This window comes from Galleria mellonella, unplaced genomic scaffold (genome assembly GCF_026898425.1).
Source record: "Galleria mellonella isolate WM207_F2 unplaced genomic scaffold, CSIRO_AGI_GalMel_v1 utg132, whole genome shotgun sequence".
NCBI lineage: Eukaryota > Metazoa > Arthropoda > Insecta > Lepidoptera > Pyralidae > Galleria > Galleria mellonella.
This window is the reverse complement of record NW_026441989.1, coordinates 1777780-1921958: the sequence shown is the minus strand read 5'-3', so window position 1 is coordinate 1921958 and position 144179 is coordinate 1777780. Positions and strand designations below refer to the sequence as shown.

The following is a 144179-nucleotide window of genomic DNA, read 5'->3' as shown; positions in this document are numbered from 1 at the left end:
ATATGATTTACATAGCTGGAAAAGAGAAAGAAAAAAACTTAATAATTTATGGTCAGACGTAGGCCTCAAGGCAGATAGATCTACGTTAAAACCTACATCCAACCATATCATCGACGAGAGGTCTGCTAGAATGGCATGAAACATTCCTATATTATTTTTATTAATCATTTCTTTCCTCTCTTTGTTATTCTTCCATCGGGACGTGTTGAATATCATCGATTAAGCCACATTCCTGACAGTTAGGCGATTCTATTTTCTTCTTGAAGTGTCCAAACTTAACTGACGGAATGTGTCCAGAACGTATTCTATGAGCTAGAACCACATGATATCTACTTACATTACAATAAATAATCCACTGTATACGAGGAGGTTGACCTTGTAAGGTCCTATACCACATACCTTTGGTCTTCGAAACATTATCATGACTATCTTCTATACTCTATCTATGATAGTTCAGATCCATTTGCAATAGCTAATTTAGCTAAATGTTTAGCCTCGTTAAATCTAATTCAAACATGCTATGGAACCCATTGCACTATCAGAGCGATCCCTCTTTGTTTAAGAAGGTATATTTTATTTAGTATATTATATGCAATCGATATACCTCTGCATCTAGAGACACTGTTGAACTGTGTTGAAGGGCGCTCTTGCTATCTATACTCGTACTATACATTAAAGAATTTTTTAAATTCTCAGAATATCTAGAGGTGACGGTTACCACTTTTCATCAAAAGGGCCGTCAGCTTGCCATTCTAAGGTACATAAAAAAATTGGTTAAACTTTTTTTTTAATTTATCCATTCCAAAAAAGTAAACAATAATAGGGGGAGGTCCCCCAGAACCGGACACTTAAGGAATAACAAAAATAAAAAAATCGCGTAATAGTCTAATTTTTTTATTTCACTTTAATAAGCTTTTAACTATATACGTAATCAACTCAGATATATCAGCAGTCTTAAATGTTACTTTAAATGTGGTAAATACTAAGGAACAATTAACATAGAAAAAAGGACGTGCCCAAAAAGGTCCCCTAATGCCGGACAGACATTTTTTCGTTCATTTTCAAACTTAAACATTATTATAACTAAACAGTTCCAATCTACCTAATGTATAATCTAATTTAATAACTTTAACTGTTAATAAAAAAAAAACTAATCGTAATTCTAATAAACTTTGGTCATAATCAGGAACGTTTTTATAGAATCACAAAACTTTAATTGTACAATTTGCAAAAATCACAAATGTAGCTAACTGAACCCTCTTCAACATCAGCACACGCTTCATGAGCCCACTGACTGCAAACTTCAAGCTATCAATATTTTTAGTCGGGTCGTTAGTTTTCTTGCCTTTCAGTTGTTGCATTTTAACTACAAGAGGTTTAGCCTTTGTTGCCTTCTTTTCAATGCGCGCATCTTTGTAGGGGGAGGATGTTAAAATCTGACTTTTCTCAGCTTTTCGTCGTCGACTCACGACTCTCTTTGCTGCAGTGCTTGAGACTGGTGATAGCTGATGAATTACAGTGAGAATTGCTTTGCTTATTGACGGTTGTGTATCAACATTCTCCTTTTCATTGACGTCGAAAGGCTTCTGAGACAGATCTCCGGGTGTACCCGTATAAGCGTCATTGCAAATGTTAACTTTAGCTGTTGAAGTCTGATGATGAACTTCAGCAGCAAAATAATAACTATAACGAAAACAAACTTGCTATAAAACTGTCAGGTATTAGGGAACTTTGAGAGTGTCGGAACTCAAGGACCCTCAGGTACATACAAGAAAAATTTTCATTCAAATTGTGTATTTATAAATCATAAAAAACGCATGAATTATGTCAGATTAGAACAATAGCAATAATTATTAATAATAAAGAATATTATTCCATACTTTAAATACTGTTTACAAATCCCAAAAAGTTACTTCAAACAAAATTTTTACCAACCTAAAAATTTAGACCAAGTTTTACGACGAACCAGTCAGTACTGACTATTGACTCTCCCTCCCTCGAACTTCACTTGAGATAACCTTTCTAACCGTGGCAAAAGCAACAAATTGGCGCGCTTCTTCGCTCCGATTTAAACTATGTCGGGCTTTAGGAGCCGTCCGGGCTTAGGGAACTTCCCCCTATATATAAATACATAAAAATCAAGTCTTTCCTCATTATAGTATTAGTATAAACTAGAATTATTATAAACGTACAACAGCATAATTAAATTGGATACTAAAAGTAAACAGTCTATTTAAAAACAAAATCATACATAATTATATGAAGAAAAAGGGTAATATAAAGTTACTAGCTTTTAAGATGCTCAAGCATTCAACAAACCATGGTGGTTATTCGTCGCTAGAAAAATACAAAAAATACCACTCACATTCTCATACAAAAGATGTTTAAAGCTACTTAAACGAAAACTAATTCAAAAAAGTAATAGCATTTATTTTCAATTTATTTGTAATTTAATTATTTGATAATTGTCATATATATCGACATCATAATTTTAGTGGAATTTTACATGAATAATCTGTACCTGCTTAAAATAAAATTTAAAAAAATATCATATCGCAGGACAAGACACGATAAGGAGTCACATATTTATTTATAAAACTTTTTGCCTAGACGTTATATTTTGACAAAGATTGTATTAAATTATACATAGTAGTGATGTTGTAAAAATATCGCCCTCTAGTGTGAAGAATTTCTAAACGCCTCCTACATATATGCACGAATACGTCTGGCTTGGCTAATTGTACGAATGCACAAAATTATAATCATCTTTAAATGATCAAAACATAAATTTGACGTAAAGGTTTTTTTTTTTCTTTCTTTTATGGCGTTCACCCCGATATTAAGGTATTTTGCCAAGAACAAAACGGGGAAACGATAGTAGTAATAAAAATACCTAACACAAACGAATTTAGAAAGGATAAGGATTAGGTCTAAGATATTTATAGGATATGAAGGATATACTTGTACATATGAGAATATACTTATAAATATATAGGAAAATCAAATGACGCATAAAGGACAGACATAAAGGTTTAGGATAGAGGTTGAACTTGGGATTCACAAACCATAGTCAAGCGTTTTTATTGACAAACGTCACTAATTGACTAAAAATTTATAATTAAAATGCGCTATTTTTCTATGAACCTATTTAAATTTTGATTGTGCATCTTGGGTTTTTTTATTTAACGATGTGTAAAATTTACTCCTTTCTATTTGATGGGTTTTATAGGAAACAATCTAGGTATGAAAGGGATAACGGAAAGGACATAAGGACTCACCGTCTTGTCGTGGGCTATTATATGATGTCCTGCAAACGTGCAAGACAAACAAACGCTGTAGGAAATTAACACTAATTCTACATGTTTAAACTAGTTTCAATATTTAACTTTTGAAGTCAACTCAACTCCAACAAACTCAAGAGTTGCATAATCGTAGCTAGACTATTTACCAAGATTTCGATATCATGATACCTTGGATCAAAATTTAATAAATCGGAACATAATTTCTCACTGAATTTTTTAATTTCAATTTCATTGATTTTTTATTATATATTTATTTATTTTATTCTTACAATGAAATAAATGTAATTATATTTTTAGACGCCCTAAAGGTGACAAGTAAGTATAGTACCTGTCTGATGGTAAACAGCTATGAAAAGAGACTATTCAATTGTAATTTATTTGTGCCTATCTATAGGTATGCCTTGTAGTAGACACACCATGCAAACATCAGAATTTGTTGTCGCTTCACAACTCCAACGTCTAAGAAAACAACTTCCTCTCAAAGGGGAGCAATTTATTTAATGGAGCAGATAGTTGTTTCTCCACAATTTTCACAGCATTCGAGTGCCTTTCACACTGACTACAGCACTTTTGATAATACATTTACACAAGACAAATAAAGTCAATAGCAATAGTAATAAACTTCGTGGTTGTACGAGTATATCCTATAGTGTCATTTCTAGATACAAAAATACACAATAATTAACAATACGAATCTAGCCGACTCCAACTGCGTGTCAATTTTTTTTTCAATCAAATCTCTTATTGCACATTAATACAAAAACCTAAAAATTAAAAAAAAACTTAAAAATAGGAAAGGTTTTATTTTTCTTTTAAAAGGAATAAATTTAAAAATACTTAACATGTTTTCAAAAATTCTTTCACTTATAAAAAGCTGCATTATCAGGGAGCAAAAGGTAATGTATTTTATTAAAAAAAAAATAGGTTCTCTATACTGTCTATCCTTGCAAAGCCTGGGCAAGTCGCTAATTTCAAATAAGTATATAAATTAAATATAGGCTGTCATGCCCCTGTCATATCAAATTCAATAAATTAAAATGCAAATAACAGTACATACAGAAAAAAAAACCATTTTTAAACATAGTAAAATTTCTAGATACGTCATAGAACGTTCTAAAAACTACATAAAACACAGAGACATCATAAAGTCTTAAGATGTTTTCATGAAATTTATATATTTTTTATTAGGTTTGTAGAAATTTTATTCAAGTTCCAACATGGTTTATTGAAAGTCTATGATATAGATATATATCATAGACTTTCTTCTTATATGATATATATATATATATATATATATATATATATATATATATATATATATATATATATATTATATATATATATATATATATATATATATATATATATATTTAATAGTCAAAATATTTACTGCCACCCGCACTTACGTCCCACTGGTTTTTCTGCCGTGAAACTTTGTACTTCGCATTACCTAAATTTCAGTTTTAAGTGACATACATACATAGACATAGTGATGGCAATGAAATTACACAATATAGAAGCATAACACCATACTACTCGGGAATAACACCACATGGAGGGCACCATGGGCTTCACTGTATTTTATGATGTCCTCGGCGACAGTTACCACTTCCCATCAGGATGCAGTTGTTTGATGTTTTTTAGATTTCGTTTAACATTCTAAGTTGCATGAAAAAAATAAAACATGCTATCAAGAATATATAAGTAATATTAATGAGACAAAAATATATTAAACTAAAAACCTGCCTGGCTTCGCATGGGGACAATATTTGTTTATGTAACTTTTAAACTGTTGCTGTTACTGGTATTTTGGCGTGTGTGAAAGTACTATACTAATATTCTCTAAGATATTAAAATGATCGACCTATTTAGCAATTCGATCGGGTTAGAATATAGTATAGATATAAGTTTAAAATGTTTGGAGTTAATTTAATATTAAGTAGTATTAGAAAATTTAAAACAGTTATCTAACTTTAATTTCTTTATTTATGAAAATAACCAACAAAGCATACATATATAATATAAATTTTATATCAACTTAAAATTTTGTATGCACGTCAGTCCACAAATTTTGGCGCCCTTTTCTATATTTATTAATAATACGGTCCGTAGACAATCAAACACCGATCAGTTTATAAAATATAAAACACTAAGTATAGTTATCTCTTTTAACCATTTGCAGAACAGACGTCAGTCTCTATAATTTATCTGTGCTTCTCTATCTATCTATATTGACTATCTCTATCTTATTCATTTTTTTCCAGTTACATGTCATTTCTGCTGTCTTCAATACTTGAATTTAATACAATTTTGAATTTAAATTTAATACTACTGAAAAGTAATACCATTTTAGTGTTTTATATTCCAACGTAATCTTAGTTTATAATATTTTAACGCATATAACGTAATCTTATATCTATATCCTTTTAGGAAGACAATCAAACAATGGCCTTAATCGCTGAAAATAAGAAAATCCTAGAGTTTTTAGAGTTGGTGGGTCGCTTAAAGGTAATTATAACTAATAATTCACAACTATTTTTATGTATTTATTGTAAACTTTGAATTGCCAACTCAAGAGTAGATAAGAATTGTACTAATCAAAATATCTTATCTTTCCTTACAGCACGTTAAAAGGACTGGTTGGGTAATTTGTAACATTGATGAGTGTGAGAGTATTGCTGGACACATGTACCGTATGGGACTGATGACCTTCCTTCTTACAGAAGAAAACAATCCTACTAACTTAGATCGGTTTAGATGTCTTCAAATAGGTAATTAGAACTTGCATGTGACCAGAAACCACTTTGTAGCTTGTTAATAAATATTAAAAATACAAAACAATGTTCTCACATCCATTTGCTGTAGCTACTATCTCTATTACCAAATCTCAGTCAAGGTGTCTAATATATTATTTGACTAAAAGTACATTAAAAAAAATAAAATATTGCTTAACTTACCATGTTCCATCAGGTAGACTGACAGCTTACTTGGCATTTTCAAATAAATAAAAACCCTACCTAAAAGTAATAAAAGCTTATTGAATTCATATGTTCCTTTAAATTATAAAATTATATTTTATTTCTATAATATATATAACTTATTTCCCGTATTGAACAGCACCTTGAATATATTTGTAGATATTATCACATCATCCATGCTAATCCTCATCATGCATTAAATATACAATAGCCTAAATAAGAGGCGAAATATTGAAATGGAGTTTAATTTACATTCATAAGCCTCATGTATAACAGTCTGAGAACTAAGCTGTTACATCTTCTTGTAATTGCACTTCGTTCTTGCTTAAAATGTTGCTAAAATGTTTTATATTTCACAGCCCTTGTCCATGACTTAGCAGAATGTATTGTGGGTGATATAACACCCCATTGTGGAGTCACTCCAGAAGAAAAACATTGTCAAGAAGATGAGGCAATGAAAAAAATTGCAGAATTAACTGGTATTGCAGGCGATAGAATGTACGAACTGTATAAGGTGAGCATAACCTAAATCAACCTTTTTTTTATTGCAACCTGTCTTGAATAACATTCAGCGAGTATTAAAAAAGTAAAAGAATTGATAAATAGCCATAATTATTTAACAAATTTCATAGCCACAGAGTGTCATCTACTTCTATCTTATTATACTTTTTTATTATTTAGTAACTATATCCCATGGCTAAATAAATTATTATAAAGTAAATTATGTTTTAAACCATATAAAATTTTGTCTATGTATTTAATTTTAAATTTACGATCAGGACTTAATGTGACACGATTTTAGGTAAATTGTATGTTCTTACTGATTTCTATTGTTTTCATTTACTGACTTAATATATATATATATATATATATATATATATATATATATATATATATATAAAATATTTAACATATCATTAGCATCTGCCTTCATACTTCAGCACTCTATTTATTGTAGTAAAATATTATGGCTTTTAAAACCTTTGATCATTAGTGATCTATTGGGAATTTAATATTGTTATATATGAAATTACAGGAATATGAAAATCAAAGCTCTCCAGAGGCACAGTTTGCAAAAGATTTGGATCGCTATGATATGATACTGCAAGCTTTTGAATATGAAAAACGTGAAAATTCACCAAACAGATTACAAGAATTCTTCTCTGCCACAGAAGGCAAATTTAAACACCCATTTATAAAAGACTTAGTTAATGAATTGTATAGGCAAAGACAAGAATTTGAATCTAAGACAATAGTGAATGGAAATGCATAATTCATTTGTATAATATTCATATTACTTAGCTTTTGCTGTAAATATGAAAGATTTGCAATTATCTTCAGCTAATCTTACTTCATTAGTGATAATTCTCCTACTTATGTTATACTCCTGTAATACATATATTACAAAAATAATTTTTAAACAAACATAATAACATTTATTATTAAATTACTTTTTAAAAGTTTTCATTACAAAATACTTTATGTGTATAACACATAAAATAGTAAATTTATCTTTGCTATTGTATCTCTAAGTTATCAAAGCATTAAGTTTTGATTAATTAAAAAGATGTGCTTTTAGTAATGTTTAAGCTTTTTTTTTAATATTATGAATGTTACCATGTTGAAATAGCTGTACATTATACCGTTTTAAGTATAAAAGGTTTAAATTACCAAAATAAAAGTTTATTAAGAATATGATAGAGAGAAATAATTTATAAATATTTCATAACAATCTTCAGTTTAAAAAGGAAATTGTCAAATTTTTATATTAGATATGTTTTAAGCATATGATAATCTAGTAGTAAGTAATCTGTAAGTAATAAGTGCCTTTTCACATGTAGCAACTGCGGCTAATTACCGGCTCAGTACTTGAAAATATTAAATAGTATACAATCTAGATAGGTTATCAAACTTCAAAATAATCACCTTCCGGATCGCAACTGTAAAAACCGCATCTAATTTGATATCTATTACACCAAATCTTTTACCGAGCAAAATATATGGACAGCCAGTAGACAGACCTCTTAAATATTTCAACAATAAACTTTTTAATTTTAATAATTAAAACATTTTATCTGTTTTACTTTTGTATTTAGTTGGGATCTATAACAGCTTTTACATATCCGTTATCAGCAATCGCATCATGTGGAAAGGCACTTCGCTGCCGGTTACACAAAATATATGTGGTGCGAACAGTTGAAATGTATAAAAAGCACTTACTCCATGATAACAGATATTTATCTTGCGTTTAAATTTTTAGTAGTAAATTAATTAAATCCTAATTTACTTCAAATAATTTAGATTCAAAGTTTACAAAAACAAATTATCAAAAAACTTTAAGTGTGTAGGTGGAGGGGGAAGAGAAGGTTACGATCAACCTTATAAAATTTCAAAGGAAATTGTTTAGTAATGACATGCTTAATTTTCATATAAATTGAGTTGCATCATCTGTTTATCTCTATGTGTATGTAATTTGCGATTGATAGTTTTCTAGGTTTTATGTGCACAATATAAACCAAGTAACTCTGATATTAGAATGTGCATACATGTACATAGTGTCTATGTAGTATTGATAAAATGTGTTCATTTTGCATGTTATGTAAAAATTGTACATGTAAAATTAAATTTAATATGTACAATAAAATGTTTTAATAACACCAAAGTACATTTTGTCATAATTTATAATAATTTTTATATTCAACAAAACATTAATTATTTACATTGTAAATGTAAATATAAAATTAACAATGTTAGTATCGACTTTTTTCCCAACTTCTTAAAGATACTTAAGAATATAATATTTTAATAAGTATAGAAAAATTTTTTTGAATCTATGTTAGACTTGTATGATTAGAGATAGGATACGCTTAATTGTTTCCCCCAAATTAATATGTTACTACTATCGGCCTTGGAGAAAGTCGCGCGACGCTCGGGAGTGCCCTAAGATCAGTGTCTCAGAAAATTGATGTTGAGTCTTGGAGTCTGGATAACCCGTTTTTTTGTCGTCGCGGAGGCACCATCAGACACTTGTTAAGGTCACTAGATAGGCTAAGGCCACCCCTGTATGTTTCTTTTTAATGAATGATACTGGAATGATAACTGCGCCGGCGTTATCAGTATGAAAGTGTGCCCATGGAGATAAATTCATGAAGATTAATCACCATGGTTTCTAAAAGAAACCGCCTGAATATCGACCTGATAGAGTATATTGCAATAGAGCTGCTTGTCCCCATTACTATCTCTTTTCCCCCCGATCTACCTATACCCTAATGTTCTCTTCTTAGTCTTAATTATTCTGACTGTAAATGTCAATTCAAATCTTGTATTACATATGGGTATTTTGATAATCACATACATAGTGTATTGATGTAATTTGTTCTCACATAGTATTCAAGTAACTTGAAACTAGTTGTGCCCACTACAAGGTCCTGACTGGTAGTGGCGTAGTGTGTCGGGGCATTGGGTTCCCTAAAATGTGGTGGAGCGCAATGATGACTAAGTCATCCGTCATACTCGTGAATGGATGCTCCTTGTGGGAACTGGTTTATTCATGTTTACTTGTTTATTTACTATTGAATAATACATATAAATATAACTTAATGCTAATTATAGTCACAATATGGTTATTGTGACTTATACAAATGTAAAATTATCTTGTACATAATAATTTGAAAAAAGAATCTGTTGAGTTTCTTGAGAATTCTTCGCAGCAAATAATAACGTTCCGAATCCAGCTGTAGAATCATAAAAAACTAACGATTGTAAAGAAGTCTATTTCTATTTCTGCTATTGTAATAAGTATAATGGAAACATATATTAATAATTATCAATTTCAATATGTTGGCTTATTTAAGTTACCTGTAATATCATTCAATACGTTAATAGGCTGCAATATTTTTTTTTTCAGATAAAATAATATGTTTCATACAAATTACTGACAACAATTTCACACAATTATTTTTGTCTTAACATCACAAAAATGTAAACACAAAAAATTTTATAAACAGCAACTTATATTTTTTTTATCGTCGCATGTTCATCTAATAGATAGACAAAAAGTACTTAACTTTTTTCTTTGTTATTACTGTTTAATTTACGAGAATTGTAAAAATAATAAATGCTTTTTTTATTGTTTGAAGTTGAAATATAATAAAATAGTTTTTTTTTTTTAATTGGAGCTTATTACAATGTTTATTTTTAACATTAGATGTGTTATTTTTTAAATATTTATTTTTTATTAATTATTGATTAAATTTGTATTATATTACTCTTATTACTTTTCATTTCGTAATAACCGCCTCGCGGTACCCTAGAGCTTAGTGTATATTTATTATATGCTCATTCAAATTTAGTCCGTGCGCCAGTGCGCTAGTTGACCTCATTTCACAGAAAAACCCTCGCATTCAATGATTAATGAAATAAATAGTTTGTTATAGATATGTGCGCCGTGTGGTCCCAGCAAAGAATGAGGCACCCCTTTCCTGTGGGTGTCGTAAAAGGCGACTGAGGAAACTTAACCTTCCAACCCTCTTGTCAAGCGTGGCTATTATTGGCAAATCTCTCCTTATAGAGGTCTATTTTCAGCATTGGATAGTTAACAGTTGATATGAACGAACTGAGAAGCAAAGTGCTTAAGAGCTCCATAACCAGTTCGACATTGAGTAGATGCAGGTCCAAAATTCGTCCACTTCAAAATTTTTTATTTTAATTATTTATGATAAAATCGGACTGAAGTTTCAAGAATTGGTTGGCTAATTTTTTTTTTTTAATGGGTGATAATGAAGTGGTAACCCTGCCTGCGCTATCGGTATACGCTAACGGGACACCCGTGAGGGGTGATAAGTGAGTATGAAAGCAGATCCGTTAGCCCATCGTGATGAATTCCACTAGAATTAAACACAATAGTTTCAAAGAGGAACCGCGTGGAGGTCGATCTGATAAAGTGTATTACTAGTAATGGGGGGATTGTTAGCAATGGAATTTAACAGCCTATTGCCAGCAATTTGCTCTATTAGGTCGACCTCCATGTGGAAACCATCATGAACAATTCTTGTTGAATTCGTCACTATGGGCTAACCGACCTACTTCATCTTCACCTATCATCCTTCACTGGCGCGTGCCTCGCCGGTGTATACCGATAGCGCGGGCGGGGTGGACCATTCCATTATCACACATTAAAAAAAAACTAGTAATGAAATTAGAACCCATTACTAACAATCCCTTTCCCACCGAATTGGTTAGGTAGATAAATAATAGGATTTGGACAACTATCCTGGTGGATACAAAATTATAAAATGACAGTATTTATTTCTGGGTTGGATATTCAGATGTTAGATGCCTTACTCAATAACATGCTTGAACCAATCTAGTTTCTCTTGAGAGTTAACACCTAAGACTTGCAGAAAAGCAATGTATAGAACATGTAAAAAATAAAAATCAACAAATCTTTATATATACTTTTTATTTTACAAAAAATGGGTAGGCAGTAGTATTGTGTACAAACATAAAATTCTCAGTCAGATTAGATTTTAATTAATCCTAACTTAGATGTCCAGAATTACTACTCAGTATACTTATCAGATCATATAGGAAATGTCACATGTTAAAAAATCTACCTACCCAGTTTAAACATACCCAAACCGTCATATATTTTTGTTTATTTAATATGACAAATTACAAAATCAATAAAAGAAAACAATGGATCGTCATTGGGTAGTTTATTAAATTAGGCTTTATGGTAAAACTGACAATTAAAAAAGTAAATAAATGTAAATTAAAGAGAATTGCTTAGGTATCACATTAACAATTTCAGCTCTCTGCAAAAAAGCCTGAAATGTTTAGTGTTCATATTAATATGGAGCACTTTTAAATTGTATGTGCAATATTAATTTACAGTTTGTTTCTGATTTGCTGCTACTTGCTCTTCTTTTTTTCGTTGCTTTTCTCTCATTAATTCAGCATCTCTGAAAAAATTAAATCATACAATTGTAAAAAAAATATAGATTGCATACTTGTATCATCAAGTGCAGAAAGAAAAGAAAGCTACCGATTTAAAGAGAACAAGGATGTTATTGGAAATATGACATAATTATGTAATAATACAACTGTGAAATAGATTTCATTTAAATTTAATTTATTTGACCAAAATAATATGCATAATATTAATTTTGTTTTTTTCAAGCTGTAATTGCTGTTGGCTACAAATGGCTTTTACAGCTTCACTGGGTGTGTGCAGTCCATTTGCCAAAGTAATTAGATCATTGGGGTCTAAGAGTGTGTGTCTCAATCACAATCTCAATTTACATCAAAATATTTATTGCATAATACAAACATACATAATAAGCCTGTCTATATAACCACATATATGTATATAAGTAATAAAAAATAAAATGACAGCTCCAAAACAAAGTGGTATATATATATAAATAAACATTTTTCACAATATAATACAAGATGATGTACATCTGAAATAAGCCACATTTCAGATACATACATCACTGTGTGACATTTTTAGGATTTATATATTACTAGCGTTTACCTGCAATTTAATCCAAGTGACCCGACAGCTTATGTACTTACTCAATCACATATAGTATATATTAAATTTCATAGAGATTAGTTAAGCTGTTAAAAGGTAACTAACAAACAAACTCATTTTCACATTTATATTAGTAAGGATTCCTTAAATTGAGTTAGATTAAATTTAGTTAAATTACATTTATCTATTTTAATATAGATATTATTTTTTTTTCTTACTATATATCATTTACCTATGTTTCCTTTCAGAGAGAGACATGCCAGTTTTCTCACTGGCATTCTTTTTTTTCTGCATTTCTTGCTGCTTTTTTTGGTTCTTGGCACGTGCCAAATCTCTCTGATTTCCACCTGTTAATTAACCATACATATTAAAACATACTAGGCTCAAATCCAAGCAACTAAAAGGCCCATAAAAAAAGCGTAAAATTTAGGCGTTACAACACTGATGTTGTCATACGTTCTAGACATTTCTATATCGTCACAACATAACCCATGCAAATTCACGAGTGATTCTACGTTGTAAATACCGGTATTTAGTATTGTTTTTTTACCATTTTTTTTTTTTGTTTAACAAATTAGGATGGATTACTCACGGGTCATCGTGGCCTATTTTGTCAAAGCCAACAAAGTTGAATTCGTCGCAATAGTGATTATGAAAGGCCCGGACGATACGCTAGTCCGGTCGAAACCTAGGACAACGCACCGCCCTCCTTTTTCCCAATCCTAAAGAAACTTGTAAACAACTAAAAGATAATAGCTGGCTTATAATGTAAAGCCCGAGCCAGCTGGTCACAACCACAAACAAAACGATACCAATTTAATCATGGCGGCAAGCACCATGGCTACCAATAGTAAAAAAATATTTTTTTTTTAAATTGCATGTTTTTGATTCCTACTTATATGATTTAAAAATGAGTTCAAATCACTGGGATGTACCTAATGTATTTGTTTAAGAAAATTTTATAATAAAGAAGAGATTGTATTGCAAACTAATAAAACTATCGTAGCAGTTTTCAAGTATCTTCTTACATATCATTCGCCACCATTTTTTTTATGGATGATTATGGAATGGTAACCCCGCCTGCACTAACAATATATGCTGGCGGCGGGGCATCAGTGACGAATGATAATCCTCATTACTAACAATCCTTCCCTCCTGGAGGAAAGGAATTGTTAGTAATAGAACCAAATCGCCATTACTAGCAATGTATCCTGTCAGGTCGACCTCTACGCGATTCCCCTGGAAACCATCGTAATTAATTCTAATGGAATTCGTCACGATGGGCTATCTGACCAGCTTTCATTGTCATCTATTATCCCTCACTTGTGCCCCGCCAGTATATACCGATAGCGCGGGCGGAGTTACCATTCTATTATCACTCCTTGAAAAAATCCCTGTCAGGTCGATCTCCACTCGATTCCCCCTAGAAACCATTGTGGTTAATTCCAATTAAATTTGTCAGAATGGGCTAACTGACCTGCTTTTATCTTCATCAGGCATCTATCACTGGTGCCCCGCCAGTGTATACCGATAACGCAGACGGAGTAACCATACCATTATCACGCATTTAAAAAAACACCGCTCCTCCACTTATCGCCGCCTGTTAAGCATTGTATTATATTGTATTGTATGTACTATTGTTTGTAGATAATATTTGAAAAGTTTTGTTATAAATTGTAAAATCGTAGATGTAGATATTTACTGTATTAGCAAAAAAAAATAAAAATTGTTTAAAATAAATTGTTTAAAAAATGTATTAAGATTTTTTAATTTTTTTTTCAAAAATCTGTAGATTTTCAATTTGGAATTCGTATTCATTAATTTTTATTCTCAAATTGTTATAGACATTGTATTCCATGTCAAATTTCTTATTAGTTAATGACTCTCTACGGCGCGATTTTTTTTTTTGTTACTATCTAGTATGGTTTTATCTTATCCACACTCTAGTTGTGTAGGTTCGATGGTAGAAATAATAATAGTGGTAGTTTTTAGTAGGTAAAAATTATCTACGACTATAGACAAATATCAATAATAAAAAAAATATAAGTCAAAAAATTAAAAAAATTGTAAACAGTCTGTCAACATGTCGGTCAATGCACAGGTTCACTTGGGTAACAATGAAAATAATAAAAAAACAGAAAAATCACCTAGACCATTGTTTCCAAAGAGAGAAGATTGTTCACATGTGTCTTGTTACTGGTAAGAAATAATTTTTGCAATGTGACAGTGATTTAAGGAAATATTTAATGTCTTTATTTTATTGCTTTGTTGTGTGTCTTTGATGTTACAGCGAAGAAAACGTCTGGAAACTATGTCAAGATGCGGCGTTAAGAGTTCCAGAGGAAATGGACAGATGTTTCGTTGTTTTTATTTCAAACCCGCATCGCACAGTACCTCTTTGGAAACAAAGGGCTGGGCGTGAAGATGACCGTCTCGTCATATGGGTGTGTACCAAAACTATGCCGTACTATGCATTTTTGTTGTTATTAATACAATATAACTTATAAGTAACAAATTTGTTAAATTGCATTTACACATTTTCTTTGTTTTAGGACTATCATGTGATATTTCTGTACTCCTGGGACTCCAAGACCTGCCTTGTCTATGACTTGGACTCAGAGTTGCCTTTTCCTACTTTTTTCCATAAATATGTTACAGAAACATTTCGCACTGACCAAGTTTTAAAATCTGATTACCACAGGTATTTTTTAACAAATTAATATTATTTAATAACTTTTCTAGTCTGTTATCGTACTTATGTGATAAACATAATAATTATTTTAATTACAGATTCTTTCGTGTTGTGCCTGCTAAGCAGTTTTTGCAAAATTTTGCTTCGGATCGCCGTCATATGAAAAGGCCTGATGGTTCATGGATCAAACCTCCACCTTCCTATCCCGCCATATATACTATAAGTATGTATTAGAAATATTAATTTCCTAACAATTTCAATAGTTCTATTAAAACTATTAGGTAATGAATAAAATTCACTTTCAGATTACATTACTATTTGTGTATGACTTTGTCATTGTTACTAGATTAATAAATAATCATGAATGAAATAAATAATATGAAAATACATATCATATGCTATGTATATGTACCAAATTTTATGAAAATTGGTTGAGCTGTTTAAGCACCAAAATGTGAAATGATCTTAACATACTTACCATACTCACTTTAATATTTATAATAGTGAGGATATTTATGTAATTCTATTATTTTGCATTCACTATTTCCATGTGTATTAACTTATTCATAACATTCATTACAGATTCAACTCATAATTTAGATGAATACATCAATATGGATTTCTCCTTGGGTCCAGGTCAGGTATTTAATTTAACAGATTTTGTGCAGCGATTCTATAAGATAAATAAGTAGTACAAAGATGAATTTGTTAGATAGTCAAATATTATTTTAAATTTTGTTTCATGACCTTAACGGTTTATGACTTTAGTTGATTATGTTTTAATAATCTTTGTTATTTAGTTATTTTGCAGTGTATCTAGAATTTTACATATTTTATTATCCAAAATTTATTAATATTCATTTAATCTTGTTCTTTTCTTATATTGATGTGTCAGTTTTCTAAGAACGACAAAATAAAGAAAAGTTATTTGATTATAGTTTCAAAATTAAAAATTAAAATGGAAATTTTAGTTCAGAAATATTTTAGTTTAAATTTATATTTCAATTTATTTTTGTTAATGATATCTATCATTATATATGATTATTATCCAGTAACATTTTTTTTTTCTTCAATTCCTTAACAATTCTGAAGCACCATGATATACCTATCCGCTTAATACACATGATTGATAATAATTTAGCACAAATGTCTAATAATAATATCTTTCACCAATCATTGAATTTATTTCTATGTAGGTCTGTGATAAATTTTACTTAAATATATTGTGGAATAAGGATTCTATATTGTTGAAAACCTACATAGAAATATTCAATATTCAACTTTTGTATAATTTTGAGTCTATATACATTCTTATACATAATTCAATAACATTATAAATGATAAGTACTTCTATCCCATTCATAATTAGCTAATGCTGATATTAGATAGTTAAATTATAGATTTAAGTATTCTAATTGAGAGGCTAGTGCTTAAATATTTCAATTTTATAAATGACTTGTGTGTTTTTGGATGTCCTTAATAAGTTTTCATTTGTTGTTTGTTGTGAAGAGTATAATATAATATTTTATTGTAAGTAAATATATTTGTTCTCATTTTGACTGAGGTAGATCTTGTTTACATAATGTATGTTATCTTGAGTGATATATGACTGTTTAAGTAACATTATTGTAGAATATATTGTCGCAAAGTAGCTTTTGTATGTTGTTAAATCTATTTAATAATTTTGTATCAACTTTTATACACTCTTTTTAATCTTCCCTAGCACCCTTAGTAAGTTTATACAAGTATCTCGAAAATTATTATATAAGCATGATTTTGCTTATGGAAAATAGCATTAAAAATTTTTACTAGCATACCTATTTATAAGAATATTGTAATCATGATTAATTTACAATAATTGTATTTTCACATTCCATGTGAATTAAAATGGGAATAATTAATGTTTCGTCCATTTATGTGAATGATAACAGTTTTGTGGATTTGATATGTATTTGTACACCAGATGTAATGAAAAAAAAAATGGTTAGTTACCTATTTATAATAATGGATAAAACAATTGGAATGAATGACATGTTTTGAAATATTTTATCCTATTTACATCCTATTCTTAATATCTACAATATGCTTAGTTGCTGAATTCAACTATACAATATCTTGTTATAAGAATATAATTCACTTTTGTCTGTTAATATTTTATAATACCTAATTATGTAAGATCCTACCTTTATTGGCTTAAATGATAGTTATATAATATAGTAATAAGATATAACTTTGCCGCACAGGTATTTGATTATATTTTACACAAACAAATGTTTTAGTTCCTTGAAAGGTTCATTAGCTCATTTTCAATAATCTAGTCATTATTATATATTATTATATAGTTACACGAATTAATTCAATTGTTTTAGATATTGGAAACTATATTGCTTTTGTGAGCCGAGTTGTTTGTTGCTGAATGCTAACAAACATTTATTGCATTATGAAATCTAGTCATTAAATCCACTTCTTGAAATCTAGGGCCATCACTTAGTAGCACTAATCGAGGCGTAGCTGGATACTTAATGGGACCAAAACTATTGCGAATGGATGTGGTGGAAGCCAGTGTGTGTACTGTGTAATGTATTACTGGGGGCCGGGGGGTGTTTCGACGTCCCACTGGTTACGCCTTTGTCCTGTTATTATCAAACTAATATTTTACAGTTTTAACGATACCTTCCTTCTACGCCTTTAAAATAATATCTTTTAACCGGAGAGTGACGAAAATTTATCGTGCTTGTGCTTTTAATGTACCAAGTGACAGTTTTGATTTATCAAGCTAAAAATAAAACACCACACGCTATTTTGTCGTTTTATTTTTCTCTTCAACAAGTTTTACAATGCGATATCCTTATCAATATAAACGGAGGAGTAATTTCTTACTGTCCGTAGTTTGATATAAAAGTTAACAGGGGCTTCAAACAAATTAAAAATTAAAATTAATTAGTATTGAAATGATATAAAATACACAAGAAATTAAGACAGGAAATTTAAGTGAAATCCTCACTTTTAGGGCACTTCCCTTGATAAAAAGTCGAGTCTAGGAATTCTGGGCGTTGATATATCTTGCGACGTCCAGTTTTGCGGTCATCTGGAGGAGAAGGCTAAGATAGCTTCCAAAAAGTTAGGAGTGCTCAATAGGGTGAGACGATATTTCATGCCAGAACACCGCCTGAAATTATATAAAGCCCAAATCAGGCCGCATATGGAATACTGTTCTCACCTGTGGGCAGGAGCGCCACAGTACCAACTCCTTCCGTTAGACCGCATTCAAAGTCGGGCGGCTCGAATTATCGATAGTCAACGCCTTACTGTCCGACTTGACCCACTTAAACTGCGCAGAGATGTTGCATCTCTGTGCATCTTCTACCGAATTTATCATGGGGAGTGTTCTGAGGAATTGTTCGGATTGATACCTGCTGCTGATTTTCACCACCGTACAACCCGCCACAAACTAAAGTTTCATTCCAATCATCTGGACGAGTGGCGGTCTTCCACCGTGCGTTTTTCAAGGCACTTTCTTCCACGCATAACCATTCTTTGGAATCAACTTTCAGCATCCAGCAGTATTTCCGAACCGATACGACAACATAACCTTCAAGAAAAGAGTATATTCCTTTTTAAAAGGCCGGCAGCACACCTGCAATGCCGCTGGTGTTGTGGGTGATCATGGGCGGCGGTAGTCACTTACCATCAGGTGAGCCGCATGCTCGTTTGCCCCGTGTTGTAAAAAAAAAAAAAAAGTGAAACTCTAACTAGATAGGTCTAGGTAGAGACCGTCTAGATAAAAAATTGTATTCGACCGTCGCCACGCTTTTAAATACCGCTAATGGCTTAAATTTTATCCTATTTTTTTAATTTGATTGTTATAAAATGTGTAATCGAATTTCATCATATATTTCATAGAATGTGTTAGACATATGGGTAATATTAAACAGGTGGCTACGTACACCTTTATTAGATGATCCACCTCGTTTATTAAAGCAGTGTGTAACCGACCTCTGTGTTCACTTGTCGCATACCCAACTTAGCAATATACAATAGAATGAAAACTAATATAATTTAAAAATAATTTTACTATAATAATAATAATATTCCATAACATTTAAATTATTGTCTATTCGCGACGGTTATTACTTTTCAGCAAGTATATAGTCGGGTTTTTTGCCATTTTGTTTAAAAATAAAACTATAAATTGCAATATATTAACAATTCTATAAAGAATAACATTAATCAGTGACTAGCTAATCAGAAACCTAACTAAAACCTTAATACATCATAAAAAATCGTAATATTCATATTATTAATCATGTAAGATTATTTTCTTTTGACAAATGATTCATTTAGTTTTCGTCAGTTTTCATAAATTCATGGCTATAAAGTAGATTGTGTCATTTTTCTTAAAAAAAAAGAATAACTCGAAACATATTGTTGAAAATTATATATAAACAATAAGTTCTCACTAAAACACAGGTGATTTAATTTAACGTCTTCTATACATAAATTAACAGTTAGTTACTAAAAGCATTTAATATCTTTCAGCAATGAGGCTATAATGAAATAAAAAGCTTTCAAGCCTAGTCAGATGTATTTCTTCAATGATATTAATTACGTATTTTCAAATAATATTAATTACGTAAGAATTTCTACACCATTTTCTGTTACTAGAATGGTATGTTCCACTTGAGCGGCTCTAGAACCATCCTCAGTAACAACAGTCCATCCGTCTTCAAGTATAACTGTATGTTCAGATCCATGAGAAAGTACCGGCTCTATTGTAAAAGTCATTCCAGGTTTCATCACTCCAGGGTAATCATTCTCTGCCAACAATAAAATTAAACCATAAGAATACTTTAGCAATAGTATAGTTTTATAAGAAGAAAATGTACAATTTATAATAAAAATCTCTAGCTGTTTGCATGTCTTAAGTAAATGAACTTTTCCATTCTTTATCTAATTGAAATTAAAGGAAATAAATGTACTTAATGTAAATTTCAAATTTAGTTTTGAATAAATGTATTGGTGACTGTGTTTCATTATCCTTGTAATATTATAGGGTACTAAAGGTCTAAATTTATAAATGTATATACAAATAAAATTATATTGGAAAAACTGTTTCTGGTAAATAAATAGTTAAGACGTTATACTCAGATCAGCGCATTTTGAACGGTCCTAAATGATCCCTTGGATATATAATAGGATTCTAATAACTTTCCTATTAAGATTTAATACGATTTTATTTTTGCAATCAGTTCTCCCAAGTAGGCAAGCCAAGCTAACGAGAGAGAAATGTATGTGTACCTAATAACCAAGATGGTGAAAAGTGTGGATATGGAGCAGGCCTCTGTTGTTTTAAGTTTAGACCTTCAAGCCACAGCCAGACAATATTTCTAAAAATGTTTTTTTGTCATCTATTGGTTAATCCTTAAATACCTGAAGTTTCAAATTTGATACCAGGGTTATAAATCGCATTGGGCGTCTATAATCGATTTTATTTTAATATTTGGCTGTTTACATGTCACCAAATATTTTTTTCTAAATAAATACATAAAAATATCGTTTTGGTTTTTTTACTATTTTTCCCCATTAGTAAACACAGTAAAGGGTACACTTATATATTTTTTAATTTGATTCAAAAAATCAGGCTTTTAAGGGTTAAGACCAATATAAGTAGTAAACTATTCATATTATTTTTCTTAAATATACAGGAATACAGACATTGTCTTGTAACAATTTTATTTATAATTATTTTTATTTATTTATAAAATATTAATTCATCCTACTTTCTTGTTTTCTTTCCTATTTATCTACAGTCAGGTTGGTAAATTACCTGTGTGATAGATATCAGGAGGGCCATGAAAGTACTTTCCAATACCATGGCCTAAGAAAGCTGGTAGTACTGTGAATCCATTTCTCTTAGCATGCTGATATATATTTGCACCAATTTCAGTAAATGGGACATTAGGACCGCATGATTTTATAGCCTGAAAAATTTTGAATTATTGAATATTATAATATAAAACTTGAAATTTTAAAGTAATAATATTATTAGTTATTAACAAGGTAGGTAATAGTAATAAAATCTTACAATATCAAGACATTCCTCAGTAATAGCTATAAGTTGCAAGCCTCGATCGTCCACATTACCAACACAGTATGTTTTTGAACAATCACCATGGTAACCTTTAAAATATACCTGAAAATTGTAATATTTATAATAATATCATAATCTACCAGTACTATTACATATATTATATTATCATATTTAAAGAAAATTTCAAACCTACAAGTTGATCATAGGGTCGATTTTATAGTGCCCTTCAACATAGCTTACTAATAAAGTAACCAACTTTTATTTTTTTATATATAAGATGATTTTATTAGCATTATAATTTGTGGCAGTCCAAGCAATTGCTCAGAGCACAACACTGTCACACAACTGCACAATTGTCACTATATTTTTTATGCTCATCTTCAATGTATCGAACCTTTTATGACTTAATAAAATTATTGAAGTAAAAGGTACCTCATTAAAAATTAATATCCACTGAGTGCCAATGGCTCAAAACGTTAAGAAACAAGTAACATTCTGTAGTTCCTGTAATTTCAAAAGAAAAATAAAGGAGAAATTGAAATCTTACTAACATTATACCTTAGATTATGTCCTATTAACAGAAAATATATTTTTTTATCCTAATTGAAAAGACCAAAACCATGAAAAACTAGTGATATTTCCAAAGACTTACAGTTATATCAACATTGATAATATCTCCATCTTGCAGTTCTCTCAGGTCGGGTATACCGTGGACAGCAACATTATTCACAGATGTGCATACACTCTTTGGAAACCCATGATAATGCAGTGGTGATGGATATGCCCCTGCTTCAATACATAAATTGTGAACCACATTATCTATTTCGTCTGTTGTTACACCTGGCTTTTGACAATTTATAATAAAAATGTAAGTACACTTCAATATCAGGTGTAAACTGTATACATATTAAAATGTATATAGCAATACTTCGATAAATTTTAGAGATGAAATAATTAAAAATAAGTAGCTACAGAGCATAATACTAAAGAAATTTTTATATCCTACATTATACCAAGATGATCATAGGTATATGTCAATGCTGAATTATGCTGTCACTCTAGCAATCTAAGCTGACACTAAGAAGAAATCCCTTGAGACATGAATAATAATAATAGCATATATTTTATAACCATTTCCTATAGTTTGCTACTGTGCTATATATCAATATTATCAATATTAAATAATAAGATTTTACCTGAATAAACTGTTTTACTTGAGCTAAGATATCAGAAGCTAATTTGCAGCTTTTTCTCATTCCTGATACTTGGTTAGCATCTTTAACTTCTGGTATATGAGGTACTGTGATTGTTTGTCCTGTCACATAATATGGTCTAACAATATGGTCAGGCACAATTCTAGAAGGTGTAGTATCCAGTGGTACAACTTTATCATATACTCCAAATCGTAATCTAGAAAAAATAACACATTATTAATGTTTCAGTTTTATACAAGTAAACTCCTACACTAGGAGTTCTATATTTAAAATAATAATAAATACCAAGAATAGTAGATAATTTAATCTAAGCTATGAACTGACATATGCTACATGATGCTGTCTAGTCCCAAACTAATTACTCACGAATACAAACATTTGCACTATCTAGAGATTAAACTGGAGACTATTAAAAGATGTGGCAGGTGTTAAAAAATAAACAAACCTAAATAAATTAAACCACTAAGGTCATCAAATAATTTTTGTAAAAATTTACTATACATTATAATATATTACTTTTTTATTTACATGTATTGTATACAACAAACAGTATCTATAAAATATGTAAGATACCCACTAATCAAATATCTGGATAGTTATATAGAAGGATAGTATCAGCATCTAGACTGATATAGTTATATCCAAAATGTGATCTGATAATGATTTGTATTTTTAAAGAAGTGATCGTGTATATAATATAAGGATAAAATTTTGTATGACATTTTCGAAAACAGTTCTTCCGGAAGTCTACTTCAGTGCATAAAATTCGCGTTACACACAAGACATAAATATATAAATCCCCTCAGAAAAATACAAAGTTAATAATAACTTACATATTAGATCTCCAAAAACGGCCCACACGTCCAAATACTTTTGTTGGTAATTCCATAATGTAATAAAAAGGTACTATAGGTACTTAACAAAATTTACAAATTTGATAATAAAAATCCGATTTTTAAGAAATCATATTTAAACTTACTAAAATTGTAAGAGGAAAGTGTACAAATTATTCAAAAATATGATAACACTTATAAATAAAAAATATTAAAATTGTATATTATCGTCTGATTTGACAATATGAAAATAGACATAATAACACCGTAAAATGGGGTGAATAATTTTCAAAATTTGATATAGATTTTAATATTATCTTTGAATTAACATAAGGCAACAAATGTATTAATTATAAGGTTCTACACTAGTTTAATGTATTTAAATTAATGAAAATGCTGTTTATTTCTTTATTTGAAAGAAAAATATGAAAATTTTAGTTGTTTCTATTCACCCCAACCATGGGGTTAAATCGAACAATATACAGATGAATAAAAAAAATTGGTCCACGGCTGTCACCTTTGAAATTACATAAGTAGATTTTATAGTTATTATTTTATTATTAAAAGTTACTTATTTTGATGAATAAAACCAAATTTATAGTTTATGTTTAATTGAATATACACAAAAATATATTATGAAATAACTGACATAGATTTTTCTATTTGTGTTTAGCAGTGAGTAAATTTATATGTATCTTCACATTTAATTAAATATTGAGCTTTTTTATAAAGTTTTTACTGGGAAGAAATCATTAAAGAAAAATTTAACAGAAAATTTTAATTTCCCATAATTTTTTGTTAATTTGTTAACTTTCATTGGACTAATTCCAAGTAACCACAGATAAAATAACAAATTTATTATGTCTGTGGCGATACGTACTCAATCGATTCAACCATAGCAAACCTACCTATCTAAGGGCTACCTATCTAAGGGTTACGAGTCCGGCTTTTACTGTATTTCATCTTAGTTGTTGTTGATTAATATATGTTCATCTTTCCTGTAATCAGTTATTATTTTATACCTTATGGTGTATTTTGGAAACTATAGACGTTTTAAATATTTCTAAAATAAACAGAATTATTATTTTCAAAGATGTCGCAAAGTACGTGTATCCCATCATCATTACATCTTTACGTTTTGAAAACATTTAAAATTAAATTTCCTCATCGTTTTAGATTCTGAAAAGCCATCAAGTCAGGATGTCGCTGATCCAACAGGACCTGCAGGCCGAAAGGGTGTCCTTATATCTTTCCGAACAGGAAAGACTATGGAAATACCGGAAAAAGATATTGTAAGTAAACATAACCTATAATGTAAACAATTGTAGCCTATTCTATGCCGGGACCTGTAGGTCACCCCTTCCTTTCCCGTGGGTGTCGTAAGAGGCAACTAAGGGAGGGCGAGGGGTGGGTAGCAGCATCCGTCTTAAAACATTTCCAAAGCCTAACTGCGGTTGCCAAGCATGTTAACTACTAACAAAACCCCCCCTTATGGAGAGGCAATGTTCAGCAGTAGATAATTAACTGCTGATACAATAAACAATAGGAAACAAAATTTGCAAGATCTTATATCACTATATATTTAGATTAACACTGTATAACTTTGTTTCAGCTCGGGCGATGTAGATTTGTTGGAGAATTTGAAAAATTAAATCGCATTGGTGAAGGCACCTATGGAATTGTTTGTAAGTTACTTGGGTACCATTATAAAAAAAATAATATAATAGAGCTGAATAAATGAATCCATTGAAATGTGGTTTAGCTAAATTTCCTCATAATATCTCACTCATGAGACTTTTGGTGGAAATAATTGCATATATTAAATGAAAATACATAAATTTAAATACACTTTCACAGATAGAGCAAAAGACAAGTTAAGTGGGAATATTGTGGCACTTAAAAAGGTGAGAATGGATGTGGAGAAAGATGGACTTCCTTTGAGTGGTCTACGTGAAATACAAGTGCTCATGTCTTGTATGCATGAGAATGTTGTACAATTGAAGGAAGTACTTGTGGGTCGTTCATTAGAAAGGTAAGTAGTAATGTATTTTTTAAAGATTTTTATACCACATTAGCTGACCCAGCAAACAATTTGCTACCTATTGAGCCCATTTTTTTCTTATTGTGATAAAAATTATTTATTTAAATAACTTTATTGACTAAAATATAGTACAAAAGTTGGACTTAATGCTAATAGCATTCTTTACTATTAAACAATCCTATTTCTCGAATTGAAGCATTTACAAATCTTCAAGTATATTGATTGGTTAATTTGAATTATTTTGTATAATACTGTTACTTTTTTTCCATATATTATTACTACCTTGCCTTTGCCTTATATATTTACAATTTACTGTAAATAAAAGTTTATTAAAAAAATCTGAACACACAAAAATATTATATTTTAAACCAGTAATACATTGTATTTTTAGTATATTTTTATCTATGGAGTATTGTGAGCAAGACCTGGCATCACTTCTGGACAATATGTCATCACCATTCACCGAGTCACAAGTAAAGTGCCTTATGCTCCAAGTGCTTAAGGGACTCAAATATCTGCATTCAAATTTCATTGTACATAGAGATTTGAAAGTTTCAAACTTATTACTTACTGACAAAGGATGTGTTAAAATAGGTAAGTGCTATTTTTATTTAAGATACTTAATTGGATAAAAATTAATGCTGTATTGCTTAAAATCACTTCGTAAATAAGCCATTTTTACCCCTAAAATCTAAAGGATAAAAAGTGGTTATTGTGGGTTATTCTTAAGAGATAGACATATACCATCGCAGACTTTTTTTGTTGTCCCTTTTAAGGTGTACAATGCTGTAGTACATTGTTTTGATTTATCTCGTGGGGTTTAGCCAGTATTTGCAATGTAAACGCAAAAAAATGTGTTTATTTACAACATCACATTAGAAACCTCTAAATTTATCAGTGTTTCTCTAAAATATTATGCATATTCTTCTTGAATCATTCTATCTATTAGAAAATAAACCGCTTCCAAATCCGTTGCGTAGTTTTAAAGATTTAAGCATACATAGGGACGGACAGACAGCGACAGCGACTTATTTTATACTATATAGTGATTAATAATGTAGATAAGAAAATCCTTTACCTATTTGTAATAAACTTCAAAGTCCATGTTACATGTAGAGACATGGTTTTAAGTATATGTCAAAGGTAAATGTACATGTCACTTTTTCCATATAGAATCAAAATCTTGGTCTATATGACAGGGATAGTGAAACAGTCGATCATAACAAGGCAATAAAAATATAAGTTTAACATACTTTATAATAATGTTTATTATCTAAAAGATATGTACAACAGACTGAACAATGTAATCACCAACTAAATTGGTAGATCCTACTCACAATGTAATTGTTAGATTGCAGAAGATAATGTTAACAAACACTTGATCTTGGTTCTAATCAATTCTGCTATATGACATTAGACTATATATAAATACATTAGATTCTGTAGCTATATTACATTATACAGAAATTGTTTTATGTGTATACCAACTTTTATTTGTGACTTCATTTGCTTGACCGGGGTATGTTTACTAACCGGGATAAAAGTATCTTATGTTCTTCTGTTATATACAAAATTTCATAATGACTGATTAAGCTTTTAAGGTGTTAAGTGATAATAAACAAACTAATTTACATTTATAATATTAGTAAGGATGTACCTGCCTCTATTATCTTTATCTATGTTTATTGTTGTAGCGGACTTCGGGTTAGCCCGATGGCTAGGTGCGGCGGCGAGGAGTGCGACCCCGCGGGTGGTGACACTGTGGTACCGTGCACCAGAGTTACTACTACAGGCGCCGCGGCAGACTCCCGCTCTCGACATGTGGGCCGCTGGCTGCATCCTTGGCGAGCTGCTTGCTAACAAGCCCTTGCTGCCTGGTCGGTCTGAAATAGAACAACTGGAGCTCATTGTAGATTTACTTGGTAAGATTTTACAAAATATTACTACTTTTTTAGGGTTCCGTACTTTCATAAAAAGCCGAACTCTTTAAGAAAAGCCGAAAAAGCCGAATCCTTGTAGGCTCACTGCATTGTTCGTTCGTTTGTCACGACCTTTTTACTTAGAAACGCATGGAGATATCAAGTTGAAATTAATATCATATATTCAGGTCTTCAATCTCATAAAACAGTGAATAAAATCAAGTCTCTAAATTACGCAATCAAAAGATACGGTCGTTTATGTTCCGTTTTGACATTCGCAAAGGGAATCAAAACCTATAGTATACTTCCCGTTCACCTAGAATCATGAAGTTTGACAAGAAGCAATATCATGTAGCACAATTAAAGAAAAAATCCGAAAATCGTAAATTTGTAGTTATTTCACAAAGATACAAAATTTAAACTTGATGATTTTATACGGAACCCTTGTTGCGCGAGTTTTACTACTCATTGTATTTTTTACAAAATTAGTGTATTCGTGAGATATTTCCCTATTCAATATCCTAGATATATTAGAGTGCTATATTAGACATAAAAATCAAGGGATAAAATCCTTAGACAAATGTTTTGCCTTCACTATCATATCCCATTTCATATTTATTCTTTTGAAATGACAACTGCATAAGTTGACAATAATAGTAATAAAACATGCAGTTTTTTCATTGTCAAGTATCAACAATAAGTGCAACACTTGCAATACTCCAGGCAACACATACCAACCAACTTTGAACACCTTTTTTTGTTGCTAAAGGGACCCCGTCTGATGCTATATGGCCGGAGTTCAGCACTCTGCCGGCTCTGCAAAACTTCACATTGAAGCAACAACCTTACAACAACTTGAAACAACGTTTCCCATGGCTATCGGCTGCAGGGCTGCGACTACTTAATTTCTTATTCATGTACGACCCCAACAAACGTGCCACTGCCGAGGAATGTCTACAAAGTTCATACTTCAAGGAGCAGCCATTACGTACGTATACAAAGTCACTACTTATAGTACCTGTATAATTTAAAATAGTATTTTTTTTTTTTAAATATAGTAATGAACACCTATTTACTATAATATTAATAAGTATCATAAGAACGTAAAATCTTAGTGATAATCTTAGTACGTGAGGAGTTTTTTATGTCTACTTTTTACTGTAGACATGATACACGAGTTCTTCCCTAAGTGTCAAATGAATTTGATTATTTCTTACAATAACTTATTTTTCGTTTTGTGTTATAAATGTTTTTTGTTACATTATTTCATACATAAACTTGAATGGTGGAATTGGACATTGTTATATTATATAAAATAGATACCTAATCTATTGAAGCTCGAATGATCGTCTTCAAGATGAACATTATAAATACTTTGAAAAAGGGAAATAATTACAAAACGTATATTAAATGATTTGAATTCAGTGTCACTAGCTGCTCTTATAATTTAATGTAGCGACAATTGTTTAAAAGAGGAAAATTTTGAAATTTTTTTGTAAATAGTTTCATATAACACATTTGAGTAATATGATATGTATGTAACGTAATTTTTCTTTGTTACAGCGTGTGATCCTAAACTAATGCCAAGTTTTCCTCAACATCGAAACATGAAAGGGCAACAAAAGAGTTCGTCCAATCAATTGAACATACCCTTGTCAAACTTAAACACAGGCGCCAATGACCAAACAAATAATCTTCCCGCCATTTCTGATCTTTTAGGATCTCTAGTCAAGAAACGAAGGTTAGAGTAAACTGAAAGTTTAGATTAAGATGTCGTATTTTAAGTCTCAAATATAAATTCATGTAATTTGAAATACGTTGTTTTATTATGAACATTTTCATTGTAGACTTATATTTTTAACCAATTTAATCGAATGTTTGCTTAAGTTACTATTTTTTTATATCTTTTACGCATCAATCGGTTGATGATTCCTCATCGCCAGATAGTCCCATAGCCTGCCTAAATTTCTGATACTTTTGCAATGTAATTGCGTCGTTGTTCTTTACTTTCAATTTTTCTTTCTGAAAATAAAAATGATTATAATCAGATTAAAAAATTAGTTTTTGATTGTATTTCAAGCATTTTATATAAAACTAGCTTTTACCTGCTACTCCGCTCGTGAGTAAAGCAAAAAGTAGCTGATATACTTCTCAAATATTACGTGTATACCAAATTTCATATTAATTGTTCAAAATTAGTTAGTGTCAAAAGGTAACAAACAAACTCATTTTCATAGTTTTAATAAATAGTAAAGAATTCTAATGTTGCTAAGGATAACATAATATGCAAGAAAAGAAAAAGTTAGGGTAAAAAATAAATCTTACGATGTCTTTTTCTTGTTTCTCAATATTTTTTAATGTTCGGACACATTGTGAACACAGTATGACATTTTCCATTTGATTCACAGTCTTTTTGCGATGGTGATGTTTCAAACTAGAATAAAATATTAAAAAAAAAAAAAATAGGATTAGTTAGTATTTTTATTTTTGCATATTTATATTCAGTAAATAATCTTAGTATGACAAATTGTTTATTTAAAAATAATTACAATTGTGTTCCAAAAACAAAATGAACTGACTTCTATTGTGGCAAAACTTGTTATTTGGATTTAAAAATTTAACTACTAAACCGATTTTATAACAATCTGTATCTTTTTCGACAAAAAAGAGTTTTCAAAATTGGTTTATATCTGAGGGAATTATGAGGTAATGAACTTAAAAAAAAATACAACCGAATTGAGAACCTTCTTTTTGAAATCGGTTGATAAACGATCTTGGTATGATGAAATTTTTTATTTAAAGATAAAATCGCCATTATACCTAATATTAATATCATTACTGTTGTTACCCACATTTTACCACAATAATCACACTGCTGTTTATCGGTGCGGTGTGTAATAACATGCCAGCCAAGTTCGTGGTAGGTGGGAAACCGTTCCGAGCACCGTGGGCAGATTATCTTGCCATCTGATCGTCCCCCATTGCTCTGATGGTCAATAAGTTCTTGTGATGATTGAAAATTTTGATGGCAACTTGGACACCTACAATTATTAGAAGAACTTAGGTATTGTAATTGTAAAATCTTTAGAGTACATAATTTACATTGGACACATTAAAGAGATACAATGGCGGACTTATTTCATAGAGGGATCTCTTACAGTCAACCTTTGAGAAGCTGAAAGAAAACCTTAAAATGTATTGGTTTAATTCATACTGCTAATGTCGTAATAGAGCCGAACGAATGATGAGCGTAACATGAATATTACAGAATTATTACAGAAACAGGTAAGACGGTTCAAACGACCCCTTTAAAGAATTCCGTACTAAAGATATTTAAGGTACAAAGGAACCTCTAAGATGCGACTTTATCCATCCATCTGTTTGGTACAGTGCTTTGTCTCGACAATTAAAAAAGCTATTGAATTAAAATTTGGATTAATTTTAAACATCACTGACCCATACAAACAAATACTTAGACAAATATTTTTATTTTCTTTACCTCCTACTAAAGGAGTGCTCATAATTTCAAAATGATCCCTCTAGTCCAAGTGGGGAGGGGGGAAAGGGATTGTTAGTAATGGGATCTAACAGTTCCATTGCTAGCAATGTACCCTATGAAGTCGACCTCTACGCGGTTCCCCCTGGAAACCATCGTGGTTAATTTTCACGGAATTCTTCACGATGGGCTAACTGACCTGCTTTCACCCTCACCTATCACCTTCCACTGGTGCCCCGCCAGCATATACGGATAGCGCAGGCGGGGTTAACATTCCATTATCATCCATTAAAAAAACAGTCCAAGTGGGGTAACATATAACCCTGTCATTATTTTTTTCATTCTAAAACCCGTTAGGTTAATGGTTTTAATGTCCTATTTATCAAAAGATTTCTCGAGGTCTAATTATTAAAGTAATATATCTTACATGAATATGTTTGGTTGAAGATGGAACGCCATGTGCTCGATAATCTTCTTCGGATAGAAGTAATGGAATTTTTTCTCGCAACAAGTTACGTAGCCAGGTACACCGTGACGATCTTTATAATGTTTCATTAATGATCTAAAATTAAAACCCTTCTCGTGGCAAATACAACATTCCATTTTGTAAAATAGCGTAATTTGTTTATCAAGAGCGGCTCCCTGTTTGGCGGGTCTGCCGTTTATTAGAACTACAGGATCCAAAGGGTCGTTCACTAAATCTCTTGATTGTGATGTACTAGTGCCTTTTTTACTTGCTTCCTTTGTGATAACATTCTGTACGGGTGTCTTATTGGCTGATGAGGTGCTGTTTAGCAAAGATTTGTCTACACTCTCTGTCTTTGCAAATTCTTCTAGAGGCATTGCTTCCATGAATTTCATATCCGATGGAGATTTATTTTTTGGGATTATCTGTTTCGTTGGTTTTGCGTCACCTTGCTGGAATTCTGTGGGTGGTGATTTAGGTAGATTGTTTATTTTTTTATTTGTATCTTTAAAGTCGTGCGTCAATTGTGTTATTGCGGGTTGCATTTTGTTATCGTTAGTTTGTTGATCTCGTTTTTCTTCAATGTTTTTCATTTTATGAAAATCGAGGAATTTCTGTGTTCTTTCGACCTTAATGGTATAAAGATGAATCAAGCTTACTTGTTGTAGACAATCGTGGCATATTGCTTTTGGGAGGTTATCATCTGTACGGATCTGTGAATTTAATATTCCTAAGTAGTTATAGACATAGCACTAAGTAACACTAATTACTACTTACTATATATATTTATTTATTATTATAACAGCCGTTAATTATCCACTGTTGAACATAGGTTTCTTGCATAAGGGGGATTTTGCCAGTAATTGCCACGCTTGGTAGGTAAGTTAGCAACCACTTTGGTGATGTTTTAAGAGGGACGCTGCTGCCCATCCCTTGATCATTAAGCTCATCAACAAATAGGTATCTATCTTTAGTTGTTGTATTTTTTCATTTTTTATTTAATTAAGAGTTGCAACAAGAAATGTTAAGTGTTTCAACTTCAATGTAGTAGAAAAAAAGAGAATAGGAAAAGTTCAATTCTACTAGACTACTTAGTTTTTGCTCGTCTATTTGACGACGTTAAGGAGAATAAGGCTATTCTGTGTAATAAGAAAATAAGGCTTGTGATTACATAGTTCCCGTTCTGTGTTTTGGAGCTTATATTTTTTTACTAGGTAATTACCTATTGATTTAAAACACTGTCCTTAGAGAAGATAGATACTTTATGTAGATAAGATACGTATAATTATCTTACAATAATATCGAAGAATCTCTTAATTTTCCGTTTCACTTCGGCATTAAGTGGCTTGAGTTTCACAACATCGTTGCACAAACACAAACGACATGACAATTCACGCACTATCGTCTTTTCTAAATTTGCGAAGTCATTCATACTGTTGATTTAAAAAAAAATATTGCACGCTATTATAAAATCGTGTAAAATAGTGCTCTTGATTTATATGATTTATCATGACAAAAATATTATTTTTGAATCAATTTTTCTACTTAATCTGATAATTTTGGTGAATGTGGCAAGGCCATGATTGTTTAGTTTTTATTACGTATCGAATGGTGGCCAGTATGAAAGTATCGCCTCTTGTTTGTACCTACATAAATTGATCATACATTAATATTTACTATGTATCATAGGTCTGTGTAAGATGCTTATCTAACAAAATTTGTAAATGACTAAGAACAGTAAAAAAGTGACCTCCCACGTATAGAAAACAATCCCGGGATCCCGAGTGACAGTAACGGGCCGTTACATATGCAGCTATAATTGTATATAAATTTATTGTATAAATTAAAACAATTAATTAAAAAAAATTTTTTTAATGACCACATACACAATAAAATTATGTCATTGTTAATCAATTGTAATACAAGATTTTAATCTTATTCTTATTTCAACTTTCTACCAAAAAACTTCTTCCATATTACGAGTAATATAGAAGAAGGTTGATGACATAATTTTAATTATTTATCTGTGGTCATTAATTATTTGTTTTAATTTATGCAATAAATTTATATATAATTATTATAGCTGCATATGTAACGATCAGTTGCCTTTGTCATTCGGGATCCCGGGATTTGTGTTTTCTATTCCAACGACAAGTGGTAACTGTTGGTAATAGACATGAATACCACATGGATGTCACTGAATAATTACACCATGACAATCATGAAGTATTTACACTTGAGATATTGCCATTATGGTGTAATGACTGTTATCTTTACTAATATAAATGTGACTCTGAATTTTTTTTATACAACTTAGAATAGCAAACAAGCTGACGGTCCACCTGATGGAAAGTGGTAACCGTCGCCTATAGACATGAGTAGTACCATGGACATAACAGACTATACTGTTTCGCCTATGATACCCCCCATGCGTTGCCATTCCTGAGGACTCAGGTGTTATTCCTTTGTACCCTGTAAATTCACGCCATATCCCACCCTTCAAACCGAAATACAGCCATGCAAACACAACTGCTTCACGGTAGAAACACGAATGGGACAGAGGTACCCAAGCAATCGACTTATGTACAAAGTCTCTCTCTGGTAAAAGTAGAAGTTTGTTTGTAACTTAACTAATCACTATAAAAAATTATATACACGTACTATATGGCGTAAGAAAGACACCAGCTACGTTTTATCTCAGTCAGTAAACACATACCGGTTATGCGCAAGAAGTTGCAGGTAAGAGTTAGTATATACACTGGCGGGATATTAGTGAACGATGATAAAGTTGATAATTGGTCAGTTGGTCCATCATGACGAATTAAACAAGAATTACTGACAATCGTTTCCAAGAGGAACCGTGTGAAGGTGGACCTCAACGCGGAGGTTCCTCCTCCTTCTGAAATGATCGACAGGGTATACTGCTAGCAATGAAACTCCTAGTCCCCTACAATAACAATACTTTCCTCCTGATCATCATAATTTAGCGTAATGATTAGATTCATTACACTATATTATATGATATGAAGATATCATGAAGCATATTCTAAAACAGGCAAGCATAACTTCAAAATAGCAATAAAATGTTTCTACAAATTAAAATCGAGTTGAAAACAGCGTGCATCGCTGTGCAATCACACATTTCAAATAGCGAAGCGCGAGCTATTAGAAGTCCAACCAAGTGGAAAGGAGCACGAGTTCTGTATGAATTTTTTAAAATCTCGTAAAAGTTTTTATAAAATTCTGTAGTGATTCAAACTTATCATTCGCTATTTTACCATTACCTATGTAGATTTTTAATCAACTCAATAATATTTGCGTGTATTACGTCCAATATTTATGTAATATGTATTAATTGATGATATGCGTATTTGGTTCAAATCAATATTATCAGCAACTGATTTATTAGTACGTATGACATTGAATAACTTAAACATCTCCTATACGTATAAGAGGTATTTATTTAATTTCATTACAGGTATATGTATGTAAGAGGGATTCTTTTCCAAGTTATTGCGTACGTGAGCAATTGACTATAATGGAGTCATATGGGTTATGATGCGACATAATGTTGTGTTTTATTTTGACGGATAAAAAAGGTCCTTGAGATGTACCTACTTGTTTAGACAACCAGGTGCATATTTAAATCTCCTAATAGTGGTTATTAGGTCATTCTAACTTAACTAAATAATAATTTGGTCGTCTATGAGTTATAGCACCGATGATAAATATAATAGTTAAGTACTTGTCGTCTTGTCTTATTCTCAACGCCAGACGTCTGACATTGGGCTTCGTTTCGATCGATTTACTCCCTGAGGATGCTTAGTTTTGTAGTGAAACATTTAGATGATTATGTTGGGATTTTTTAATGGATGAAGATGAAGTATACCAGACGGGTGCACCCAACATTGCCTCAGTTCACTTGGATCTAAAACAGGATAAGCCAGATATGTAGCAGCAGTGAAGAATGAAACAATGAGTTTTAATTAAGCCTGTGTAGGTTTAGTTATAGAATCTAGTATGGAAAGTACTATAAAAAAGTTAGTTGAATTTCTTGAATAATTCATTAATTAGTTATGGAAATAATTTTTTTATAAATAACTGGCTGTTTTGCGGGGCGTTGTCCGTTATCAGTATGTAAATTATATTATATATTATAGTATTTAGTTAGGATTTATCCTACTAGTGTACCAAATTACATTTAAATCTATTCAACTGTTTAATCGTGATTAAGTAACAAAAATCTTTACAAATAATAAACTCAAATAAAGGTAGATTGGTTCTACGTTTACCTTTGTACCGTAGTAGATAGAATAGATCTTTTTTGCAGAATCCGATAAAAAACAGCACGAGTAACGGTACCACGATGGTTCCGGAACTACTGAGCATTCAACATTCCTTATTTCCGTTCGTATCTACAGGTAGGTAGGTATGTATTAATTTTATATGATTTGGGCTTTTCTATTTATATTTTCTATCAGAAACCACGATATTTTGAAATTTATTTTTTAATGGTACCAATATATAACCACTTTTAGAATGAGAAAAAAATATTCAATTTTTCTTTAATTTATAAGTTAAATTTTTAAGCACCTCCAGACGATATGGCAGTGAATTTACAGGGAAATAACACCTGAGTCCTCAGGAATGGCAACGCATTGGGGGTATCATGGGCGAAACAGTATACTCTTTTATGTCCATGGTACTACTCATGTATATAGGCGACGGTTACTATTTTCCATCAGGTGGTCCGTCAGCTTGTTTGCCATTCTAAGTTGCATGAAAACAAAACCTAATTAGACCAACATTTATATTTTTTAATGCGTGAAATGCAGCATTTTCTCACATTGCCGTTATTTGTTTACTTGGTGTTTTGTCATTATAATAGCAGATGGACAAATGAATGGATGCATTCATGCAGTCCATCTGTTTGCACACGTTATGATCTTAGATAAAACATTGCTGTGGAGTCGTTGTTTCCTGTCTGTCTACAAAACTTGAAACTATACATATTATTACACGAAACAGTCAGAACGTTGAATATGTAGGTACATTTAAAATATACACAATACACAATATATATATATATATATATATAATACATACGTACTCAGTAGTTATATCTAAGAACAATTAAATTTTTACTGTATCTCGGATATTGTTCGTAAAAGTATTAAGAACTAGCCGTTTCCCGCGGTGTAGCCTGCTTTTTTTGAACCAATTGAAATAAAGCTACATGTTAAGTGGAGCAAACAGCAACATATTAGTTAAAACTGCATTCAAATCGGTTAAGCCAATTCTGAAATTAGCGCCCACAAATATACAAAAAGACAAAAATTCTAAAAATCGTTGTATTGAGTTCCACTGCGTTCATAAGGCCCCCCTATAATAGTTTTTCCTACATACCTTCTATGTACAGACAGCGACCAGTTATGATTAAACTCATAGATATGGCAAAACTCATGACTGTGATAGCTACTTTTATAAATTAACTAGTAACCCAGCCCGGCTTTGCACAGGTAGATAGAGTTTTCGAAAATAATATATAGCCTAGGTTACTTGCTGAAAAAGCTTTATATAGTTGAATTTTTTTTTAAATCGCTTGAATTTTCAATTAATCTATTACAAACAAATTAATAATTAAGTCTTTTCTCTTTACAATATTAGTACATCTTATTTTGTGAGGATCTTCTCAGTTGCATTCAATTGCATAATAATTTTTATATCTACTATTTAAATTATCAAAAATTTTACCCTAAAGACATATTACATATCAACCCAAAGTATTCTAATTCTATCGTATTTATTATTGATAATGGTCATTAATTAAAACTTCGATTAATCAAAATACTTATCAACATATTAATAAGTTAAGATTCATAAATGCGGAGTTATGCATTAAAAATATTGTCAGCTTAACTTATCTATTACTATATCTAAATTAGTGGTTACCTAATACATACTAAGTATTACATGCTCAATGCGTCCTTTGTATTACAAAGGATAACAAAAATCCTCATCTTTGCAGAGTAGTCCATCATTAAGAAATAGAGAACAGCACTACACAGAAATAGCAAAATAATGGACAATTCGCGAAACTCTTGTCTCCATTTATTATTACGAAGGAAATAGGATTTGTCAGTTTATATTATCTCCAACATGAAGGGGTATCTTTAACATAATAACTTTAGCGCATTCGTTTCGTATAGACGCCTACAACGTGACATTAGAACTTTCTCTGAGATTTGAAGGGACCAAATGTTGTTATTGGGGCTGCTTTAAGTCTTGCTCATATATATCCTGGTCACGCACATTGTCGCAGTGCACGTTAATTGAATGGGGTGCTTCTCTCTAACCTATTTAGATGCCCCGAAGATAGGTCTGAAAGAAATCTTACAATGATGTTTCGTATCTATTCGGGTGCTGGCCACTTGAAAATTCAGCTACCGTTTTTAGTTTTATTACAAATTAATTTCCACGGCTTTACTGTTTATACAAAGTATCCTATTTGTTAAGTTAGAATATAACCTATCCGCGTATAAAATTTTATTCAAATTCATTCTGTTATATAAATATAATATAAATAGATATAATTTAAATATCTCAACATCTTTATAAACTTTCATATTTATAATATTAGCAGGATAAACAAAATAACGACATTTATAATTGACTATATTTAACTTTTATGTACAAACATAACTAAGCTTGTATAACTATAGCGAACACAATACCTAAAGACGTTCTGTATCACTTAACGATAGAGCAAGTAGAGAAATTTGTTAGCGGTACAATTTGAAATTTTAAAATTAGAAAAATATCTTTTACATCATTGGAATCAAATGAAAGACCCTCATTAAATACAATACTGAAAATAATTGCCAATTCTGCTTAAAATACATTTTATAAAAGGGTTTTCGTTAGCAGTTCTGTACAAAAACTGACGATGATTGTTTCAACTTAAGACTATATAGCAAAATTGCGTTTAAATATGCTAATTAGTGTGCCTAATACGGCATTATTTATTGTTAAGCAAACAAAAGTTCTTCCATGAATTAGATACCAACAAACAACAATTAACAGTTTGTGCTATTTATTTACGTTTATGCGCAGTTTAAATTTGAAATCGTTTATAAAGAGTAAATAAAATATAAGTACATGTGATTGAAGATCCATAACATTAAGTATGTCAGTTTAGTAAATCTCTATATATTTTATTTACAATCTCTTTGCTAAACATTTGAGGATGACCTTCTGTCTAGTGGAAATTTGCTTTATGCTGCATTTACCTATACAAGAATACTACTCTAAAACGTTTCTTCTCTATTGATCATCAGTTGTTCGATATAGCCAAACCATTGTCATTGTCAGTGAAGATTGCTGATCATTCGGGCGTTAGTACTACGTTACGTACGTTACTAGTTCTACTGTGAATAACCTCATTTCGGTATCAGGTAGCAAAAGCCCAAACATACAGTTGTTTTCATAATTTGAGAGGGTTATATACAAAACTTATTGTTATAACTTATAGTAAATGAATAATTATGTGCCTCATAAATGGCAAGAATTTGAGGTTAACTTTTATTATAAAGAAATGACTGCTGACGCAATTTCGTCAAACCTTTTAGTTTATTAACTAACTCTATTTATTCTTGAGTTTCTTTTTAAGAACTCTAAGGGTATTATTTGATACTTAGTTTTATTATCGCATTGGAATTAATAATAGTAAATAAAAAGATTTTCGCAACTAAACGTGAATCGGTACAAAAAATCTTATAGTGCAGTAGAAATTTCTAAACTTTATTCAAATAAACTAAATTTCAAGATTTTTTATTGGTTTAGGACTATTACTTAGGGCTATCTACAGGACAGTCTTATATTCAGTAACTTTTATTTTAACTATTTTTTTGAACAAATACTAAAAGTTACAAGTAGGTAAGTATTTACTTATTTTATTCCGAGATACTGGTATTTAGTTGCGACTAAATTTCTTATTTAATTAAAATTTTAATGAATGACAATAAGCTCATTACTATTATGTACCAGTTGATTTATTTAGTCACATATCATTGTATAGCAGCTTGTCTTAATATCTCTAATGGTTGTACAATATTTAGCTATGTATTATACTAGATATATTAACTATATTATAATAGAGACACTCCATTATATTGCCATTCAAATTATTACAAACATATTTCATTACAGTAGAATATACTATGCAAGTATTTTATAAAACGGATGATAAACAATCAGATTATATCCAAATTAAGATTGTCCAGCAACAAAGTTTCGGGAAGGATCGGGCAGAGGAAATTAGGGCAAAGCCGCAATCACTCGCGAGGAAAATCAACGTCTCCGAGATTGGCAGTACGGACGATATAGGATCCGATGCGGGTACAGAGGAAATAATCATTCAAGAGCGAGTCTATTCCAATAGCGATGGCTAACCGCGAATATCTTCAAACATAGACAAATTTTTACAAGGCCCATACAAAATCCTAAGTCTGAATTTATTTTAAAATAAAGTAGTAAATGCTTAATATATTGATGTACTCGTAAAATAGAAAAAAAGATATATGTAAGTTAGAAAAAAACTCCTTTATAAATGTAGAGGAGTGTGTCATTGTAAAAGCCCGTACATCGATAAATCTTAGGGTTTACCATTTAATTTTGGGATTTATCAAGTTGTTAAATGTAAAAATAAAACCTCCTTAAAAAAGACGCATGTGTTTTATGTAATAAAACATGCACATAAGCATGTCTTTGCTCTAGAAGAATTGCTGCTCTTTACTTTGGGGTGGGCACCAGGCAATTCTGGCGTGGGCTGGCCTACCCAGCCACCCCTCTTTAAATACGATTATGTTCATGAGCGTGTATAGTTTAGTAATTCAAATAGCATCCTCTTTGAATTACTAAATCCTAGACGAAACTAATTGAACTGAATTGACATCAACGCACTGCTCAAACCGCTGGCTCTAGAAATTTGTAATTTAGTACAGAAATCCATCTAGTAGGTAAGTAAAGTAAATTTGTACTGAGATGAAATTTCACAAAATACCCATAGGAATAGGAAGGAGATTTTTGATACAATATACTCTGTTATGCTCTTGTCTATAGGCGACGGTTACCACTTTCCATCAAGTGGGCCGTCAGCTTGTTTGATTCATTCTAAGTTGCATAAAAAAATACTTCGAGAATTTTGGAACAAACAGGTTCCACGCGGATTAAGACATGGAAATATCTAATATGTATCTAAATTATAGATAACGATGTTCTACAGTATAATTTATATATAACTTCCGCTTAAAATAACCGGCTTAATCGTCACTAGTTGAGCTTTCATGGTTAACGTAAGGGTTGCCGCAAAGGCTCTTAAAACCCTATAAACCTTCGTTTACGGTGCTATACATGGTTTCACTTAAAGATTTCAATTTTAGCTTTCTTTGTGGCTTCGTTGTATTTTTTTCCTCTTCCGTCTTCCCTTTTAGCTCCTTTAGGTATATCAAAGACATGAAAACGAGGTAATTTTAATAAGAAAAAAATCTCGTTTTGTAATATTGTTATGGAATAAGAATATTATACCGAACGCTTTTCTATTACTTTTCCAAGAGGGTGAAGAGAATTTAATTAATAACTCTTTCATTTTCTAAGCTTATATCGGACATAGATGTTAAATTGGGCGTTAAATTTCGTGTGATGTTTAGGTACTAAGTTTAAGGTACTAGTTTTTATTGGGATGCTTAAAATTATGACTACGGAAAAAAATCTTTAGGATCTATAGGTACATGTAGTGTCAAATAAGTATGTCTGGAATTTTATTTCATATTAATTTTAATAATTTTATTTCATACCAATTTTAAGGCTCCGTACCTCCAAAGGAAAGAACGGAACCCTTATAGGATCACTTCGTTGTCCGTCCGTCCGTCCATCTGTCAGTCAAGACCTTTTTTTTTAGAAACTCGTGGAGGTATCAAGTTGAAATATAGATCTGCAATTTCTTAAAGCAGTGAAAAAATCAAGCTTCTACGCAATCAAAATATACGACCATTTATGTTCCATTTATATCGCATATTTTGATATTCACAAAGGGAATCAAAACCTTTTGGGTATTTCCCGTTCATCTAGAATCATGAAATTTGGTAAGAAGCAATGTTATTTAGCACAAGTAAAGGAAAAATTCTAAAAACCATAAAATAGTTATTTCAGAAAAAAGAAAATGAAACTTGATATTTTTGTACAGAACCCTCGTTTCTCGAATCCAACTCGCACTTGACCTGCTTTTTTTTAATAACTCCTATATTTAGACATCGTCTAGTTAAAATTTTATTATATTAGTAAAATAAGATACAATAAAGTATTGATTAACAATTTGGTATTAATTAATAAACTTAATACGCTGTGTAATCTATTCATACAGCTTTCAAATATATCTTTATCCATATAATATTACAAGTAAATACCTTTGGCTATTTGCATCCTCATAAATGCCAAATATGCACGAAGACATATACGTATTAATGTGAGCCCATCGTGATGAATACACCTGGAATTTAGTACGATGCTTTCCAGGGTGGACCACGTGAAGGCCAACTTTACAGGGTATATTGCTGGCAATGGGACTGGTAGTCCTGGTATTACTAACAATACCTTTCCCTCAAATGAAGGAATATTAGATATATACAAAAAATGCATCCTGTTGTTAATCGCGAAAAATGTTTCTTTGTTCTTCATTAATTATACTCGTATAAACTTTATGAGGAAAAGCTTGTAATAGAATATTTAATTTATCAAAAAATATTTGATTTTGTACCAGATTCATCTTCAAAAATTAATCCATAGTAAGTATGAAGGCCAGGTCTAAAGTTCAAGTCACTTAAGCTTCTAACCCTTGAAATTCTTAATAGGTTAGTCCGATACAAAAGCACCACAAACTCAGAGCTTCTTCGTTGTGGTCAAACTATAAAACTTAGCGACTTTCAATTTAAAAATAGTCCGACAATAGTTACGTTTTCTTAAATAAGTAGATACACTACCTACTTTAAGAAAATGTAAGATATGACTGCATATTGTAGGTAGCAATATGTGTGAAAAGAATTATCGGGTTTATTTGGTAAGAATATAAAAGGAAATTTCTTGTTTCGCTTTGTTTTCGATAAATTTGAATAGAAATTGTAAATTTTGCTTACAAATCCAGTCAATAAATACAGAACTTATTGACTGGATATGTTGGTACTTACCTACTGAATATGGTACTTGTTTAAAATCCTTATCCATACTCATACTATATATGTGAAAGTAAGTTTGTTTGATTGTTTCTTATTTTATTATGAAATTTGGTATATATGTAGATTTTATGATGATAGGGAAGACCACTGTTTATTTAATCAAATGGGATACTTATCTCTTTATTTAAATAACTACATTGACTTTCTTTTTAGTTAATTTAACTCTACCAGTAAATTTTTGGGATGAACAGTGAATCATGAAAGCGGTATTTTTTTTTTTTTTATAACACAAGGGGCAAACGAACATGCGACTCACCTGATGGTAAGTGACTACCGCCGCCCATGATCACCCACAACACCAAAGGATTTGCAGGTGTGCTATTGTGTATTGGGATTGGTAAAGAAAATAGTAGTAAATAATGTATATCTATACACAATAAATAATATACACATAAATATTATAAAATGATGGTTATAATATAAATATATATATATATTTGCAACTAAATAAATATGTAAAATGTAAATAATATATAATTAATAAAATATATAGAAGATGATGACTAGTCGCTATTGTTATTATGAGTTCATAATGTGTACATGGACTTTTGAACACGAATTTATTTGAAAATTCTCAGATACCTTCAGACAGTGCTTACCAGAGTCGTGAAGCTTGAATGGTGAAAGAGTAATAGGTAGGTACTGCATTTTTTTTTTATGTAAACACATCTTTTTCATATTTACACACTTATCTACACTTTTGTTATTTATATATAGACACCAATTTAGCGGATTGTTAAATAGAATGAAAGATAAGAAAAAACATGTGAGAAAAAAAATCCTTACTCTTCTTGCAAAAGCAATCTTAATCTTCAATTAGAGTAATGAGGCTCAGTCAAATAAAACCATAGATGCGTTGGATTGGAATTAAAAATACGTTAAGCGAATTCATTTCACTTGTCACATCAATTCTATTGCGGGATTATAAAATATCTAGTCGAATCGTAATGGAGTGTCAGACCACGTAGGTTTTACACTGTTGCAGAGCATCATCCATCATAAAGAAAACTAAAGAACCAGCTTGAAAGACTTATTTATAAATAATATAATTTTGAATAATAATACTGAATAATTTACTGTAATAATTGGCGGGAGTGTGGTCCCGGCATGGAATAGAATAGGTGTCGTAAGAGGCGACTAAGGAAGCCGAAGAATGGGCTGCAGTGTCCCTCTTAAAAAAATTCCAAAGCCTTACTGCGGTTACCAATTCGTCTGCCAAGCGTGGCAACTACTGGCAAAACCTCTCAAGGAGGAGGCTTATGTACAGCAGTGGACAGTTAAAGGCTGATATGATGATGATGAATTGGCTGTATGGTATTTGTTTGCCTTCATAGTGAATAAAAAAACAACAATACATTTTCTACATTTGAATAATGCAATAAAAGGCCACAAACATAAAATATATATTAAAATTAAAATATTAAAATATTATATTAACTGCCAATATTATCCAGAAGGTATAGTTTGTTACTTTTTTGCAACGAACTCCAATGTTTTGAAATAAAAAATATTTGCAATTTCCAGCACGAAAAAAAAGCAAGACGTATCGATACCATTACTTACTCTGTCGATACAAGATAAAGAGAGTTTCAATCTGGAACCGTGATTTGGACTTGTTCAATCTTGCCTATCTCCTACAACCTATGTATTTATATATCTATAGGTATTATTTACATATACACAAAATAACTTCAAATGCATTAAAAAAAAAACAGTTTTGTGTAATGGATGAAAGGGATACGGATGAAAGGGAAATGGATGAAAGGGAATAATAAATTACAATACACCCGCCTATGCTAATGGTATACAGTAGCGATAAACTATTGAAGGATGAAAGAATGAGAAGGAAGTCATTTGACCCATCGTGTTGAACTCAATAGAGGATCACGTGGAGGTCGTCGTGACAAGGTGCAAACCCTTACGTCCAACGAGATAGTTGATAATTATACTGTATATTGTGTGTTGAATATTTATGTCTTATAATTGTAATGAAATTGTAACGAAACTATATTACATATATAGTCTATATAGGAAATATTTAAGAAAAATTTACATAAAAAGTAAAACCAATAGGTGGAAAAAATATTTTTTTAGAAATTTTATTGGTCTTTCTGTCTATATGTTTGTTCCGACATCACGCAAAAATTACTGCATCAAATTGAATGCGGTTTTCACTGTTATGTTCTTGAGAATCTAATTTATGTTTTATGTTGATGCGTCATCTAGACGTAGACTATTTCAAAGGTTTTTCTTCTTCTGAAATCCACACTTATAAAGCAGTGGGCAAAAAGCTAGTAAATAATTGTATTATATGAATCTCATTTGAAATTCGACAGTATTATGTTACGATAAATAATGTTGATGAATACTGACTATCGTGAGTCATACTGTAATCGTTATATCGATTATAGTCACGTATTCATAATTCTGATTTCTCAACTAGCTTTCGTCTCTGCAAGAACCCTTATTTATAAGCGTGGATCTCGATTATGTCACAAGCAGTTACAAACAGATAATGAGCGAATCATGCTGTATATAATAATACCTTAGTTCATCTAATACGTCTATGTGTAATGGTCTTACCATAAAAATAATTTGAAACGCTGTCTATTTAAAAAGGCTTTAACAAAATTCGGCCTAAGTGATTGAATATTGTTTATCGGTGTATAATACACATATCAACATCGTCTCGATATCAGATACACTTTTATAATAAGACATGGAAACATGTATTGAACAATTGTCTATGGGAAGTGTAACTTTATCTGTGATAAAGTGGTTTTATTTTTAATTAACTATTGACTTAAAAAACAATATGCGCGTTTACCTCGCATATACCTATGTAGATATTTATTTATATAACAAAATCATACTTATCTTCACACTATAATACTTATTTGTAAAAAAAAATTAAGTGTTTTAATTCGTAATATTTTTTATTAAATAGTTGGGTAACCCCGAAGAAAGAAAGCGTAATCGATTTTAAGCAATCTAAACTGACAAGAAAATAGTCGATAATCTCATAATAACCATGTTATGCTCTAAAGGGATTAATTAAAACAATTTCCACTTCGTGAAGCAGAAGCTATGCAATTTTCAAAGCCTAAAATTTTCCTACCTATATTAAAAAATTTATTGCAATCATGCTGGAGAAAATTTACAGCAAAATTCTTCTATACTTACAAAAATATCGTGGCACAGTGAATTACTTATAAAATTTCAATGGTCGTAATTCCGAATTTAGTAGACATTTTTCCGGTAATGGTAAATACCGTTAATCACAATATTTTAGTTTAAAGTAATAATAATAATCTTTATTTAAAACAGTAAATTACAAAATTGCTTAACAATGGTCCCCATATGGGTCGAGTCTGTATCTGAGAAACCTATTAACCACATATAACTTATTACACTTACTATATCTTATAACTTATACACAATTATAAATTTAATATTCGTTTTACAGTGACTGGATAGATATAATTTTAATATAAGTATATATACTAATTTGTAATAGTTTGTGTGTGTGTGTGTGCGTGCGTGCGTGCGTGGGCGTGTTTTTTATCTTTAGTTTATATTGATGAAAATATCATCTTTATAAGTTTAAATAGATATTAATATAAAAAGCGACCTTAATTATTTGTAACAACTCAGCTTGTTTACCATTCGAAGACATTGGTTTAGTTTTACAGACTACTTATAAATTTATACTTTATGTATTACTGCAGAAAGGCATCGAACGTCCTTCTCTATCTATACTCTAAAATATCCAAATTCCATCAAATACAATTCACGCCGTGTCCCAATCATATAAATGGTGGATACTTACGGAAAAAGGTTCCATGCCCGTAACTACAGGGTTTGTTTGACAAGGCCAGGATACGAGTATTGGGACACTTTTTCTGTTTATATCCGGGGACATCCCATAAAACTATTGAAATTATTGTGAAGCAAATTTTCTACGTTGGAACTAGGACCCCCATAATATTTTCAATTGGCATCAAAGGACGTTTTATGTAAAATATAGTGTATACACAAAGATACAAGAGAATTATCCAAAAATTTTTAATATCTTTGCAATGTTAAAGGTTTTTGTAATGGATGATAATGGAATGGTAGCCCTGCCTGCGTACAATGTTAAAGTTTGACTCTCCTATTGGTTCAATATTAAACTTGTCAAACTTGAAGTTTAATTTTTTGGGGAATACAAATTTAAATTAATCATAATCATAACAACATATTCACTGCGTGTTTGATTCAATTGAATTGGGATATCGTAAGAGAATATATCATTGGAGGGAAAATTATACCCCAACCTATCCTATCAAAATATATCTTGTGGGATAAACCAGGACATATTCTGTTACTGCCACTAAATTTAATCCAAATTATTTAATCTTGTATAAATTAATAATTGTGTAATAAAAAAGGTGGTCAAGTGCGAGTCGGATTTACGCAATGTGGGTTCCGTACAAAATTATCAAGTTTAATTTTTTTGTGAAATAACTATAAATTAATGATTTTAGATTTTTTCTTTAATTGTGTTACATGAAATTGCCTCTTGCTAAATATGATTCTAGGTCGACGGTAAGTACCCTGTTAGTTTTGTTTCCCTTTGCGAATGTGCAAATATGCGATAAAAATAAAACATAAACGGCCGTACTTTTGATTGTATCGATTTAGAAGCTTGATTCTTTTACATCTTTAAGAGATTGCAGACCTGACTATATGATATTTATTTCAACTTGATACCTTTACGCGTTTCTAAAAAAAGGGTCATGACAGACGGACAGATGGACGGGCAGACAACGATGTGATCCTATAAGGATTCCGTTTTTCCTTTGGAGGTATGGAACCCTAAAAACACCCAAACAGATCTTTAGAAATATAAACATATATATCTCTCAATAAATTAGTTTCTATCTGAATTAGTTGAATACTAGAACTGTAGATTTTTATAAATATGGAACCTTTGGTATGCAACTGTTCAGTTTTAATCTTATTATTTATGAATGTGTCGATAGTGATATGGTTGTTTATTCGACTGAGTCGAATTCAAATGTAGATTACTAGGTACATAAATAACATATATTGTATACAAACATACAGGATATGTTTTATCCTTATATTTGTTCTCTTTACAGACAAAATCGCAGATTAGAGCTAGTTTGTAGCAAATGTCAAATTGCACGCTTCAGCCAAATATAAGTATGTCGGTGTTTTAAAACACAATTAAAAGAACATAAAAGACGCTTTGATTCCTCCATTCTGTAGATAGGGATGGATAGATATCCGTAGGTAAGATACACTGAGATTCGAATCATTATTACATTTAATCGATTTTAAAAGGATTTTCTCAATCCATCGGTTCTTTTTTTATGCTTAGATTTTTTTATGTTATCAAATATCTTTGCCAATTCTGATCGGTGACTTTGATGATTCTTTCGTCTATAGGTAGAGTTTACAATCGTATCATATTAACTGTGTAGTGATTAAAATGGGCTTTTGTGAAAAAAAAAAAACTTAGATTATTAGGATTGATTGGAATTTTAGGTATATTTTCTTTTGCTTCAATTGTTATTTCTTTGAAGTTCTTGTGTTCTTCATTATCATCAGATTCAAGATTCATCTGTTATTTCTTAAGGTCTCGAGAGGGAAAAGACATAACATTCCGTTTTCGCCCCATAGGTTTACTAAAATTGGCACTTATGAGTAAAAGGCTAGCGGATTTGACCCTACCGGCCATTGTGTGATCGATTTGTCTTACACTCGAATGAGTTCCACGCTACACAGAACACGGTATGTCGATCAACACATTATTATAAAACGACTTATCATTACATAATGTAAAATTCTTTGTTTCTTTCTCTACTTAATACTTCTAGACCGAGTAACTAATTTTAATATGAGTTTATTTGTGGCTTACATATTTTTTATTGGAAGGTTTCCTAATTAAACTTTTGTATAAGTTGGTAACTTAAGGGATACATCATTTCATAAAAATACCGTTCTTCATCTATCAATGCAAGCATCATTGTTATTTATTTAATCCTTTTTTATTTGACCGATAATTCCAATCTTAGTTTATTTGAGAAAAATCTCCCGATCAGAGATTTTTTTTATACAATTTAGAATGGCAAACAAGCTGACGGCCCACCTGATGGAAAGTGGTAACCGTCGCCTATAGACATAAGCAGTACCATGGACGTAATAAAGTATACTATTTCGCCCATGATACCTGCCATGCATTGCCATTCCTGAGGACTCAGGTGTTATTCCTCTGTACCCTGTAAATTCACTGCCATATCCCACCCTTCAAACCGATACACAGCCATGCAAACACAACTGCTTTCAGTAGAAACACAAATGGGATAAGGATGCCCAAGCAAACGACTTTTGTACAAAGTCTCCCTCTGGTAGGTTTCCTAATTAAACTTTTGTATAAGTTGGTAATTTTAATGTTTTAAAATTAGTTGCTACAAATCCATATTAATAGCGTGCAACTTGGCTAAACCTTAAGAGATACATCATTTCATAAAGTTACTGTTCTTCACTATTAATGCATGCATCATTATCATTTATTTAATATTTTTTTTTAACCAATAATTCCAATCTTACTTTATACAAGAAAATCTCTCGATCAGAGATTATGTCTATAGAATTACTCTATCACCTTTTTCCGGATATTGCAAACACCCTTTTTACGTACCAACTTACAATTTAAACCTAACAATCATAATAATATACCGTGCAAAATGGGAGAGGGTCGCTAATTTAAAATAATAAGCATATCCGTAGAAAACTTGCTGTACTTGTGTTTACTACAGAGTAATCCAGTTCAAGTACAATTATTATTAGATGAGAATTCTCAACAGAGTTTTAGACAATTTACAGGTCTTAACTACAAAATGGAATTTAAGAAATTTTCCATTAGGTATATTTTGTTAGAAATTTATTTTCTTTTATAGATATTTACTTATTTAGATAGAGAATTGTACCACTATCCCAAAATATATGTTTAAGTTTGTTTTGCCATTTAATGTTAAGGTACTAACAGTAATATACATATTATAAAAAATCATAATATATATTGCACGTGTAATTAAACTTAATTTTTCCATATAAAGGACCGATTTCTAATTAAATAATTATAATCACGAGAGTAAATCTCTTTAATAAAAAAAATTATAATCATCAATGACGGTTATGAATTGACAAAGATTATGGGATCTATTATGTAAACAATAATATTTAAAAAGTACCTACATTATAACTTAGAATTGAAATCAGTCAAAAATGGAATTAAAAATCAACTAGCATACGTAAAAATTACTGAAATTAGGTAAATTTGTATTTCAGTAGAACTTATTTCGACGCTTAAATTGTACAGTATTTTTTATTTCTAGTCTCAGTTCAACAATTTTGACTTGCGTGATTTTATATCTACTTACGGTCTTTGTTTGTGAAGCGTTTGTGGCTTTGATGTTTACTTACGTAATACCATCTTTATTGTATCTACAAATATTTATTTTATTCATTGAAAAAAAAAAAGAAATTTCGACGTCTTTGAGAGCTTTAGCATTGCGGTAGTCGCTTCCTACATAGGGATTTACAATTTGTAATATTTGTGTGGTTTTTGTCTCAACCTTAGGCATTAATTAAAATTCACTGCATATTTCGGACCGCTGGTTATTTTAGTCTACTCTCTCGTAAATATTTTAAATGGTATAAAAATAAATTAATAATTACATCTTAGATGGAATTTTGTATGTTAAAATTATTTCAAAAAACTTTCAGTCTGTTTTTGATGGATTAAAGTTTTTTTTTTATTGTAGGTGTTTAGATGTTTAATTTTCTATTAGAAAGTACGAAGCAATTTAACTTATATTTATTATATTATCTGTATATAACACAATATAGTAAATATAAATAAATGAAATTGTTATTTGTGTGATAAAAGTCATTAATAAAATTAACTAGACTAATACCATATGAAATGGTGCTTTCAGGAAAAATTTGGTTATGTTTAGTAGGAAACTATTCGCATACTCCAAAGTTCATTAACTGATCTCTAATTCTATTGATTGAGTGCTGAGTTAAATTCTGGAATTGGGACAAATTTTAAGTCAATTACATTGACTTAAATTTAAATTCCTCGAATTTTTGCTTAAAACCACTGCTATCACTTGATTGAAATGTCTGTGTAAAAATGGCAGTCCAAGATCTTCAAATCGATGTCTGGTTACTGCTATTATTAGATGCACCTAATGTTTACTGACTCAGATATTCACGCTCTCACTCTATTCATCACGTTAAATGGAATATTAAGATACATAACCGGATTACACCTAAGGGAAAAAGGAACAGCAATTTTATAAGCGCGTGAATAATACATTTATCTTTATTTAATTGATGGATTATTTTTATTTTCTTTAGTCACGGTCACCAACGATGTAATATGTGTGACGACGTGGTCCAACTTTGTTGAGAATTTTTACGTAAGATATATCTATATATACATATATAGATATATTTATAGCTTCACCAATCTTGGTTAGCCATTAATTCATAGCAAAAATACGTGATAATGTTTTGTTTTGAGACGAATAAAATAATATCGCAGTATAACTGTGAATTATAATTTCCCATAATAAAACCTAAACTAATTAAATATATTTTTAAATTTACTAAAGCTGTAGCGGAAGAATAAATTGTGATATTTTTTATTCCTATGACTGTAATTTATTTAACAATTCAGTTCTGTCGGATTTAAATATGCTACGCAAAATGTGGGCCTACTAAATGCAATAGTCACTACAACGACAATAGTCGACAAAATGTCTCTGAGGTATTTAAGCATTAACCTAAAACACACATTTTCTCTTTTGCAAATGAATAAATATACTTACCACTAATATTAGTCGTAAGCATATTTAAATCATTTCCATTCAATCATTTGTACTAGTTTTCAAGTCGATCGTAACTAATATCATAGTACTAGTTTATAGTCTGCATTCGTGTGCACCGTCTGGAAATTACTAAGTGGAATATTTTATTGCTTGAGTTGTAACACGATACTTCTTAATCACTAAGAGTGCTCTTTCATTATTGTTCTTTGTATTTTCAATTTATTAATAAATCAATTTAAGTATTTAAGGATATTTTTTTTTTCACTTTTATGTACACTTTACGAAACAATTGAAAATTTTAAAATTTTATTACCACAATAAAGTTAACTCTATCAAACTCAAAAAGAACGGTAACGGTGAATATATCGTGTAAACATTACATAAAAATAGAGACAAAATGGGAAGCTCTTTTTAAAATTTAGTTAAAAATAAACAGCGATTGACCGACTGACATTGACGTTAAATCGAGACCAAAGAGTTGAAAACATTAAAAATATCTTAAGTAAGTAGGTAAGCGGCTCTGATAGGATTATCGGAAAATTGTTACAAGGGGTAATCCGGGAAATAACGGGTTTTACTTGTGCGAAACTGCAAGTTTTCTTCTAGTTTAGTAAAACAACACAATAACTAACAAAAACAGACAAACGGTTAAAGATTAATGATCAGATCAGGCGGACAGATCCTTTGCATAAATTTTATTAGACACATATATACTAAAGACAGCATAATTAAACACAAGTAGGTCTGCTTCTCACAAAAAAGTAACTTTAATTGTAAACACACACATACACAGAGAAAGATGAACAACAAAAACCTTACATTGAAAATAATTTAATTTAGAACGAGGAATAGCGTGTAGATTTTGCTTTGCAACAAGAAGTTTTTTGTCACGCATAAAAAACGAGAGCTTCATTCGTCAGGAAATTAATATAGGACGAATTCGAATTCGAGATATATATATATATATATTATATATATATATATATATATATATATATATATATATATATATATATATATATATATATATATATATATATATATATATATATATATATATATAAACTTGGTTCAGGATTGGAGTCTGACTCACACACGAGTAAAAAAAAATTCAATAGAAAACCTCGTTCATTTGGAAGTCTCATAAAAATATATTGTAACCTGACTGTATCTATACTTAGAATAAATTTCAGAATAATTGATATGAGAGGGTCTTAAAAAGTGTAATAGAAACCAAATCAATATTTTTTATATTTTGTATTTGCCTGTCTGTCTGTATATTTGTTCCAGCTTCACATAAAAATCTTACAGCTGTTTTTTTGAAGGTCTAACTTAAAATCTGGTATATGTTTTATCTTAATACTACATTTAGATATAGTCTCTTTAATTGATTTTCCTACTTCTGAAATACACGCGTACGAAGTATATATTTACCGTGTAGTCCATATATGCATAGAATGGGCTACCCCTTCCTTTCTCGTGGGTGTTGTAAGAGGTTACTAAAGGAACTTAATGGTCGAGAGATGGACAGTAGAGTCCCTCTTAAAACATCACCAAAGACTAACTGCGGTTGCCAACCTGTCTGCTAAGCGTGGCAACTATTGAAAAAACCCCCAAAGGGGAGGCTTATGTTTAGCAGTGGACAGTTAAAGGCTGATATCGTCATAGTCGTAGAATACTGACGGATCTTTATATGTAATCTTTGTCAGATCCGTCAGTATTCTACAACTATGACGATATGATGATAAAAGATGATGATGATTATTACTTATCACCATATCAGCCGTCAATTGTCCACTGCCGAATATAGGCCTTGCCAGTAGTCGCCACGGTTGAAATGCGGGTTGACAAACGCCGTTTAGATTTGGACGCTGCTGCCTATACCTCGACTATTAAGTTCCCTTAGTTGGTTCTTCACGACCTTGAACTATTAACAAAACCCCCTCTTATGGGGAAAGTCTATATTTAGCGGTGGATAATTAACAGCTAATATAATGACATGATGAATAGTAATAGTAACTACTTGTATATTAACAACATAAGAATTGCATTGTCGAATTTATTTATTTATATTTTTGCACACATTGAAAAATGTCTACAGGGCGGACTTAATGCCTGATGGCATATTCTACCAGTCAACCGCCACGCACAGATTAAAAAAAATAGTAAATTAATAAATATTTTAAGAGATAACAATTTATGATAAATAAACATTACATATATATGACAAATGAACATCGAATTATCTACTGACACTTTTTGCATGGAAAACTAATAGAAATATAACAGTAATTAATTAATGGATTAAACTACATTTTCTATGATTAGTCGACCTCATTTTTGTATCAGCCAAGAGGCTAGTCAATAGCCTATAAATCGCGTCATTCGTACTTGAATACTTTATGAGGGGCGATTGACATTACAGAGCACCGGACAAAAGAAGGCTGGAGAGGGTTGTAATCAGTCCTTCAACTTGACGCATAAAACACGGAATGACATACGAGTACGATTTATTGGAGGACCCTAATATATATCGAGTAAAAAAAGTATCAACGTAATTTTGTTTAAATATAAATTATTATAAATTATACGCAAATTTTATTATCTTTATTATTGTAATTGTAACATTTATATAAATACGCATCTGTATCTCTAACATCTATTCAGATGGTTGACGGATAACCCATTTTTAGATTGTACCTAACTTAATGGTTATAATTTTTGAAATTTATATATCCGATAATCCTTGTAAATATTATAATTAATACGAAAATGAGCATAGCTTTGTTTAACGTACTAAGACAATGAATTTGTTTGTTGGTTATTTACTAACACTTTAACGGTTTTACTATGAACTTTAAACGCGTCCTATATGGGATGGAGAAGGATATAGGTTACTTTTTATCCCGGTCCGTAAACATATTCTGGTTACGCGAACGAACTTGTGTTTAATAACTAGTGAATAATAATAATAGAAAAAAAAACAATTTTACATTTTTTACTAACATATTTCATTTCCATATTTTGCATTGTGCGAATACAATTTATTTAAGATTTCAATTACATGGTGGGAATTGGATTACTTTTGAAATACATAAGGGATATCTTCTTCGGATCCTAAAATAACATTAAATTGGATATTTCAGTTCAGTAGAATTATTGAACCGTAGTTAATTTTAGACTTGATTAACATAATCGTCAAATTTAATTTGTTGTTTGGCAAATACTTTACATGCAATAATGTTACAAAATTAATGAGAATGGAAAACTAATAAGTACGTTTTGAGCTCAGTTTACCATACAAGTGAGAAATAAAAATCAAAGTTTTTCATAATTAAAGCTACGACATTTATTTAGTAGTTGTTTATTCTGGAGTTTAATTACACAGCTGTCGAAAATAGGAATGTAATGTTTATATTATAAACATTAATATAGGTGGATATTTCTGGATGTTTATAGAATAAAACTCAGTAGCGAGCGCATGTTCCAGATAAAATTAAGTATATTTTTATTAAAAACAATTGTCATATCATCAACATATCAGCTTTTAACTGTCCATTCCTGGACACAAGTCTCTTCCTAGGAGGTTTTTGCCAGTAGCTACCACGTTCGGCAGGCGGATTGCTAACCGTAGTTATGTTTTGGAGATGTTTTAAGAGGGACGCTGCTGCCCATCCCTCGCCTTCCCTTAGTCGCCTCTTACTACACCCACAGGAAAGGAATGGGTGGCCTATTCTATGCTGGCACCACACAGGATATTAAAAAAATATGTTATCAAATTGTGGAAATAGATATTTTGAAGGTAAATTGCTTTGTGGAATATTAAACAATTAACTTAAAATGTATTGTTGACTTTGTAAATCATCTAAGTTCCCTTTTATGTCCATGGCTGCTCATGTCTGTAGGCGACGGTTAACACTTTCCATCAGGTGGGCTGTTAACTTGTTTGCCATTCTAAATTGCATAAAAATCATCTACAACTGCTACTTATTAATAGTGAATTAGCAAAATAAACACTAATACAAAAAGAGATAGTTAAAAGTATCTTAGTTAATTAAAATAATTTTATTTTATTCTCTTACCATTCTAATTAACTAATCAGTAATATGGGCTACAGCAAAATATGAGAAACACAAATAGAGACGTGTTTCAGGCGGGCAAAATGATAACTTATCGATAGTTTATATTAATACCTGGTTATATCGTTCACATGTCAATATTTATCAAGACGACATCCACGTTGGTTTCTATCAGTATCATTGTATATAATCCGATTTCAACTAGTACCTACTAAGGGTTAGATCTGACAAGACTGTATTTATACATTATTCATGTGTCCAACAAAAACATTCCATGTACCATAATTCTAAGGCGAAATTCATAAGGGTTTATTTTGTGACATTCGCAGCATTGCTCCGTGTTTATAGCGACAGTTACTACTTTTCATCAAGTAAGCAGTCTGTTGGAATGAGCAATATTGTCACCGCGGGGGGAAGGGATTGCCAGTAATGATGCTTAAGGGTCCCATTGCTGACAATATACCCAACTGGGCCGATCTTCACGTGGTTCCCCCTGGTAACCACGTGACCTGGTGACCTGTCTTTTTATCTTCACTAATCATCTCTTACTAGTGCTCTGTCGGTATTCCTTTAGTTGTCTCTTACGATATTCGCGAGAAAGGGAGGGGTGACCTATTCTATGCCGAAACCACCAAGTCACAGTATATTATGTGATATTTATAGCAATATGTGTATCAATAAGTACCTAATGATTACCACTTTATATAAGATTTGTCATTATCCTACTTGCCTTGTCAAGTTGCTATAAAAAAATTATAGAAGTCTAAAAATATACAGTATAAAAATAAATAGACTTAAGATCTTGTTCACTTGATCACTTGTTTATAAATGTATATTGCTAATATAAAATAGCAGAAGCTAAAGAGCAGGATAAATTTAGATAAATATGTTTATTAATTAAAGTATGCAAAAGTTTTGCAATATTAATTATAATATTAATTGAATTATTTGCATTTATTCATATTAATAGATATGTCATTCAAATAATGACACGAGTAATATTAGCAATAAGCTTTTGTACCTTATTTAATTTTGGTCAAAAAAGTTATTTAAATAAATAAAATAAAATAATATTATGAAGATAAATTGAAATATCTGATTTCTTAGAATTTGTCAAATAGAATTAAGAGATGAACCGTTCCATGCTTTATTAAAATTTGCTTTCGTGTTGTTTTAAATGACTTTGCTCACGTGAATCAAGGTATAATGTATCTTTTTGTCGAGTTAGGAACCTATCCGAGTACAAAATGTTATGCAAACCTGTTCAATCGTTTAAGCGTAATTAAGTAAATATCTAAAAATCTGTGTACATGTATAAATAATATAAGTAATACAGGACTTTCAGTACAAAATAATATTTAACTATTTAATTATTCATGTATAACACAACTTGTTATTTTAAAGAATTTTCAATAAACGGTTAGTTAATAAAACGAAGTAAATAAACATCCAAGTATAACTCCTTTCACCGGATTTACCCAGAGTTCAATAAAAATCTGAGCAGAACTCGCTTCGGCCTCCCCGCCGTCGTAGCGCCGTAGGCCTGTAGGGCCGTAGCGTGGTTAAGCGTAGCTCGGACTCAGTGCTACGATCGACGCGACAGCTACCGCCGCCGGTAACCACTGTAACGGTCGCGTCATATACAACTTTCGCTCGTTAATCACATTTTACGAACGTTATAAACATATTTATTGCATAAATCAGCTTTTTTAACACCAATATCCGGATGTTATTTATTCGATGTTATAAAAGTAAACTAAAATGAACACGAAACTCTGAACGAAACCGAAAAGTACCCATAAAGTAGCGTCTAAAGTTAAAATTGATAGACAGCCTCGAGAGATTATCTTTTTGACAATGAGAACAATACTTGTAGGGTAAAGTGAAGACACAAGAGTTAATTATAAAGTGAAGATTTGTTAAACAAATGTCCAACATGTTACGTTCGCTGCTCGCCCGACAATTAATTTGTTTAGTTGCTGTATTTTGTATTCGAGGTAAGCTCTATATATAAATTAATTGTTTTGAAAACAACGATGTCAATTTATGTATATCGATTACCCAAGCATACCTATATATTACTTATATATGAATTTATATTTTAAAAAATTTAAATGTGAAATTACTATTATAAATTATAACATTATTTAACATAGTAATAGATTAGTTATAGTATTGATGTTGTATTTGATAAATTTTATTAAAAATAATATACTCATAAATCAAGTTTATTAAAATTAACAAACAAAGTTCATATATTTTCTTATTCATAATAATTACAATTTTAGTTATGAGTCTTTAGATATTTTTTCGTGAAACATATTTTTAGAAACTAACATATAATAATACCTAGAAAGTTATATGCCACTGCGTTAGGTTGACTGAGAGAAATTTCTTTTAGAGATAAGTTCGCCTTTGCTAACATTGTTATTAACTTATTGTTGTTACTGTATGTTTTAGTGCAATAAATAATAATTGATAATAGCTACAAGTTTGCACTATATATTTCAGATATTAGTACATATAGCTATGAAGTGTGTGTGTGTGTGTGTGTACAATTTAATTGTTTACGCAATTAAACTACCTTAAATTAAACGTGTTAATAAACACATCCGTAGAATGAGTAATTTTTATTGTTATCCTAACTATATCCCATATCTTTGCTCACGTGAATTGAGATAAAAAGTATTCTTCGTTAATTCTAGTCTTAATGCGTGTTAAATTTAATTTTAATTCATTTAACAAATATTTAAATACATAAATAACTTTACAAACTTTCCCATTTATAGACATAAGGAAAATAACAACCCACATTAATAAGGTAAAAGCAATAAAAATAATTGCGGATATACTTAATTCAAAAACAGAAATGGAAATGATAACAAATGGGAAGATAAGTGTGGGGGCGATCAATCAAGATCAAACTGTAGATTATCAATCAAACTAAAATAAACCATGTAAGCGTGATATACAATATCCCACTAATCCCTACTAATGTTATAAAAGTGAAACTGCATTTGTTTATTTGTTATCCCTTGGTGTATTTTTGGCACAAACAGTTTTTATAAAATTTTGCTTACATTTAGTATTATTTATTTTGAAGCATTATATAGGTCACGTTTTATTTAAAAAATAAGTGAACTATATCCGTTTTCATTTAGGTAAATCGGTATGGCCCGGTCACGTGGATGAAGTCTCGGGAATAGTTATTATTAAATCGTAATATATATATAATATGAACTAAGCATGAGAACTTAATACATATACATAAGACAGCATGCATGAAGTGATTAGGTGAATAAAGTAAAGAAAAAAATACTGAAAAAAAAGTTACCACTTGGTTGTAAAGTTATTACCAACCAAGTAGTCAGGTCGGAGGAGTTTCATTAAATCGAATATAACCATGGCATTTCGTTTAGCTGCATACTTACATATCCACTTTTCATTAGAAATGTCAATCTAACGCGGAACCCCTTTTCTCTCATTTGTGTGCCGATGCACCAATTTGAGGCGAGCTTCGACGCTTGTTCGTTGTTCTCCATCAGTAAGTTCATAGCGCGCTTTATTTTAGCAGTTTGATGCAAACAAAGCAATATCGTTTCTGTCACATCCTTTGAAGACTGATGCTGGCTGTGTTCGAAATGAATGCGCTAAAGCTAAAGCTATTTTATTCATGACTATTTCTATTTTGTTCTTGATTGTCCGCAGCGACAATTAGTTACTCTGACATAAAATAAAAATCATTAAAAAATAATGGAACTGTACATATTCTTCTTTCAAACATGTCAAGGATTTTTTATAACGTTGGTTTCTTTTGCCTACCTTCTTTTTAGTTTTCTTTGTATATTCTAAGAATTTGGATTAATATTTGAAATTTAGACATTTGAAAGTTTGCATTTAAATCACTAAAATATCGTTAGTATTAAAAAAAAAACAATTTTGTATATTTACAATTAATGCAATTTTTAAGGTCCTGTACCAAAAAGGTACAAAGAAACCCTTATGGTGTGGCTTGGATCATCTGCCACAGCGCTATATCTCAGTAACTACTACATACATACATACATATCTGTCACGCCTGTCTCCCATTAGGTAGGTAGGCAGAAACAATGGAACGCCAAATACTTCGATAACTACTAATGCTATCAATTGGAATACTTTTACATATTATTAGCCTATGTGTATTACAATGAAAATAATTGAAAAATAAATTTATCTTCTTTTCTAGGGGATCCAAAAAAGATACAAAAAATTTCAAAATTTATCTACTAGTCCAAGTAGGATATAGGAAAGGGTTTTATTTGTAAATTTTAAAATTGATTTATATTTCACTTTTTTATTATACTGTATAGGTTTTTTTATGATCAAAAATTTTATTTCTTATAAAAATGCATTCTAAAAGAAAATTTTAATTACATTATTACTTTTACAAAGGTATAAATTAATATGAGGGAGAATATCTGAGAAGTATCTAACTAGGTACTAGTTTTCGAGAAACTAAAAAAAAAAACACCCTCCAAAACTAAATTATACTATGCGATCTAATTATTAATCACAATTATTATAGCCTAAAATAAGAAATAACGAATTGTAATATTAACAATAATAACTAACAGGTATCTATTTCGTATAAAAAATGCAATAAAAGAAATCTCATTTGTTTCTGAGACATTTATTTGAAGAGTGAAATATAGAATACAAAATAAAATGAAATATAAAAAGGTGTGCAATCTGTAACTGCCAGTATGTCAGCAACATCGTTTGTTATTTATATATTTATTTACAAAATTCTTAGTGTGTGAGTTCAACTCGCACCAAACTGGTTTTATTAATTATTGTTTTAGGTATAACAAATCTTCCGAAGTAGTGTGAGTGTTAAAATAGTAAAAATGCCATTATGTTAGTTTTATGTACATGTCTGAAGCTGTGGTACATTTTATTTCGTGTATCAATATTAGATTGTCTTGTAAGTGTTTTTCCTTGTATCGTTTATTGAATAATCTCAGAATACGGGGCCTTTATTGAAACTTGTGACTTTCAAGTTAACTGCGAAAAATCCCATATTTAGAAGTTAAAAGGAAGAATTCGAATTTATGTGCTTACTATACTATAATTCATTATATATAGTATATCACATTTTTATTTTATGAATTGATATGTATCACTCGGTAGTGATAGATAAATACCTCATTTATATTAACCGTTGGGCTTACTCTTACGGTTGGCCATAACATATTATTTTGGTAACGTTGCATAAAGTTTATTTTTCACTCTTTAGTCTCCCCCTTGGGGAGTTTTGCCAGTAGTTGCTACGCTTGACAGGCAGATTGGCAACCGCAGTTAGGTTTTAGAGATGTTTTAAGAGGAACGCTGCTGCGCATCCCTCGTTCTTCTTTAGTCGACTTTTACGACACCCACGGGAAAGAAAGGAGTGGCCTATTTTATGCTGGGACCATACGGCTACACATATATACTTATATATGTGTATATATATGTATATACACACACACACACACATACTACCACCACCACCAAGTATTATATAGATATTATTAACTGCTACAATACTCTTAGGAAATAATCCTATCTTAGCGATTAACTTGATAATCGCTTTCATCTCGATGAAAGCATGACTATCTACCAGTGAGCGGCATAGTGACTGCGACACCTTTGTCACTGTTGACAGTGATGGCGTATCCAACCAGTTGACAAAGGCTAATTTAAGTGCATTTATATGTGTGTATTAAGTCCAGCACGCAGTTTCTGGATACTACGTATATAAGTAATTGTAAATCTTACAGAAATAAATTGTAACCACATGATGTCTGTATATTGGAGATATCCAACAAAAATGATATAAGAGTCTTAATAAGAGCAACAGAAATCAAAACAATATTTTTTATACAATTTATCTGCCCCTTTGTTTCGGCATCAAGTAAAAATTATTTCACTCAATTGCATGCAGTTTACACTATTTTATTGCTGAATGTTCAATTTAAAAACTGGTGTAAATTGAACATTGAGCAATAAAATAGTGTGAACAGCATCTATCTATCTATATCTATCAGCATCTATGCAAAAAAAACTGGTGTACTATAATTGAAAAAATGAACAAACAAAATGCTAGAAAATAAATCTATATTAAAGTCGTATAAAAAATATACGATTAAAGTATAGGTTAAAAATAAGTAGAAATAGGAAATACTAAATAAATAGAATAGGAACTAGTAGTCAATTAAATGTAAATAAAATATAGAATAAGCATCCTAGCCAAGATAATATATTAGATAGTAAACTAGATTGGAAATAGAATAGATAGTTCATATTGAAATTGTTATAATAGAATAAGTAGTTTATATGTAGAATATAATAGTGCATAAGTTGGAAAAACATAATAAATGTTAAAGGCTGGAAATTAATACCAGGGACTGGCCATTAAAAAAAAAAAACTGGTGTATGTTTTATCTTGATACGCCATCTACTTGTACAAGTGATCTATTTCATTTGTTTTGCTACTTCTAAAATCCCTGCGTACGAAATACTCGTAGCGGGCAACACGTTAGTAAACAATAGATATAGAACAATAGAATACAAAGAAGACACACATAGAATACATAAAGTAACTTTCATTATTTAATAAGGATGATATTCTAATTTATTGAAATACAATGTTTTATTGTCTAATATTATTTTCATAACTCCGTCAGTTATAAGCCGATTTGGAACATTCTTCTTTTGACTGAATTCGCGGCTCACTTTTGGCCACAACAGAATATCAGTGTTTTGCTCTTTTTAGGGTAAAGCAATAAGCTGAGTTGTGGCCATTTTGTATTACTGTGGCACACGCATGAAGAAAAAAAATTGTTACTAATTTTATGTATTCTGATTTTGTTTTTTTTTTTATTTTTTTGTACATGTATCTTTTTTTTATCTTTTTTCACTTTGCATTTGTGTCTGTTGCTGTTTGTGTGCTGTAAGTAGTGCAAATAAATTATTTATCTATCTATCTATTTACAGATTGATACCTTAAAAATTTTATTAAAATCAATTTAATAGTTTAGTATAATACATTTTGTGGAACGACATCATCCAATTATAGTCTTCACATAAATTATAGTCTACGTGTCCCATTGTTAACAATATACCCTGCCAGTTCAACTTCCACGTGGTCTCTCTTGGAATCTATCGAACTGAATTCCAGGTGTATTCGTTACGATGGGCTAACTGGCCTGCCTATTCATTCTTACTTATCATCCTTCACTGGAGCCCCGCCAGCGTATACCGTTAACGCAGGTGGGGTTACCAACCCGCTATTATCCATTAAAAAATGTCCTTGGGGTTGTCAAGGTTGCCATATGATGGTTACTACTTTTCATCATATGGCCTGCCAGCTTGAATGCCATTCTATATTAATATTATATAATAGCGATCCGTCTCAGCTTTGAGCGGGTAGATAATGGCTTGTGATGTGGCTCTCTATATAGATGAAAGGATTTTTAAAATATATTGATTAGTTTTTGGGTTTATCCATTACAAAATATTCCTCTTTATAATATTAGTATAGATATCGAATCAAATCGATCTTCAAATACTGTGATATTTTGTTTCCCGTTCATGTCACTTGATGTTTATTCATAAAGCAAATTGACCTTAGAATTGTATAAATTATAAATAATAGATGATCGCGATTAATTCTTGGGATCTTTTGGAAAACGGGTGTTTCTTATTAAATTATCTGAAAGGGAATGATAAGACTTCTACAGAAATAGTAGATTATTAAATTAGATACGATATTTATTGCACGAAAACAATTACCCAATTATTTGACAGGTGAGTAAATTACGAGTCTGCTCTCTATGTCTAATTAAATGTAAATGCCAGTCTAATTTAAGTACGTGTCTTGTGTAAAATTTTAATATAGTAAACTCGTTTAAAATATTTAATCTCCCGTCCCGAAAACTTGATTCGACGGAATTCGAATCTGTATTTTAGTTATTTGGCCCAAGTACGTTGCTATAGTTTGTTTTATTAGAATTAATGAAAAGATAACTAAGTTTTGTTAAAATTATCATAGAAAAATACTGTAAATAAAAAAAAAAAACTGTAACAAAATGAACCATTCAATCATGTAGTCGACTTTTAATTTGTTCTGTCATTAGCATACTTCTAAAGTTACTGGCTGACTTGTACTATTAACTTTTAGACTCGTACAGTTATGAACAGACCGTCTCATTATTGTCGAAGAAAGTATTCGTTTGTTTATATTTTTCTTAGATAAATAGATGTATAATTTATTTGCATCACTTATAGCACACAAATAACGTCACATATTGGTACATATTTAAAAAAAGAAATAAAAGAATACATATACAAAAGAAAAAGAAAAGGGAAGTAATAATTTTTCATGAGTGTGTTACAGTAACACAAATTGGTCACAACTCAGTTTATTGCTTTGCCTTCAAAAGAGCAAAACACTGATATTCTGTTGTTGTTAAAAGTTAAAAATCAGCCGCGAGAATTTTTGACAAAAAAATATATATATATAAATAAATGAATAAAATTAATTGTGTCTGTCCATTACAATCACTATTCAATATTTTAATCAAAATTTATAAATTATTAGATAAGAAGTACCATTAGAAATGGGTTCTCTCATCACATTCATGTGATAAATATTTCCGCTACATACCTATCAGGTATGCTAACTTTTTATTAATAAGTTTCATTGAAACAAACTATAGTTACACTACGGATTTTACCCTAACATAATTAATCATATTCTGAGAACTATTGGTATACGTCATATTTATAAAATTTTAACGCGATTTTATTTTAAGACTCCCAAATGCAGGATTAGCTTCAAGTAAAAAGGTTTTTATATAACATAAGATTAAATACTCCTATTGTATCCCTAATGGAATTTTCTTAGTAGCTGAATATGGAAGCAATGGTATTTTATTTTCAGGTACTTCATAATTGAATCGTCTTTGAAAGTATGTCATTTTTTATACAACTTGGAATGGAAAAAACTTGAAGGTTCGCTCGATGGAAAGCAGAAACTCTCGCTTGTAAATATGAATCAACGACACCTTATTTATTTTTTAAATTATGGTGTAACACTGGTCTATACATTGTATTGAATAATAATAAAAAGAATACCATACAGTCACATTAAAAAACATCTGAGAGCATACTCATATCACTTATTTTACCAGGAGGGATTTTGCCCGTATTTGCCATGCTTGGTAGGTGGGTTACCAACTGCAGTTTGGTTTTTGATGTTTTAAGAGGGACGCTTTTGTCCATACCTCGCTCATTAAGTTCTCTTAGTCGCCTCTTAAAGCCACGGGAAAAAAAGAGGTAGCCCATTCTATGCCGGGACTATAGAGTCTATCGTCCAAATTAGAACCAACTCAGAAAAGTTCGTTTCTTAAATTAAATTGGCATGACAGGAAATAGAACGCAAGACCTCATTTACGCTATATCAATGTGCCCACCCCTGTTCCACGGAGGTTATCATACTACATAATACTATTATATATAATGTGTTGTCATTCCTCTGAGGTCTAAGGATTTCTTCGTATCTATTACACATTTCACTTACTAGTGAATAAATATAGTTAGAACATAGAAGCTTCCTCGTAATGAATTTATAATCCTTACTAATATGAGGAACTGAATTTGTTTGTTTGTTACCTTATAGCGGCTTAACGGCTTAACTAATCTCTATGAAATTTTGTGTATGCATACTGTATGGAATGAACCTTTTCCAACATATATGTATATAGTAAAAGAGTTTAGATATATTACAATTACATTGTATACAGACCATCAAAAATGTTATATAACGCCTTCGTTCGCAGTAAGTTAGAAAATAATGCAGTTATCTGGACTCTACATGAGTCAAAATATATATTCATGGTGGAGAACATTCAAAAAATTTATAAGATGGCTGTATCAAAAACAATATGCATACTATGTTACCTATCCTACTATATACCCTAGTAAGTTCTTATTGATAATGGTAAAAACTCATTTAAAGTGAAACGAATAAATTAACTTTAATTGAATATATTTTGAAAATGTTTAAAGGGAATAAATATCATAACATCCTGGCATCGATATCCAGTCGTGCGCCTTCTAATTATGCTCGAACAGGTTGATGGGACTTCATGTTCCGTTGAGAAGAATAGAGCTAGCAGAACAGGCTCCTCTTCCACGAGCATTGACTCTGCTCAACGGTGTCATAAGCCAGTATCCGGACTTGGATATATTTACTTGTAAACTTGTCGAGTTTCCCAGAATAGCAATACATTATTTATTTGTATATAGTGTATATTATATTTATATATATTGTGATTCCTAAGAGAGCGAATTGGGAAACCGTCAAGCCTTTTTAGTTGGTAAATATAAATAAATATATATAGCTGTAATGCCTGACAAGCTATTTTGTAAAAAAAAATAATAAATAAATAAAATAATTACCCATATAGACTATCCAGACATAGGGATGAAGTCGCGGGTAATACTTGAAAAAATCAGAACAAGACGAATATGACTGTATAGTGGAAATAATAACTTTCTGGAAGCCGGTTTTTAATATCATTGATTATATAATAATACTTGTTTTCTTTTTTTCTACGATAATATATTGAGTTGTCAGGAATAATAGGGTTGTAACAGGAGCGTTAGCCGTTGCCTGTTATCAGCTCCAATTTCAAAATAAGTAATTTCTGCCATAACAGTTATAAATATTAAAACGCTACTGTTATTTATGTCCGTGACATTTCCTCAACATTTCCGACAGCGTGACTCTGTCAGACTACGTCGCATAATTTTTCTCTCGATATTTATTTTAAATTTTATAGATTATCTCGACCTTTTATCTACGAAATATGGATGAAAGTGAAGATGATAATTATATAAATATAAGTGATAAAAGTGATATGGAGTTTCCCAATTTTTTGACGAGAAAGAATCATTGTATAGCTGTTGACCAAGATGTTGAAAGAACCATTAAAAGAAAGAATCCTGTTAAAAGTGACGGAAGTAGTGAAGATAGTTTTACAAGCATTATTAAGAGGAAATCTAAGAAATTTAGTAAAGGCGACACTATAACCCCCGTAAAGAAAGTTGTCAACGAGACACAAGAAGCTATTTTTGAGGTATCTGTTTCTTCTCTAGAAGCACTTCCAAAGCAAATAGCATTAGCAAAATTACTTAGATCACTAACCATATCTAATATTGTTAGAATAAAATATAAAAACCCATATAAGATTTTGATTCGATTCGAAAAAAAGGAAAATGCAGAAAAATTAATTAATTGTCAGAAATTCAAAGACTTGGGATACAAATGTCAGATGACTTACGAAAACAATATAACGTATGGTATAATAAAAGGAATAGATATAGATATGAATGTTGATGAACTTTTGGATATTATTAATTGTCCTCATAAGATCTTGTCAATGAAAAGATTGAATCGATTGAATTCTGAAGGAAAATGGGTTGAAAGTGAAACTGTTCGCATATGTTTTGAAAGTTCAATCTTACCCGATTTCGTGTATGCTTATGGTTGTAGATTTAGAGTTGAAAAATATGTATTTCCTGTAACTCAATGTTCAATCTGTTGGAAATTTGGTCATTCTGCGAAATTCTGTGCAAGTAAAAAAGTTCTTTGTCCAAAATGTGGAGGAAGTCATAATAATTGTGATACGAAAATATTCACTTGTCTGAATTGTAAGGGGATTCATATGTCACTAGACAAACAATGCCCTATTTTTATAAAAGAAAAAAATATACGTCTAATTATGAGCAGAGAAAATGTTTCTTACCGAAAAGCCTTACAAATTATAGACGAAAAGGATGCTGTCAAAACTATAAATCTATCTTCATCGAATACCTTAAACATTACAGGACCTTCTATTAATTTAAGATCTCAAGAGGTTACTGAAAGAAGTTTCAGTAGCGTAGTAAAGTCTAAGGCAGTAGCTCATAAAGATGAGTTAATACCAGATCTGAATATTGAAAAAGAGGCTATAACTGACCGTGACATACAGTCTACAAAAAAATTAAGTAAAGACGATATATGTAAAGAAGATAGTAATATTCTTTCGACAAATATAGATTCAGCCAAGGCACCGCAAGCTAAACAAGAGACACGTACGAGATTCCAAATAGGGAAGATTCTTATAAAAATCAAAGAAAATATTACATCAGAGAAATCATTTGAGGAGAAGATAATGTCAGTGTTGAAGATAATTGCAGAGGAATGTTATCTTCTCATGAGAGAATATATTAAAGAAGGTGATGTATGGAGTAGCATATTTAGTATCTTTTATGGATAAGTATTCCAAGCTTTATAGAATCAAGATAATCCAGTGGAATTCACAAAGTCTTAGACCTAAATTAGCGAGTTTTGATGCATTATTGAAGCAAGAAGAAATTCACGTAGCTATAATTAATGAAACGTGGTTAGATTCAGAACAATTACTTAATATTAGTGAATACAACATTTATAGGAAGGATAGGATGGATTCATATGGCGGAGTTTCTATCATTACACATAAGTCAATTCAATCTCAAGTATGCCCTGTATCTATTAATAATTTAGGAATCGAGATTTTACATGTTAGGTTATATAACTGCAAAGACCTTGAAAATATAATATCAATATACTGCCCTTCGTCTGTCCACACTTCCTTATCTGATTGGGATCAAATATTCTCCCGATTTTGCAAAAAGACATTAGTTGCAGGTGATTTTAACGGTCATCATACGAATTGGTCAAATAAAATTGACAGCCGAGGGACACAAATCTTAGATTCTTCCTTAGAATATGCATTTATTTCCTTAAATAATAGAGACCCTACAAGATTAAAGCTAGTTAATGGCATTATACAGCAATCTTCCCCTGACGTTACTTTTGTTTCTTCAGACATAGCAACTTTATTTGATTGGCAAGTCTCAAATGAAAGTTTAGGCAGTGACCATCTTATAATTAAAGTATCATTAAAATATCACGATCAAATTAATATTTTTAAGAAAAGAAATTTCAAGTTGGCAGATTGGGATAAATATCGAAAATATCTTTTAGCCTCATTTTCGGATGCCTCATCTCAATTAAGAAGTATTGAAGAGACATATAACTATTTTATTGACCAAATTACTAAAGCGGCAGACCACAGCATTCCTTTTTATAAAATATGTATAAATCCAAATAACAAATTTAAATCTAAAGCTTACTGGAATCTCACTTTATCTCAAATAGTTGCGCAACGCAGACTAGCATTAAGTACGTTTAGGCGTAATCCTACACCAGAAAATTTATGTAAATTAGAACAAAAAGTCGCTGAAGCACAAACCTTAATTAAACGAGCAAAATCACTCCATTGGCAACGATTTTGTGACAGTATTAATGAATCAACATCATCTTCTAGTATGTGGCATCGTATGCAGTGGATTAAAGGTCATAAGCATGTCAAGGTTTTTGGTTCGGATAAAAAAAAAAAGAGGAACTATTACATAATTTAGCACCAGACACTGTATCAGATCCGAAACCAATGCTTACTTCTGAAAATAAACTTTTAGAATCGGACTTTACGATGGTGGAACTGAATAACTGTTTAAAGAAAAAAGATACAGCACCCGGTGAGGATTGTGTTACATATTCTATGATTTTTAACTTACCTTTTATAGCAAAGCGGGTTCTATTAGACCTATATAATTCCATATATCATTCTGGTCAAGTACCAAGCCCTTGGCGTAACATCGAAATAGTACCTATACCTAAAGCTCGCAGCACTTCTGAAAGTGATGTCAAACTCAGGCCGTTATCTCTTATGTCATGCGTATGTAAAATATTTCACTCTATGATATTAAAACGTCTAGAGTGGTATATCGAGAAACACAATATATTACCTTCATATGCAACAGGATTCAGAAAAGGACAATCTTGTTTAGATAGCCTTGTTCGCTTGGTATCATATATACAAATAGGTATGTCAAAGAACAATCCCACTGTAGCATGTTTTTTAGATATTGAAAATGCATACAACAATGTCCTTGTGACTAAAGCAGTCAAAATTCTTGATGAAATACAGGTAGGTACAAAGATGTGCCAATACCTTTGGTCCTTTTTAAGCGAAAGATATCTTAAAATTAAAAACCAACATGGAGTAGCAAGTCTTACTAGATGTACAAACAGGGGATTGGCTCAAGGAGACCCGATTTCTCCGCTTCTTTTTAACTTAGTTACGCATAAAATTTGTCATCACATTGAACATGTTGTCATCTCACAATATGCTGATGATTTTGTGCTATACTTTAGTCATGAAAAGATTATAAATTGCGAAAACAATATACAAAATGCATTAAATTGTATGATAATGGCTTTGGAAGAATTAGGTTTAAATATATCTGAAGTGAAATCTAAGATTTGTGTCTTTAGTCGAGGACGCAGAAAGTATCAAACTAAAATAACTATTAATAATATTCCTCTCGATATTGTAGATAGTGTTAAGTATCTCGGTCTATGGTTAGATAAAAGGTTGCTGTGGAACAAGCACATAAGTGAGGTTCAAGAAAAATGTACAAAATTTTTAAGTATATTGAGAGTTTTAACAGGGCCTACTTGGGGTGTTCATCCAGTTCATTTGCGAAGATTGTATATTTCATTAATAAGAAGTAGGATAGACTATGGCTGTTTTTTGTATGACAGTAGTGCTAAAAGTAATATTGCGAAATTGGACAAAATTCAAAATCAAGTGTTAAGGTATATTGGTGGGTTCATTAAATCTACGCCTATTCATACTATGGAGAGTGAAATAAGTATTCCTCCACTTAAAATAAGGAGACGCTATCTTGCTTTTAAATATTGTCTCAAAGCTCTTTCTGTATCAAACAACATGTCTACAAAATTGTTAGGTGAATTGAATTTACTCTGCCAAACAAGGAATTGGGCACATAAAAAAGAACCTTTATTAATATCAACTTTCAACACAATCAAACCAATTCATGTTCATTCTTGTCATCCTCTTCAAATGTTTTCATTAGATATTTGGGTTACGGGTATTCAGATTAATAATATAATTAGAACAGAAGTAGAATACATCACAAATGCTAAATCTTCTTATGATACAAATTTGCTAAAACATGAAGTCGTCAAAGAAATTAATGTGAAATACAATGATTGGCATAAAATATTCACTGATGGAGCAAAGTCTACGGGTGGGTTAGGCGCAGCGTTTTGTGATTTAAGTAAAAATCATTTCGGTTGCTTTAAAATCAATTGTAATATGTCTATTATGTCAGCGGAATTAATTGCAATTTTAGAAGCATTGATATATATCTCATCTGTCATAAATGTTAAGAAATGTGTAATTTTATCAGATTGTAAGAGCGGATTACAACACTTAATTTATTGTGCATCTGGAAAAAGAGGAATTCCTATTGCTTACAAAATTTTAGAACTCATTCATAAATTAAACCTAAGCAAAATTGATCTAATACTGCAATGGATTCCAGCACACGTTGGTTTACGGGGCAATGAAGAAGCAGATCGTTTAGCTAAACTGGGCATAGAGAAAGGTAGGGAACATCAGTCATTACCACATTTTACTGATTATATATCTAAATTCAAAAATCAATGTCAAAAAGATTGGAAAGAATATTTTAACGAAATTTCAAAAGAAAAAGGCATTTGGTACAAAACTATTCAGGCTGAACCACCACATATTCCTTGGTTTTGTGGAATTAAAATCAATAGGTACTGTATTAAATTAGCTGTTCGTTTACGTTCTGGTCATTATCCATCAAAAAAATTTGCACATATGATGGGAAAGTCCTTGTCACCCCATTGTCAAACTTGTAGTACCATCGATGATGTGCATCATATTCTATTAGAGTGTCGTATTAACACGAAGGAAAGAGAAGAATTCATGCGCCACTTTAACTTAAATAAATTGAATGTTGGTCTTATTCAAACTATGTTAGCTGAACTTAAACCAGAAATTTTTGAACATCTCTGTAAATTATTGATGCCCATTAATTCTTCTCTTTCCGCGTCTAGGGAAGGTAGATAAAGTTTAGTTGGAGAAATCAGTTCAGGGTACAATAGGACTGATATACCTGAAGAAGGTAAAAGCCCTTAAAATATTAAAAAAAAAAAAAAAAAAAAAACATTTCCGAACGCCATCCGTACATCCCTTGTCCGTGACAGACGGACTCTCTAGCTTTTAAATGAAATTGAGATATTATCGCATCGTAGCTCGAAGTCGGATAAAATCATGAAACTAGAAAAATGTAATTGACATTTTTGTGGTTAATCTAACCGTAACCATAGACAAGCGATAAATAAAAAATAATAGTCGTTGATCTGGTCATCATCATCATTTCATCCACAGGTTCAAAATAAATATCCTTTATGAACTATAAAATAATGGTCTTAACGTACTTATATCCCTCATTCTTTTTAGGTCATCGCGTCGCCATCTCTTTGGGGGTATCTACACTGCGCTTGTCCACAAGGAGTGTTATTTGTGAACCTTTTGTTGGGATGAAAGGTTATCAGTTTTACGAGCTGTGCAATGTGGGCAATGATTAGATTGGTAGCGGGAAAACCCTGAGTCGCGCCTTTTGTATTGAATACATAACATTGTAAGATTATTCCAGATACGGCGCTCAGTAAAGTGATTGCGAAAATAGATCAAACATATGAGAGCATATGTACCCTATACACTAATGACATAACATGAATAAATAAAATATATATTTTAAGCATTTACAACAGTGAGTACCAGTGAACAATGACATTAGGGGGAAAGAGATTGTTATTAATAGGATTTAATAGTCCCATTGTTAGCAATATACCCTATCACCTTGACCTCCACGCGGTTCTCCTTGGAAACCATCGTGGTTCATTCCTATTGAATTCTTCACAATGGGCCAACGGACCTGCCTTCATTCTCACCTATCATCTCTTACTGGTGCTCCTTCAACCTGTACTAATAGTGAAAGCGGGGTTACCATTCCATTATCACTTAATAAAATCGTTACATCGGGCAGATCAAGAAAAAAGTTGGTGTCGTGTGATATCAAAAGGTAAAGATATTTGCTGAAAATCGTAGTGAGTAGTAAGAGCTGATCGGCAAGAGCGCAGCTGTTAAATAGGAAAGATAGATACACGAATTGATAGTTTAGCTATCTAAATATCAAAATGAAATCCATTTCGATGTTTAGATATGATATATATACTTGATATATATCTATGGAATGTAGGTTAGATAAATCCATTTTTGGGTTTGTTATTTAAACGACAAAAAAATGGCAAAGACGAGAATTGTATTATTCAGTCCATAGTAGACGAATAGACGTTTGCTTAAATCCAATCATAAACGATTGTTATTGTAACATTTGGCACAGAAAGATCGGGTTCGATATTAAAATGTTACTTTTTATCCCGGTATTCAGTTTTTGTAGAATAATGTACAAATTCTAACGGTGACAAAGCTGTTCTAAGATTTGGTATAATACGGAACAAGATAATTTTACTTTGGGAAATATATTTTTTATATTTTATGTCAACATGCATATAGCTCATCTGATGGAAATCGGTAGCAGCAGTAACGGCATTCTGAGAGTTTTATGTAATAAGTATGATAGCCCGACCCTCTCATTGTGGGTCAAAATTATTATAGTGGCCATAAAATGATTTGTTTTGTCTTTACTAATATAGTTTAAGTCAATTGTTACTAACAAAAATGGATCGTAATAAAAAAATATTATTATTTGTTTTTTTATCCTTTTTAGTCAGCATTAGCGTATGTACCAATGCTACTATGCTAACGTATACTATACTTACGGGTCATAACCAAGTGTAGTGTGTGTGTGTGTATAAACGTGTGTGTGCGCGCGCGTGTGTGTGATGTATATTATTATTACACCCTCGGCCCAAAAGACCTAACAAACTGTACGAGTTATACGAAGCAAATTCTGTTATGATTCTTGTAAGATGGACTTTTTAACTCCTCTAATGTTGTAGGGAATCATTCTCATCCTCGAAGATGCGAATGGCGCAGGACCGTAATTTGTGAAAAAATATTGGGAATTTCTATATTTACTAGTGGACAATGTATATATAAATCTGAAAGATGATGAAATGGAAACGTGAAATATTCCCTTTAATAAATTATTATCAAAATTACTTCAGTATGGTTTGAGTCAGTATTTATATTGGATCTTGAAGTTAACTCGACTGTGAAGAATACGTTAAGGTGCCGATATATAAATGAGTATGTGATAAAGTAACTGAATATCGGTGACAGTAGACATATTTTAGGACAGCTAGTCAGTTTTCATCATATCAGCTTTAACTGTCCACTGCTGAACATAAGCCTCCCTCTTGGGGGATTTTGCTAGTAGTTGCTACGCTTGGCAAGCGGGTTGGCAACCGCAGTTAGGCCTTTGCTGTTGTTTTAAGAGGGACGCTACTGTCCATCACTCTTTCTCTCTTAGCGGCTCTTACGATACCCACGGGAAAGGAAGGGGCTGCCTATTCTATACACGGCATGTGTCATATAATATTTCTACAGTGGCTTTCTATCTTTGTTTTTGTATAATTATTTGATTATTCAGTTAATATAGTAACTTTCATAGTTCATCATATTTTTTATCAACTTACTTTTAAATGCGTGTTTATGATTAAATGATAAAAAATACTTTTAATTATAAGAAACATTAATCAAAAGAGAAACGCATTATGAAACTTAAAGAATTAATTCATCATGACTTGGCATTCGTGATTGAACGGGACATTGAATGGGAATCGACCATAAATTTGGACAAAACTTAGCTGGAAATATTTGCCAAAATTAATTCACTAAATGATCGTAAAATTTACTTAAAACTTCGCCTTTGCTTGCAATATTTATGCGCAATTGTGAGATTTTATGTGTGAGTTTGATACAGCTCTGTCCATTATGGAACTTTATAATGGGGTATTAGCATATTCTTGCATATACAGGATACCTATTTATAGTTAAACGACTTTGTTGACCTTGGGTTTACTAGCTATTTTTTGTTGTTTAATATATAATAGAAAGAGCCCTTAAGATTATAGAAATAAAAATGTTTAATTTATTTAAAGAATCAATTTAATTTACATGTATTATATCCATATGATATAAATGTTACGAAACAAAATTACATTATGACAGAATAATATTAAAGCTAAAAAGTTTTTAACATTTCAATTGACTTTTAAAAGAGATTTTAATTCATCCAAAATTTTTTTGTCATTATATGTAATATAATTAAATTCGACGAAAATGATATTCTTATAGGTATGTCAGTTAACTTTCCAACTGATTAAAAAATTTACCTCCCATCATAAGATCATAAGAAAGTTAGTCGAAAATTCAATGTGAACTCAAAAAATCGTAGTCTTAAACCTAAATGGGTGCTTTTATATATTCTGTGGTCGTAGTCGTAATCTACCGTCCTCTTTAATAATATACCACCTCGGTTTTTTCGCCATTTAATATTTGTAAATATCCGTCCCGAGAAATGACCAACTTCTCCAACCAATTAACTTCTGTTGACTTTTCTCGAGCTAAAATAAACAACACTGTAGTATTAATTGTTTACAGTTTGTACAGTAAAATTCTCTTAACAGCCAAAGTATGCTTTTACTTCTTCGTCGGCATACGTATTTTGAATTTTATTACCTCAACATTTTTATAGCAGTGTAAACATAATTTAAGTGAATTTATAGAGTAGGTATTATAATTTAAGGTTTTACATTACTTTAAATGGTAAACAAATTATGTGCTGCGATATTATTTAAATAGTAAAATAAAATCACTGTCTACATCTGTTTGTTTCTCCTTTATTTCTACTAAACTATTTTGGTACAGGTTTCATTTTAACTAAACTTTTGTATAAAATAAATAAATTCAATGTTCTAAAATCAAATCGTGAAAAAATATATTTTCATTACTTATTCTGACAAAACGTTAAAAGATAGAATATTAATAATAATATACCATGTGAAGCGAGAGCGAGTCGCTAGTCCTTAGGTGTAATTGGAAGCAAACTTAGATACTTGGTTTACGTCAACTCAAGTGGAATCCGTCATCTCTCGTTTCTTTTAGTACCACCTAACGCTGTCAAAAACTTTTTTACCTTAAGCACAAATGACCTATATACCTATATACAATGTTATATTTTATAATATATAATAAAAAAAATCGTGTTTATATTAAAAAATGAAGCCAGACTGTTCTATAGACATCATAACTAGTACCATTAGAACCATGGTTTTAGATTTATTATGTTATATTCAGTGACTATTTACAATATTTTAATATAATAAAATCTTTTATTTTAAACATATAAATAAAGCTTTATTAAATAATTTTAATATTTTTTTAATCTAACGATCAATTAGTGTAATTATAATTTAAGATTTTAGGATTCAATCATGGTAAAAATACAGACGTAACATAAAATACAGTCGAATTGAGAACATCCTACTTTTTGAAGTGGATTGAAAAATGAAAGCAACTTTAGTCGCGTAGAGGCGGTTATCTCTAATCACCGTAGGTACGTATTCACCCTTTTACTTCTTCCTTTCCTTTCATCCAAAAAACGTTTCCTACGGAAATTCCGTGAAAAATCAATCTTTTATTTTGATTTATTTTTACTCATGTGTCTAACACCAGTTACACATCTTAGTTTTCATTTTTATATAAAAAAAAATTACTCTACACAAGCATATAAAGTTTTAATCCTCTTTCCAAGTCTCCAAAAGTAAAATTGAATAGTATTAAATAATTTACCAACTTGACTTGCGTATCTTCATCAACTTTCGAGTTAATCGAACAATTTAAATTTACATCTTCATACAACTTCAATCTCCTCTTAATTTTGTTTGAAGTTTTATGAAATCTTTTATGTCAACGACTACATTCTTAACTACTATATCTAAGGGCCTATATTTATAAACTTTTTGTCTGAAATAAAAATAAAATAAATAAACTAAAATAATTCAAATCTCTAGTTATTATCCACGCAATTCATACCTGAAATCTTTACAATGTAGGAAACAATGATCAAACATTTTTTACATGTAAGTTGTATTAATATTTATAAGCGATTAAGAATATTATCCGACTTTATACAAGTATAAGTCCTGCTAATACAAATGTAAAAGTTTGTACCGATCTGTTGGATATTTGGATATATGTTTTTCTATTACATATAAAAACCTAAATAGGAGTTAATGAGATTAGGCACACAGATAGCCCATTACTTAAAGTATTTTTTATTAATAAAAGAGATGACAGGTTGTCTAATGGATACTGACAGCCCATGAATACTTGCAAACAAGAAAAGTTACCTACTGGTGTTTTGCTGACATTTAAACACATAAAATACTTTTATCAGAGGGAGACTTTGTATAAAAATTGTTTGCTGGGGTACCTTTGTCCCATTCGTGTTTCAACTGTGAAGCAGTTGTGTTTGCATGGCTGTGTTTCGGTTTGAAGGGTGGGATGTGGCGTGAATTTATAGGGTACAGAGGAATTACATCTGAGTCCAGAGAAATGGCAACGCATAAGTGGTATCATGGGCGAAACAGTATACTCTGTTATGTTCATGGTACTGCTCATGTCGCCGGTGGGCCGTCAGCTTGTTTTCCATTCTAAGTTGTATAAATAAAATCTTAAATCAAAGTAAACCTGCGGGTTATTGCCAGTATACGAGATAGACCATCTCCGAAAATCTATTGAATTGGAAGAATTAAATCCAGTCTAGGCCAATCTAGTTTTATTTGAGTCTATTTAACTTGTGTACCTGTTTCGGGGTATAGCTAAAGCTTATACCTACTATAATAATTTATTTTATTTTCTTACTATCAGTCTGGATCAATAGACTGTTACTGAATATAGGCAAGTGGTGCGTAAAAAGGTCTTTTAGTGGGAGAATTCTTGGCCTTTACACCTTTAAATGTTTTGTATCTGTGCACATATTGTTTTCAAATTCATTGTAGCACTACGAGTATGTCTACCTACATACAATAATAAAATTGCAAAGGTCGTAGAGTCTGTACCTATATCGAGATTTTTTTTCACGAAAAATATCTGAGAAAGCAACAACAAGCAAGGGAATATCAATCGTTTTCAAATTGTTTGTAATACCTTATGAAAATTAAATTAATTTTGTCTACTAAGTGGACGAACTTGTGGAACTGTGAAATTTTTGTCTTGAAATTTTATAATTATAGTTCAAATTTCGAATATAGATTATTACTAAAGTTTACAGAAATTGCATCTGTTGTAAGCTGTATAGGTATTTATTTTGTAAATTACCAAAAATAGATGCGGTTTTTACTTCTACGTTGTGTAGTTATTTGTAACTGAAAGTTTTTGTTTACTATGCTAAGACATTACTACTTAGTAGGTAATAAAATAGCTGGTTTAAAAACATAAATATTTATATAGAATCGTAGATAACTCAAAGGGTTATGAGTTAACGCCGGCGCACTTAAAATTCAAACTGACGTTGGGTGAAGGTCGAAGGTCATCAGGGTCACTAGTCTTTGCAAGTTTTATTAACTTTTCTATTTTATCGGTATTTATTCAAATAATGTTTTTTCCTTATTTTTTTATACTCAAACTGGAATAATATTTTTAGCTTCTAGTTATTATTATCAATACTTGAACGAGACCGAGTTCTCTAAAAATAGAAAGATCTAAAGAGACAGTAATAAATGCAATTTTTTCCTTACTAATATTTATGTTTCAATATAAACACATTTTATTAGTTACATTATCCTTACTATTCTTTACCAATATTATATGTAAAAGAGAAATTGTTTGATTGCTATTTATTGATGCTTTATGTTCCCCCAGTTATTATGAAATTTAACACATCCATTTTATTTGGAATAGAGAAGGATTTAAGCTTATGAGATTCATATAGATAGAGCATCGGGTATTGAAAACGAGTTAAAATTTAGTTAAATGGACGTTTAACTGACAAAATTTTAACACTTAGTTTAGAGAAGTGTTAAAATTTAATTAAAACGTTTTAAAATTTTCCCGTATCTGGTCGAGTTTTTAAATTGGAAATAGGAACTATTTTTTCTAATATATAAAAAATAAACATTTGTACGTATTGCTTACAAATTAATATGCACGTGTTAGATATTTATTTTAAATTATATTAATTTTATTAAATAATAAAAATCAGACTAACTACTCAAAATATAATAAAACGTTAAAATTGTTATTATTACCAAATTTGGTAATAAATTATTCTTGTAATGTATATAGAACACTAATTTATATTTTAATTAATTTTATAATTATTTATTATCATGATACTTAAATGAAAAGTAATGAAATTGTAAGAACACGTGGTCTCACTGACTTGTTCACTCGAATTCAGCCCTGTAGATATAAAAGATTGTTATTTGGGTGGGGAGACACTTGTCCAACCATTGAACAGAGCGGAGCTCCCTGACGAATCAAGAGTGAACAAGTATAGTAAACCACATTGTCATTATATAAAATATATCACAATAATTGGAAGTCCTAAAGAAGCTATAGCTAAATAAGTGTCAATGGATTAACAGAAGTTGGGTATTTATGTTATATTATTTGTTATATATCAAATACAAAGTAAAATAAGTAAATATATGATTTAATAATATGATATCTAAAATAAATGAACTAAGTGAACTTGTGCATCATTTCTATTTATCACTAAGAGGTTCACAACCTTTATATTGCTAAAGAATATACCATATTTATGTAAAATTAGAATTACATAATTAAATTATTATATAAACAGATTACCCTACAGTAACATACTTATATATTAAATATTATAAATAATAAGTACAGTTTTTTTTCTAATTTGATACATATATTAATTAAAATGGCGGCCAATCCAAAGCACTCATACTGATAGTAAAAATATACATCAATATGAATCATTACGCATAATTTATCTTATCTTTTCAAATATGTTCGTAGGAATTATGTAATTTTTTAATTTAACTCTGTTATATAATTTTTCTACATACTGAGTACATTATGGTATCCCTATTCAAGCATACATGGATAACAAAGTTGACCTGTTTTTGGTAAAGTATTTATATGGAGACACTCTACTAATATAAACTAAGGATATAAGCTACTTACTTCTTTTCTTTTGGTCAGTCAATATATTCTTAACACGTAGATGAATTTACGAGTAAAAACTATTATAGTATAATTATAATATTACATAGGTATACATACTAATTATTAGAATATGATTTCAAATTTTATAATATTTATTTGCCATTCAGTTTAGTTGTATAAAAAATATTAATAATATTATTATATATCTATATATTGTTTATGCTATTTAAATTGGCAAACAAGCTGACAGCCTACCTGATGGAAAGTGATAACCGTCGCCTATAGACTTGAGTAGGACCATAGATACAACAGAGCGTACTGTTTCGCCCATGATATCCCCCATTCGTTGCCATGCCTGAGGACTCAGGTGTTATTCCTCTGTATCCTGTAAATTCACTGCCATATCCCACCCTTCAAACCGAGACACAGCCATGTAAACACAACTGCTTCATGGTAAAAACACGAGTGGGACAGAGGTGCCCAAGCAAACGTCTTTTGTACAAAGACGCCCTCTAGTATTATATATAATATTTAATGTCCTCGAATTCAAACCAAAATCAGTAAGTATCTATATCAAAGAAGAAAAAAAAAACATCTATGTTTTGATAACATTGTTATAACGAAATGCAATTTGGTACAACGGTGAGCATTATTTTTTAGGGCGTTATTGGCAACAATATGGACTATTTTGCGTCTTATATTTGACATACGTTGTAATATCTCCGTGTTTCTGCACGTCTGTATGGATACATCGCAGTAAAACCGTCATATATTTTCTATTTTCGCAAGATCGCTCACAACATTACGATATCACATGTATAGATAGACACACAGCAAGCGAATGATTTATTTTCCTTATTGTTTTGTAATTTAGAAATCTATTTATACGCTATTCACAAGCATATTAAGTTGATGTCGAGAGATCCCTATGTGATATATTACATTGTGAAATATAATTTCACTTTTAATTTTAAAACTTTTAGTACATTTCAATAATACTACTAATTAAAATGTTTCCGCAATATTTTATATTAAAGTATAGATAGATAGATAAATAATTTATTTGCAATACTTACGACACACGCATAATAAAAAACATACATATCAAAAAAGAAGTAAAAGAATTTTGAACCAAATTTTTTTTGTAAAGTGGCTAATATAGGATAAAATAAGAAAATACATATTATGCAAAAAAAATATTAAAATTAAACGTTATTATTATTTACATACCCTCCATAGATTATCGTAAATATATTCCGGTTACGCGGAGGAAGTCGGGAGTAAAAACTAGTATAAAATAAAAATTAAAGGAGTATAGTTATAGCATGCTAATTAATTAATTAATTTTATTTAGCCTGTATATATACTCGTATTAGCGTTAATTTATTTATTTTATAATTTACAACACTATTTATAAAACAATAAATACAGTAAATTTTAATGAAAAGTGATACAATTTTAATTTTCTCTCAAAATCCTACATAAAGTTTAAATATAAGAATAAATATATTTTCTTCTATGATGTCTATGTACACACACATAAACGGAAACTAACGAAGTTACTGTGTTTTTTCATTCTATTAAAAACGAACATAAGTTTTAAAAATAAAAATATAATATTTCCTTTTGGTGTAAGTCCATATAGTCAGGTTAACTAATGTATACTTTATAATTTGAATGTTAAGTTATATTATTAGTTAGCCTTAAGATCACAAAATAATATTTGTTGACAATGTCAGTTATAATACTGGATAGATTCCTAAGATCCTACAGGGTCCTTTCATTAGAGCTTAAACACAAAGTAATTAAGTAAATTTGCATCTTATCTTGCGGCACCCCCCGTAGTCGTAAATGAGTTATAGATTTGTACCGGCTTAGATTTTACGAAGGCACATTATTCAATTTAAATTAATTAGGAGATTATATCTCTTATTAATGGTTTGATTAATGATAATTACTTATAATATTAATATTTAAATAACCCTGAATATTAGATAGCTTTATTTTTTTTTAAATACATAGAAAATACTAAAACCGATACAAGTAACCATGTTCATATAGTTAGCATTGTACAGGGATCGAATCTGCAACCTGTGACGGTTCGCCTATAGTACAATAGGTTTAATACCATAAGTACATAGAAAAGCAACAGGGGTTCCTATGGGTGACCGCTGCGAAAGCTGAGCTATTTAATATAAACAAACTTTAAAGTCAAGGTTCACAATAGCGTATAGAGAAGACGTTACCATATATGAAATATTGACACAGAAGGGAAACTCCTTTGATGTGTTTTCAAAGAGTAGTGGATGTCACAAGAAAATTAAATAAATTAAACAAAAATATATTATATCTTATATATAACCAAATTATAGTTTACCTTTTATCATCAGGTGTAAAAAGGATGCATACAACACAGTTTAATAAGGTTTATGAGAGTCTTTAAAGTTTTATAAATTCGATAATCAATTTAATAGAAAATACCAAAATACGTTAACATATAATTAAATTGAATTTGAAGAAAAGTTCAGTTCGAATAATGGGCTAAATCTGATTATTGAAATATCTACCCTTCGGTGAGATAATCTATGACGTTACTAGGTGAGAAAAAAAAAAAAGAAAAAGAGGAGAGCCGGCAGATCGGCGGGCGCGCGGGAGTCGCTTTTTAGGAATTGCGCAATAAAAAAGAGGAAGAAAAGAAAAAATGGCGCGGGAGTCGTGTTTTAGGGATGGCGCAATAAAATAAAAAAATAACTAGGATATAGATCTAGGAGGGACTGGTTCGATGAAGGGGTTTGAGATCTTAGTGTATCACTATGGATTAAGTGTGTGAAATTAATCAATAGAAGACTGGAGAATCCGGTGAGCTTGTTCCATTTATTACTACGTAGTTAGATTTTTGACTGTGATCGCAGGCAAAGTCTATACTTAATATTTTTCCCAACAACTATTAAAATACGTATTTAGTCGAGTCCATATACCTTTAGGTAATGCGTATATCGTTAAATGCAATCACATTTGAACAAAGTTTACATCAATATAATTTACGTACTTACGTTATTCTACTCATATACAAAATCCAATTATATGGTCGTTTGATAGAACTTCATCAATTTGATTCAATGTTCTAATTGTCCAGTTTTGGAAAATACTTATTGAATCAACTATTGAACTATTACAATACTAACTAGTTTCATATCTAGTTATTATAAAGTATTTATTTATTGAGGATAATAGACTGAAGTGACTACGATCTGGTCTCATTGCTGGGGAAACAGCCATTGATGGGAGAGAGGGGTTGTTGAACCCTGTAAATGCAAGTGCGGTGTGGGCTACCTCCATTGTTTGGAGTGACTGTTTTATGTGTATTGTGGGGCCGTTCCTTATGTCAAATCAGTCGTGGGTTGGTGATGGTTGGGACGAATGATGATGAAATATTTGTATTTATTACACTACTACAGTGTTGGTTTAGAATATCTATTCATACTTAACGCTTCATGGTGAAGTGTTTTCATACCATTACTCGGTCGACCAGACTAATGATTCTTAGTCTATATTTGATTATCCATGACTACATGTGGGGATTTGTTTTACACCAGATGTACAAAGAGACAGCTTAACTGTTGTAAGTGATTTTATGTGGATGTAATACTTTTAATACATTATTGTGTTAGTAGATAAATTCATGTGACTGTGGGGTGTTTATGGTAAACAAGCCTGTATTGTGTAAATAGATATTTTGTCTTGATTTATTATAAACTTTAATATTGATTTTATTGTAGTAAGCAAGCTGATAATAACAATTCTGTATGTATTACTGGTTTCTAATAATATTTAATTATGCTGATATTATAGGTGTGGATTTATTTCCTAATGGTAATAAATGTACTAAAGGATTCTCTGACTATAGTTATTCTTAACTAGGTAGGAGGTACAGTATAAAATTAGTACTAAATGACAAGTGTGAGTTATTTATTATTTATTATATTATTTTACTCATATTTAGGAAGAAAGTTGTCATGGCGATAAAGTTTGTATGTGTGTTGTTTGTTCATGTTATATTGACTAGACAAGTTCAGACAGGGTTAAAATTAGTGAATCTTTATTGGATTTATATTTAATATACATATTTTGAATATTTATGGGAATAGAATGGAGATATACAAGTAGTAAAATATAATATTAGTATTTTATAAATTTAATTACTGAGTTATATGTTTATGTCGGACTGTATCCAAGGAGATATTATCCTATTAATATCAAGTTAGGACAATTACTTTAAATATTAATAAAGCAAACATTAACACTGATTATTCACTTCTTTAATAAATTTACATTAGAGGTTAGGAATCAAATAGATAGCATATTGGGAAATCTTCACCACACATGTATTTGAGGAATGTTCTTGATAATTAGTACTGTATGTATATATTATTGCAAGTACAATTGCAATAAGAATGTTAAACTTCTAATCTTCTGTTTATTCTTGAATTTGAAAGTAAGCTTGGCTACTGATATGAATATAAAACTGCATTACTGGATACTATTAATTATTTCTGGTGTAAACCATGATTATTTATGTCACTGATAATTTAGTTGTATATTACGGTTGATATATGATGATTTTATATTTAATTATATTAAACAAATACAAATAAACTTGCTAGTATTTGTTACGTTGACAGTTGTGATAGATAATCAAAATTCAATTCAATACATCAATACGTCATTCAATACGTCATTAATGTGACAGATGTCAAACAAAAGGAGATTATACACGTTATGATTCTATATCTAAGTCTATAGAAAATTTATATAATTTTCTTTATTTATAATAACTGTAGGGGAAATATTGGAATTATTTATATGAGAAATTTTACTTAAATGATATGATAATTATTTAAAGACCTAATTTCTTAGGGATTTAATCATGATGATTTAAACACTATTGTTTATCTGAGAAATCCTCTTAGTAAATAGGTTTACTAAGACACTAAAAGGAAGTAGATATAGTATAACTATAGTACAACTACAATAATTGTATGGGACTTACTGTCCTTTCTATACAAATATATATTTAATCTATGTCTTTTACATTATAATTATACAATATATTGCCTCTACTACTACAACATACACAAATAGGACTTATTGTCCTTCCTATATACCTATATATATAATAATTGACCTGGCACTTTATGTGTAATTTATCAGTACTTATGACAACAACCAATTAGGACTTATAGTCCTTTCTATAAAGCTACATAATTATTTAATCTGATTATTTCACTATGTGATTAATCAAACCTCTACAAATACTACAAAAGATCTCTATTCCTCTCAACACAATAATAGCTTGTTGGACTTAGTGTCCTCAAACTTATAGAAAACCCAACTGGTTATTTCACGAGACGTTGTTAACTTGTGATTAATCAGTGTCTTTTAAAGGACTTATAGTTCCTTTAGATATATCTCTCTGAATAAATAATTGGTTAATTCACAATGTGGTTAATCAACAATAATATTATATATAATTGACTGGACTTATAGTTCATTCAATAGCACTCATTACTTTTAGTAGCTCTCGACCTATGGGTTGGACTACTCGTTCTTAGGCTCCGGCCTAATCAACAGATTTAACTTGAACCTTGAGTATTCTTGGTATTAAGTAAATAATATTAAATTGACAATGCTATGTTATGATATAGCAATTATCAACATTATATGGCTTGGCCAATTCCAGGGTGTGGAAGGTATCCCCTATCACACAAATCTTCATCTCTATCGGATTGTCTTCACAGGTGATCTCTAATGTCACATTATAGGGCCGAAGGGTTATGTCCCAACAAAGTAAGTTCTGGTGTCTGGGTGATCTCGCTTCTTGGTCTGATCTCTTGTGGATCCGAATGGAAACCCCCATTGAGTAAGCTCGTAACAGGGTGACGCTGGGAAACAGTTTCGTACTGTTAGTGGGTGATCTCTATGTCGCCATATAGAACTGAAAGGGTCATCACCCATGAGTAAGCTCTCGTGTCGGAGTGATCCTGGGATTTCAGTTCCGATCCGTTTGGGCAAACACTAATTTATACTGGAAGCATTGGGGCTGGTGGAGCCACTGTAATGTTCAAGTAAATGTACTTATGTTTGGTTTGGAACTGAGAATACTCATTCCCTTATTACCATCAGAGTGCATTAATAAATAGTAATACCCTTCCCTACCTTTTAGTTATAGATAGTTGGAAAGTCTTCCACTGGTCCGGGCGTGTGAGGGGCCCGACCGCTTTTTTTTTATTATTACAGTTATTCTGTAATTTACTATTAAATTAATATATTATATTCTAACTTCCTAGTTACATGAATTATGAGTATAATTCATTAATTATTCTTAATCCTTAAATATTTATCAATCATCTTCATTATTTAACTCCTGTCATATACCAATTAAAGAACCTTTTGGTTATTACACACACAACGGGTCCTACATTACTAGACGATCACACATTTATTTATCTGGCCAAATGATCAAGTGTTCTGCTATAAGATCTGTTTAATATTATGTGTTTATTGTAAGGTTTTTTAAGATTCATAAGATGTTTAGGGTGTATAAGGTAATATAGGTATGGGCTATATTGAGGGTGTTAGGCCTTTCTTTAGGGTAGATTTTCATTATATTTTCATAGATTTCATTAGGTAAAGCCTTCGTAGGCTTTTCTTAGGCTTTGTAGGTTTTCCATGTGTAGGTTAGTTTAGAGGGTAGTTATTATATAAGGGGTGACACATAGGGAAAGGGGGGGGACCATCACAAACCATTTCAAGTTAAGTCAGTCTATCAAATCCGTACACTATCAATAGTTAGGCTGAATTCTTGAGGTCTTAAATATTTTACGCAAAAACAGGCTGGAGTTCTTTTTGGGGAAATTGAGCTAAGAATTTACTCAAGTGTAACCTAAAAAGCGTGCATGTCTTAAAACCGAAAATTGTAAACAGGTTAAAATTTTTTATCAATTTTGTTTCAATAAAAATATATCGTCAAACTATTAAAAATTAAACCTAAATTTGTTGCTTGAATCCTACACAGACAAGATCACTAAAGACGGCTAGTAGAAAACAACCGCGAATAAAAATAGATTTTACCAATATTGTAACGTAATTTGCTTCCGATCCTTTGGAGAAAGAGAAACACAAAATGCAAGTCAGCACAAAAGGATACAATTACTGTGGGTATTATTCATAAAACGTAAAACATTTTCTTACTTTCTTTCAAATCGTGGGTTTAATTCGGAGGAAAGAGATGGAATATTAATATCGAACTCTCATAATGGTAAAGAGAAATAAGAAAAAGAAAATATATTTATGGTTTACTTGGGTCATCATACATATTACAGCGAGTAGGGTGTATACCCACCAGAGTCAAGCATTACATCAGTGAATAACTTAAGATGTAACATGTCATGTAATTTTCCATTTGTTACATTACTCACCCTTCTCACGAGAACGTCATATTCCTCGGGTTTCTGACTATCTCTACATCAAACTTCATTTACATAAAATTGGCTATAAAGTCCTCCCTAAACGATCAAGCATGCTTGTCAAGCATGTAAATCTTTCGCCTGAAAAGGGATTGCAGTCCCAAGTGTGAGTTTAACATAGATTTACGTTACTACTGTGTTTGCGTTAACGTCGAATAATTTGTATTGAAAAGTTGGTTGGGTCCCTAGTGGATATTTCGGAAACTGTGAATTAGATACAAACCCATCGATGTAAATGTGAGCGCAGTTTTAACGTAATTCTTTATACAACTCGTATCAGCCTCTGTGTACTGTGGCTGGCTTTGTTTAAGTTTATGTATGGGCACAGATAATATAATACTATATGTAGAATGTGTGTTTTTGTTCTAATTGTGTTTTTGGCTTTAAAAAACTGTATTAAATAGCTATAATTTAAGTTCAATTTTAGGATATCGTAGTGAAAATGCCTTATTATGGTCTCGGCATAGAATGGGCCACTCCTTCCTTTCCTGTAGGTGTCATAAGAGGTGACTAAGGGAACTTAATAGTCGAAGGATAGGCAGCAGCGTCCCTTTTAATACTAATTGTAGTTGACATGACATGACGTAGCGAAATTAGTGCGTATAGCGGCTACCTAAGTCTTTAGGAATAGCAAAAATAAGAGTAAAGGAGTACGATGGAAGTTACAGTGTATTCTGTGATATCCATGGTGTGGTCTGTTCATGACTGTAGGTGATATTTACAACTTTGAATCTGGTGAGCCATTAACTTCTTTGCAATTCCTAGTCGATCGATATCGAGTCGTCTATCTATACGATGCAAATATCTACCGTATTTACTTTATTATTTTTGTAATTGGTACAATAAACTGAAAAATATATGTATATTCTGAACTGATTTTGATAATTATTTTTTAAATTGTCTGTTTAAACTTTTTCTTTGAACTCAGCTGAATGAAAAATCATCCATAAAAAACAAAACCTTTAACTGACATCTTTTTTGAAAATGATTTCTTATTTACCTACTGATGTTTTGTTATTCGATCGATCGTACTAGTATATACAGTTGTAAATAGGTTTTACGACATTGTTTTTCTTTCAGTGGTTTGGTGCTGTGATGAGGAGTATCGACTAATTCGACACCTGATGCAGAAGTACGACGCGTCCGTCCGTCCTGTTGAGAATTCGTCACATCCACTATTGGTCACTTTCGGCGTCTCATTGCACCATATTATTGATGTTGTAAGTAACTTGTAATATTTCTACATATTTCTATTTGTTCATTTTTGAAATACTAGTGGCTCGCTCCGACTTCGCATGGTTTCTTTGAAAATAAAATATAACCTGTATTACTCGCTAATAATGTAGCAATAGATAAAAAAAAATTAAAATTGAGAGATTGAAATTATATTTTTAAAAGTAGTTTTAGATAAATTGAAAAACTACTGTTAAAAAGTATATTACGAACAAACATAAAAATAATTAAACTGTTCCTTTTATTAGTTTATAAAATCTAGTATCTAATATGTCGAAAAATAAATAAAATTCCTATAATCTAACATACTATTGTTACACTTATTACTGTCAATAAATATGAGGTTGGTGCCTTTTGATTCAATAATATTTAAGTGTCCCTTTTGTATATACTTCTAAAATAGGTAATATAATACTTTATTAGTAAGTTATTGAAACAACGAATTACCGCTTTGCGTATCTTACAAAGTATGACGCATTTTTAAGGTTTAGGTTAGGAATCGATCATGTGATCTTCAATCCCGATAACCTATTAGGTACCACTTATATACCTATTCAAAAAGAAACTTAGATTTATATAATGTCACAACCTTTTAATAACGCTACAACGATTGTACTTCTGCGGTAGGTATTGATAAATTAAATTTAATTATTTTGTGGTCTATTAGGTAATAATAAATATTCTAAAATAACCAATATTCGAAATTCTACTACAATCCAAAATAAAGCAATCAGGAAATTTCTCCGAAAACTTTACGTACCTATACCTATTCGATATTCAAATTTTATTTCACTGGCTTCTTGAATTTGTGATTGGTTGAAATAACTCAATTTTTTTTATGCTACGGCAGAGATAAAAGACATAACAAATTATTAATAAACTTATTTTAATTCTATATTTAAGTATACTGATAATAATGTGCTAAATAATAAAAACAGAGTACTTTATCATCATGTTTACTACTACAATTTATCATGAAACCGGTTTTTTTAATGAAACGATTTTTTTTTTAATTTTTATACAAAATCACTATGCGGAATTTTTTATCTCTAGGCATAGCAATTTTAATATGTTATTTTAATATGTACAATAATTTAGTTTTTTGTTTTATACGGCAATATATTCATACAACAACGTCAATGCCTAATGCACTAATTGCACATTCAGAATATATATACTATACTATTCTAATATAAATAAAAAATATTACAAGTAGATATGTGTTATAATTATGTGAGTCTACAGAACGATTTGTAAATGCGTAAAATTTTTTATTGATCTTCATCTCTCCGGAATTAGGTAGTGATTATAGGAACGAATTTGAGGCGCTATTTCTCTAAACTTATTTCTCAACCTTATATTTTATTACTGTTTAATATAAAATTATAAACTATATTTATAATAATTTTGACTTAAATTTATTAGAAACTTAGTTAATATTGGTATATATAATAAAAATTTGGCTGTTATATTAAATTTTAATTTTAAAGATGTTTTAACAATGTCATAAACATTAATACAATACAAATAAACTCACAAAATTAACAGTAATCTTTCAATACACCATGGATGAATATTTTTTTTTAATTTACCATAAATAATTTAAATGTTGCATATTGTAACGCGAGAATATTTAATTTATCTGAGACCATTAAACAAATCTAATAATACTATTCACATTCCTGAGGACTCAGGTGTTATTCCTCTGTACCCTGTAAATTCACGCCATATCCCACCCTTCAAACCGAAACACAGTCATGCAAACACAACTGCTTCACGGTTGAAACACGAATGACAGACAAGCAATCGACTTTTGTACAAAGTCTCCCTCTGGTATTTTTATTTATCTGAGACCATTAAACAAATCTAATAATACTATTCACAAAAAGTGAACAGGAAATTCCAAATGAGACAATAAATTATTTCTTACCGCATCATCAGAATTGATTACTAAATGTACAAAAATAATACAAAACTTGTAAATTTAGAATAAGTATTTAAACAAATATTTTCAAATGTATTTCAATTTCAAAATATACGGCAGGATTTTTACGGTTCCATAGGCAAATATACAATAAAGAATCATAGACTAAACTAATAGTCTTTTATGATTATAGCAAATAACATAAGATTCCCCATCGTATAAGTTTATGTCATTTGCTATTATTGTATGGTCTGACAGTGCGTTATTATAGATCAATACGTGCCACTATATGGCCGTCGCAACTGACGTTTATATAGTGGCACGTAGTACGATATTATGCAAATCTCATCATCAACTTTCTCGTACACGTACTAAGAGATTCTCATAATCATCTCTAAAGATACAAAACCACAATCTATATGCGAAGGATCTAAGTCCAATCTTTATAAAACTTATAGGAAATGTAGGGTACATCCGTATAGTTAGGTATAATTTAAGATTGTATTCCACAAAAAAGACTTTAATGGTATCAAAACCAGTTATTTTGATTTAAAAACTAAATTCTATTATGTCCATGGCACTGCTCATGTCTATAGACGACGGTTACCAATTTCTATCAGGTGGGCCGTCAGCTTGTTTACCATTCTAAGTAGCATAAAAAATAAAAAAAATAAACTGCAATCTGATTTTTATATCGAACCAATGCGAAAGTTTTTTTTTTTTGATGATAAGAAATTACCAAATCAGTTTAAAACTGAAAGAGTTATGTAACTATCTATCTATTATTAACCCAGATGTCCAACTGCTGGATAAAGGCTCCATCTCTTTCAAAACCTCCTATTCCGAGTTGAAGTAACAAATATTAAAATTGCAAACGAATTTGGAACATGCTCCTTTTTTGGAATTTGAAAGTACTAGTAGGTACATATTGCGATTAATTATCCGCTTATGTCACAATTTTATTTTTTTTAAAACATAAAAATACTTAATAAATAATAAATGTGATACATTTCACAAGAACCAACAATATTGGTTTCCAAGGAAAACCGTGAGGAGATAGATCTAACAGGATATTTTGCTAGCAATGTAGTCGTTAGACTTCATTTTTAACAATCCCTTTCCCCCTTCATGTCAATAGTCATGGCAGTCAATCATCATTGTAATGAATATACCGAAATAATTTTTGAAACTACATGATCACGTGTTCGATTTACTATGTATGTAAGGTTCATTGTATTTCATTTCAGTGTACCCATTACGGTTCAATCTGTAGGTATATATTTTTACTACTCCACATTTGTACATCTGTACACATTTTTAACGACGAATTCAAATGGATGTTAATTGATTAGGTCCTCTTTCTACGTGCGCCGTAACTGAAACTTTGCAACGTTTTAATACTGTTTACATCTTGTTACACTAAAATAAATGAGCACTAAAATATTAAACCTTATATGTACAAGGATGGTTTAAATTTTGTAAACTTAATTCTGTTCATGTTAATAGGCAACGGTTACCGCTTTCCATTAGGTGACCGTCAAGTTGTTTGCCATTCTATGTTGCATAAAAAAAACTTTGTATCAGGAAGATTTTTTTTTCTCCTGTGATTATACCTAGTCTACTTACCTACCTACTTGAAACTGGCTATAGTCTTTAATCTAAGTGTTTAAATAAAAAATGAAATATTCTATCAATTAGTTAAGCATATCACTTGAAAATAGCTTTAATATTTTTTGAACAATATTTATGTAAATAGTTACCACATATCATTGTTATACTTATAAAAAAATATTATTTCTGATATTATAATATACAAAACAAAGATATTAAAAGAATGGAAAATATCTTTGCTGTCTATAGAAATTCCAAGAATTATGACAGTAAAATATATGCACAATATATAATGTAGATATTTGTTCATGTCAGTATTGGGACAGACGTATTATTTATTATGCATTTGCCGATGTTACCTATACCTTCACATATAGGTATCTAATTTCTACTCATGTACCATGTTAAATGTTTATCGGTCTCTCAAATAGCGGAGAAATGGATTTCAACAATTAATAATTAAACAGCGCGGTTCGGTAACAGATCAATGAGAAATTAGTAGATACATTTATTACATAATAATTTTAGACGATCCCAATCTAAGTACGAATAAGGGGAGTAATTTCTTGCTATGTAATTATCAAATGTGATCGATTAATTTAAAATTTGGTAGGTGTAATCTAGGAGTGATTTAAAAAAAAAATACTAATAAATATATAATATTTATTAACTTAAAACTTTTGGTTATTTCATTTTTTAATCCTATGTTTGCCATGAGACACTGATATAATATAATCTAAGTCAGACCTTGTGTTTTTAAAGAATTAACACTTGATCTCTAGATTAAGATAGAGCACTAAGGCCGCACTATTAGGAATTTCAGATGGCAATTACTCATTGTCTCTTTTTCTGCGAAATTGCGAATCTGGCCCAAGGCAATCGGTTTTTACCTTTTTCCTATAAATAGTTTCTTGTCACTTGATGTATTGAGTTACTACCTAGAATTCTATATATACGTAATTTTAATATACTCTTTAACACTAAATCTGTATTTACGCTATACTGCCTATTCGTAGTTTTCACAAATAGAAATACTAATGAAATAAACGACTTCTCGATGGTGTATTGATATAAAAGATATCGCCAGGAGTACGATAATGAAAACCTCATTCAATTTGATGCAGTAATTTTTGTGCGATACCAAAACAATCATACAGTCAAAAAGATAGATAGATGAAATTTCCAAAAATTTGTGTTTTGGCTTCTATTGTTCCTATATAAACCTTTCACATATTTTTTTCTTAAATATCTTTCATGCACAGGAATTTCGACTGTACTTTTATTGGGTGCTTAACTTAAATCATAACAATATTAATATATTACTTTAGTGACGTCATAAAAAAAGTAAAAAAGGAAAAAATAAATAATAATAAGCAATATGAAAGAAGTAAAGCTGCTACTGAATTCGAATAAAACTACTAAACGGATGAATTATTACAACACATTACAATACTTATCTAGGTTATTACTTTTATAAATAATATAATAAAACAGAATCTTCACTGACTGTAAATAGACTGAAATTTAAATTGTTACACTTAATTAAATTTCACCTTTATAATAAATAAGCACGTTTATCTTGTTAATGCCGCAAGTTATCATCTACCCAATATTATAAATGTAAAAGTGAGTTTGTTTGTTTGTTACCTTAAAGCAACTTAACTAATCACGAATAACATATACACATACGATATGGGATGGAGAAGAAGATAGGCTTTTTTATCCTGGTCAGTAATATCCCGGTCATGCGGACAAAGCCGCGGGTAAAGCTAGTATTATTTACACATAATATTAGAATATTGGCCGGGCGCATAATATAATAAATGGAAATATTGTTCGTGTTTATAAATAATAACGTAGTAATTACTATGGTGAGAACTATGGCTACTATTTTTTTTATTTATTTATTTCCTTTATTTATAAAAACCAAACACTACTACATAATTATTTTAACTATTACAGTGTTCTGTCACTATCTTTCAAATTAGGATTTTAGCATAAAGGAAAGAGACAAACAGTTCAATAGCTAAAATAGGTTTATGAGACGTTCAACATTTTTATGAAAAAAACAGCATTAATGCATAGTTGCGACATATTTACTATTCTAAGTGATAACTATAATAAATATACCTGTCGCGTTACTTTATGGTTGACGTGTCTTGAACACCCAATAAGTTTTTTTACGCCACGCCGATTGGATTCCTGTCATTCTTGAAAAGATTTCGTTACTTCTCAATCAATGTTTTGATTAGTAAGGTGTACACGTATATAATAATATAATGTATTTAGTAACATTATATAATGTATTTAAATAAATCATTTTAATGATTTTACAGATGGTAACGATTTACGGTTTTTTTTAATGGACGTTAATTTGAACGGTAATCCAGCTTGCGCGCGCTAACGGTATACGCTGGCGGGGCACCACTAAGAGTTAAAAGGTGAAATGAAAAGGCAGGTTAGTTAGCCTATCGTGGTGAAACACACCTGGGATTCAGCACGATGATTTCCAGGGAGACCACGTACAGGTCGACCTGATAGAGTATATTGGTAGCAATGGGACTGGTAGTCCTCGTAACTAAGTTGTATAAAAAAATCTCCCCCCCCCCCCCCTGATAGAGTATATTGATAGCAATGGGACTGGTAGTCTTCATTATTAACAATTAACGATTTACAGTTTATACAATTTCTCATTTTTACGTCTACATAGTTATATTATTATATCAGTCGTTAACTATCCATTGCAGAACATAATCCTTTCCAATAAGGGGGTTTCACCAGTAGTTGCCACACTTGGCAGGAGAGTTGGCAACCACAGCTAGGCTTTGGTGATATTTTTATAGATATGCTGTTACACATCCCTCGACTATTAATTTTCCTTAGTCACCTTTTACTTTTACGGCACCTACGAGAAAGCAATGAACGATTTATTCTATGCCGGGATCACACGGCAGTCTACAGAAAACATGTCATTATGTAAAACATATTTTTTAATAATTTTTGTCAATAAGCTACTTGGTGCATGAATTTAATTTTATATTATTTTAATATTTACTTATTTTTTTTATACCTGCTCAATGACTGAACCTAAAATGTCCCATCTCCTTTATTTAAAAAGTTATTATTTACATACTTTTAACAATACATATATATACTTCATCTTAAATTGTGTGATTACATTTTATTTCTATTTTTTAAAAAAACAACGACAACTAGTCGAGTAGCCAACTGGATTTATGGTTTTCCATCCTGCCTCTTAGACCTAACACTGAGTTAATAGCATCATTTGTCTTCTTCCTCAGCCCATTATCAGCTTATACCTGCTAGAAATAGATAGGTACAACCCTCACCTCTGTCTATCATTGTTAAATTATTGAAATATCTTCGCGTAAATTCTTAATTGTTACGATTTTATTGCGAGTTGCAAAACAAAATATTAAGTTTAAATAACCGCAAAGGTAGGTATGTTTTATCAATACACGGGTTCTGGAAGTATGAGCAATAATTCATGTTTCCAGACAAATAGACAGTCGTCAATCTTTATTATACCAATTGAGTATAATTCATCATTTTATATGAAATGTTCAGTTGTGTTTTTTTTTTTTTCTATAGTACTTTTTTATTTCATTTTTAATCTTTATAGAAAAAAAATATGGTTTCAATATGAAATTATACATAAAATAAATACACATTTTATTAAAATATCAAAACTTTTATGTCATTTAATTGGATAATATTTAAGGATATAAAAGGTATTTTTATTATAGAAACTTATAATAAAATTGTGTTCCATAAATAAAAACCAACTTCAATTGTGGCAAAACCAGTTATTTTACTTTAATAACTAAACCGATTTTGATAAAATTTCTATACGTCCAATCTATAAGCATATCTTTTCTGTTAAAAAAAAAACATATTTTCCAAAACGATTTACAACTGATGGAGTTATTAAGTTACAAATAAAAAAATCTAGAACCGAATTGAACCTACATTACATTATTAAAGTAATATACAACACTACATAGGTATTAGGTACTCTATTTCATGTCTATATAAAATATTAAAAACAGCTTTAAAAATGAGTGGATAAAACGTAATGACTTTCGATAGACGGGAAACTGAAAATTGGCAATCTTCCGGTTTATGAAGCTCGTTTCCTGTGGGCTTATTGTATAAATGCACATTTTCTTAATAAATGTGAATTACCTTCTTAATAAATTTTAAATACAAAAATAATAATAATAATAATGAAACAGCTTTTATTTAATAAAGGAATTTTATCATTTAAACAATCGTCTAAAAATGTAATTGTGAATCTTAATATACTTATCTACAATGTTGGCATTACATTGTCAATATAAACTCCCGTCTAATCTAGTGTAATGAAGGAAAAACGATAGGAGTATTATGTATACTCCTATATTTATATATATATTATAGTGCAATGTCGCTCGGTTTAAAGGGAAGTCACAAATTTCCGCCGCTGACGCCTTATTTAATTCCTCCGTAGCTTGTGATTTACCTAAAAGATTGGATTACATTCCTACGCGTAACGAAATATTAAGCGTATTAATCTTTTTAATGACAACAGTATGTAGTATTAGAGCATAAACTGAGGGTTCAGACCTTATCATTAAAAACATTATGTATATACACCCAGGAATTACAGTAAATACAAGTGCATAATACCATAGTTTTAGTAATAGTACTAAAGTACAGTTTGGGCACTCGCTGTCGCCGTCTCCACCTCATCCCCTTTGAAATACGCATAAAAAAAAATACGCGTAATTAAAACAGTAACTATGTTTTATTGACATGAAAACTACTATATTGAAAACCACTTACACGTTGGTTTTACTGAGAACTAAGGTATTTTAAGCATATGGTAATTTAATCCTTTTTTTAACATATCAATATTCATGCTAGTGAATAGTAAGAGTGATCTATTAAGAGAAAGTAAAATACTACCAGTGTTTTACTTATATATATCACATATTCATCTACTTATTTTACTGTTAAAAAGATAAACAAAAATTTTTACACTTAAATTTGTGTTAATTTATTTTTAGTGTCTACAATTAGGGGTGTATTAACTGAATTACACCTTTGTTAATAGGTTTTGGAAATTCAAACAAAGGTTTGATTTTCCTGCAGTAATATATCTTTATACGCACACATTGTCACATGTACAAATATTGTAATCGTCACAAGACACTCATGGATCATGCCTCCAATTTGCTAGAATTTCGTCTGATGACCACAGAGTATTTATGTTCAGAGATTTAAGCCCTAATATTATTTCTAGTTAAATCTTTTTAATATTATTCCTTTTAATTATGTGTAATATTCCTTTTTATGTATTATTGTACTAATACTTTCCTGGGTGAACTTTACAGTCTCCCATTGGGGAGACTGTAAAGTTCATCCAATTGATGAAATAAATAAATAAATAATGCGGTATTTGTATGAAGTGTTTGAGGTATGATAATATTACAGAATACTATACCAAACTATATTATACCTTCTTTCTAGTCCTGATGAAATGATGCAAAGAAATTAAAAAAATCAAATATAGAACGTGGTGGTAACAAAAAAGATATTAAGTAAAAAAAATACCCACTAATTTATAAAAATCATAAATCATAATTTAATTTTTTGAAATTATAAAAAAAAAAATTTGAAATTTCTACAAGGAACCAGATATAGGTACGATTTGTTTGTGCCGAAATTGCGGAAAACAGCTAGTCTAATATATATGAATCAAGGCAACTTGAAATTTTTAGAGAACTTTTAGGATGGCAGTAACTTTAGTATAAATAAATAGAACAATAAACATACACACAAAACAGAATTCGAACGATGATGTACTGCTGCAAGTGATATTTAGAAAAAATAGCGTATATTTGTGTTCTGAATACTACTTTGAAAACTGTTTTATTTGTTATTTTTATTTTATAATGGTTTGTTCTTTAAATATTTAATTTTGTGTTATAAAAATTGTTTAGTTTATTATTAGTTGTACTGCAAAATACTGAATTAAAATTGCATAATTCTGATTTCATTAACAATGTAAACTTATTTTGATGCACGTCAATCAGTCTCATACGATTTCGGAAATTTTCTGCGCAGCAATTATATGTTATTTATTAATCCTTCCAAAATGTTAGTTAATTGTATTAATACTCTTTATTCAAAGGTTACTACATATTACGGTCAATGTTTACTATCAGTTATTAAATTTATTAGCTTATGAGGGTCACATCAGATATTTACAAACCTTCTACATTTTATTTAGTTGTAGTACTTTACATCTGTAATTTTATGATTGATCTTTTACTAGCAGACTCTTTCTTTTCACAGTTTAATAATATATTTTAAATATTTCAAATATTAAATGACAAAGAAGAATTATTTCATTTGTATCTAACCTATTTTAACCCGGGAAAATCCATCATGAGTACCCTCTCTTCCAAGGGAGACACAAGTATGTAGTTTCAACCAAACTTCTAACGGCTATAAACTCAGGGTATTCCATTGTCTTACATGGAAGAACTTTTTCTAGTTACATCTCATCACCCTTTAAGACGACGTGCTTGAATATACAACGTATTCACATAATATTAAAGAACTTATGTTAATTTTTTACGGAATTTTATCCTGTTATACATATACAGACACAGTCACATATTTTCTGTGGTGAATTGTTTCAGTAGATAATAATAATCTATGGCGGCCATTGTTAAATATTAATCAGGCTCCTCGCCCTCTCCGTAATTGACAATGACGTACAATACAAAATCGTGCCACTACACCGCTGTGTGCCTCAAAGAAGCTAACAAGATCTTCAAAAAGGATTTATTTATTAAATAATAATAATGACTAATTGTCTCGAATGCTCTAGTTCTGACCATTACTAAGTTAATTGTTCTTCGCGAACGTATTCAAAAGGATAAGCGGTCAAACAATAAGCCAATCATACATGGAAATTTCTGTACCATTCACTCTAATTAGTATTTAGATTATTTAGGTAATTTCTCATAGTGTCGTACAATGGTACAACGTTTACCTAATGATTAATTAAACGTATTATACAATACAATACATGCCGTCTTTCCAAACAAGTACAATTAACAACATGTCTTAACACAAATATTAGTTACAGCTCTGTGTTACCAGATATCTGCGCTACAACGTGTCAACACCAAAATCTCTGTAATAATTTGGCTCTGCAACTTATAATAAATTATCTAACTTTACTGACGTCCGTTCGTAAACTGCGTAACACTCATGATGTCCGCAGATGGCAAACAACTAAAAAACGACGGAAGTTCAAAAAAGGGAGAGGGGAATCTTCATTGGAATTATAATATTTATTTTTACAATCTATGACGTTTACTAGTATGTTGGTACCAATTAAAGCTGCCGTTACTCTTTGAGAAACAAAATCCTGTTGATTAATTTTGACATTTATTATTTTAACAATTCTTTTAAACTTAATATATCTTTAAAGTGTTTCAGAGATCGTGGGTGTTTTATTAATTTTAAATTAAGAATAATTAAATTATTAATTAATTAATTTTAAACCTTCATTGACTTTGAGGAGCAAAATATACTTGCAATGTCACATAAGAGAATAATACATGACGTGTTTTAACATAATGCTAATAAAATTATTTTTGTGTTGTGTAAATTCTCAATTTTTATTATTTTGAAGCAATTCATTAGAATAATTAATATTCATAATTAAACTCACTATTCTTATCATTTTATTTTTATTTAAAGTTATGAAACGTATTATAGACACTATATTTTTTCCTTTTAATCACCAGACTAGACCAGAGAGCACCAATCTATATACATACATCAAACATAGACTAATAAAGTTGCCATATTAAAAAATGTGTGGATTGCTTTCTCAACAATTTCGTGAACGACGATATATATATATATATATATATATATATATATATATATATATATATATATATATATATATATATATATATATATATATATATATCTATATATATATATATATATATATATATATATATATATATAAAATTACATATATAAACGAATAAATATATATGAATAACAAATATACTTAACATATATGATATATACTATATTATACACGAATTTGGGAATAATAATAAAGCATTTACTGCCCGGATAAAGATAAAAAGTGAGCGTGAACGCTTTTTTTGAAAGACGGTTTAGATTTATGATGTAATTTAGTATAAAATCCTGTTAATTAAATACCTTCTGTTCAAGGCAGTTCCTGTTAATCTTTATTCATTTTCTTAAATTTGAACTATAAAGATTACGAGTTAAATAAACTCTAAATGGCAGGTAAAACAGCTGAGAATTAACAAAGGCAATGCGAGAATGTAAATATACTAACAGGGAATTACACTCTATTCTAATATGATTATGTAGAATGAAATTTCAATGAACTCTGCCTATATTGTCACGAACAATACCTAAGAAGAAGAAATTAAGGAAAGTTTTCTACTTGTACGCGGTACCTATATACAAAAGGAGGTTCAACTTGTATCGTGTTTCCTTTCACCGGATAAAGCATTATAAGTCTGTTACAATTTGCAAAGTGATTATTTTGTTAATCTTTCCCCCGTGGCCGTGGATTATTATTATCGCGACAATTTTGCGTTGGCCTTAAAATCATTACCGGGCGTATGAACATTTTAATTTTCTTTCCTCACTTTCGGCGCAATGAATACCTGCTCTAAACCGTTTCCTTGTAATGTGTCTTGAAGAATTCCCTTGGAAGCAACTTAAGTGATAATAAATGTTTAATTACATTATCATGCATGTACGAAAGAGTTAATGAAGGTGAAAAGGTAACGAGAATAAAAATATAAACGTACGTCATAGAAAAAGTATTTTCAAAATGTATATTTTAAATTTATCATTATAGATACGCAGGGCTGTTTAACATTATAACTCTATAGATAAATATGGGAGCATTCGAAATTGCCGGTAATGGCCTTCATTATGAATCAAGCCAAATGCCTATTCATAAATCCATTGGAAAACAATGGACGTGTGAATATGCAACAATGCATGCATTCACGCTACCACCGATTAAACTGACTCCATTCAATTCTTTTTCATTTATTAAGCTCCAGTTTCAATTGAATTTTTGTCCCTTACAACTTTTAGTGGTACATAGAATTATGTTTAGCGTGATGTTAAAATTTTACTGTAGGGATGAAAAGTTTGTCTATTTAGATAACCATAATTGGCACTAATACGCATGGGTACAGTGCCTATATAGATTGTTTTAAACTTTTTCAATGTTATCTAATAAAGCAATAATACTCTATTGTTGTTTTGTAACTGAAACTCTCTATATTGTTTAAATAATTCAAGAGCATACACACACACACGTGTTTTCATTGTATTTTTATGAAATAAAAAGCGCTTACTTAAAGTACTACATGACATATTCTGTTCCTATTTCTTCGAAAGCAAGTATTTTTTACTCTCCGTGTGTTTCGGTGATGTATAATATAAAGTTACTTATATTGTTCGAGTAAATATATTTTCTCTCTAATTACACTGGGTTGGCTGGAAGAGATCTCTTTGAGATGAGTCCTCCCTTGGTAACAAGTTGTTAAACTAATCGTCGCATATATTGTTTAAGTGCAATAAAAAATATATTATATTACCCATATAAATATGACGCAAATTCTAATCTTTTAAGACTAGGATTTTGCTGCTTAATATCTATTTTACAGGCATGTATTTTTTTGATGACGGACGGACATATTTTAATCCCACAAAAATAAGGTGTGCTCGATCTTCTGTGATTTATCGGCAACGATTACTTACAGTGAAATTCTTTTATAAAATCGATGGGGTTTACTGTCGTGTTGGTGTCAGAATAATTACATTTTATTTAATGGTATTATTAATTCTGCCTTATTTACCAAGGAATGCCTTAGTAAAGAGAACAAAAAGCAAACAAATTATATGTTTGTAATTTTTTATAATTATATACACATAATAGATTTAACAACATTTCCACTTTTACTGTGCATTAAAGAAACTGTGTCCGTGTGGTTCCGGCATGAAATAAGCCAACCTTTCTTTTTCCGTGGCTCGTAAGAAGTGACTTAGAGAACTTAATGGTAGAGCGGTGGGCAGCAGCGTCCCTGTTAAAACATCTTTAAAAGCCTAACTACGGTTGTCAATTCGCCTGCCAAATATGACAACTACTGGCAATTCTCCCCTTATGAGGACAGCTTAGATATATTTAGCAGTCGACAGTTAACGACTTAAATGAATGAAAAAAGAATATTTTTTTCATTGTTTCATGCACAAAATAAATTTAACAAAATTTCCAAATTACAAATTCTCCCAATTTTAAACCTGAATTAATAAATCGATTTCAAGTTCAAGAGCAATTTTAAGTAAGCATTTAAGAAGCTACGTTGATTAATAATGAACCTTAGTTGAACTCAAAGGTTCACGTATCACTTGAGATCTGAATACATACTCGCTTTTTAATTAGTGAAACATAATTATATTTGACTCACTGATTGTATTGGATTGGAGTGTGAACAATTAGACATAAATAAATCAATTTCAATTCAGTGAAATAGATTATATATAGCTTTGTCTAAATGTAATGAAATGCTTGAAACGTGTCACTTGTATCGGGTTTAATCTACATTGTAATAATGGTTGATGTTAGTATGATTCGAATACAAAATTTAAAGCTATTAGTAGATAGAAACCTAGTACCTACAATGAAATATACATTAGTACATATTATATTAGTGTATTGAAAAATTTGTATTTGTAAGCAGGAAATATCAATTAAAATATTAAATTACCCCTTTTCCTTAAAATGGAATCATGCAAAATTTATATCCAAGTGACAACTTTTCTTAAAATGAGCTATTTCCGAAATGTCGTACCGGCTTCTTCATATATATCACGTCACGTTAGGGCCAGATTTGTAATGTGAATAATAAATCCAACGGTAATGGCCCGTCATTGCTGTCATACTTGTTTTTAATAAAAAAATATATTGTATCGGATGAGAGGAATGAATTTATTACATTATATTGTCATCAGTAAAATAAAAGAATCATTATGACAGGTAAAGGTCCGGATGGAAGGACTGATCTACAATGTATGTTCCGTATTTGCATTTTATTATTATTTTTTTGGATAGGTAAATACTACATGTACATTAAAAAAATATGTTCGTTTTTAGAGGTCGGGTAAATGTTTCTTTATTGTCTCGTTTCCGAGATATCCCTTTTTTATGGTCTTTTATCAAAGACTTTAAACAGTGATCATAAACAGATTTTTATGCAATATAGAATGGCAAATAAACCAACCATACTCGCACATTGATGGAAAACTGTAATCGTCTTCTATAGGCATTATCAGCATTAAGAACGACATTGTAATCCCCAGGATACCTATCATGCGTTACTATTTCTTATTTAAGTATTTTATGTCCAAACGTGCCCTGTTAGCTTTTTCTTCAAATAAGGTATCTATTTTACAATCTAAATAAATAAGATGTCATTCTTAACAGAAATAGTATAGTAACAATAATTCTAAACAAAGTAGTTTAATAGGTAAATAGATGTATGATTACATAGCAATATTACTCATTGAAATCTTTAAGAAGAAGATCATTAATGCTTAATTTTAATATAAGATTGAATGTTATTGAATTCATGATAATAACTGCAAACTAAATTGCTCCTTCCTCACGACGGTAATATTGAGAAGGATCTACAAATTGGTCCATTTATATGAAAATATTGAAATCCAATTTCATTTGATGGTCTCTTCTATCAAATAATAATCACACTTCCTTCAGCTTTTTTATCATTATGATAGCTCAAGTGTGGCATTCATTATTTAATAATTAATATTAATAAATGCGATCTATTTCAGTATATTGAGTTTCCTATCATGAATGAATATTATAATCTTAATACGAGCACAAATTGTCTATTTTTTAAAGTATATTATTTAAAAACTGGAAGTACAACTAAAATTATTATTATAAAGAAGATGTAAACAACTTCGAACATAGATTTCCTTAAACTTAGAAAACTTTTAACTATCTACTTCTCTATAGAGAAAATTAAGTATATAGCAACATTTTTAGTACAGACCAATATTCAACTAGTAGTTATTGTTAGTAAAAAATTTTAAAATTGAAATTTAAATTTAGTTTCTATTTAGTAAGTATGATCTGTACACAGGCACCTACAAAAGATTTTTCCAATATCAAATTCTGCAAGGGAGAGGCTTTGAAATCCGTTATGTTTATAGGTAGGTACATACCTTTATATTACTTTTCCAATATTTCTACTTTGGTTTTAGGTGATGAGAGATTGTATAATGTAAACAATAACAAACACGAAAGCTTAATAAAGCGGGTATTGAAGAGCTTTACTCGAAGCCACATAAAATTGCGGCCACTCAACAATATAAACAACATTTTGTTTGCTAGCTATGAATATTCCGTAATTCTTGTAGTGGCAATCTCATTAACGCTAATAAAGAGTCCGCCTGAAACTCTTCAGGTCTGAGCTCTCCATTAGTCGTGTCTTTTCTATCAGCTTATTTCGTTAGTGTCTCTATAAAAAAGGAGAAAGGGTTCATGAATACTTGAATTAATTGGCGTCATAGTATATATATATATAATAAAATTGTAGTTAGATAATTTCTGTACATTAAAGATAAAAAAATCGATACGAGAGGTCTTATTAAGAACAATTAATAATAAAATAATTTTTTTCTTTTATTTTGTCTTTCTTTTTTATCTGTATACTAAATTCGGCATCACGGAGTAATTACTATACCAAATTGGATGCTGTTTTCATAGTTGTATTTCTGAAGATCTAATTTCAAATCTGGTATGTTTTTTTATATCTTAACATGTCATCTAGAAATAAACTATTTCATTGGTTTTCCTTCCTCTGAAATCCACGCGTACAAAGTGTTGGGTAAAAGCTAGTAATACATATATTTATATACCTACATATCTTTCTCTGTTCAATGTATTGGGTATCTATTCTCAAATACTTTTAGGCAATCTTTGATGTTCTGTTATCGTTGATATATCGAACATCTATATGTTCAATATATACTGTAATATACAAGAGAATTTCTACGTAAAAACTATTTTTCATTTATATCTTTGTGTATCCTTGTGTTTAATTTTATTCATATCTATATTGATTTTTTCACCATATGGTCCCGGCATAGAATAAGCCATCCCTTCCTTTCCCGTGGGTATTGTAAGAGGCGACTAAGAGGGCGAGAGATGGGCAGCAGCGTTCCTTTTTAAACATCTCCAACGCCTAAGTGCAGTTGCCAATCCGCCTGCTAAACATAGCATCTACTAGCAACCAACGGTTATTTATTTTTATTTATAATTATTATATTATGAACTTATTTACTTCCATAATCTATAATATATACGAGTATATAAAACTAATATACTTCTTTATACTAACTACTTATTATATTGTATATCTATATTTATGTGTAGAACACTACTATACCGTTGATGAGTCAATTAGAATATGTTATATATGTAATCGTATTACATGCACTTTACTTAAATGATTCTAAAAGTCTAATCTCCTAAATAAATTAAATACATAAAAACAGCAAACTTCTCATAAACCTCTTTTTGTTATTGAATTGTTTTCTCTTTTTTTACTCTAAACTCCGAATTTGTATGAAAATTACAAAACAGTATAATAGTTAAAATTGATTTGTAGAACCTTCTACTGACTGTGGGTCGGATAATAACTTCAGTAATGACAAACAAGGCTGACATTAATATCTTGTTTTTTTTTCTTATGAATTTAAAGTTGAATATATACATGCATATATCAAGTACTAACTTTTTTTTATCTCAGACTACTTTTCTTTCTTCTCTCTCATGTACCGACAGGATAATTGGTTGGGCACCCTTTAATTTTACGCTTATCGATTTCTGTGTAAATCGACTGTAACTGACAGACAGGTAAATTAATGATTATATAGGATTTATAGTTAGTAGTAATACATTCTAACAATTAACAAAATAATAAAAACAATTTAGGAGTCACTTAGATATCAATTATTACAATTAAAATATCATTAAAGAATAATAGAAGAGAATCAAATACATATTGATTATTAGAAAACTAGATATATACATTTATTCTCTGATAGATGGCGTTAATAAATGAACGCCAAATATGGTATTTGGTGTTCATAATCCTTTCATCAATCAAAATTAAATCATTCATCAATCATGCTTAATCCCCTGGGTATACTTTGTGAGATCCCGCGCTGCATTATCATAATTTCATTCTTACATTTGGACATAGTTCTAAATTATTTTAATAATATGCTTAATTGACAATACTGTTCTTTTTAAAATATTTACCAATTTTATGATTTAATTTACAACCAATTGGGTCACTTAACTTGTATTTATCTGTGTTCACTTAATGTGTTCATGTTTATAGGGGGCAGTTACCACTTTCCATCAGGTAGGCCATAAACCTGTTTTATATTCTGTCATAAAAAATACTTTAATCGTTTAGAACTCATAACTATACTAATAAGTATAAAGTCCTTAAGTCTATAAATTTTTACTTGGGTAATGTCTATTAGTCTTACCTATTTAATTACAGTATTAGAAAAAATATCATTGCATATGGATGCAACTAAATATACTTAGTGTTTGCAAAGTTTTCACTAAGATGCGATATTATATACAGTACAATGATATGTACTCTAAAATATTAGCCACTTACTACGTTTATGATCTTTGTATAGTTATATCTACATTATTTATTTTTACGCATTACTAAATGCATATAACTGATTAAGATTATTTGTTTTTATTGTTAGGAAGAGAAAGATCAACTACTCACAACGAACTGCTGGATTACACAGGTGTGGATGGACTATCACCTGCGATGGAACATCAGCGAATTCAACGGCATCGGAGTCATTAGGATACCTTATGAAAGAGTATGGAGACCAGACATCATTTTATACAACAAGTAAGATAATATTTTGTAATACATGTTGATAACAAAATATTGTCAACAATATTTAATTAAGAGACGTCAAAATTTTAACCCAAAATCGCGCCGACTAATAGAGGGTGGGATGCGTATATATGCTCAAACTGAAAAAGTAAACTTGTCTTTATTTATAAAGCTTATTTTTATTTACTTAAAACAAAAAAATCTTTATTTTCATTAGCAAATAGAATAAAGTATAAGTAATATAGTGCGAGAGCGAGTGACTCTCCTAGTTGCCTCAATTTTACCCACTCCTATTGTGAAATAGCAATTTGGTCAGAAGGCTAAAGTAGTCAGCAATAACTAATAAAACAAACTTGAGGCGAAAGACGCTACATAGCGTAGTACAGAATTGGCTGTGAAAACGTTGACTCAAATGTTAGTCATTAAGACGAACATTTGAAATTTTTTTTTAATTCTACTCACTTTTCGATTCAGAATTAACACGAGGATAACGATTATTTAATCGTTATCCTTATTTTTTTTATCAATACCCACTATAGTCTTACAATGGCATTGACATAATCTTATTAAGCTAAAAGTTCTAATATTATCTGTAATAAAGTGCCTTGTCTGAAGAAATAACTTCCATAGACATGACAATTTGATTAGTACAAAAATATTGGAGGCGACTTAAGCGGGTCATAATGAGAGTGTGGGGAAATTAGCGGAAAACGTAATGTAAGATTTTATTCCGGAAAAAAGAAAAAAGTAGTTTCTTTAATCGTAACAAAATTAACACAAGACCAATATGTGAGCGGTTTGCTCACTTTTCTTGTGCAATTTGATCGCAAAAATAATAATTAAAACCACTTCAGAATTGATCAAAGTGTGATAGGTATATAATGCACGTAAAAACGAGCACAGAACATCTGAGCTCGATCTCTGTGCCCGTCTTAAATTAGGGAATTAAAAAAATATTACAAGTGAAAATGTAATCATACATTAAATAATAATACTAGAGACAATAACTTAAATATTATTAATGGATACAAAATTGAAAACAGACACCAAAAGCAATTAACAATTTCTGTACTTATATACGAGAATAAATGTAGGGTTTAAGCTTATAGTTTAGGTAAGTGAATATAACTGGGGTCTAAGAGGACGTCAAATTACTAAACATCAACTATCGATTAATTCTTATTAACTTGACAGCTTTTAGGATCCCAAATTGTTAACACAATGAATAGGGTTATGACTTTGTAGAATAGTGATCTCACGAAGAGCGATCGTAGATGCCGCGAATAGTTTTGCTGTAATAATTCCTTTAAAAAACTATAGTGTGCATCTATAGTAACCTATGATGTTGAACATGGTACATTATTTTACTACTTTCCATCTGTCGAGCTATTACCATGTGCCAATCTCGATATTATAATAAATTTCATTAATTTCGTCACCATTAAACTGATAAGTATAACATAACGATACTATTTGAGTGACTGCATTAAAATAATTTACGTTACTCGTGTACGGTACTCAGTATTCACGTCTGCGAAACAACGGATATCATTGGAGTCTCAATATATCTTCGTTCTCGAAAGTATACAGTGATGCGAATAATTTACTTCATTCTATCACTGTTTCTTCCAGATTATATGAGTCACTGAACTCACGTTGATCTCACATTGTTTTTCCTATATAAGAACTATGCGCTTGTCGACTTCCTTCTGTCTTAACCACTATTATAATATTCATAAATTTGTTATGACGATCACTTGTCGTTTGTTGACGATATCTTAACATTTTCTCCCTTCTAACTTTAATAGTTTTTATAATTAATCTCATTTCTTTAATCCTAATTAAGGGTTCCTCGTTACTAATTTGATCTTTCCAGCTAATTATGTCTTTCCTTCTCCAGCATCACATTTGAAAGACTTTAGATTTATCTATTTCTTTCTGGGTTAGTGTCTATGCGCCAAAAGATATACTCTAGATAAGTCGTTTAATAAGTTATTTCTATGTAATAAATCATAATCCTATCGTATCAGTGTATCATACGAATATAATGTCATTTATATTGATACAATCGTATTAATATGTGTATGCACGCAAACTCCAAATACTCGTAGGTAGACCGATTCAAAGCAGGAAAATAAAATTACGGGCCTACATTCCTATCACGAATACACTTTGATTCTCTTCACTGAAACAATTCCAAGTCGGTATTCCTGTTTGGGATAAGTAAAGGAATTATATTAATTTAACGTTGGAAAATATTTTATTTTTTATAAGGAAATATTGCCTAAATCGAAAAAATATAATTTTTCGTGTCTCACAAAATAAACCGTCATCAATTGTTACAAAATCAATTATTTAGATCTAAAAACTGAACCGATTTCTCGAAATTTTAATGAGCCCAATCTGTAAGTATATCCTTTCAGATATAAAGTGAAGTTTTCTAAATCAGTTTAAAACTGACAGAGATATGAGGTAACAAACGAATTGGGAACCTCCTTCTCTTTGAAGTCGCTTGAAAATGTAATATTGTGACATCTGTAAGTTTCCAATATAAATTTAAATTTCTTTGAAATAATTTATCAAATAAGAATTAAGCTTTGGTATTTGATACAATAGTATCTTCTAATGTTTGGCTAAATTTGCGGATACCAAGCACAAAAATGCAGTCAAAATCATTAGCATCATTTTTAAGAGCATTTTACCAGTAAATATTTCCTCCATAGATTATTTTTAGGATTTATGTATACAAACAACTGTATTAAATTTGAAATAAATAAGCTATTCTATTACGTTCTATTCTAAAAAGACGTAGGTCGAAAAATTATAAAACATGAAAAATTATAGGGAAATTACTAGCATAACTACTTAATCCTTAAGAGTATTAACACAGGTTTTTTTTCAATTTTATTCTGATGTTTATGAAATTATGGCACTTCCCATTAGATAAGTCGTCAGTGTATTTATATTTCAGGTAATACAAAAATGTTTGTTCCAGCGCGGATCCGAACTATCGTTCAGCGGTGATCAATACTAATGTAATTGTGAAGAATACTGGTGAGGTGACGTGGCTGAGTCATGGCATTTACGTATCTGTATGCGATATAAATGTGGAGCAGTTCCCCTTTGATGTTCAACTATGCACGATGAAATGGGCTTCGTGGACCTATGACGGATTCCAGGTAAAACTTTAATGTGTATCTAATTTAAATTACCTGATAAATAATGCACGCTGAGAGTTTACTAAATACATTGACTTTAGGACACGAAGCTTTAGTGTCAATTTAAATTTCTAACTCTCTAAAGACAGGATGATAATAAAATAAATTAATCTGAGACAGAGAAAGAGAGAGAGATAGATTGGATACAAATAAGGCTGCCTTATTGTCTTTATATAAGTATATTAATTGTGTTTTTTAATTCTTATGTTATATAATAAAGTATATTCATTTAATCATTTATATGCTTGGTAAAATATATTAAGCAGGTAGCTACTCGCATTAATTTGCAATCACTTAGCGACCACTATAAAAAATGCCTCTACATTTGATCCCTTCACTTCCGCATCAGGTATACCTGTTACGTCTGTTTCTCAATAATTATATACACAATTCATAAATATCCTTACCAAAATAAATGAATAATCTCTATATAGTATAAAACAAAGTCGCTTCTCTCCGTCTGTAAGCTAACTTTATCTTTGCTTAGCTAGAAGTACCTTTAAAACTACATAACAGATTTTAATGCAGTTTTGATCAATAGATAAAGTGATTCAAGACGAAAATTTCCTTTTGAATCAGTTAATTTTATATGTATAGTTTAATATTGTTTTGTGTTAATTTATTGAAACAAGGTGATAATTGTTCAAGATATCAGAAGTAATCAAGTCGACTGAGAGCTTTCATCAAAAATACTGTCCTATTCTTTTACTAACTGAACTAAAAATGTAGTAAAATAAAAATGCATACATGTTTGTTGACATGCTGAGACAAATGGATAACATTTCAACCTAGTTGGTTGGCTTTTTGCTAGATTTTGTATCAAAAAATTACTGTTTTTTTTTTCAATAACGATAATTATAACAACTTTTTATTAATATTATAAATAAATCTTTTCTATTTATTATAAACGCGAAAGTTAAATTATTTATCTATTTGTTTATGTGTTATTTCTTGGCACTTTAACGTTTAAACAAAACATCATGAAATATGATGTACACGTAATATTTGTGATAAAGGGCATATGTTAATTTTTATTCCGGTCAATAAACATATACTAATTAAACACACGGAATAGAAAAACTACTTAGCATATAGATGATTAATTTTATGACCAAACTAATTCTAAAGAGTTTTCCAATGAACAAAAATCTTCCACGAAATGCACCATTATAGAAATGAACGTTTGAAAGGAGAGACGGCCTGAGCCGTTTATAACCCTCGGCTGGCAAATCAGATTGTATTTGCGTCCGTTGCTAACAAGCAGTCCTCCCCAGTGAGGTTGTTAGGGCCACTTTATCTTCATATCAAGTTGCAATTATACTGCGATTCTCTGAAAGTTGCAGTTATCCTTAAATTAGAAGAAACAAAGACAAAAATGTTAGATATTTGCAAAATATGTTTTAATATAATAAAAAGCAGTTTAGATAAAATTGTGTTCTTATTTAATTATTACTTAATAATATATACGTAAATATTATGACCATTTGGTGAAAACATAAACAGACAATGTTTTCCCAACTTCTCAAGTTTTTGTCATCAAACTTCACACATTAAGCACTGGTATAAAAAAAAAGATAAATAAAAAACAAAAACCAATATTTAGTAGTTTGGCGTCGTGAAATAATTTAATAGACGAAATCAATTTAAGAAAAAAGAAAGAAAACTAAAAACATAATATACAATTAAAACTGATTAATAAATTAATTAAAACATAATGTTAAGGTTACCAATGTAAAAAGTTGGAATCACAAGTACTATCGTTAATCTAATCTAGCCAAACCATCATTTACCACCAGAATACATGGTTTTTGTTAGAGAACATTCGTCTTCTTTCTTTCACTTGTCTAATTATTTCCGGTCAATTTAATATGACTTGTTCTTGTGGTCCTTCTCTTTACTAACGATCAATTTTATATATAGTCACTCCTCTACTCAATCTTCTGTAATAAGATATTATATATAGGGGCACACTAGCTGTATTTCGTGTATTATTACATAATGTATCTTATGTATTAATGTAGGATATTGTTAAAAACTATTTAGTAGTTTAAAGATTTATTTTTCTTAAAAATAATATTGTTGTCAAAACTTTGAACAATAAAATATTTTATCGGTGTGAACTTAATTTTACTTTTCTCTTCTATGCTATAACGAACCGATTTATATGCACAAATATTAAGCAAAGTGTGCTGTTTAATATTATGGCGGTCGCACTAAGAAATTTTGAAGGGATGAGACAAAAGAGAAAAGTGTTAGGTCAATGTTCACAAAATGTATTTGAGACAACGTTAAATAATTCTCAATATTCAACTATTGATTTTACAACTCAGTATCAAGTACAAATAACAATATTAGATAAAGACATAAGGCGTATGTTACGAGGCGGCAATGAAGATGTATTGAGTAATGAAATCAATAGCGCTTTATAGTATAGAGACAAATGGTTACGAATATACACTATATAAAGAAAATAGACTCTAAAGAAAATATGAGTCATAAAAAGGCTTTAAATTTCCCAAATTAGAACTTAAACACTTTGATAGCAATATTAAAAATTGGCTTACGTACTGAGGACAGTTTTCAAAAATAGATAAAGATCCAGATGTTAACCCCACAGATAATTTATTATGGTCAGTACACAACCAGTACTTAACTACAACCAGTACTTATTACGGCCAATAACTGCAATTACTGAACTAAGATCATTAGTGAAAGGATATGTTTCATCTTCCTATAAAGAATGCTTGGATCAGTTAACGAGCAGATTTTCTAAAGTAGAATTGTTAATCTATGTGAAATTATTTCATTACACGATTAGTTGAATGTACAGCTAGGAGCGTCTGATGCATAGAGATTTACCAAAAATAGGTTTGCTGCTTTCTTATTTCCTGTAATTAAAAGTGCTTTACCATAGGAAATTTTACAGTTATGGGAGAGAGCTAAAGACATTACTGGAGATGTAACGACCGAATTAAAAGAATTGTTCATATTTTAAAAAGAATAGTAGAAACACAACTAAAACACGGCTAAGACTTTTGGAGAGAAGTAGAGAGACAGAAAGATGAATACTCTGTGACTGAACCTTTTAACCAAGTCTAAACTAGTCTCTAAACTGAAACTCTCTTGTATTTGGTGTGAGAATGGTAATCATGAAACTTTAGTGTTACAAACTTCAGAAGATGCTATTGATGAACGGCGTGAAAACTTTAAGAAACAGAAAATATGTACAATTTGCGTGGGAGATAAAATATTATAGTTCTTTGCACTGGCAAAAAAGAAGACCACAATGATAGTAAAGTACCGAGCATTACAGCTAGTTTGTCGGCACCGAGACACGGTGTGTGGCTCACCTTACTACATGAAACTTATTTTACATACCCTGTGCTTCATTATCAAAAACATTTTGATAAAAGAGCACAGCGGTCGTAAATCAGACAGAACATTGTAACACGTTTCAAAATACCATGTATTGGTAGTCACATTTTTTTAGTAATATACAACTATCATCAAAAATTTTTATGTATATGACCATAATGTGCATAGTGTAGATAATAGTTTCAATTTTAAATTATTGCATTAGGACAATCTTGTATGTGTCGTAATATTCCTAAATATAATAAAAATGTTTAAGATAAACATTTACTTACCAAACACAACATACATAATAATCAAACTTCTGATGACGTAAGACTGCTTATTGGTGCTGATTTTTCAGGTTTAGGTCTCATAGGTGATATGGCCAAATTGCATGATTCATTAGTAGTACTAAACTCGCTCCAAAATAGCAAAAACTTTAAATTACTCAGTGGGCTATGGAGAGGGCTATGCTCGGAGTTTCTATCTATGATAGAATCCGAAACGACGATATCCATAAAAAAAAAGTAACCAACAGCCCAAAGGATAAGCAAGCTGAAATGTTAATAAGTTGGTTACATAACTCGAAGAGCCGATAACTAATAGGGATGAATAGAACCTCAAATACATTACAGGGAGTCAGTGGATACAGGTGGCTCAGGACCGTTCCTTATAGTGATCTATGAGGAAGGCCTATGTCCAGCAGTGGACAGATAATAGCTGAAATGATGATAATGGGTCAACTCGACTGGACCTTACGAGTTGTTCCTACCTCATCTATCATTAACATGATGACAACTCAAATGGGTATGGTTTGTACTTCTTATACACAGACTAAAATTAAAAAAGTTTGGGCTCGAGGGAAGACCTCAACATCAACAGGGTTCAAAGTTTGGCATTTCCAATATTATGCTAACACAGGTTGAGTAGATTATTCATTTGGAGTAACGTGTAATATGTACATATAAAACACACACACACACATATTGAATATCATACATATTTATGTTACATGCACACCAGCATATGTTATTATATATATATATATACACTTAATGTTACAATTTTTACTATTTTATGGCAATTTTAATTTTTCTTATCCAATTTTATATGTATGAAAATATCAATATTTATCTTCTGGCGTGAAAGATGTTAAAGACTATTTGGTAGTTGATAGATTTAGTTTTCTAAAAAGTAATATACAATAGTTTTCAAAACTATGAAACAATAAAAAAATCTATGGATTTGAATTTAATTTAATTTTTCTCTTTTATGCTATAACAAACCGAAAAAATTAAGCAAACTGTGCTTAATAGGTGTAGTCTACCTGTATACCAAATTTCATTCAAATCCGTTTAGTAGTTATAGCATAAAAAAACCGTTTAAAAATAACAACTGCCTATAACATTCATCAGTTCATCTTTACAAACATTTGCATTTAAAATGTTAAAAGAATTAATAGGGTAATAGGATTATACTTTTATTTTACATACGAACTTATTTATTACTAGTATAATAACTTATGTATTGTATCAAGTATCTGAAAATTTTCTTTGAGTGCAAATAGGAAACCAAAAAATCAAATACTTTAATTTCGTCAACCCATTTATATAGAAAACGCTCGTAAAAAAAATAAATGGATGAAATATGTATGTATCGTAAGCAACTAATATTTTATGAAGTGATGCAATTCTATTTGAATAATGTTTGATTAATCCTGAATAAGGATCTTGAGGAACTACTCGATTTATTTAATTAATTTTGTGATAAATAAAAAACGTTGTCCTGTTATACGAACATTTTTAATAAGAAGTAACTTTTTCTGTTATTTGTGGTCACCATGGCAACGCGTGCGTTTCTCAGTTGCCAGTATTATTATCTATTTATTTATCCGAATAAGTGAACTAAATAAACCTCTATATACTCGTATATAGTAGATGAAAACATGTTTGTATGTATACAATGGACATATAACAGTAAGATATTTAACAATGTTATTAATTCAACTTATTTTTTCTTTATTACCTTATCATCATTAGTTCAGCATATTCATGGTACCTGAACACAGGTTTCTCTTACATTTCGCCATAAAATATTATCCTGAATGACCTTTCTGCTCCACCGGTTATCGATAGATTTAGCTATGTGGGCCGCCTACAAATATGGACTTAAATTGATGATAGAGCCTAATTTACCTCGACTAACGCCACAAGTAGTTTCATATAAATTGATATACTTGCATCATCTACTGTATTTATATCTATCTTTCTATGTTATTCTCCCCACATCTCGTTTATAGTATAGATAGATATACTCTTTATTGTTTTCTTCAAAAAGTTACAATTGTAAACTTATTAGAAATACAAACATGAAAAATTGATATATTTTTATTTACTTAAAGCCTAATCGCGGTTGCCAACCCGCCTACCAAGCTTGGCAACTACTGGGAAAACTCCCCTTTGTTCAACAGTGGACAGTTAACGGATGATATATTAATAATAATACATTTTAAATAAACTCATGTTGTAATTTTAAATGGATTAATTAATGCTTAGGTACATAGTATAATTAAGGATAACATAGTAACATATAAAAAACATTACTCTGTTTTGTGCGGCAGTCAGGTTACAGGTATTACAGATAGTAAATGTACATATTTGCTAGTAGTATTATGCTAAATTATACTATGAATAATTTGGGGTATTTCTAAAATATAACTTTAAGATTTAACAGATTTTTTAGCCAAAGGATATGTATCATCGAGATGGTCACGCTGTCAGATAAAGAGTACATTGCACGATGAATGACCTAAACATGCCTTAAAAAATTGTTATATATCCTATCTATTCATACAAATATCTATGTCACAATCTGTCCTTTTGTAACAAAATAGTATGGGATGTTGCGACGAGAAATTCTGAAATACGATTTTGTATCCGCGTCGTATTGTAGTGACAGTCGGTTTATATCTCAATTGTTTGGCGTAGTAGATAGGTCGTTTCTTGATTTATGTTTACAATTTTATCTGTGATATCAGTTACAAGTAAAATATGAACATCTGATATTGGAAAGGGGTTGCGGGATTTTATATTACTTCAATCATCAAGTATAAATATTGTTTAAACCTCGAATATAATGATGCCAATGATACGTATATTACGAGTACTTATTCATATATATATAAAGAAAAATATATTAAAAATGGAACTATTGTTTTGACTTATTAGGCCATAAGGTTAGTTCATTCACAAGCACAATGCTCGGACGGAAGCTTGAGTCAAATGAAAGTCCAATAAAATCTACAATGGCCACTAACACAATGTTTCGGCAATTTCCCTTTTCATATTTTGTGTAATTAATTATTTACATTTCGACCATTGTTCGTTTTACCTAAATATTTCGTATATTATATATATATATATATATATATATATATATATATATATATAGTCTACTTGTATTAAAATGTTCAATGTCATACGTTTTTTGTGAATATTAAATAGATCGGACTTAACCTGCAAAATTTATGAAGTTGTGAAATATTATGCTATGTATATCTATCCGATATGTACAAATTGACAAACATATCAAAATTATAAGCTTGTCTCAAAAGAATAAGGATATTTAGTAATTTTATGGTTCTGATTTACTATTGGGCTATTAAATTTAAAATTCTTAATGTCTTAAAATATTAAAAAAGCAAGCACCTCATATTTTTTAAAGAAAATTGATATCTCACTCACTGGCCACCTATATCCTGATGCATGCTTCGTTATAGCTCAGTATATATTATATTTTTTTTTGTTAATTTTGACTTTTAGTAATAAATAATAATATAATCTTTTTATTAATTTTTTCTCTAATATCAGAGTGATTAAAAAATGAAACTAAATAACTAATTACCTATTTAGATCGTAAATCATATTTATATCAAAATGAAATACTGCGTCATTCTGTAAATACCTACTTATGATCTTAATTATAATCATGGTAACGAGTTATTTAAACCACACCATCGCTGTCCGTGGAAGTCTGATTTGAGTGATTTATATTCACCATAGTGACATTCCAAATTTAGCTAGCTTTATCCAAGACATTAATCAGGTTTTTATTAAAGTTGGAGTCTTAATTGAAATATTATATTGTTAAATTTAATTGTGTTTTTATTATAATATCAATAAATAAAACGTTTAACATGAATATACCTATCCGAAGATAGATTTTCCTCCCAAAAGTCGCGATTACAGGAAATGAACTCTACTGATACAAGAATTTAGCAATGTTTTAATCTTTAAAGTTTAATATAATTCGTAACAAAATTCCCGAGAGTTAAATTAAAGGACGTAAATTAAAAAGACCTCTGTAATGCTTTTCATAATTGTTGTTATCATTCACAAAGCCATGGTTGGCATATGTGATGCGTCCTGACGTGATAAACCTTTGTCACTAAAAAATGTACACATCCCTTCACATTTTTTATATTAAACAATAAACAGACTGCCATAATTCATTACATATATTTTATTACATGTAACATGCATTAGTTCTTTTTAAATATATCTATCTACCCGTATCTACTGTAAAAATGGTAAGACCCGAAACGTCTATTATTATTTGTTTGTTGTTTAAATTAACTACGAAATTGGTTGGTGTAGTAACTGCAAATGATTTAGTCTTAATTTCTAATTATATGCTAATATCTTAATTTTTATAATCTGCTATAAGTTCATAATTTGTATAAACACAAGTCAATATTTATATAGTTAAACTTTAAAAAAATAAGGCAATACTTGAGTCTCTTACCCGTTCTTCTCAGCTGCAATTGCATTCCAAATGGGCGGTAGAATATTTCTTTTTCTCTTTATCTACCTTCTAAGTTCGACTTAATACCATTCGTGGAATAGAAATTATATCCTGCTAAATGTTTATCTGGATGATGATTTGATCTTAACAGCAAAAATAATAAAATAATCTTTAAATTTTACCGATGTTTAAGTTTGTATCACAAAATACGTTTAATCGTTCCTGGAAATGTAAGTAATAAAAGAGAATTCTTTCGAGCCGCACAAGAAATTGTTCTCCGGAGATTATTGTTATTATCTATAGGTACAATTTATTTTTATGAAGAAATACCGACGATTTTTGGATTGGCTCCTAAATCAGACTCATTTGACTTTTAAATCGAGATCCCTTCCTAGTATTTTTAAAACGACATTTTTCTTTAAATTGTCTTCGTGAGTTTATTAAGAGTTTATAATTTACTGAATGTATAGTAAGTATATGAAAGGACTTCTTTTTAAATACCAGATATAAAACGTTTGGTACATATACATATTGTTTGCAATTTACAGTAAAATGTCTTATAATTTGAAACCTGAAATACTTTAAGATAATAGTTACATTTCATGGTATATAAATTTACATACTACTGCTATTTCAAATAAAGTATAAGCATTAGTTTCCCGTAGTTATGTAGGTGTCATAAATTTGATTTGAATTCATTATGACGTAAGGCGAGTCGTATATTGTCACCTTCTCTTGGATTAATTGTATTTTCCCTCATTCTTAATACTCGTGTAAAGGTGTCGTCCTCTGGTTTCAAGAGTTAATAAGCCGCCTTCGTTGTACTGATTAACTTTGTAAAGCTGAAAACGAATGACAATTATTTTTAAGATAATCGAAACAAGAATTTAAAAATTCAGATGTCAAGAGCTGTCTAGCTGCTCGTATCAGAGTTACATTCATTAGTGTCATTGTTAAACCAAATTAATTTAATCTAATCCGAGCAATGTAATCAAATACTAAGTAACCAAATAGGCATCCACAGAAAATTTTATTTATTTCTATTGATAAACATATTAAAACATGTACTATATTATACAAGTGTTTATTTTCGAATCACCATGAGTGCAACCATGGCACGATTAATCAGAATATCTGTCAATATATTGTTACATTAGCAATAAGATTCTTCGTATCAGAGCAATAAGCAATTAGGAGCTACGCTACGCTAATAACCATGATGATTTCACTTCTTTCTTGGAAGAATAAATAGGAATGATAAGTATAGTATGTAACGTAAAGTGACACAAACAATCCGCAATTTTGCGATAGTGTTGGTAAAACGGAGGATCTGTCCGTGAACTCTGCGAACCTTTCTTAATAAATCTATCATGTGACTGCGCGGTTTATTCCTAAATGGAAAATCTTTTTTATATTTAAACTATTCTAAATATTTTACCCAAGAAAGAATATATTCTTTGTATAAATTGTCCAATTTTATAGATATCTTATATCTTTCTGTAACATCTATTAGTATACCTTATTGATATGTTTTATTATAATTGTTGTTAATTTCTAAGTTATTGTTTATCCTAATTATTTCTATTTCTCAAAACAGTTGGACCTGAAAAAACAATTCGATGAAGGTGACACAACAAACTACCAGACAAATGGCGAATTCGATCTGGTGAGCTTCGAGGCCATAAGGCACAATCAGTACTACTCGTGCTGCGTTGAGCCCTATCCTGATATCACATACGTCATCAAGTTAAGAAGAAGACCCATGTTTTATGTGTTTAATCTTATCTTACCGTGCCTTCTCATTAACGGAATAGGTAAGAAGAAATTTTAAATTACTAATTAATTAACTTAATATATGTAAACATATTTTTATTACCCTGAGAATAAAGTTCTATTTCTATTAAATATTATACGATTCCATAATAAAATTCCATAAATACATCAGGTGGCAAGTATTTCGAAGTTGTAATTTAGGAATTAATTGTGTTTTTTGTAATGAGAGATTAATCTGCTAGGGAATTTATATTAAAATACTTACGTAATGAGCTGGCTTACTGGTAGTGTAAATAATTATATAATACTGTATTAATTTGAATTATTAAAATTTTAATCAATGTTTTGTTCATATTGAAAATTATGAGGGACTTTTCACATCATAGTTTTAGGTATTACCTTTTTGATTATAAACACTTTAGCAAAAAATTACATCATTGTAACAAATATTACTAATATTTCGTTTCTACTAATAGCATTCAAATTTATATGTACTTGTATATTATAGCCTCCGAGCGTTTTTTGTTTGTATCAGCAATAAAAATGCACAATGAAATATATGAAAGTATTCTCGTAAATTACGTTCAAATTAAATTTGTTCATTGTATACTTTCTTCAATTGATTTATTTTAGCCCATTATTTATTTGAGACCGGCGTTTTGTTTTTCTCTCCCTTTTTTTTTCGTTGTCAACTGGCATTATGTACTTGGGCTTAATTGTAAGTTAAAGCTAAATAATATACTATATTCAATATAATATAATTTAGGCAATAATTTTTTAACCTTTAGATTCATTTAATAATACCACTTTTCAATTACAATTTATCTTTAATAGGTATGGCATTATAAATATAGGCATTTTTACCTATTAAAAGTAAGCTTATATTCGATAGTGTATATACACTCTAACAAAACACTCTTTAATAATATATTTATTGTAACATTGGACCGCTATATTACAATTTCGCAAATTGTAATAAATTTTTTGTTATATTTGTAAAATAATAAAATAACAATCTAATACTGCTTCGTAATTAAAATTATTCAAGTTTCTAGGTCATAAATAATATCGAAAAATGTTTTATATTATTTATGTATTTATATATCAAGTTTATTAATATATATAGATATATTATTTACTTTCAGTATAATATATTTTCGATATTTAATTTTTTGATCAAATTAACCATAAAAAATTATACTTATGTTATTTCGTACAAATAACTGTTGTTAAAGAGTTCAGATAACCTATCTAAAAAAAAAATATTAATTTTTTTTAGCTCTGTTGGTATTCTACGTGCCGTCTGAATCGGGAGAGAAGGTCACACTGGGCATAAGTGCTCTGCTATCAATGACTGTCTTCCTTATGACTATCCGCGACACGTTGCCACCTACAGAGAAAACTCCGCTTATTAGTAAGAGCATTCAATTATAATTTGAACTATAAATAAGGAGGAATTACACCTGTATCCTCAGGAATGGCAACACATGGGGAGTCTCGTGAGCGAAACAGTATACTCTGTTACGTCCATGGTACTGCTCATGTCTATAGACGACGATTACCACTTTCCATCAGGTGGGCCATTAGTTTGTTTACTGTTCTAAGTTGCATAAAAATATATTGAAGATATTCAATAGTCTTTAAAATACCGCATAAGACAGTTTTTACAGATGGTGGGTATATTTTTGTTTTACCGATAAAAGAAAAAGAAATTACGATTGTTCACCTTAACTAAGATTTTGACTGTATGGTGCAGTGATACGCAAGCAAGTTGATTAAATACTGATTTATTCATAGAAAGAATAAATGTAACAGAATGTTACTGGCCAGTGTTTACAATATTATTAGTGGCCAGTACGTGAACATAATGTATTACATACAGTACACTATAATATTCATAGTACTGTTTATATGTCCGAAGATGGCGGTTACCGCTTTACTAGTTTAGGCAGGTAGGCTACTTGTTTGTTAATAATTTACAATAATAAAAAAAAGAAAACCCACTTAAGGTTATTGATCTTGTTCAGTTCTACATTCTAATTATAATAATAATGAATAATTCAGTTATTTTGAAGCAAATCTGAAAATTGCCTACTTATTGCCTACAGGTCCTAAACATTAATTATTTAATCGGATAGAAATTATAACTTGTTAAGATACGGAAAGTTTGGCTTCTGTAAGCAGAAGATATATTTTGTAAAACTATGTGAGGCGGTCTTAAAAAGTTTGTCAAATTTACAAATATTTTATCTAGATGTATTCGGACGGACTAGAGCTGAGTTGTTTTATAATTTAATACAATTATAATTTCTTGTTAAAATTGTTGGAAGGAAGTTTGCGAGCCATATTTTCCATAATTACTTTTCTTGCATTCTGAATGTTTGTATAATCATCAGAATACTAGGTCAAAACCGGCATTAAACAGTTAAATTTCTACTGAACAATATTTAGAAAGGCAGACCGCTGACTGTTGATTTTGCATAATACGGATATTCATTTGATTAATTTCATAAATTAATACATATAAAAGGTTTTATTAATCAAATAATATTTCCAGCCGAATAATTTGATTTGATTAATAAAACCTTTTACCCTAAATCGATTTGATGATCGCGATGTTCATATGAATAGTATAAAAATTTCATACGAGCTGTGCTTGTAGCTTCGTCCAAATCATCGAGATAATTTAATTGAACGAGATAAAAATCAGTCTTATATAATTTATCTATAACAAATAGAACATGTACTGGTATAGTATATACCTACACCCAATTTCATGACAATCAGTTGGGCCGTTAAAGCACCAAGATACACCAACAAAACAAACTCATTTTCTCTTTTGTAGGTATTAGTGCGGATTTATTTCGACCCTTGGGTTTCCCCAATAGTTTAGTTTAATTCTGATCCGATTCACCTTGGATATGTCGTAGGACAATGAGAATACTGGGGATTTGCTAAAATACTCAGGGAAATCGTCAAATTAAAACAAGTTGATTATTATTTATTTTTATATAAAATAGGTTAATGATATTTACCCAATTTTCGTAAATTTAATGTAATGAGATGATGTGTTACGTATTATGAAACTATAATTTTTTTAGAAATATACGTTACCACATTTCATTTTTGGATATAATTCATAATTTCATGATCTTCCTAGGTGTTTTATGAAATTATTAATATTCTTATTTCTCTGCGACATATATAAATAGAATCCTTTTGACACTATATAAAAAGCTCCGTAATATATTTTTTGTGACATTGAAGGTCATCAGTCAAACAGCTCACCTGATGGAAAGCGGTTACCGTAAACTATGGACGTGTGCAATACGAAAAATGTCACGTGCGCATTGCCGACCCGGACGATATAATGGCCCTCATGCCGTCGTTTCTTAGTTATTATTATTTATTTTTAGGTGTTTTAACTTTATTTATTTCCAGGTCTCTACTACGGAGTTAGTACGTGCTTAGTGTCGTTTTCAGCTTCACTTTCTGTAGTCACTCTCAATATATCATACAGGCGAGTTTTTCTTTCCTTTTTAATAAATTTAATTTTGGTAATTTTATTATTAAGATGCAGATTTCCTGGATAAATTAAATTTTAAATATTAAATGTTATAAACATTACTAATCAGGACCATATCGCAGAAAAAAAGAAACGGAAAATTAAATTTTCCAATATTTTGCTCTTTAACATGACTGAGTTTTGTACATTCCACAATATCTTTACGATGCGATACAAATACAATATAAGATCGATATAATATTTTATTGCTTCAAACATATTGTGTGAACATATGATATTGCTCGTAGAGGAGTGAGAGGGCAGCCTGTGCCGGCGGTGCTGCGCGAACTCGTGCTGCAGCGACTCGCGCGCCTGCTCTTCATCAACTTCGACACTGACACACCAAAGGTTTGTCGTGTATGTACTAAATTCCTTAAGGTTTTTGCACAGCGCAGGACATACTTGCGAAACGCGCTGATGCGTGGTTTACAATGTACTGCCCTGTATGAAAACTACGGAGATTACACACGGATAGTATGGCGTGTGTGGGCTGTAGCTGGGGGAGAGGGCATTGAAGAACAATGCCCTACTTAAAGAGGCCCAACAATAATAATAATATTTATTTATTTAGACAACATAAGGCCCATTTTGTTAGTTATAGATTTACTTGCCAATGCCCTACCTTAAAATGAAAGTCACTTAATTGTGCTCTCTACCCTACTAAAAAGTTCTTTACTTAAACTTGGGTCTAGCTATAGCCCTGAATCCGCCTTAAACTATTTACAGGAAAGGGAAACATTTATACGCTTTTTGTTAACTTAAAAAAAGGATAAGAAAGACCCTCTGTTGACCTAATAATGTTATGCGTTAGCTTTCCATATTATACATTTCCAATTTCGCTATATTTATTTTATCATTTTTATTATTATTATCGATTTATTTTTTTATCCCATTAAAAAAGTAATACCTTTCAGGTAGTAATTGTTTTCAGCCTACCTTAATGGGAGACAGGCGTGACAGATGTGTATGTATGTAGCTTACCGGACTCATCCCTACAAATTTTATTAAACTTTGTTCGACAATTTGACCGTGAAAATATTTTTACAAATTCTATGATTTTTCCCTTTTCGTAGAATTATTGCATATTCATAAATACCGCTGACTAAGCAGTGAATAAAATAAAATAAATTATATTATTTCAGAGCATTACTAGCTGTAATCTGCGGCTTCTCCCATGCCATAAAGTATCCTATGTATTAAATTAGAATATAACCTACCCATATACTTCCTTTTAAAATTCATTCAGTAGTTTTTAAAAAATAGAGTACTCTTAAAAGAGTAACATATCTATCTATCTATTTATCCATCTATTCATACCTCCATCCTTGCATCTTTCTTTACAAACTTTTGCATTTATATTAATAGTAGGAATTTGGGGTCTATTCAATAATATAAGAGGAAAATGTAATAGTAATACATAATTATGTAGTATTTGACACGACTTGAATATAGACGATTTATATTAGAAGTAATTAAATACCCGATTTTCAGAAGACTCTTTAGGTTGTTAATGTACTCGTATAATAAAATTAAATCATACCATTTTAATTATATTATTGTACTTATATTTATAATTATATCGAAATATTTCATTTTCATAGCCACGTAAGAAGAAGAGGGAGGGGGGGGGGGCAGAATTAAATACATTTTTTTCATATTGCCATCACTCCAATGTATAAAATGGTGTCTGATAGTCAAATATTGTTTAGTATTCCCTGCGGCTACGACCCTCTTCTCACGTTTTTCGGCTCAAATTCTTTTCCAATGCGATCAGAACATGACAAAAGAATAAACACACAATGTCCCGCAAGATTACTCATATGAATCTGTATAAAAATGAATAAAAATAAAATCCTGCCTTTACTTTAGTTAAATAATTGTTTTTATTTCTTAATATACAATACTACTGTGTCAGGTATAAATAAGGTCCTTAACCGTTACACGTATTTGATAAAATAAGCACAGATTTTAATTAAAACTGTATTAGTATAACGTACAATTATATTTTATATTTAATTTTGACATTCTAAAATAATTTCTCAGCAAAAAATTAATAAAAGAAACTTAATATCGTTGTACACTTACAGCAGACATCCTTTGGTCTCAAATTCGTAACGTTTCTAGAAAACTCAAATGGATTGATTCGGTTTCACAATTCTTATAGTGTTTTTATTGAAAGTTATTTTTATGAAACTAATACTTAAGTGATAAACAATTTACGTATTTTTTTTATCAAAACACAATACTTTGTCGCAATGGATTATTTATTCATTAATCAGTAATAATATTTAAATTAAAAGTTTCAGTATTTCATAGCTGAATAATATTCCAATTGTATTAGTAGACCTTATACTTATAAAATTAATCTTTTCTTACGCGAACTCATTATTACCACTTCTGGAGAGAAAGAAAGAAATAATTTCAATTATCATATAAGCCCTGAGATATTTGTATTAGATTTCCGTTTGGTAAAAATATAAATGTCATGACAATTCATGCCGATTTATTGTGTAGATAAAATTTTAAAGACATTTATAATTTGATTAGGGTGACAGCGGTCCGGTGGCGACGGGCGGGGTCCAAGTAAATCCACGAACTGGGTCCCGATTAAAGACAGAAGTGCGCTGTGACGGCGCACCATTGCCACCCGCTTCGCCACGCTTCGCTCGTCACAACCACAACCATTTGGGTAAGTTGGAGAGAAGCTAAGTAATCAAGTATAATTGATATTCAACCAGAAAGTGGTGTTTTTTCTTTTTTCTTGTTATATTAGTTACTTTCTATTCAAATATATTTTGAACTTTTTATATGGTAATTAGTATTAATTTTTTACCAACTTCAAGAAGAAGGAGGTTCTCAATTCGGTCATGTATTTTTATGTCTGTTACCTCATAATTCCGTAAGTTCTAAATCAATTTGGGAAATTTGTTTTTATCTGAAACGAAATACTTACAGATTTGTCCCATAGAAATATTAAAAATTGGTTAAGCAGTTTAGTTTTTAGATCAAAATAACTGGTTTTGTCACAATTAAAGTAGATTTTTTTATGAGACACAATCTTTAAATATGTGTATATGCAATCAAAATTTAATCTAACGTGGTAGTTAATTAGATTGTGAACAGTACTTCTAATACTGATTTGTACATAACAGCTTACAAAGTTTTTGTTAATATTAATTAACGATTATAATAATATTTATAAACATTATCCTCAGTATTATAATAACATTACATAATCATTTCTACAAAGAGCTTACCTTAATAATCGATAAACGTTCTTATGGGTCACTCCCCATAAGAGGGCGCTGTAACTTAGTATTATCACACCAGCCAGGCGATTTGGAAAGGTCTTTTTTCGAGTCTTTCTTCTTTTATACTGATATATTTATTCCCTTAACCATTTCTTATAATAATCTGATGAAGTAGTAATATTTTATGAGTTTTGCCCCGTCGTTACACTCATAACCTAAGAGTTTAATATTAACAAATAACTGCAGATTTTCCAACTGTGTACATCACAAAGTCGCAAAAAGATTCAAATTAAACCCTATATTTTGATAGAATTATGTACTTATAAAGATTTGTTGTATTCTTAGAATAAAACTCTCGTTTACGAGTTGTTTACCTATTTTGCTGAAGTGTCTTGAACTTTTCTTGCCAACAGAATTTAAGTTTATTGAACGCTGTAGGCTCTGAATGATTGATGATGTTGGATTTGCCCAATAGGCAAAGACGGTTTCTATATTGAATTCAACTTGCTAGAGATATGCGCATACTAATAGTAGCATTTAAGTAAAGAAGTCGGTTTATTAGGTACTTTTGTTTACCTGTTAAAGGTAGGCTTTGTGTTTTGAAAATGCATGAAATAATAAAATTTTACGACGCGGATCATCATGAATAATATTTGACTTGATAGAGAAAATATGATATTTGTGATATTTTATGACAAAGTATACAAATGAGTTTCTTTAGGATATCAATTTTGAAGGCAGATTATGCAGTAACAATAGTGTATTTAAAAGAAAAATGTGTAATTTTTACCGACTTCATGAAAAAGTTCTTCAAATCGATTGTTCCTATTGTTTCGAATTTTGGTTATATAGAGGTACTATCTGATATTTTTATTAATTATAAACCGATATTGTTGATGTATGTTTTTTTAAATAATTCCGATTTTTGTCTTAAATTATCCACTACACGAAAAATTTGAATTTATGGTCAATGATCTATTTAAAATGGTTTTCTTAAGATAAATGACCACTACATCAGTGGTGATTATCTAGAGGTCGAAATTCACCTCTAAGTTTCGTGGTAGTTGAATTTTATTTATCAGTATGGGAACTATGTTACTATATCTACACATCGATTATAAGTACCTAAGGTTAATAAATATAAATATATTATTTCCTCATATTGTAAACGTTTTACGTAAGATATTATCTATGGTTCTAGTATAATGTAGGCACCATACTAATTTCTTTTATATACTAACAATTCTCTTCTCCACACCTGAAGTAAAATGTTTCGTTTGTGAAGCGCTATGTTATTGGAAAAATAAAAATAAACTAATTGAAAGACTTGTCGCAATTCAATTAACAGTAAAAACAGACCAATGCCTGTCGGATTGTATCTATGGATTGTATTACAGTACTGAATTGTTTTAATGCGGACTGAGTAAGATTTAATTACAAGAAAGGCTGGCAAGGTAACAGATTAAACGAATTTCTGTGATCCGCGAAAAGTTGACTTGAATTTCTGTGTAACTTTGTTATTGCAAATAATCGTAGGACAAGGGTTGTAGTCCGGTTTAATTTGTATAAAGAGCAGTTACGTGGGTTCATGTCAAAGTTAGGTACCAATATCTTTAGTAATATTAGACATTAGATCAGTATTATTAAAAAAAGGAACTGAACTGAACTGAAAGGTACGGGTTCTACATAAAACTTTGTTCTAGAAAAAATGGCGAAAAAGGTCGCCTAGAAACATGAATAGAAATCACAGATATTACTTACTGTACTGTGTATCTGTATTCTCCATGGTCTGGTAACCTTCATGCTCTGTTATTCCTGAATATGGAATACCTCTTATAACATAAATTACATTAGCACTATCTGTTAAATTTTATGAAACATAAAACCGCGTAAAGCCCCTGGTTTTACTGGCATTCATAGGCTACGGTAACTGCTTACAATCAAGTGAGGTGTATGTTAATTTGTCACTTCAGTACTATAAAAAAATATACATATTGTTCCCTTATGACAGAATACTACCTAAATTCTACCACCTGTGTATAACCACAAAAATAAAAAAATTCTTCAAAAGTATATGCTTAATTTCATTTACAAAATCATCATGATAATGCATTATGTGTAATGTATGAGTAGAACAATCATAAAATATACCAAGCACTTATTTTAATAATAGTGACTATTACAAGCGTAGCAAATCGTAATATTTCCTGGCTCCAGGTGTGGATCTTTTGTAAATGAAAGTGTGACGCAATTTACTTGAATTGTCTCGTTTGTTCCAGCACAATGCACAAATTTATAATCTCAAAATATATATGTATAATGTACCTATATATAGAATTTAATATGTAACAATGTTTTGTTATGTAAACAATGAAATACTTGGCATTTCTGCAGTATCTTTTGTCTTATGGTAGATATGCCCTTAATTATTTTAATATATAAAATTCCCATGTCACCACCTTAGTTTACGCTAATATCCAAAACTGTTCAACCAATTAAAATTAAATTTTGTAATGTTCATTATTTATTTCAACTTGAGACAGGATGATTTTATCCTGATAAAAAACAAAAACAAAACAACGTTTGGAGAATCGGCTACTACTACATAATATTATTTATATATTCCTTAATATTTCTATAAATAAATCAAATATAACAAAACCCTATGTTTTTGCTATAAATTAAAATGGAAAACAGCCGATGCCCCGCCTGAGGAAAGTGATAACAGTCGCCTATAAACATGAACAGCACCATGGACATAACAAAATATTATAGCGCCCTTCATGCCTTGCCATTTTAAGGACCAAAAGGTTATGCCTCTATACCCTGCAATTTTACTTTTATATCCCACCCTCCAAACTGAAACACAGTTATGCAAACTCACTCAGCTGTGTGTTAATCGGTCAGGTTTTTTTTATATTGTACTAGTTTTAATCCACTACTTTGTTTGCGTAATTTAATACCCTATGACTTATTTTAGTACATAGTATGTCTTATATGTATATTCAAAATTTCATTCAAATCCATTTATTAATTCCAAATTGATTAAATAGGAAATAAATATCCAAACATCTCTTGAAACTATAAAAAAGTATGTGTTACTTTATATGGGCCAGTTTGTCGCTTATTTTCTGTAGCGGCCACTATTAATTTTATTGTTATTTTGTAGTAATTGCTACTTAAAGTGAATATTTTTAATTAATGGAAGATATAATATAGTTTTAAATTCTATAAATGTGATGACATAATTTTGTTGTAATTTAAACTGTAATATTGTAGCTAGCTCATATATTGTTTAGATGCACGATCCACATAATTAACATTTGTCACTTATAAATTGATCTTTAAAAATATACTATTTTCAAAAGTAGCCACTCAAAAGGAAATGACGGCAAATTTCCCCTTTTATTATATTAATACGATGTATCAGTTCCACTGCCAAAACTGATTTTTTAACATACATATTTATATACCTATAATGTTTAAGAATGTAAATTATGTATTTGTAAATAATGAAAATCCAATTATATTCATCCTTACAAGGAAATCCAATTTAAAAGAAAAGAACATCTAATTTTCCTTTTTAAAAATATTAAAACTGTTACTAATCTACGGTGTCTACCATATATCAGGCGGCGCGAGTGTGGGCGCGGGCGCAGTGGTGGCCGGTGAGATGGGCTGTGCGTCCCCATGTTCGCGGTGCGTGTGCTGCGGCTGCACGCTGCGGGAGGCGACGGCGCGGCACGAGCAGCGCGTCGCAGCCAACGAACGTTTGGAGCGAGCCAACTTGGAATGGAAACAGGTAAGTGTTTCAAGCAATGTGCTTTTTAATAGGTGATAATTGAAATGGTAACCCTATCCATCATATCGGTTTACGCTGGTGAGATAGTGAAAAATAATAAGTAATGTCAGATCACTCAGCCCGTCGTTGCATATTAACCAAGAATCAATACATTTATTTTCATAGATATATATTAAATAATAATAATATTTAAAACTTAGATTATATAACACATCGAATTTCAAAAATTGAACAACATAGAGCAACATAGAACATCGAGCTTCAAAAATTGGTCAACTTTTTGTCAGCTAATTGTCAAATTAGCTGACTCGATTTTTTATCAGTGTTCTATATATTTATTAATTAAATGTATCTTGACATATTATTTAATACATAAAATAAGTGTTTACGCATTAAAAAGATACAAAAATTATAGAAGTAGACAAAGACAAAGTAATTATAGAAGTTATAAAGGAATCACTCATAAGTATTTATCACTCACAATTATATGAAAAAGTTGACCCGTATTTCTCAAAGCATTTCTATGGAGACTGTCTATATAATCTAAAATCTAAAACTATTCCAAATTTTATATGTATAATAATAGTAGTTGCTGATGAGAGTTCTAAATTCATATCCTCCTTTTTAGTTCTAATAACAACAATAATGATAATCATATTAAAATTCATTTCATATGCACGGTCGAGTTCAATAGGCGTCTCACGATTAGGACTATTTCATCAGCCGGATTATACGGAATAAATCCTATTACGGTTCATGTAAAGCGCGCCTTAACCCTCTGGGACGCTTGTGACAGTTGTAATAGCGTCGAAATGCGAGGTCACAAAAAGGATAATCGTGGTAAATATCTTGAGTTATAATATATAGACTTCTAGTGGCTTATTACCCTCGCTCAGAAGACCTCATCATCATCACAATTTCAGCCCAATACTGAACATTAGGACTTCCTCGTAATCTGCCATAAGGAAGAAAAAGTACCACTAAAAAACATATGTTCGTGATTTTCATTTTGTTGACACAAAAAATTAACACAATTCAATATTGCGTTAATTTTTTGTGGTTCAATCGACTAAGATACTATAATAGTGTCCAGTATTAAACTTTATTTACATTTTAATGTTTCATATTTATTATTACATATTTATTTTGGCATAAGCGTAGAAAGATGATGATGATTACATATTTGTTTTCTTTTTTTAGTATAATATCTACTCTAATATTAATATTGTTCATAATATTTCTAAAATCGTCTTAATTGTTTAAAAAGTTATTATTATTATTGTAATGTCTTGTTTTCTAAAGAAAACTTTTGCTCTCATAGGAACGATAAATTCTTTTTTTCTTATACATTCATCATCATCTGGAAATATAATACTTTGATACTTTTATTTTTATATAATGTTATTTGTTATATGATGCCTTATTAATTTGTTTAATTTAATAGTATAAAAAAAATACAATGAAATACAATTACAAATACAGATATATAAAACACGTACAGGTGAACTTATTGCTTAATGGAGTTTTTTTCAATCAACTTAGAGTATTATATTAGGAGAAACAGTATACTCTGTTATGTCCATGGTATTGCACGTGTCTATAGGCGACGGTTACCACTATTCTATCTATCTATCAGGTGAACCGTCAGCTTGCTTATTATTCTAAGTTGCATAAAAAAGTTACTAGACTACAAGTACTTTCGTTGCACACGAAAGTATGTCTCTGAAGTAAGTCAAATGGCGGTCATTTTCGAAATGATCAAGACGTGCATTCTAAAAATTAATAGACTCAGATTTAGAGGACAAAGAGATTAAAAACCCCGCTTTACACAAATCTAACCCACTAAGTTTAATAGGCCTCTCGAGCTGAAAGCATCATAAGATTAACTAACTTGTACAGTTTCATCAGCCGGTTATACGAAATAAATCCTATTCTGGTTCATGTAAAGCAGAGTTCTTCCTCCTTGATCGACGCATTCTGCTAATATCTTATATGAGAAGTACTAGTTGCCCCAATTTGATGATTCTACTCCTATCTCCTTTATGCCTCTTATGTCCCATAAAAGCGAGTTATTCGCATAATTAAAGATATTAATGCGAGAAAAGTAGGGACTTTTAGATTTTTTTACATAAAAGTGTTGCCTACCTCGGTGAAAATGCTTTATGGCTTTTATGGGAAATGCTTAGAAAAACTACTCATTGTCTCATACTTCTTTCGTCTTTTCGCTACTGCACATTGAGTACAACTCAAATATTACATCTTTATATAGTTGTTTTCGCTTATGGGCGTAATAAGTTTACGAACTAATAAAAAAAAAATTGGCTTTCACATGATTTGTTCCATAATTCCTATAATCTTGAACCATACAAGCATACCTTGAAAAATTACTGTGTTATGATCACTTGTTCAGAGAATAACAGCGTAGTAGATACATGTCGTTAGAAGTCAAGTAAAAAATTCATGTTTCTACTTATTGATCTCGTTACTCCTACGCTAAATGCCAAGTTGTCGCTCACGAAAGCGCTTCTCCCAGCTAATACCAATTTTTTAACGTAAATTGATTTTATCATAATGTACCTGCCCTTAATGGTCTAGGAAAAAAGAAATTAATGATATTGTGGTGACATTAAAAAATGTGTGTTTATCTAAAATAACTTTCAAAATTAAAAGTAAATATTGTTGTATTTATATTATTATATTATGCTTATATTTGAAAGGCAGCCCTTGCTAAGAGTTACAACGCAGAGTCTGCTATGAAATGTAATGGTGTTATAGTATTTGATATTATAATGTTTAGATAGACTTTTAGATTATTATATTTGATAGATATTAACTTAGATTTATTTTCGCACGATTTTTTTATGTTACCCGAAGCCTCACTCATTTCGTATAAAATAATTTTAACTCCAATTTTACTGTTTACGTAGAAAAATTAAAACTAAATAACTATTTACATTTGCTTGTGATTTTTATAATATTGTTAATTAAAATTTTACATGCCAAAACTGACTGAATGTCTAGTGTATATAATAGCAGCGTTTTACCTGAAATAAAACGCATATTAAAATACTTACCTCACTGGAAGCTTTATACATTGAGAGAGCATTTCCGTTTCGGTCGTTAGCCAGTCCTAAATTATTATTATTATACCGGAATTTCCGGCTCAGTGGCGACACCTGGCGGGGATGCACGATTTTTACTTTTGTAAAAATGTGCTTCCTATCGTCATTGACTCAATGTTTCACCAGGCAAAATAAAATTAAAGCTTCCAGTGAGGTAAGTATTTTAATATGCGTTTTATTTCAGGTAAAACGCTGCTACATATATTACACATTATACATTGAGACCTGTTTGTTATTGCCTGGTGACGCCACTACTTCTTTGTTTAATTAAATTTTAATACACAAAGGTACAAGGTGGGCTTAAAGCTCAGGACTTGTGAAGCATTAAGTTATCGAAATAGAAACTAGGGGTGTATATGCAATGCCATACCTGCTTGCTCTATATAATTAGATACTTTGAATAATAAGTAATTGAAACGCCAATGTGATAATGAGTAGATTACAGCAAAAATAAACTCGTCTTTATTTTATATATAATTAGGTAACATAATAAATATATGTAATATTTATTATGTTCTTCATGTACTTGTGCTAACAAAATTAAGTATAACTAAATTATAATGATTTTATTAATTATTAGTCTGTACCAAACGAAACCCATGATAAATCAAGTAATTGGATTAAACAATCGAGTAATGGTATCAGAATTATCGCTCCTAATAACTTCTCTTCTATAAAACTGTTGGAACGTATTAACAGATTGCCAATTCCCACGAGCTAGAATATCTTCAACAGAATGATTCTCTAGCCAACTTTTAGAGGCTACAGCTGATCGAACGCTCCCTGGAGTAGCTGCTATATCGGCTTCCTTTAACAGCGTTCTGATCCATCCAGCTATTACGGTTCGTGAAGCAGGCTTGGCAACACCTAATTGTAATGAATAAATTAAAGGACTTTGTAGCATCACGTCTTTCTTTTAACAAAGATATAGTTCTCTCTATCCAAAATAGCGGATTTAGATTACGGTTATCGGGATTTAAAAGTAATTTCCAACCAGATTGTCTATAAGTACTGCTGTCAGTTTTTGAGCCAAATTGGGGCCAAAAAATTATATTATCATCAGATTTTACACAGTAAGGTGGATCTATCCTGAGTAACGTTAAATCATGAATACGTCTGCCTGAGCATAGTAGTAACAAAATGGCAGTATGTCGTGATACTTGAAATATATTATTCATATCTATTATGCAATTGTTTAGGAATTGACACAACTTACTGACATTCCAAATGGGTGGTTTACAAGTTTTTGGATTTTTTAGGGAAATTGCTTTTAAAATATGTTTTACTAGAACATGTGAACTTAGTTGACAAAACATATCGGTATTACATAAAGTGGCAACAACTGATTTGTGTAGAAGAATCGTGTTATAAGATAATTTATCTACTAAATGTAGATCACATAAAAATTGAGCTAACTGTGATCCAGTTGGATTTGTTGGATTGATACTTTTATTTCTACACCAAGAAATCCAGCGTGCCCATGCTGTTTGGTAAGTTTTCAAAGTAGACTTACGCCATGAGTTTTTGAGTAATGAGCGTTGTTCAGAGTTCCATGATTCTATCGCTGAAGACCACCCCCACATTTCCACACCTCCAGTACAATCTCATCTACTTTCGGAGGTGGGAGGCCTGTCGACGTATCGACTAGATGTTGGTTGAGGTTCCTCAGAGTAAACGGTGCTGATAGCGCGCGGGTTTTCAGATCCGCTCGCCAAAATACTTTTTCCCACCGAGGAACTACTAACAAAAATGTCCCCGTCGACTGATTTAAGTGAGTTAAGTTAACTTTGGGAACCAAATATGGGGGTGGAAATACCCATGCTATTGGATAATTCCATGGGACGCTGAATGCATCGTGAAATAAGGCTTGATGATCGGTTAAATCTCGAGACACATAATTGCTTGTTACATGTGCCGTTTTTGATGCAAAAAGATCTATCACTGGGTTGCCCCACTTTGCAAAGATTACTTCCACACATGCAGGTAATAAATGCCACTCCGGGGGTCGGCGATGGCGACTTAAATGATCGGCATAATTGTTGAATTTGCCTCCTTCTTTCTGTAGATAAGCGACTGCCGTTTTGCTGTCGCATTGAATTAGGATTGAGCTGCGACTTATCTGAGGAGCATAACTTTGGAGAGCATGAAGTATGGCCAACATCTTTTGATTGCAGAGATTCTATTCCTCTGGTGACCAGGTCCCCGAGAGAGCTAGATTGTTTATTTGTGCCCCCCACGCCCGATCCGAAGCATCTGTTGCTAAGAAATTCACCGCAGGAGGGTGATGTAGTGGTGTGGATAAATGGCAATTCTGTACCCACCATTTTAATTCGTTGTTGGCTTCCTTCGTTAGTGGGTAAGCTCGAGATGACGTTTGTGGTAGTGAATTCATCATTGTTAATAATTGTCGATGATCGAGTCGTCCTCGTGGCACAACAAAACTGGCAAAGTTTAGAATCCCTACTATTTGTTGTAACTCTTTGACAGTTACTTTTTGTTGTTCGAGTATATAATTCGTCTTTTTTGCTAAGGCGATAACCTTCTCCTTTGGTAGGGATTTTAGATTCCCCCAAGGATTCCAGTCTATACCTAAATAAATTATATTCTTTTGAGGGTAAAGTACCGATTTTTCGAAATTTATTTCCCAACCCAAATTCTGTAGCATTTATATCGTAAGTTTTACATGGTTGCGCAAGGTATTTTGATTCTGATGTGCAATAAGGAAGTCGTCTAGGTACACTATGATTCTTACGTTCCATTTTTGCCGCAACATTTGAGCAATCCAATTGGACAGTATGGAGAAGGTTTTTGGGGCTGTACTCAGGCCAAACGGAAGACAAGTCATCTCTAATAATTGTTGGTTGTATATCAGTCGTAGGAAGCGTCATTGTGACTTTTTTATACTGAGGTGAAAATAGGCCTGCGACAAATCTACTTTACATAGCCAGTCCCGAGGTTGCAGGAAGTTCGGAATGCTGTGCATGTTTATGAGATGAAACGGTTTGACCGTTACATATTTGTTTAGTGCTCTTAGATTGAATATAGGACGAGCTGTTCCGTCTGATTTTGGTACCAGAAATAGAGGCGAAACAAAGCTGGGAGAGACATGGGCGACTTTTAGAATTCCTTGCGATTGCATTTTGTTTATTATTATGGACATTTCTTTTGAGACAGGAGTTTGCAAGGGGCATTGTTTTAGATTTGGATATAATAGAGGAGGTTTTTGAAAGAAAGGTATGCGATAGCCTTGAATTAATTGCAAAACAATTTCTGGTGCACCCATATCTTTCCATTGTGTGTGGAAGAGTTTTAACTGACCTGCTCGAAATGGCTTTGAGTCATTGTTTCTGTATTTTTTTAATTCCTTTATGGGAATTTCTGGACGTATTTGTACGTCCTCGGTTATTTCCACGGTTGTGCTGCGAGCCACGGTCGTGTTAGTGCCTTGCCTGTGTTAGTGTATTGAACATTAGAAGTATATCGTACAGGAGGGTAGACAGTATGTTGACACTGATATCCACCCCGCGAGGGTGGATTATTACATGCATGTGCATGCAAACTTGGTTCGTAAGAGTAATATTGGTTTCCACGCGATGGAACCGCTTGTCTCTTTATGCCTTGTCCCCGCGAGGGATGGCGGTTAGATAGATTAGGTTGATTTTTATATTGTGAAATGTTATCACGTTTTAAAGGCCAGAATGCTTTTCGCATTCCACCAACTTTTTCTAATGTAGATGTAAAAGGCTCAGCATCAAATATGAATGTAGCAGATGGAGGAATTCTATTCAGAGAAGCTTTTATCAGAGGATCACGGACTTGGCTTATAATACTCTCCCGCCGCATTTCAATAGATTCAGCTCTATGGCCACAAACTAATTGTAATAAATCGGAAGATATTTTATGGAAAGGACCTTTTTGAAATATTTGCTCTAACTGTAGATTTAAATTTTCAACATTTAATTCTTTCGTATTTTTGGCCCAAGAAAGAAGGTCACGAAATCCTTCTTGAAGGGATTCTCTTTGCTTTAAAATGCAAAAAGTTATAGCCGCGTATGATTTGTCAGCATACGCTAAGTTACGAGAAGTGTCATACATTTTGACTTCCTCATTAGTTTCTAAATCAGTATAGCCTGGAGTATGATTATACAACTTTTGTGTTTCAGCATATCTCACATCGGACCAGGAGGAGGTGCCTAGGCGCTGAACCTCTAGCAACTTTTTTAAAAAATCATTGGGTGTTTTTGGGACAACTGGTTCCTTTAACTTCGTATCAATATCAAAAGTAAAATCTTTATTTTCACAAGAAAAGCAATCGTCAACGACATCAGTATATAGCTGGCCACTAACCTCAGATGAAAGCGACACGTTGTCATGACAAAATGTATCATTTTCAACATTCTTACTAATAATAAACATTTCTTTGAGCTCACCCAATTCTTTCACCAATTTGTCCATTTTGCGTGCAGTGCGACGAGCACGCTTGCCTTTCTTACGGTGGCGGCGCGACTGTTTGTCTGAATATGACGAACTAGAAGAGCTGCTTGAACTGCTACTTACACTTAGGATTCGCATAAATCATTCTCATCATCAGCCATCCTATAAACAAAAGATATTAAAAAAAAAAAAAATCCTTATCTAAAGAAAAAGTAGTGAAGGTACTCATACAGGTATGAAATTTCTAAAAATAACTTTTGTTAAGAATTGCATTAAAAATGGACGGTGAAATAAAAATTGTTATAAAATTATTATTATAAATCCTTATAATCAATTTTTAGTCGAATAGCATTTACTCTTAATATGAATTAAAAGGATCGTACGAATATGTTACTGGCTAAAAGTAATGCAATATCGTAATCCGAACGAAAAATCGTTTATAAATAACGATCACGATATAATAAAATAAAAGGTACTTACAGTGTTTCTTAAGGATAATTAAATCACTTTATACTTATTTACTGAGTACCACTGCAGAAACAGTGTTGCTGCAGACAAGTTACTTCGACGAAAAACGAAACGCCAATGACGATAGGAAGCACATTTTTACAAAAGTAAAAATCGTGCATCCCCGCCAGGTGTCGCCACTGAGCCGGAAATTCCGGTATAATAATAATAATTTAGGACTGGCTAACGACGGAAACGGAAATGCTCTCTCAATGTATAAAGCTTCCAGTGACGGTCAAGTACTTTAATATTTATATTTCCATCTTTATCAACCATATTCATTGCAAATAAATATTGTTATATTATATTATTATAAATACTTTACAGAAGTATAATACTTGAAATAATAAGCTTTAGTACAACTATTGAATCTGTTCAATAGTTACACAATAATATTTTATGTAAAATGTTAATATTGAATAACCTATATCTATGGTATATACTGTAACCCTTTCTTTCCCTTGGGTGTCGTAAAAGGTGACAAAGGATTTAATGGTGAAGGGATGGGCAGCAGTGTCCCTCTATAAACATTACCAAAGCTTAACATTGGTTTCCAAGCCGCCTGCTAAGCGTGGCAAAACCTCCCAATCTATAGAGGAGGCTTATGTTCAGCAGTGGACAGATAATGACTGATATGATGATTTACTATAATAATGATTGTAAAGTTTAAAAAATATTATTAGTATCTCCTGCTCTCTGTTTTATAAGGTACGTAAAAAAATTATGTGGTGAGTCTTGTTAGAAGCTTTCCTACACGACGAAGACTGTTTTAAAGTCTTGTCACTAAAAAATGTCGTCTTGACACGAATAATAATAATAGTAGGGACTCCTAAGGGACATATCTTGTATTATAATCAGAGATTGAATAGGGCAACAATTAAAAATGAATGCGTGCTATTGAGTACAAAAAGGTTGATTATGAAATATTTCGTATATTCAACAAACCCGTTATTGCGCCTTAAAATGTTGAACTTTCATTACACTGAAATTACAAACATTTATATTTTTCAGTCCCTTGATTTTAATAACATATACATAATTTCCTTTGGGACGCACCACGCTTGAAATGTCCCTTGGAAAACAACTGTTAACAAATGTTTTCTATTATTTTAATTTACCAACAGGACTGCTCTTTGCTGATGGATTAAATTTTAGTAAAGAACTTTACTTGGATTATTTATTTTCCTAGTGGTTTTGGTTATTTGGCTCATTTCTTTTATTAAATAAAACAAGTGAAACTTCACAAAAATGTAATGCTTCAGTAGACAGTAGCTATATTATTAATAGATTAAGTTTTGAAAATTAAGATAAAGTTTTACCAATTTCACTTATTTATATTGATTAAACAACTTTTTAAAATTTATAATTATTTTTATTTAAGTATATATAATATACCTACGTAATTGTATACCATCATTTGAATGACATTTGTTGTTGCAAAACCTATGTACAATTTAGTCGACATACTAGATTGAGAATATTTAAATTTTGAAAGCAGAATCGTATTTATATTATACTTCACAACCGTTTTTGTTTAGAAAATAAAATTGATACGTTTAGTCGTCACAAAATTAATCTAAAATCAACATAAGTGCAATAATTATCAATTTCAAAAAGAATTATCGAAGTTGATTCAAATTTGGCAATTGGTAAAATCGCATAAAATTGTCATAAAATAGATATATCCTTTTTTGGATTGTTTTATAGACCATCGATTATTTTAAAATCAAACAACTAAAATGTGAAACTATTTAAATAAAAAGCTGAACTTCAGGAATGTTGGTAAAGTCAGAAATGTAACAGGGACCAAACCTACCTTTACCTACTCCATACCCTTTATCAACGAAAGTATATGAGAAGAAATATTAAATATTGAGGAAGATAAGTGGATGTATGTTGTAATGAAAATAAATGGCGTTCTGCCATCTTTACTTACTTTAAAATTTAAAGAGTAGGGCCTGTGATTAGAATGATAAAAATAATCTTGATTATTATTTTTTGTTAGTATGACAGGGATTATAAGTAATTTAATAATATAATATAATTTATTTAACTCCACAAATTGAAAACGACTGTCCTGTGAAAAAAGAACAATTTAAAAAATCAAATTTTCAGCCAATGTCACTGTGTATAATATATAAATTCTACGACAACCCATACATCCAAATCTGTTTAAGTATTTATGATGTAGAAACAGAAGTGATGATGGAATAAAAAACTCACATACATGAACCTTGTAAACGTTACACTCACTTTTTGGATAGTTGTGTAACAATGTACAGAGTTATAAACTCGTTACACATTTATGAAATTTTATAAATACTGATTAAACTTATTAAATTGGTTTTTGGATAATTTAAATTAGATTTTAAAAAATAATAATAAAATACGTAGGCCCGGTATCCCGGCACAAATTAACATAATTGTTTTGTTCCCAGGTGGCTGTAGTGGCTGATCGGGCGTTACTCGCTGTCTTCGTACTTGTCACCACAATAGCTACGGCCGCCATTTTGTTGCCCCAACTCAACAATTTGCATGTGGGCAATACGCCTCTAAAACCGCCCACCTAGAGACCATTTTCCCCTGCAACATGGGAACAAAATCAACGAATTAAACTTTAATTAAAATTATGTGCCAATAAATAAACGTCGTGTCAAGATGAAGTGCCAAGTAAGTGATCAAAGTGACTTTAAAATGATAACAGCAATAACTGATGGTGAGGACATGAGTTGATGATAGACAGTCGGTTGATAATGTTTTATCGATAAAGTGATACTTGTATTATAATGTGTTTCTCAATGACTCGATTGTCAATTGCTCAACTGAACTTTGGTCGATGTATTTTCGAATACTCCACCAATTCGTTGTGGATGGATGTTGATTGATTTACACCAAATGCAATCTACTTGTTGTATGAAGTGATACATAATGTTTGCCAAATTAAACAATTTAGAGTTTGAAATAATGATTAATGAATCATTAGCTACATAATAAGATACAATACTTCGTTAAAGGTCGAATACGAGATCAGATTTCAATAACAATGTTTTTAATGTAATTGTTTATATCAAAGGTTACGTCAATTAAAATATTTTTTTACTGTAATAATTTTGCTAGATTATATAATATATGGATTTAGAGAAGAAAGTAATACTTACAAATAGATAGTAGTTAATACTGTTGACTCTTTTGCTATGTTTAATTCATCAGTTTAATTATAAACTGTGAAAATGTGTACTCAGAATAATTTAATAATGTGCAACATTCATATTTTTTTAAGTATAGCTGATAATCGCGGAGTTTATTAATAAAAAATACTTATTATCGAAAGTATCACGGAATAAATCATATGTTCTTTACATTTTATGGATATGATCATTGATTTTGTCCAATAAATATATATGTAACTGATTGAAAAAAAAAAATAGTTATTTAAATTTTGAACAAGGTATATTTCCTGTTTGCTGAGTTAATCACGAGTATTTGATAAAGTTAAACCCCTTTATTCATAAAAAGTCAAACCTTTTATAAATCTATTTTAGCCATTGTTTCATCTCTTTTTTCCATTCAAAGGATGCTAACGATTTCTATATCATTCTGTATAATAATACAGCATACTTCATTAAAATAATATTAATGGAGACAACTAAGCGTCTACTAAACATATTTAAATTTCAACACTCATAATATGGGGTTCACCATTTTTTAGAAAATTGTGATCATTGTGATTTTTTATGTTTATAAATATTCTTATATTTATATACCTGTCATGATTGTTTCATTAACTGGATAAGGTGAATCTTGGTAGAGACAACAATAGTAGAAATACAATTAACAATGATTTGTAGATAATAGGAAAATCTTCGATGTTTGTATACTAGAAAAAAAAACATTCTTATTACTTAGTCAATAATAGTTATTATTAAATATCTCCAAGAAGATCGAATATTACACAAAATTTTGGTTGTTTATCATGTTCGAGAATATTTAATTAAGCTGTCCATTAATATGTAGATGGGACAAGAGTTACTTAGTTCTAAATTGTATTTAAGATGACTTCGATAAATATAATACTATAGATTATGCTCAAGGTTGTTGCCAAATATTGAATGTAAATATAATATAAGAATGTTGATACTCATTATAGATAGTAAGTTATCTGTTAATTAAAGTATTATCTGTATAAAAGAAAATAAAAGTTTTAAATGCCCAAGGAGTTTTGTATTCTCTAAGAAAAGTTTTTATATATACTTTTCGCTGGGAAACTTTATTTCTTTTTAAATCGAATAGATTGAGCAAATTGGCAAGCTTCTTTAGTGGTAAGTTGTTAACAATATAATGTTATTGTACTTAAGAAAAATAATAAAATATCTAAGATTAACTTCATGGAAACTCTTGTATTGTTCGGAGTTCGATTACTGAATGAATGAAAACTTTTTATTGTTTAACTCAAAGAAAGATTCAGAAATTGGGATAGAAACAGTACAGACTTACCTACTATTAGAAATCGAACGAGTATTTGCTGATTGAACACAATACAGTTAGAAAATTGTGTACTTGGTTTTACACAAAGCCTTTCATTATCGTATGACTGCTGCGTCTACCGCTCCTCGTTAGGGATTTTTTACCCTCGACATTTAATAACTCCTTTTCTCAGAAACAAAAGCTAATAAAATGTGAAAAATAAAGATCATACATGTGTGATAAAGAAAAATAATAAAAAATAAAAAAAGACAATTTCTCTTATTATAACTAATTATGCCCAGCCCATTACATTGTTTGATGACTGATATATATGTTATGGACCAAATGATTAACTTCATATTATACATAATATAAAATCTTCAAACAAAGTTCTCTTATAAAAAAATATCTTATGTAGACAAATAGACAGCTAAAGTTGCATCGTAAGCTTTTCTTTTTAGATTTTGATACGGAACCCTAGACATGCAAAACAAAC

General features: G+C 30.5%; 7 protein-coding genes and 1 long non-coding RNA gene across 9 annotated transcripts; 5 read left to right on the top strand and 3 right to left on the bottom strand.

Moving 5' to 3' along the window:
* Positions 1–878: 878 nt before the first annotated feature.
* On the bottom strand, positions 879–2206 carry LOC128202494 (uncharacterized). The gene is made up of 2 exons (XR_008253813.1): positions 1936–2206; positions 879–1683 (listed from the first exon to the last, which is right to left on the bottom strand). It is a non-coding gene; the product is annotated as an uncharacterized LOC128202494 (long non-coding RNA).
* Positions 2207–5505: 3299 nt separating this feature from the next.
* Positions 5506–10549, top strand: LOC113518349 (5'-deoxynucleotidase HDDC2). Of its 2 annotated transcripts, XM_026903223.3 has the most exons (5): positions 5506–5640; positions 5733–5810; positions 5926–6073; positions 6640–6794; positions 7317–10549. In XM_026903223.3, exons 2-5 carry the CDS (start codon positions 5748–5750, stop codon positions 7551–7553), a joined length of 603 nt encoding a protein of 200 aa, XP_026759024.2. In that variant the 5' UTR covers positions 5506–5640; positions 5733–5747; the 3' UTR covers positions 7554–10549. The 2 variants fall into 2 exon arrangements, with proteins under 2 accessions (XP_026759024.2, XP_031769044.2); XM_031913184.2 differs by having other exon boundaries at positions 5565–5810.
* A 4318-nt stretch (positions 10550–14867) lies between these two features.
* On the top strand, positions 14868–18310 carry LOC113518244 (protein N-terminal glutamine amidohydrolase). Its single transcript, XM_026903071.3, has 5 exons — positions 14868–15017; positions 15109–15262; positions 15371–15519; positions 15609–15733; positions 16093–18310. Exons 1-5 carry the CDS (start codon positions 14902–14904, stop codon positions 16200–16202), a joined length of 654 nt encoding a protein of 217 aa, XP_026758872.1. The 5' UTR covers positions 14868–14901; the 3' UTR covers positions 16203–18310.
* Positions 18308–23907, bottom strand: LOC113518329 (methionine aminopeptidase 1D, mitochondrial). Its single transcript, XM_052903040.1, has 7 exons — positions 23649–23907; positions 22798–23011; positions 22254–22445; positions 21596–21703; positions 21338–21491; positions 20144–20327; positions 18308–18679 (listed from the first exon to the last, which is right to left on the bottom strand). The coding sequence occupies exons 1-7, from the start codon at positions 23702–23704 to the stop codon at positions 18595–18597; spliced, it is 993 nt and encodes a 330-aa protein (XP_052759000.1). The 5' UTR covers positions 23705–23907; the 3' UTR covers positions 18308–18594.
* Positions 23908–24563: 656 nt separating this feature from the next.
* LOC113518209 (cyclin-dependent kinase 10) lies at positions 24564–29422 on the top strand. The gene is made up of 8 exons (XM_026903013.3): positions 24564–24751; positions 24825–24940; positions 25261–25333; positions 25506–25680; positions 26081–26283; positions 27384–27611; positions 28378–28596; positions 29172–29422. Exons 1-8 carry the CDS (start codon positions 24742–24744, stop codon positions 29357–29359), a joined length of 1212 nt encoding a protein of 403 aa, XP_026758814.1. The 5' UTR covers positions 24564–24741; the 3' UTR covers positions 29360–29422.
* Positions 29423–29465: 43 nt separating this feature from the next.
* Positions 29466–33272, bottom strand: LOC113518208 (zinc finger protein weckle-like). The gene is made up of 5 exons (XM_026903012.3): positions 32865–33272; positions 31532–32283; positions 30461–30649; positions 29934–30042; positions 29466–29630 (listed from the first exon to the last, which is right to left on the bottom strand). Exons 1-5 carry the CDS (start codon positions 33000–33002, stop codon positions 29523–29525), a joined length of 1296 nt encoding a protein of 431 aa, XP_026758813.2. The 5' UTR covers positions 33003–33272; the 3' UTR covers positions 29466–29522.
* Positions 33273–57424: 24152 nt separating this feature from the next.
* Positions 57425–143347, top strand: LOC113518348 (neuronal acetylcholine receptor subunit alpha-10-like). The gene is made up of 11 exons (XM_026903222.3): positions 57425–57843; positions 88641–88780; positions 107248–107402; positions 110386–110569; positions 120363–120579; positions 121818–121952; positions 123980–124058; positions 124352–124451; positions 126651–126792; positions 130987–131156; positions 141658–143347. Exons 1-11 carry the CDS (start codon positions 57774–57776, stop codon positions 141787–141789), a joined length of 1524 nt encoding a protein of 507 aa, XP_026759023.2. The 5' UTR covers positions 57425–57773; the 3' UTR covers positions 141790–143347.
* LOC128202492 (uncharacterized) lies at positions 66666–68203 on the top strand. Its single transcript, XM_052903046.1, has one exon. The coding sequence runs from the start codon at positions 66742–66744 to the stop codon at positions 68191–68193; it is 1452 nt and encodes a 483-aa protein (XP_052759006.1). The 5' UTR covers positions 66666–66741; the 3' UTR covers positions 68194–68203.
* Positions 143348–144179: the final 832 nt, after the last annotated feature.

Coding starts and splice junctions, on each gene's coding strand:
- LOC113518209 (XM_026903013.3), top strand. Junction 24,941..25,260: donor AAATACCGGAAAAAGATATT/GTAAGTAAACAT, acceptor ACTTTGTTTCAG/CTCGGGCGATGTAGATTTGT. Junction 28,597..29,171: donor CTTCAAGGAGCAGCCATTAC/GTACGTATACAA, acceptor TCTTTGTTACAG/CGTGTGATCCTAAACTAATG.
- LOC113518244 (XM_026903071.3), top strand. CDS start 14,902: ATGTCGGTCAATGCACAGGTTCACTTGGGTAACAATGAAAATAATAAA. Junction 15,520..15,608: donor TTAAAATCTGATTACCACAG/GTATTTTTTAAC, acceptor TTTTAATTACAG/ATTCTTTCGTGTTGTGCCTG. Junction 15,734..16,092: donor TCCCGCCATATATACTATAA/GTATGTATTAGA, acceptor CATTCATTACAG/ATTCAACTCATAATTTAGAT.
- LOC113518208 (XM_026903012.3), bottom strand. CDS start 33,002: ATGAATGACTTCGCAAATTTAGAAAAGACGATAGTGCGTGAATTGTCA. Junction 30,043..30,460: donor TGTGATTATTGTGGTAAAAT/GTGGGTAACAAC, acceptor ATTTTATTCTAG/TTTGAAACATCACCATCGCA. Junction 29,631..29,933: donor AGAAACAAGAAAAAGACATC/GTAAGATTTATT, acceptor TTTTATTTTCAG/AAAGAAAAATTGAAAGTAAA.
- LOC128202492 (XM_052903046.1), top strand. CDS start 66,742: ATGGATGAAAGTGAAGATGATAATTATATAAATATAAGTGATAAAAGT.
- LOC113518329 (XM_052903040.1), bottom strand. CDS start 23,704: ATGGAATTACCAACAAAAGTATTTGGACGTGTGGGCCGTTTTTGGAGA. Junction 23,012..23,648: donor CGTTTTTGGAGATCTAATAT/GTAAGTTATTAT, acceptor TATTTTTTCTAG/ATTACGATTTGGAGTATATG. Junction 22,446..22,797: donor AAGTAAAACAGTTTATTCAG/GTAAAATCTTAT, acceptor AATTGTCAAAAG/CCAGGTGTAACAACAGACGA.
- LOC113518348 (XM_026903222.3), top strand. CDS start 57,774: ATGTCCAACATGTTACGTTCGCTGCTCGCCCGACAATTAATTTGTTTA. Junction 57,844..88,640: donor TGCTGTATTTTGTATTCGAG/GTAAGCTCTATA, acceptor TTTTTCTTTCAG/TGGTTTGGTGCTGTGATGAG. Junction 121,953..123,979: donor AGAGAAAACTCCGCTTATTA/GTAAGAGCATTC, acceptor ATTTATTTCCAG/GTCTCTACTACGGAGTTAGT.
- LOC113518349 (XM_026903223.3), top strand. CDS start 5,748: ATGGCCTTAATCGCTGAAAATAAGAAAATCCTAGAGTTTTTAGAGTTG. Junction 5,811..5,925: donor AGTTGGTGGGTCGCTTAAAG/GTAATTATAACT, acceptor CTTTCCTTACAG/CACGTTAAAAGGACTGGTTG. Junction 6,795..7,316: donor GAATGTACGAACTGTATAAG/GTGAGCATAACC, acceptor ATGAAATTACAG/GAATATGAAAATCAAAGCTC.